This window comes from Gorilla gorilla, chromosome 6, assembly GCF_029281585.2.
Source record: "Gorilla gorilla gorilla isolate KB3781 chromosome 6, NHGRI_mGorGor1-v2.1_pri, whole genome shotgun sequence".
Classification (NCBI taxonomy): Eukaryota; Metazoa; Chordata; class Mammalia; order Primates; family Hominidae; genus Gorilla; species Gorilla gorilla.
This window is the reverse complement of record NC_073230.2, coordinates 74,523,166-74,636,671: the sequence shown is the minus strand read 5'-3', so window position 1 is coordinate 74,636,671 and position 113,506 is coordinate 74,523,166. Positions and strand designations below refer to the sequence as shown.

At 40.5% G+C, this 113,506-nt stretch overlaps 1 protein-coding gene, 1 long non-coding RNA gene and 1 pseudogene across 4 annotated transcripts; 1 reads left to right on the top strand and 2 right to left on the bottom strand.

Annotated features, from left to right (window-relative positions):
* Positions 1-21,993: 21,993 nt before the first annotated feature.
* Positions 21,994-101,503, bottom strand: LOC129523660 (uncharacterized). 3 transcript variants are annotated; one of them, XR_008667231.2, is made up of 6 exons: positions 101,329-101,503; positions 67,000-67,288; positions 57,049-57,232; positions 53,217-53,336; positions 32,333-32,417; positions 21,994-22,135 (listed from the first exon to the last, which is right to left on the bottom strand). It is a non-coding gene; the product is annotated as an uncharacterized lncRNA (long non-coding RNA). The 3 variants fall into 3 exon arrangements; XR_010134685.1 differs by lacking the exon at positions 21,994-22,135 and having other exon boundaries at positions 31,874-32,417; positions 61,223-67,288; XR_010134684.1 differs by lacking the exon at positions 21,994-22,135 and having other exon boundaries at positions 31,874-32,417.
* LOC101137371 (probable ribosome biogenesis protein RLP24) lies at positions 35,062-35,595 on the top strand (annotated as a pseudogene).
* A 9,486-nt stretch (positions 101,504-110,989) lies between the features above and the next one.
* On the bottom strand, positions 110,990-111,882 carry LOC101138362 (proline-rich protein 13-like). The gene is given in 3 exon segments (XM_019030417.2): positions 110,990-111,248; positions 111,362-111,364; positions 111,557-111,882. Coding segments are annotated over 3 exon segments (588 nt in total).
* Positions 111,883-113,506: the final 1,624 nt, after the last annotated feature.

Genomic DNA, 113,506 nt, shown 5'->3' with positions numbered 1-113,506 from the left:
AGGTACACCACTGCTGGCCACCTGTTGCCCACCTTTCTTCCAGAGATCAGACAGTAACCAAAAGATGATGGGGCCACAGGAGATTAAACTCTATGTCTTCAGATCTCTCCACAGTCATCACTTCCAGTGTTTAGGTATAGAGAAAACAGATTAAAGGTAAACTTATTTTGCTATTTGGCCTGGCCCTAGTGGCCAGAGTGTGTTTATCTGTTTTCTCCTGTGGTGTGGGGATTATGTGAGTACAAGTACCAATCACATGCAAACATGCCTACATATTTTTCTGCATTACTCAATATTATCTTACAAAACATCCAACTTTAGAGCAGAAAAAAAAAAATCAGCACTTTTAGGGTGCCAACTGTTGGAAGGTAACTATAACAACCAGTAATCAACCTGTCATTAAATCCTGGCATCCTATCTGCACTGTGTGCACATATTAGTTAGGTATTGCAGCATAACAAACCAACCAAGGCTTTTTTTTTTTTTTAAATACAGAGTTTCGCTCTTGTTGCCCAAACTAGAGTGCAATGGCACGATCTCAGCTCACCGCAACCTCCGCCTCCTGGGTTCAAGTGATTCTCCTGCCTCAGCCTCCCGAGTAGCTGAGATTACAGGTATGCGCCACCACGCCTGGCTAATTTTGTATTTTTAGTAGAGATGGGGTTTCTCCTTGTTGGTCAGGCTGGTCTCAAACTGCTGACCTCAGGTAATCCGCCCACCCCGGCCTCCCAAAGTGCTGGGATTACAGGCGTGAGCCACTGCGCCCAACCCAGCCAAGGCTTCTTAGCTCACAATTGAGATGGTCAGTCATTTAAGCTGGGCTCAGTGGAGCAATTCTTCTGATCTCAGCTGAGCTCCTTCAGACATGTGTTATCAGCTGCTTGTTAACTAGGCAGCTGTGCTTCTGGATGTGCGCTTCTGGAACTGTCAACAGGGACACCTTGCTTCTCCTCCCCATGGTATGTCATCCTCCAGCTGCCTAGCATGGGCTTTTTTTCACGGAGATGGCAGCATTGTGAAAGAAAAACAGAAGCATTCAAGACTGCTAAGCCCCAAACTGGCACGCTATCATGGTCACATGTTTTTACTGCCTTGAGCAAACAAGGCCAGCCAGATCTAGGTTTCGGAAAACAGATTCTGGATCTCAATGGGAACAGCTGTAAAAATCCCTGGCAACAGGCGTGGATATAGAAGGGATAAAAAATTGCTACCATTTTTGCAATCAGTATCATTCTACCTTTTTTTGCATATGTGGTTTATAGAACTCTTGTACATCAGGAAACTTGTCCAAAGACCCACATCTACTAAGTGGCTGGGCTGAGATTCAGGATCAACTCTGTCTGACCCCAAAGCCCATGCACCTCCATAAATAACACTACCAAAGTAACTGCCTTAGACCCTTGAAATCCTGGCGAGTGACACTTCTAGAATAGATGCCAGATTCCTTTCAAATTTATGCCCATATAGTACTGTTTAATTATTGCTAATACTCTCAAGAACTGCAGATGCACATGGTGGCTCACGTCTGTAATTTTGGCAGTTTGGGAGGCTGAGATGGGAGAATCACTTGAGCTCAGGAGTTCAAGTGCAGCCTGGGCAACATAGTAAGATCCTGTCTTCATGAAAAAAGTTAAAAAAATTAGCCAGGCATAATGGCATAATGGTGCATGCCTGTAGTCCCAGCTACTCGGGGAGCTGGAGCAGGAGGATTGCTTGAGCATGGAAGGTCAAGGCTGCAGTCAGCCATAATTGGTTACACCACTGCACTCTAGTCTGGGTGATACAGTGAGACCCTATCTCGAAAATTTTTTTAAAAAAAAGAAATTGCAGAGGCATTTTGAAAGAACGTAGAATAATCTGGGAAAATCGCTGAGGGATGAGTTTAGAAAATCAAAGCCCAACACATTATTTTTTACTGTAAAAAATTTGAAAACTTAAAAACAACCAACTTTAGAGATATTAAATTTATCAGAGTTTAATTGAGCAAAAAATAATTTGTAAATCAGGTAGCCTGTGGATCCAGAGTAGGCTCAGAGAGACTTCAGCACAGCCACCTGGTGGAAAAAGATTTATGGACAAAAAAAGCAAAGTGACACACAGAAAATGAAAGTGAGGTACTGAAACAGCCGGATTGATTACAGCTTGGGATTTGCCTTATTTGAACATTGTTTGAACAGTTAACTTTTTTATTGGCAAAAACACAGTGGTTGGTACAAGAATGTGTTACAGTCTACTTACATATCTAGTTAGGTTTCAGTTTACTATCTTGAAAAACACCTATTGACCAAACTTATACAGGAAAGGGGGCAGGTTTAGGCTATAATTAATTTAACAATTTCTCCGTTTTGGTTACCTTCTCAATTTTCAGATGTAGACCAAAACTTTAGACACTGATATCAATCTGTCACCATTAAAAATGTACTTATTTAGTTTCAAATCCCACTGTGAAGTAACAGAACTGTGTGTTTTGTAAAGTGGAAATAAAGCCTTTCAGGTTATTATTTTTTTAAAGGCTTACGGTAAGAGGACCTCCTTGTGTTGAAATCTACTGTTTACACATGAAAAACAAAACCTGGCCTATAGATCTTAAGGATCTACCTCTTTCCTTAAATTTTCAGTTTATGTGACATTTAGCATGAGTGACTCCATTTTGGTTTGGTTTGGTCTGTTTGGGCCTAGTGCACAAGCTCAGTCAGGAATTGTGGCCTCTGATAATTTTGTTTTAAAAATTCCCTCCATTTGGTTAAGTTCTCATGTGGGTCAGATTTTGACCAAAACTCAGGGCCTTCGTGCCACTTAGTTTCCATTGTTTTGGGTTTTTGTCCTTATCTATTATGTTATTCATAGGTCATGGTGTCCTCATGGTCACATATGTCTTTAAGTTTTTGTCATTCCAGTTAATGAGAAACCATTTGACATTCTGGAGATGACTGCATGCAAACATTTATAACTTTTGAGAGAATACAGTGCAGTAGGGAGACTACTTTTTTGACATCAGGAGGGTAATACCAAGAGATTGAAGTACGCTTTTTAGCCAGGGTCCCCATGAACAAACCAACTACAATTAAATAAATCAAATAATTAGCTAGATAAATGATCTATTCATTTCAACCAAGCATCCTGTTCATTAATCTCCTGTAACTGAATCTCTGTAATATCCAATGTATTTCTCTAGTGCAAATACAAGTATTAGCAACTGCACAGATACTTCTCTGTTTATCCAGTAAGTAATCTAGAGAAATTCATCATTTAGCACAACTTTAATAAGAAAGTTTAAAGTCTATCGTGTAGCCATAGCCTTTACAGTAAAATCTGCTATAGACCCAATTATAGGGGATAAATTTCTAACCATTGCCTCATTTACTCTAAACCATGGGAAAAAAGACCTAAAAATTATGCCCATTCAGAGGAGTAATGGCTTCCTGGCAATGCTCCCTAACCAATTCTGAATAAGTTCTCTTTAACTTATGAAGTAGGTTAAGAGCAGTGGACCAATATTCTGTTTCTGGTATTATGAGGCAACAAATGTCCCATTAAAATTTCTCACCTACATTGGCCCTTCATCTTTTACCTATCAAGGCATAAGTTTGTTCATATATAAGGTTTGGTGCAAAATTCTCTACATATAAATGTATACCCCATAAGTGCACACAAGAGACCCCTTTTTTATTTTTGTTATTTACAGAGCCATTAAAAAAATCTGTGAACTAAGAATGTCATGATAGCAGAGATGTCTTGATTTTTGATCTTGTGTAAACAGCTATTTACATCAAGGTTGCCATCTTCTTTTGAGGAGAATCTTCCCTGGTTAGCTTTACCTTAAAATCTCCAATGGGTATACAATTGCAAGAGATTGGAGGGCCCCTTCTGAGTTATAAGATTATGAAATCAAGGTTCAAGGTCCTCAAGTCTTGCTGCAGTGCAGATGGCAACCAGACTCAATCTCTGGGTTCTAGAGTATAAAGGGTTTTACTATCCTCAGTCAGTAGACTATTAGCTTTCTTTACCTGGTGAAAATATGCTTGGCCATAATGCCCTAAAGCCTTGCTGAATTTAGTGATAATTAGACTTCGGTAGCAGAAGATGCATGAGGTTCTATTATTAGGTGCATAGGACTTCCAATGACTATTTTATAAGGGTCAACACATTTTTTCCACTCTAAGTGGATCTGATTGTCATCAATCTGCAACTACAAAAGCAATCCAATCAATTTACTTAGCTTTGCTCAATACTAGTGGATCTATAATACCTTATTTAACCGTTTTACAACTATTCTAATGAAATAAGTATCCTTATCATTGGAGACTTTTTCAGAAATGTCCCATGAAGAAAACATGTTTCCTAATATCCTTTAAGCTACTGTTATAACATCAGCCTTCTTGCATAAGAAAGCTTTTATAATACCAGAAAACATGCATTAAAAATTAGAGTAAAATATCTGTACAAACGTTTAACTGGCCCACCATGTGGCAGAAATGTACACGAAGTTTCAGTTTTCTTCTCAGGATTGTGTGGTTTGTTTGTTTGTTTGTTAGTTTTTTTGAGACGGTGTAACATACATAATCTGCAGTTGCTTCTTGGGGGCATACTAAGCATGTCTGCTAGGTCTAGTTGTTTTTACCTTTTTAACTTTTTTGTATTTTTAGTAGAGATGGGGTTTCACCATGTGGCCAGGCTGGTCTCAAACTCCTGATCTTGTGATCTGCCTGCCTCGGCCCCCCAAAGTGCTGGGATTACAGGCATGAGCCACTGCACCCGGCCAATATTTTAGTATTTTAACACACAAATGACTCAGAAATGTTATGATGATTGTTGAATTACCGTAATATGATTTTAATATTTTAAATTATAGAAAAGGATTTTGAAACTATGAAACAGGCATTATTCTCATTGTATTTCCCAGTCATCTTGGCTCTTAAGTAAGCATGTGGCACCCAAGATAGGTATAAAAGTCAGGTTTTGAGTAAGTCGTGAATTTATGTACCAGGTGTGGAGCACAGGGCAGAAGAAAAATCCATCCTGTTTTTTTGCAGTGGCGTGATCTCGGCTCACTGCAAGCTCCGCCTCCCGGGTTTATGCCATTTTCGTGACTCAGCCTCCCGAATAGCTGGGCCTACAGGCGCCGGCCACCACGCCTGGCTAATTTTTTTGTATTTTTAGTAGAGACGGGGTTTCACCGTGTTAGCCAGGATGGTCTCGATCTCCTGACCTCGTGATCCTCCCGCCTCGGCCTCCCAAAGTGCTGGGATTACAGGCTTGAGCCACCGCACCCGGCCTCCATCCTCTTAAAGAAAAGCGAGGCGGCAAAGCTGCAACAGAGAAGAAGGGGCCATATTGGGCTTGATTCTGTCTGGTAGCTGCCAGTGTAGGCACTGAGAATTTGTTGCCAGGCCTCAACACGGCCACCCATCCTGACACCTGCGTCCACAGGCTCAAAACCAAAAATTTGCTCAAGTATTGAATTATATTTAAATGATTATTATGAAGCCTTTTTTTTTTCCTCGAGATGGAGTCTCACGTTATTGCCCAGGCTGGAGTGCAGTGTTGTGATCTTGGCTCACTGCAACCTCTGCCTCCCAGGTTCAAGTGATTCTCTGCCTCAGCCTCCCAAGTCACTGTGACTACAGGCACCCACCACCACACCCAGCTAATTTTTTTATTTTTAGTAGAGATGGGGTTTCACCATGTTGGCTAGGTCTGTCTCAAACTCCTGACCTCAAGTGATTTGGCCTCCCAAAGTGCTGAGATTACAGGTGTGAGCCACTGCACTGGGCCTACAAAGCCATTTCTATTTAACCAACAATTTAAAAACTACCTTTATTTACCAAGTATGGTCACATACACATAACACGTATAGACATAAGGACAAACATATAGAAGCAGATCTTATAGCTTTTCTAAACAATTTTCATCTGTTGGCTTTTAAATACTTTTCATTTTTCCCATTTAGCCTATCAAACTTCCAGTTACCTGTTTCATTGCTCTAAGCAATTTTTATCTAGGCAACAAGCTTGCGTTTCTAATGGGACAACTTAGGTGAAACAAGAAACATATTTCTAAAGCACAGAGCTAACAATTTAGGCTAAAATGTTGTATTATTTTTTCGACCAAGGAAAATATAGTGTAAGTAAAAGTTTAGTTAAGAGAAGATGGTCAGAAAAGCATATTAAATGTATGACTTGTGTAAATTTAAAACAATACTATTTTTTTTTTCTGTCACCCAGGCTGGAGTGCAATGGCCTGATCTTGGCTCACTGCAACCTCCACCTCCTGGGTTTAAGCAATTCTATTGCTTCGGCCTCCAAAGTAGCTGGGATTACAGGCGCCTGCCACCATGCTTGGCTAATTTTTTTATTTTTTTGTATTTTTAGTAGGGATGGGGTTTCACCATGTTGGCCAGGCTTGTCTCAAACTCCTGAGCTCAAGTGATCCACCCTCCTCGGCCTCCTAAAGTGCTGGGATTACAAGCATGAGCCACAACGTTCGACCAAATATTTTTAATATATTGCAGACACCTTACAAATAGAGATTTCCTTTACAGACATAGACTTTTTTTTTTAACAAAAGGATTTCAAGATAAATTTCAGGAAGTCGTAATTTAGTTCAAAAGGTGGTCTTTCTAACTTTGCTACTGTTCCTTGTCTATAATTACTGAGTTCAGCATGGAGCCTATTAAGAAATAGAGCAAAGAAAAAATTCTCTAAGGCTGGACTAAGCATGGATACATCTGACAAAGTAGCAAGCCTGCTTTACCTGAGGGTGTACTTTTACAAACACTTTATTTAGGATAATTTTCTTTTCACCTTCAAGGAGAAATGTCTACATATCTGTACAGATTTATAGCTATCATCAGTTTCTAATTTTCTTTCACTATGGTTAGAGAACACACATTGCATTTGTTAAATATTTAAATTGCATTTTTTATTTTTATGGCATTGAGTATATTCTCTCCTACAGAAGATTCCACATGCATTTAAGGAGAATATATAATCTGCAGTTACTTCTTGGGGGCATACTAAGCATGTCTGCTAGGTCTAGTTATTTTTACCTTTTCTTTTCAAGTGCTTCATTTTCTTGCTGATCTTCTTACTGCTTTTTAAATGATTATTAACAGATATGTATGTCTTAAATTATTATCGTTGAATTCTCTATTTTTTCTTCATTTTTCTCGGTTTTGACTTTATGTATTTTGCTGATTATTTCTTGGTGTATATATAATTGTCATGCCATCCTTTTTATTATCTTTTTTATTATCCATTTTATCTCTATCAAATGTCCTACTTTATGTCTATTAAATATTTCTGTTTTAAATTCTGCTTATTCTAATTTTAAAATAACAATTACAACTTTCTTTTTTCTTTTCGAGACAGAGTCTCGCTCTGTTGCCCAAGCTGGAGTGAAATGGCATGATCTCGGCTCACTGCAACCTCTGCTTCCCGGGTTCCAGCGATTCTCCTGCTTCAGCCTCCTGAGTAGCTGAGACTACAGGCGTATGCCACCAAGCCTGATTAATTTTTTTGTATTTTTGGTAGAGACGGGGTTTCACCATGTTGGCCAGGCTGGTCTCAAACTCCTGGCCTCAAGTGATCCGCCAGGCTCGGCCTCCCAAAGTGCTGGGATTACAGGCATAAGCCACCGTGCCCAGCCAACAAATACAACTTTCTTATGGTAGCTATTTGCATGCTTCCGCCTTTTCATTTTTATAGCATTTGTTCTTTTGTATCCAAAGTGCATGTATTGTGAACAGCATTCAATTAGATTTTTCTATATTTAATTTTTTAAATCTCAGCTTTCCTTAATTGTTTAATCTTTTTTTTTTTTTTTTTTTTTTGACGCAGTTTCACTGTGTCGCCCAGGCTGAAGTGCACTGGTGTGATCTTGGGTCACTGCAACTCCACCTGCCGGGTTCAAGAGATTCTCGTGCCTCAGTCTCCCAAGTAGCCGGGACTACAGGCGTGCAGCACCACACCCAGGTAATTTTTGTATTATTAGTAGAGATGGGGTTTCACCATGTTGGCCAGGTTGGTCTCGAACTCCTGACCTCAAGTGATCCGCCTGCCTTGGCCTCCCAAAGTGCTGGGATTACAGGTGTGAGCCACTGCACCTGGCCCTGTTTAATCTTTTTATATGTAATGTTATTATTTATATAGCTGTGCTTATATTTGTTATATTATTTTCTTTTCTATATATCTCATGCATTTTGTTATATTTTTCTACTTCTACTGCTTTGTTTTGCATTAAGAGCATAATTATTATGTAACATTCTAATTTCTTTCATAATTTTCTTCACATATTTTTGGAATTATACCCTTAGTTGTTTCTCTAATTCTTACAATTAGAATTAGAGATGGAGTCTCGCTCTGTCGCCAGGCTGGAGTGCAGTGGCACTATCTCAGCTCACTGCAACCTCGGCCTGCGGGGTTCAAGTGATTCTCCTGCCACAGCCTCTGGAGTAGCTGGAACTACAGGCGCGGGCCACCATGCCCAGCTAATTTTTGTATTTTTAGTAGAGACAGGGTTTCACCATGTTGGCCAGGATGGTCTCGATGTGTTGACCTTGTGTTCCGCCTGCCTCAGTCTCCCAAAGTGCTGGAATTACAGGTGTGAGCCACCATACCCAGCCTACAACATACATTTTTATTTTTTTTTGAGACGGAGTCTCGCTCTGTCTCCTAGGCTGGAGTGCAATGGTGCGATCTTGGCTCACTGCAACCTCTGCCTCCCGGGTTCAAGCGATTCTCCTGCCTCAGCCTCCCGAGTAGCTGGGATTATAGGCACCCAACACTACGCCCAGCTAATTTTTCTATTTTTAATAGAGACGGGTTTCACCATGTTGGTCAGGCTGGTCTCGAACTCCTGATCTCAGGTGATCCGCCCGCCTCGGCCTCCCAAAGTGCTGGAATTATAGGCATGAGCTACCGTGCCCGGCCCCACAATATACATCTTATGTCATTAGAATGTGTTTCACATTTATACAAACTTAATACTAATGAAATACAAAATATGTTGGTTCTATATTTATTTGTTCCTCTTTCTCATTTTTGTTGTATTAATTTTACACTTATTATATCCACATGTTATAAATTTGACACATTTTTATACTTATTTTATATAATTTTATTTATTTTAAGGAAAAGGTAATTACATATCTACTACTTTTTTGATAATCATCTTTTTATTAGTTGTTTTATTTACTTATTCCAGTGGAATCAATTTATTATCAAGAGATTTTCTTTTTTTGAGACAGAGTCTTGCTTTGTCGCCCACGCTGGAGGGCAGTGGTGTGATCTCAGCTCACTGCAACCTCAGCATTCCAGGTTCAAGTGATTCTCCTGCCTCAGCCTGCCGAGTAGCTGGGATTACAGGCGCGCACGACCACACCCAGCTAATTTTTGTATTTTTAGTAGAGACGGGGTTTCACCATGTTGGTCAGGCTGGTCTCGAACTCCTGACCTCGTGATCTGCCCACCTTGGCCTCCCAAAGTGCTGGATTACAGGCATGAGCCACCACACCCAGCCTATATTCATATTTTTATACAATTGTTTGTCTGAAATGAACTAAGATAATAATGAAAAAGTAATATTCTTTTATATTTTCTTTTGTAATAATTACTTTTACCAATACTCTGTCATTTTATGTGAATTCAAATTATTATCTGTGGTCAGTTGATTTTAGCCTTATCTTCATTTAATATTTTCTGTAAGATGGGTTGGCTAGCACCAAATTTTCTCAGTTTTTTTGCTCTGGAATGTGTTTATTTTACATTTAGTTTTAATAAATGTATTTTTTCAATATAGGATTTTTACATGACAATTTTTCTTTGAGGAATAAAAAAATTTCAATTGAACGTGAAAGGCTTTCAAGAGTTATTAGTCTTAATAATTAAAGCCTTAATAACTGAGGCTTATATAGTTTACTAACTAAAGCCTTTTAGTTTTAATAACTAAGAGCTTAGTTATTAAAGGCTTTAGTTTTAATAAATATATTTTCTTAGTACAGGATTTTTACATGACAGTTTTTCTTTGAAAAATAACAAATTTAAGTTAAACTTGAAAGGCCTTTCAAGAGGACAAATCAATACCTAAAAACGCCAACTGGGTTAAGATAGGAAAGCCTACAAATGGCAGAAGATAATATATTAAATTGGGTTGGAGAGAGCAGTGAGAATAAAACTTGTGGACAATAAAAGTATGTAAGGTGAGCCAGGCGCGGTGGTTCATGCCTGCAATCCCAGCACTTTGGGAGGCCGAGGCAGGTGGATCGTCTGAGGTCAGGAGTTTAAGACCAGCCTGGCCAACATGGTGAAACCTCATCTCTACTAAAAATCCAAAAACATAGCGAGGCGTGGTGGTGGGCGCCTGTAATCCCAGCTACTCCGGAGGCTGAGGCAGGAGAACCACTTGAACTCGGGAGGCGGGATTTGCAGTGAGTCGAGGTCACTCCACTGTACTCCAGCCTGGACAACAAGAGCGAAACTCCATCTCGAAAAAAAAAAAAAGCAAAGAAAAAGAAAAAGTATATAAGGTGAGTAGTTCTGACTGAGGTCAAATGAGGAGCTATTATTATTATTTATTTTATTTTTTTTTTTTTGAGATGGAGTCTAGCTCTGTTGCCCAGGCTGGAGTGCAGCGGCGCAATCTCAGCTCACTGCAACCTCCACCTCCTGGGTTCCAGTGATTCTCCTGCCTCAGCCTCCCGAGTAGCTGGGATTACAGGCACCCGCCACCACACCCAGCTAATTTTTATATTTTTAGTAGAGACTAAAAGGTTAACTTTTAGGTTCAACATAGGTTTCACTATGTTGGCCAGGCTGGTCTTGAACTTCTGACCTCAGGTGATCTGTCCACCTCAGCCTCCCAAACTGCTGGGATTACAGACGTGAGCCACAGCACCCAGCCAAGATCTCTTGAAGACAGGTTATCTCAAAACTCAAGGAGCTTAAAATGGAGGCATTCTGCTCTTCTTAGTAAATGCACCTCAACAAGTTAGTTGAGAGAAGAGGTGAAAAGCAGCCTGTATTTTGCTCCCATGTCTGGTCCGCTGGCTTACAGATGTGTTGTCTGCAAGACAGAGGACTTTGCATATGTAAGTCAGATAGAGGTAGCATTTTTCTAATTCCCACAAAGGTGCTTTTGGTCTAATTCTGACTGTGAAAAAACTAGAGACCACTGGAGAATATATGTAGAAGTCACCCTGAATCACTTCAACCACGGGCATACATTGGGAAATCTGGCATTGTGTTCTATTTATTTTAATGTTTTGGTTATTGGGAGGTATTGGTTTTGCTGCCAAAGACTAAGACCACACAATCTACCAGGCCAAAGTTATCGGGAAAAGTGAGCTCACACAGAATAATTTAAAACCCAGTTATTCCTATTGTGTTTTCCAGTAATTCTGTTCAGTTTTTCCTTTTGTGGCTCCATTTCTAATTATCAGAAAGCTAGGACTTGTCATTCTTATAGAGTTTACATTAAAATTATGGGTCTGGAGGGGGATGAGCTAATGGCATGGCTTCCTTGTAAGTATATATTGGTGGCCTCATCCCTCATGCATAGACTCACTTCAGGACTCATTTGGGTAAATGTCTATTTGTCAGCATTATTAAAAGTGAGAGTTCAAGACTCAGGTAAGTGATTGAATGAGGTAGAATTTTCTCAATAAAATGCTAAAATAATTCCCTTCTAATAATTTCAGTAATATATCTTAGTAATAGCTAAATGCAGTAGAAGTTTCCAAATTAAAAGATCAATTTCATGAATTTTATTAGGCTATAAATTTTGAAAGGATTTTAAAAATTTTGAAAGAATTTGTAATATTACCTTTGAATTAGAACTGCATTTTACATTTTATCATTTTTCTAATTTTAATTTACAGTATATATAAAACTAAAATTTTGAATGTTATTATAAAAGATAGCGGAACTTGTTCAGAATTCAGTCATTCTTTCTTCTTTTTTTTTTTGAGACAGATTTTCGCTCTTGTTGCCCAGGCTGGAGTACAATGGGGTGATCTCAGCTCACTGCCACCTCCGCCTCCCTGGTTCAAGCGATTCTCCTGCCTCAGCCTACTGGGTAGCTGGGATTACAGGCACTTGCCACCTTGCCCAGCTAATTTTTGTATTTTTAACTCCTGACCTCAGGTGATCCACCTGCCTCGGCCTCCCAAAGTGCTAGGATAACAAGCATGAGCCACAGCACCCGCCCATTTTTTTTCAGAATTGGAAATACTTTAGTATATTTATACTCTTTACAACCATCTAAAATTGAAATGTAGTAAACCATAAGATTATTATTCAACCTTTCTCATTTATTAGCTTGTAGCAGATAACCATAAAAAATGTTTAATTCTGTTATAGCAATTGCTAATACAAAAATGTTCTAATTTTTATAAACTAGAAATATCTGCATTTGGCATTTACTAAATTTTTGTGGAGTTAGTTACTAAATAACAGATATAGAAGCTTTTAATAGTAAGCATAATTATAAACATAAATTCAGTTATAGTATTTCATATCTCATCACAAAACTAAGTTATAAAATATTATTCATATTAATCGGCTGGGTAACACTTTTTAGCAATAAAAGAATAATCATCTGCAAAAATTGAAGAAGATAGCATCCCCTTTTTATTAAAAAAAACTCTGGGCCGGGCATGGTGGCTCACGCCTGTAATCCCAGCACTTTGGGAGGCTGAGGTGGGTGGATCACCTGAGGTCAACAGTTCGAGACCAGCCTGACCAACATGGTGAAACCCTGTCTCTACTAAAAATACAAAAATTAGCCGGACATGGTGGCACACACCTGTAATCCCAGCTACTAAAGAGGCTGAAGCAGGAGAATCGCTGGAACCCGGGAGGCAGAGGCTGCAGTGAGCCAAGATGGCACTACTGCACTCCAGCCTGGGCGACAGAGTGAGTCTCTGTCTAAAAAAAAAAAAAAAAAACCTCTGAATTTTTTACTCATACGGTCTCATAAAATTTTAAATTTGCAATTTGCTTTTTAAGATATATTCACAAATTTGAAATGTTTCAATTTTGTTAATAAAATGTACACGTTAATGTTTTATTTCAGTAGGGATAGTGTCCTTTTATTGTCTATGATTCTTGAAATGAAAGACAGTATGAAGCAAGGGTACTTTGAAATCAAAAGACAAAATATTGATAATAATTGTTTATTTGTGACCAATGAGGGCATAAAATTGTTAAGAAAATTAAACAGTACAAAATTATGTAATCGCATAAGCGTCTTAATATTCGATAAGGCATTTTTAATTCTGTGTCTTTGTTTTATGCACTTAGAGATAGTAATGTCAGAGAGAAAAGAACCTCAACTACTTTCAGTGTACATTTCCAACTTGGAAATATCTTTCCAAATTTAATATTTGACACGGTTAGTATGACTCTCATTATCTCTTTACTGTTATGCACATGGATATGATGACAAAGTATATTGGAAGGCTTTAGATTAAAAAAAGTGTTTATTGCCGGGTGCGGTGGCTCACGCCTATCCCAGCACTTTGGGAGGCCGAGACGGGCAGATCACGAGGTCAGGAGATCGAGACCATCCTGGCTAACACGGTGAAACCCCATCTCTACTAAAAATACAAAAAATTAGCCAGGCATGGTGGCGGGCACCTGTAGTTCCAGCTACTCGGGAGGCTGAGGCAGGAGAATGGCGTGAACCCAGGAGGCGGAGCTTGTAGTGAGCCGAGATCGCCCCACTGCACTCCAGCCTGGGCGACAGAGCGAGACTCCATCTCAAAAAAAAAAAAAAAGTGTTTATTCACTAATATCTTAGTTGGGATGACCAGAAAACAATCGACAACAACAACAAAAAAAAAAACAAAAAACTGGCCGGGTGTGGTGGCTCACGCCTGTAATCCCAGCACTTTGGGTGGCTGAGGCGGGTGGATCACGAGGTCAAGAGTTCGAGACTAGCCTGACCAACAGGGTGAAACCCCATCTCTACTAAAAATACAAAAATTAGCCAGGCGTGGTGGCGCATGCCTGTAATCCCAGCTACTCACGAGGCTGAGGCAGGAGAATCACTTGAACCCGTGAGGCAGAGGTTGCAGTGAGCCAAAATTGAGCCACTTCACTCCAGCCTGGGTGACAGAGTGAGACTCTGTCTTAAAAAAAAAAAGAGAGAGAGAGAGAGAGAAAAACTTCCATTAGGATTGTTAGGGTTTTCTAATATTGGCAACACAGTATTTGTGACCAAGCCCCTCCAGAGTCTTTCTGTGTGCTACTTTTGCAGTGATACTTCCCCTGCCTATGCTTTTTCCTAGGGCATCTGAGAATTAAGTGTTTTGAAATTAGCAATATGTTTGTCAGCAAGAATTGTGTTTTCAGTTAGACCCAATACTAAGTTTAATTTCTAATAAATTGTTGAGATTTGATGACATCTGATGATTATATTTCTTATTCTGTCATTTGTGCTTAATAAAGATCATGCATCTTAAATTTCAGTATCCATAATATTTCATGAAAAAGAATATGAATGATGCCAAGAACTTCTCATAGCTTTAATGCAGCAACAATTGATCAAATGCTTTTTAATAAATGCTACAAATGAAGACATAGCATCAAGTGATGAGTTTAATTACATCAATATTCACATTTCAAAAAATCTAAAATTCTTTCAATATAAAACAATAAACTTCAAATATAATTATAACTCTTCAAAGATCAAACTCTTGCTTCTTTTAGTCTTACATAAAAATAAATTATGTATTTTAACTTTTTTTTTGAGACAGAGTGTTGTTCTGTCGCTTAGGCTGGAGTGCAGTGGCACTATCTTGAGTCACCATAACCTCCGCCTCCCAGGTTTAAATGATTCTCCTGCCTCAGCCTCTCGAGTAGCTGGCAGAACAGGTGCCATATCACTATGGTTCTGCTACATTTTTTTAATTTCTAGTAGAGACAGAATTTCATCATGTTTGCCAGGCTGTCTTGAACTCCTGACCTCAAGTAATCCACCTGCCTTGGCCTCCGAAAGTGCTGGGATTACAGGCATGAGTCACCGAGCCCAGCCTTAACTTTGGATTAATCTCTATAATCAACACTCTGCTTAATGTCTAAAGTGTGTGTGCCTTAGTGATTTGTACTATGAATTATCTGATGATTACTTTGGCTATATTTATTTTTTTACATTTACTGAATCTGAAAAAATCTCATTTAATGTGAACATTTTGCTGTTTTCTAAAAACATTGTTTTATGTGAACACTCTGATGTCTTCTGATATTTTTAGAACAGTTTTTCTTCATTTATTATATTTGTAGTGTCTGTCTCCAATACAAATTCTCTAAAGTTGAATAAAGTGTGAGCAACTGTTTGAGGATTTCTCTCCAGTATAATTTCTCCTGTGTACAAGAAGATCCATGATATAAGTGAAGGCATTGAACTCGTCTTTGTATTTGCAATGTTGTTCTTCACTAAAATTTTTTGCAATCTAAGGCTTGTATTTTGTAAAATGTCTTTAGACAGTAATTACATTTATAACACTACTAGTCAGTATGAACTCTTCCATATCAAGTAAGATAACAGGTATTACAGACATTGCCACATTCTTCACATCTGTAAAATTTTTCTCAGGTTTAAATTTCCTCATGTACAGTCAGGTGTAAGAACTGGTAAAAGGCTTTGGCACATTCTTTACATTTGTATGGTTTCTATTTGGTATGAGTTGCCTTATGATTAGCAAGATTTGAGTGTTAAAGGCTTTGTCCCACTCTATACATTTTCAGGGTTTCCCTCCAGTATGAATGTTCTTATGTTCATTAAGGTGTGAGCTCTGATTAAAGGCTTTGCCACATTCTTTACATTTGTAGAATTTCTCTCCAGGATGAGTTATCTGATGTCTAGTAAGGTATGAAAACCATGTAAAAGCTCTGCCACATATTACCCATTTATATGGTTTCACTGCAGTATGAATGTCCTTACGTTGAGTAAAGTATAGAAACAATTTAAAGGCCACACTCTTCACATTTGTAGAGTTTCTCTCCACTACAAAGTATTACACGTTTAGTAAAAGTTGAAGACTGTGACTATGTCACATTTGTCACATTTATAGATTTCTCTCCAGGATGAATTCTCTTATGTTGAGTAAGGGATGAAGACCACTTAAAGACTCTGCCACATCTTTCACATTCGTTGGGTTTCTTTTCAGCATAAATTCTCTTAATAATAGAAAGGGTAGAGCAAGATTTAACCACTTGGCTACATTCATTACATTTGCAATGTTTCTCTCCAATATGACTTCCCTTATTTTCAGTTAAGTGTGAGCACTTATTAAAGCCTTTGGCACATTATTTACATTTGTGGGGATTCCATCCGGTATTGATTCTCTGATGTTGACTTACAATTTAAGACATTTAAAATAATCTGTCACTTTTTTTACATTTAAAATCTTTCTCTCCAATATGTCCAGCATGTCTTATGTCTATTTATTATTGAAGATTTACTAAAGAGTTTCACACATTTATTACATTGAAAGATTTTGCTATGAATAGTGGATGAACATTGGTTAAGTCCATTGTAACATGCCCCATACACTCACCCACACTTTTTCAGTCTTTTCTTACGTGTAAATTCTGAAGATTGCTGTTTCCATGTCTTCTCAGTATTACACTTTGGAATTAATGTATTTTGCTTTGCTTTGGCAATTTATCTTCAGTGAAATAGAAGACACCATTGGAAGAAAGAAAAAAAATTATCCCACTTACTAGACTCAGGTGAATATGCTTTACACATCTAATGTATAAAGTTCTACCAAGTACCTGAGCAAGATGGCATAATAAAATACCACAGGTCTTTATATACATACACACGTAACAAGAATATACTTAATGAAATTCCATTGTAATAATTCTAAAAATTAAGAGTTTGCAGCGCTACAGGTTAGCACAATGCCAAGAGCCAAATAGAAGAAGGAAAGTGTGTTACATTTACCCATTACAACCCTTCTTCCTCTCCAATGCAGCATGATGCCTCTAGAAGTAAATTTCTGACTTCTCCCTCAAGAGAGAAAGAAAATACTGGCAGAGATGTCCATACTTCTAGCTTTTAGGGAACTTTTTAAAGACTGATTTTTGTCTCCTATAACACAAAGTGCTAAAATGAATGGTGCTATACTTTGAATGACAGGCTGCTTCTGCTGAGAGCAAAGATAAATAATTCTCACAGCAGTACAGAGAGGTCAATATCACAAATAAACAACAGGTATAGCAAGTGATTATAGTCTCTTAAGAAGAAACACAGACAAACTTCATTAATTTAAAAAATGTACAAACAATTCCAGGGTAGACACATCCTGAAGAACAAGTTTGAGAGGGTTCTAGAATCTCTAGCTTGGTCAACTGGTATCAGACTCCCTCATGACAAAGCCACTTTATAAATACTGTGACAAAAAGCTTTTTGTAAATGCACAAATTTCAATAAAAGTTTACAACATATACAAAGTTTCACCGTAATATGGCCCTCAAAACCCTCTATAAATATCCATATATCAACCCTAAAGAAATGGAGAAATACCAATTACCTGAAAAATTCAAAATAACTATCTGAGTGATGTTCAATGCATAAAATGGGAAAACAGACAAGTAAATGAAAGCAGGAAAATAAGAATATCAGCCAAAAGATTAAAAGTATAAAAAGAAACAAAAACTATGGAGCTAAAGAATATATTAAGATATAATGACTGAAAAATCCTCAAACATAAAGAAAACACTTGTAAAAAATCAAGAAGCTTAACATACTTTAGGATAAACACAAAGTGACTCATAACAAGACAGATTATAAACAAAAATTTTAAAGTCATAGATAGGCTGGGTGTGGTGGCTCATGCCTGTAATCCCAGCACTTTGGGATTACATGATTACAAGATAACCAAATGCTCATTAATATTCACATTTCAAAAAATCTAAAATTCTTTCCATGTAAAACAATAAACTTTATTTTTTATTTTTTTAAATTATTATTATACTTTAAGTTCTATGATACATGTGCACAACGTGCAGGTTTGTTACATATGTATACGTGTGCCTTGTTGATGTGTTGCACCTGTTAATTTGTCATTTACATTAGGTATATCTCCTAATGCTATCCCTCCCCTCTTCCCCCACCCCACGACAGGTCCCAGTGTGTGAGGTTCCCCACCCTGTGTCCAAGTGTTCTCATTGTTCAATTCCCACCTATGAGTGAGAACATGTGGTGTTTGGTTTTCTGTCCTTGCGATAGTTTGCTCAGAATAATGGTTTCCAGCTTCATCCATGTCCCTACAAAGGACATGAACTCATCCTTTTTTATGGCTGCATAGTATTCCATGGTGTATATGTGCCACATTTTCTTAATCCAGTCTATCATTGATGGACATTTGGGTTGGTTCCAAGTCTTTGCTACTGAACAATAAACTTTAAATATAATTACAACTCTTCAAAAATCAAACTCTTGCTTCCTTTAGTCTTACATAAAAATAAATTCTGTATTTTAACTTTTTTTTTGAGACAGAGTCTCGCTCTGTCGCTTAGGCTGGAGTGCAGTGCCACTATCTTGAGTCACAGCAACCTCTGCCTCCCGGGTTTAAATGAGTCTCAAAATAAATAAATATTGGCCAAGCACAGTGGCTCACGCCTGTAATCCCAGCACTTTGGGAGGCCGAGGTGGGTGGATCACGAGGTCAGGAGATGGAGGCCATCCTGGCTAACTCAGTGACACCCCGTCTCTTCTAAAAATACAAAAAATTAGCCGGGCGTGGTGGCAGGAGCCTGTAGTCCCAGCTACTCAGGAGGCTGAGGCAGGAGAATGGTGTGAACCCAGGAGGCGGAGCTTGCAGTGAGAAGAGATAGCGCCATTGCACTCCAGCCTGGGTGACAGAGCAAGGCTCTGTCTCAATAAATAAATAAATAAATAAATAAATAAATAAATAAATAAATAAGTGCATCGCCAGTAGACCTGCCCTACTAAAAGTGCTAAAGGGAGTCCCTTCCATTGAAAATAAAATGCTAGAAAACAACACATCATATGAAAATACATAACTCTCTGGAAAAGCCATATACGTAACACACATATAAAACTGTGCAGTGATAAAATGATGATGCAGCAAACACTGACTGTACTCATAAACATGATAGACAAAAGAGCAAATATAATTATAAACACCTGTTAATATAAAAAGATACAATTAGTGACATCAATAACAAAGTTGAGGGCAGATGTAGTTTAAAAAAATTGGGGCTGGACGCGGTGGCTCACGCCTGTAATCCCAGCACTTTGGGAGGCCAAGGTGGGCAGATCACTTGAGGTCAGGAGTTCAAGACCAGCCTGGCCAACATGGTGAAACCCAGTCTCTAGTAAAAATACAAAAATTAGCTGGGTGTGTTGGCACGTGCCTGTAATCCCAGCTACTCGGGAGGCTGAGGCAGAATTGCTTGAACCCAGGAGGCGGAGGTTGCAGTGAGCTGAGATCGCACTGCATTCCAGCCTGGGTGAAGAAGCAAGACTCCATCTCAAAAAAAAAAAAAAAAAAAATTGGATGCAACTGAAGATCTTTCCAGTTTAAAATATATTGTTGTAACTTTAAGAGGTCTTATGTAATGTCCATAGTAAACATAAATAAACTACCTAGAAAGATATTCCATAAAAAATGAGAAAGGAACTAAAATCTGTCAATATGAAAACAAATGAGACAGCAAAGAAGACAAAGTGAAAGAAAAAGAGAACACAATAGTTACAATAATCAAATAAAAAAATTAATAACATGGCAATAGTAAGTCATCTTCTTTCAGAATATTATTTAAATATTTAGGAACTAACTTTCCCAAATAACAATCATATATTATTAAAAAAAATTTTTTTAATTGCATTAAAAGCTCCAACTATATTCTGTGTACAACAGTTTCACTTTAGATCTAATGACAAAAATAGACTAAAAGTGGCAGTATAAAAAAAGATATTTCAGGCCGGGCACAGTGGCTCACACCTGTAATCCCAGCACTTTGCGAGGCCAAGGTGGGTGGATCACCTGATGTCAGGAGTTCGAGACCAGCCTGGCCAACATGGTGAAACTCTGTCTCTACAAAAAATACAAAAATTAGTAGGGCGTGGTGGTGAGTGTGTGTAATCCCAGCTACTCAAGAGGCTGAGGCATGAGCATTGCTTGAACCTGGGAGGTGGAGGTTGCAGAGAGCCGAGATCACGCCACTACACTCCAGCATGGGAGAAAAAGCAACACTCCATCTCAAAAAAAAAAAAAGCAGATATTTCAAAAAACAAAAACAAACAAACAAGAAGATATTTCATGCAAATGTTAACTGAATGAGAGCATAAGAGATCGCAATTAATTGGACAAAATACATTTTAAGTCAAAATTTGCCATATTTCATAAAATATACTTTAATTCAAAACTACAAGAGGCAAAAAAGACTTTAATAAAAGAGTTCATTCATTGAAAACCTATGACAATTGTATATCTGTGTCTGTCTGTGTGTTTATGTGAGCATATATCTATATCTACATTTATATCTCACATCAGGGTTTTTAATTTATAAAGTAAACATTGACAAAATTAAAGTACAAAACACACAGGGAGCAGAAGACTTGAAACACTGTAAAATCACACCTAATAGATGTATAGCAAACACTCCACCCAACAAAATACACAACCTTCTCAATATCTCATTAAACATTCTTCTTGATACTACACGTTAGGTCATAAAACAAGTCTTCACAAATTTTTAAAAATTGAAAACTTACTGTTTATTATTTATGACCAAAATGGAATAAAATAAGAGAAGGAAATCTGAAACATTTACAAATATATAAAAGTTAAACAATACACTCTTGAGCATACTCTTCTTTAAGGGTGGGAAGACAATATTATGAAGATGTCTTTAGGTAGATGATATACTACTTAAAGTGAGCCACAGATTCAATGCAATCCTTTTCAAATTCTCACTTTATTTTTGCATAAATAGAAAAATCAACCCCCAAATCATATGAATATGAAGTGACCATGAAGAGCCAAACAATTTTCAAAAATCAAAAGCAATGTTGGAGACATCACACTTTTTTTTTTTTTTTTGGAGATGGAGTCTCACTCTGTCACCGAGGCTGGAGTACAGTGGTGTGATCTCAGCTCACTGCAACCTCTGCCTCCAAGGATCAAGTGATTCTCATGCCTCAGCCTTTCGAGTAGCTAGGATTACAGTCGTGTGTCACTATGTCCAGCTAATTTTTGGATTTTTGGTAGAGGCGTGGTTTCGCCATGTTGACAAGGCTTGTCTCAAACTTCTGGCCTCAAGTGGTCCACCTGCCTCATCCTCCCAAAGTGCTGGGATTACAAGTGTGAGCCACCATGCCCAGCCTACAATTCCTGATTTTAAAATACATTCTGAAGCTACAATAGCTAAAGCAGTTTGATACTAGCATAAAGGCAGACAACCAGAACAACAAAACATAACAGAGTACTCAGAAATAAAGCTTCCCATATGCAGTCAAGAGTTATTTGCATACCCATATTTATTGCAGCATTATTTGCAAAAGCAGATAGGTCAAAGAAGCCCAAACTTTCCTCATCAAATGAATGAATAAATATAATTTGGAATATAAAAATAATAAAATATTACTCAGCTTTTCAAAAGCAGAAAAGGTAATGTAAAAAATATAAATCTTAACATGTTAAATAAAGTAGGTAGTCACAAAAACCAGATATTGTCTGAATCCACTTATAAGAGATATCGATAAACAAGAAATAAAATGATATTTGGAAAGGTCTAGGTAATAGAAAAACAATGGGTAGTTTTTTCACGTGTATTGAATTTTGGTTTGGAAGATAAAAATGTTCTAAGATATGTTGCGTGATAATGTAACTATACTTAACATGACTGAACTACACATTAAAAATATTTAAGATTATAAATTTTATATGGTTTTGAACACTATTGAAAATAAACAATAAAAACTAAAAAGATACAGAATTATGAAACTTTTCAAAAATTACCTTTGAATCACAAAATATTTCTCTTCTACAAAAATAATATGGATTGTCCAATAAACAGATGTGGAAACTAAGACAACTTTCATGACTACTTACCTAGACAGGATGAACAACCATTGATCACCAACCGAAAATAATACACTATAAAAAAAGAGAGGATATTTATACAGGCAAACAAAAACATAGATAGTTAAATTGCCAACAGACAAATTGAGTCAAGGAACATAAGTCAAGTGACATATGACATGCATATCTAACTTTTTCTTAACACCTTCTTTTTCTTTCTTTCTTTCTTTTTCTTTTTCTTTTTTTTTTTTCTCAGATGAAGTCTCACTGTGTCACCCAGGCTGAAGTGCAATGGCTTGATCTCGGTTCACTGCAACCTCCACCGCCTCCCGGGTTCAAGCGATTCTCCTGCCTCAGTCTCCCAAGTAGCTGGGATAACAAGTGCTTGCCACCCAAGCCTAGGTAAGTTTTGTATTTTTAGTAGAGATGGGGTTTCACCATGTTGGTCAGGCTGGTCTCGAGCTCCTGACCTCAGGTGATCCACCCACCTCAGCTTCCCAAAGTGCTGGGATTACAGGCGTGAGCCACCGTGCCCAGCAACACTTTCTTAAAATATACAAAGTTGAATATTTCTATTAAAACTATAATATATAAATAAAAACTAAAAAACTAATTATGTAAGGTGGCCCACACTGAAATTAGAAACACAGAAATATAAAATTGCAAAACAAATGTAAAAGAAACTTTAAACTATAAAAACCTAAATTAAAATAGTGTACTACTTAAGATTTTATCTAGAAAAATTTTTCTAGATAACTACAATTTTCCACTATGACTGGTAATGCATAAAGAGCACACAGATTTGGCTGGGCGTAGTGGCTCTCATCTGTAATCCCAGCAGTTTAGGAGGCCAAGGCAGGTGGATCACCTAAGGTCAGAAATTCAAGACCAGCCTGGCCAACATGGTGAAACCCTGTCTCTACTAAAAATACAAAAATTAGCCAGGTGTGGTGATGCATGCCTGTATTCCCAGCTACTCAGGAGGCTGAGGCAAGAGAATCACTTGAACCCGGGAAGCAGAGGCTGCAGTGAGCCGAGATCGCACCACTGCACTCCAGCCTGGGTGACAGAGAGAAGCTCCATTTCAAAAAACAAAACAAACAAACAAAAAAAGAGCACAGTTTTAAAATTATTAATATCACAGTGACGGCAATAACATTTCACCAAAATGCATTATGATTATTTAGTAAAAACTTTGATTAAAAAATTTTAAAGAATAAGCATAAAATGATACCAGAAAAACTTCTTTGTTATTAATATATTGCTGCTTTTCTTACACAAACTGGAAAGGCTATAATCCAGCCTTAAGAAGTAACTAAAAACCTTTTATTTTGAAGTGCAGAAGCACTATGAATATTATAAAATACAGTATGAAACATATATTAAAGGAACAATTAGGAATAAATTATATTATCATTTATGTGAAGGGTAAAAAAAGTGGATGAAAAATGCTAATAATGTTTTGCATGCAATAAACATAAGATGCGAACATTTTAATAGGTGCAGGGTGAATAAAAATTATTTAATTTACTTTTTATATGACATATAAACTTAAGCATGTTATTAACACCCCACTGTCAATATTAGATCAATGAGACAGAAGATCAACAATATTCAGAACTTGAATTCAGCTCTGGATCAAGGGGACCAGACATCTACAAAACTCTCCACCCCAAATCAACAGAATATACATTCTTCTCAGTGCCACATGGCACTTACTGTAAAATCAACCACATAACTGGAAGTAAAACATTCCTCAGCAAATGCAAAAGAACTAAAATTATAACCACAGTGCAATCAAATTAGAGTCCAGGATTAAGAAACTTACTCAAAACGCACAACTGCATGGAAATTGAACAACCTGCTTCTGAAGGACTACTGGGTGAAAAATGAAATTATGGCAGAAATCAAGTTCTTTGAAACCAATGAGAACAAAGAGACAACGTACCAGAATCTCTGGGACACAGCTAAAGTGAGGTTAAGAGGAAAATTTGTAGCACAAAATGTCCAAATCAGAAAGCTAGAAAGATCTCAAATCGGCTGGGCGCAGTGGGTCACGCCTGTAATCCCTGTACTTTGGGAGGCCGAGGTGGGTGGATCACCTGAGGTCAGGAGTTTGAGACCAACCTGGCCAACATGGTGAAACCCCATCTCTACTAAAAATACAAAAATTAGCTAAGCATGGTGGCAGGCGCCTGTAGTCCCAGCTGCTCAGGAGGCTGAGGCAGGAGAACCGCTTGAAGCCGGGAGGTGGAGGTTGCAGTGAGCCGAGATTGCACCATTACACTCCAGCCTAGAGAACAAGAGCGAGACTCTGTCTCAAAAAAAAGAAAGAAAGAAAGAAAGAAAGATCTCAAATCAACACCCTAACATCACAATTAAAAGAACTAGAGAAGCAAAAGCAAAGAAATCCAAATGCTAGCAGAAGACAAGAAATAAAGATCAGAGCAGAACTGAAGGATATAGAGACACGAAAAGCCCTTCATATAAATCAATGAATCCAGGAGCTGTTTTTTTGAAAAAATTAACAAAATAGATAGACCGCTAGCTGGACTAATAAAGGAGAAAAGAAAAAGCAGCAAATAGATACAGTAAAAAATGATAAAGAGGATATCACTGCTGATCCCACAGAAATGCAAACTACCATCAGAGAATACTATAAACACCTCTACGCAAATAAACTGAAAATCTAGAAGAAATTGATAAATTTCTGGACACATACACCCTCCCAAGACTAAACCAAGAAGAAGTTAAATCCTAGAATAAACCAATAACAAGTTCTGAAATTTAGGCAGTAATTAATAGCCTACCAACCAAAAAAACTCAAGACCAGATTAATTCACAGCTGAATTCTACTAAAAGTACAAAGAGGAGCTGGTACCATTTCTTCTGAAACTATTCCAAACAACTGAAAAGGAGGGACTCCTCCCTAACTCATTTTATGAGGCCAGTATCATCCTGATACCAAAACCTGGCAGAGACATAGTGAAAAAGGAAAACTTCAGGCCAATATCCCCAATGAACATCAATGCAAAAATCCTCAATAAAATAGTGGCAACCCAAATCCAGTAGCACGTCAAAAAGCTTATCTGCCACGATCAAGTCGGCTTCATCCTTGAGATGCAAGGCTGGTTCAACATACACAAATCAATAAACGTAATCCATCACATAAACAGAACCAATGACAAAAACCACATGATTATCTCAATAGATACAGTAAAGGCCTCCAATAAAATTCAACATCCCTTCATGTTAAAAAAAAAAAACCTCTCAATAAACTAGGTATTGATGGAACATATCTCAAAATAATAAGAGCTATTTATGACAAACCCATAGCCAATATCATACTGAATGGGCAAAAGCTGGAAGCATTCCCTTTAAAAACTGGCAGAAGACAAGGATGTCTTCTCTCACCACTCCTATTCAACATAGTATTGAAAGTTCTGGCCAGGGCAATCAAGCAAGAGAAAGAAAGAAAGGGTATTCAAATAGGAAGAGAGAAAGTCAAATTGTCTCTGTTTGCAGATGACATGATTGTATATTTAGAAAACCCCATCGTCTCCACCCAAAAATTCATTAAGCTGATAAGCAACATCAGCAAAGTCTCAGGATACAAAAATCAATGTGCAAAAATCACAAGCATTCCTATACACCAATAATAGACAAGCAGAGAGCCAAATCATGAATGCATTCCCATTCACAACTGCTACAAAGGGAATAAAATACCTAAGAATACAGCTAACAAGGGATGTGAAGGACCTCTTCAAGGAGAACTACAAACCACCCCTCAAGGAAATAAGGGAGGACACAAACAATTAGAAAAACATTCCATCCTCATGGATAGGAAGAATCAATATCATGAAAATGGCCATACTACCCAAAGTTATTTATAGATTCATTGCTATTCCCATTAAACTACCATTAACATTCTTCACAGAATTAGAAAAAAATATTTTAAATTTCATGGCCAGGCACAGTGGCTCACGCCTGTAATCCCAGTACTTTGGGAGGCCAAGGCAAGCAGATCAGCTGAGGTCAGGAGTTTGAGACCAGTCTAACCAACATAGAGAAACCCCATCTCCACTAAAAATACAAAATTAGCTGGGCATGGTGGCACATGCCTGTAATCCCAGCTACTTGGGAGGCTGAGGCAGGAGAATTGCTTGAACCCAGGAGGTGGAGGTTATAGCGAGCCAAAATCACGTCATTGCACTCCAGCCTGGGCAACAAGAGTGAAACTATCTCAAAAAAAAAAAAAAATTCATATGGAACCAAAAAAGAGCCTGTATAGCCAAGACAATCCAAAGCAAAAAGAAAGGCATCATGCTACCTGACCTCAAACTATGCTATAAGGCAACAGTAACCAAAACAGCATGGTACTGGTATCAAAACAGACAGACCAATGGAACAGAACAGAGACCTCAGAAATAACACCACACGTCTACAACCATCTGATCTTTGACAAACCTGACATAAATAAACAATGGGGAAAGGATTCCCTATTTAATAAATGGTGCTAGGAAAACTGGCTAGCCATATGCAGAAAATTGAAACTGGACCCCTTCCTTACACCTTATACAAAAACTAAGACAAGATGAATTAAAGATTTAAATGTAAAACCAACATCCATAAAAACGCTAGAAGAAAACCTAGGCAATACCATTCAGGACATAGGTATGGGCAAAGATTTCATGACAAAAACACCAAAAGCAATTGCAACAAAAGCCAAAATTGACATATGGGATCTAATTAAACCAAAAAGGTTCTGCACAGCAAAAGAAACTACATCAGAGTGAACAGGCAACCTACAGAATGGGAGAAAATTTCTGTAATCTACCCATCCGACAAAGGTCTAATATCCAGAATCTACAAGGAACTTAAACAAACTTACAAGAAAAAAAAACCCCATCAAAAAGTGAGCAAAGGATATGAACAGACACTTCTCTAAGGAAGACATTCACGCAGCCAACATATGAGAAAAGGCTCAACATCACTGATCATTAGAGAAATGCAAATCAAAACCATAATGAGATATCATCTCACACCAGTCAGAATGGCAATTATTAAATGTCAAGAAACAATAGATGTTGGCAAGGCTGTAGAGAAATAGAAATGCTTTTTACACTGTTGGTGGAAATGTATATTAATTTGACCATGGTGGAGGACAGTGTGGTGATTCCTCAAAGATCTAGAACCAGAAATACCATTTGTCCCAGCAATCCCATTACTGGGTATATACCCAAAGGAATATATAAAGACACAGGCACACATACGCTTATTGCAGCACTGTTTACAATAGCAGAGACATGGAACCAACCCAAATGCCCATCAATGATAGACTACGTAAAGACAATGTGGTACATATACACCATGGAATATTATGCAGCCATAAAAAGGAATGGGATCATGTCCTTTGCAGGGATATGGATAAAGCTGGAAGCCATCAGCAGCAGCAAACGAACACAGGAACAGAAAACCAAACACTGCATGCTCTCACTCAAAAGTGGGGGCTGAACAATGAGAACACATGGACACAGGGAGGGAAACATCACACACCGGGGCCTGTCAGGGGATGGGGGGCAAGGGGAAGGACAGCATTAGGACAAATACCTAATGCATGTTGGGCTTAAAACCTAGATGATGGGTTGATAAGTGCAGCAAACAACTATGGTACATGTATACCTATGTAACAAACCTGCACATTCTGCACATGTATCCCAGAACTTAAAGTAAAATAATTTTTTAAAAAAGCATGTAAAATCAACCATTTTATTTCAGAACTTTTAAATCTAGAATTACAGGCAAATCTGGCATATTTCAGATTACAAAGTGAACACATATAGCACATAATCCTGATAATATTTATGTTAAAGAAGACATGATTTTATTTTTGTTTATTTTTTTTTAGATGGAGTCTCACTCTGTCACTCAGGCTGGGGTGCAGTGGCACGATCTTGGCTCACTGCAACCTTCATCTCCTAGGTTCAAGTGATTCTCCTGTCTCAGCCACCCAAGTAGCTGGGATTACAGGTGCACACCACAATGCCTGGCTAATTTTTGTATTTTTAGTAGAGACAGGGTTTTACCATGTTGGCCAGGCTGGTCTCGAACTCCCGACCTCAGATGATCTGCCCACCTTGGCCTCCCAAAGTGCTGGGGTTACAAGTGTAAGCCACCATGCCCAGCCAACATAATTTTAAAATAAAGTTATTATAAATAAGTAACAATTAAAATTTACTATATGCTGGGTAATCGTCCAAGTTCCTCTTTGACATTAGTTTCTTTATGAATTTCCTGAGGTGAGTAGACATAAAAATATTCTACACTAGAGGGATTAAACATATGGAGTTTAAATTTCTAAGCTGAGTTTCTTCTAATATAAATTTTTAAAATAAAATTGATAATTATTCTCACATTTAGTAAGATGCTTTGTGCTATGATGAAAAGTCAAAGTCTGATTTTCTTTAAGATCACATATGAAAACTCTATTAAGTGGAAATTACAAAGATAAAAACATATGACATCTGTCCCTGGTGTTTCTGGAATTTCTGAGTGAAATCTCAATTTCTCCATTATTCCTCAAACGATTTTGACGTAAGGCACAAACAGAACATTAAAAATAACATACAGGTCTCAGAAAATATGCACAGATTGCCACAGATCTCCAAAAGCAATGGAAGGGCAGTCAGATCATGCAGGCCCTCCCAAGATAAGAAGAGGACTTTGGCTCTAACAGTGTATGCACTGGAAAATCATTGGAGGGACAGGAGAAACCTTTAAGGATTTAAGAACATTATAAGCATAGGTAGAAAATTTTTCTCTGTGGCCACAAGAGAAATAAAGCTCAAATTCTCAAGAACCAATTCCAGGACAAACACAGTGGCTCATATCTGTAACCAAAGCACTTTGTGAGGCCAAGGCAGAAGGATTGCTTGAGTTTGAGACCAGCCTAGGCAACATAGTGAGACCTCATTTCTACTTAAAAAATAAACAAAATTAACCAGGTGTGATGGTGCATGCCTGTAATCCCCGCTACTTGGCTGACTGAGGTGAGAGAATTGCTTGACACCAGGAGGTCAAGGCTGCAGTGAGCTGAGATTATGAGAATCCAGCTTGGGTGACAGAGCAATACCCTGTTTGAGAGAAAGAGAATCAGTTCTATTGCAGCAGAGCTTCCCAAGCTACATTTAAAACTTTGGTTTTCCATTGACCTTTGGACTTCACACATGTGTTATCTGTTCATTCCTTCCCACCCATCAGGATTTATGGCAATTGTCTCCTCTCTTTTTACATTCCATGTATATTCCTGTTGCTGTACAAAGTAACCAGGTCTTGTTTAAAGACTGTCCAATACACCCATTCATATTTTCCACAGTATTAACTGGACTCAGAAAAAAAAAAACACACACAAAAAACTCCCATTATCTGTCTCAGGAGAAAATGAGAACAATAGAAAATGTGTTCAAAGTTTTATCTTTCTCCAGGACTGACTGTAGGCTAGATTCCATCTCCCCTACATGGTGCATTATAAGAAATGATGAAATAATGAAGAAAACAGTTTATTTCTGCTAAGAAGAAGGTTGATGCTTGTTATATTACTAGAGAAACTGGAATACCACAGGAAGTAAACAAAGAAAGCATAATATTACAGGATTTGAAAAAGAAATGAAAAAAAATCTCTTCAATTCAAAAAACACACACAGAAGTCCAGAGAAGATATATCTGAGGATATGTTCATAAAGCACCCAGAACTGATAGCCTGGCTGACTGCTGTGAGTATTGCCCTATAATAAGCCAGTCTATAAATACTACGTTAGACAGCTGTTTTATAAATAACCAAGTTTCATCAAAAGATCACTGTGCATACAGAGAGACCAAAAACTTGTCCCCCGTGAAAGAAAAAAAAAGAATTTCTAGAAATTTACCTTTAAGAAATAAAGATCTTAGGCCGGGCGCAGTGGCTCATGCCTGTAATCCCAGCACTTTGGGAGACCAGTCTGACCAACATGGCAAAACCCCATCTCTACCAAAAATATAAAAATTAGGCAGGCGTGGTGGTGGGTGCCTATAACCCCAACTACTCGGGAGGCTGAGGCAGGAGAATTGCTTGAACTCGGGTGGCAGAGGCTGCAGTGAGCTGAGATTGCACCATTGCACTTCAGTCTGGGCAACAGAGAGAGACTCTGTCTCAAAAACAGCAACAACAACAACAACAACAACAACAACAACAACAACAACAGCAAGAACAAAAAAAACCCTAAGGTAATAATAAAGTCTTTCCAAGATAAACAAAATCTGAGTGTGCTCCTCGCAACTAGTACAGTACTAGAAGACATGTTAAAGGGAGTCAAATATGTTGAAAAGTGAAATAATGCAGGACAGTGTCATAAAACCATAGGAAAATATAACACTCTTTTTTAAGGGAAATATTTAGATGGATAAAAAATTTGCTACTATTATAATAATGGTGCATAAAGCTTTTAAAATGTTATAGAATTTGAAAAAATAAAAAAAGCATAAATCTTTGTTGATAAGAAATAAAATATTTGTGACATTAATAATAAAATGGCAGATGTTAAGATATATAGTTATGATTTAATTGAAGTAACTTTATTGGAATAAAATAGAGTTATAAATTTAATGTTTTATATACTTTGCATTTCTTAAGATGATCATAAAAATCTTATAGAAAGTATATCAAAAATATGAGAAAGGAATCAAAGCATGTCACTACAAAATCGCCAAAAAAAATGAAGACACAGAGCAAATGAAGAAAAACATATCCACAGGAAACACAGAAAGAAAATACAAACCAAATGGTAATAGTAACTTTTCCATTAGAGATTATGTTACATATAAATGGACTAAAATCTTTAATGAAAAGAAATACAATAGCTAAAGGAATTAACAACAAACAAGATGTTACAATATGCTTTCCACAATAGGGTCACATTAGCTCTAAGAAGTTAAATAGGCCGAAAGTATCAGGATGGAAAAACATATTCCATGCAAATAATAACCAAAATTTGGTAAAGTAGTCTTAATTATATTAGACAAAATACACATTAAGTAAACAACTGTCACAGGAGACTAAGATTGTCATTTCATAATGGTAAAAAGGAAGAGAGACAGAGGTGGAGCAAGATGGCTGATTAGAACCCTCTAGCAATCATCCCATATAGGAACACCAAATTGAACAACTATTCACACAAGAAAGCACCTTCACAACAACCAAAAATTAGGTGAGTAATTACAGTACCCAGTTTTAACAAAATAGAGGTACTGAAGAGGGTAGGAAAGACAGTCTAGAATTTCCTACACCACTTATCCCTCATTTCCCAGCAGTAAATATGTGGCACAAAGAGAGAATTTGTGTGCTTAGGGGAAGGACAGCAAGGGATTGTTGAACTTTGCATTGAAACTCAGTGCTGCCCTGTCTTAGTAGGAAGTAATCCAAGGCAGAATTTGGCCATTGCCCATGGCGGGAGCACTTTGATCAGCCCCAGACAGAAGAAAATTATTTATCCCAGCACTTGGTACCTGAGTTGTGGCTAGCCCCTCAGGCTAAAGTGCTCTGGAATTTTAAGTAAATATAAAAGGCAGTCTAGGTGGGGCACGGTGGCTCACGCCTGTAATCCCAGCAGTTTAGGAGGCCAAGGCGGGTGGATCACGAGGTCAGGAGTTCGAGACCAGCCTGACCAACACGGTGACACCCCATCTCTACTAAAAATACAAAAATGAGCCGGACGTGCTGGCACATGCCTGTAATCCCAGCTACTCAGGAGGTTGAGGCAGGAGAATTGCTTGAACCCAGGAGGCAGAGGTTGCAGTGAGCTGAGATCACGCCACTGCACTCCAGCCTGGGTGACAGAGTAAGACTCCGTCTCAAAAAAAAAATTACAAAAAACCCCGGTAGTCTAGATCACAATGATGGCAATCCCTGAGCAAGTTCTGATGTTTTGCGGGGCTCAGAAAAAGTGGACTTAAGTTCCTAGTACTTGGTACACCATGAAGGGTTTCCAGCATCTGTGTCCTCCCTCTGCCCACTTGCAATGCATTTCATCTGAAGATAGGCTCAGAATGGGACGGAAATTTCAATGTCTCAGTGTCTTGTCAGTTGTTTCCCCTGGCTGTGTCTAGTCAGTCATCTTGGCTCCCAATTGAAACTTAGTCTTTTAACAAAACAGACAGTATTAGTCCATTCCCACAATGTTATAAAAATACTAACCAAGACTGGGTAATTTGTAAACAAAGGAGGTTTAATTGACTTACGGTTCTGCATGGCTGGGGAGGTCTCAGGAAACTTGTAATCATGGTGAAAGCAGAAGTAGGCATGTCTTACACAGCAGCAGGTGAGCTAGAGCATGGAAGAACAGGGAAAACTGCCTTATAAGACCATCAGGTCTCATGAGCATTCACTCACTATCACAGGAACAGCATGGGGGAAACCGCCCCATAATCAAATCACTTCCCACAAGGTCTCTTCGTAAACACCTGGGGATTACAATTCAAGATGAGATATGAGTGGGGACGCAAAGCCTAACTATATCCTTCCACTCCTGGCCTCTCCCAAATCTCATGTCTCTTTGACATTTTAAAACAAATCATGCCTTCACAACAGTTCCCCAAAGTCTTAATTTATTCCAGCATTAACCCAAAAGTCCAAGTCCAAAGTCTCATTCGAGAAAAGGAAAGTCTTTTCTGCCCAGCAGCCTGTAAAATTAAAAACCAGTTAGTCACTTCCAAGATACAATGGAGGTACAGGCACTGGATAAATGCTCCCATTCCAAATGGGAGAAATTGGCTAAAACAAAGGGGCTACAGGCCACACGTAAGTCTGAAATCCAGTGGGGCAGTCATTAAATCTTAAAGCACTGAAATAATCTCCTTTGACTTCGTGTCTCACATCCAGGTCACACTGAGGAAAGAAGAGGTGGGCTCCCACAGCCTTGGGGAGCTTCACTCCTGTGGTTTCACAGGGTACAGCCCTTGCCCCCTGGCTACTTTCACAGGCTGGCATTAAGTGTCTTTGGCTTTTTGAGGTGCGTGGTGCAAGCTGTTGGTGGATCTAGCATTCTAGGGTCTGGAGGATGGTGGCCCTCTTTTCACAGCTCCACTAGGCAGTACTCCAGTGCTGACTCTGTATGAGGGCTCCAACCCCAAACTTCCCTTCCACACTGCCCTAGCAGAGGTTTGCTATGAGGGGTCCACCTCTGCAGTGAACTTCTGCCTAGACAGCTAGGCATTTCTGCCATCTCGGCTCACTGCAACCTCCATCTCCTGGGTTCAAGCAATTCTCCTGCCTCAGCCTCCCGAGTAGCTGGGACTACAGGCACTCGCCACCACATCCAGCTAATTTTTTTTGTATTTTTAATAGAGATGGGGTTTCACAGTGTTAGCCAGGATAATCTCAATCTCCTGACCTTGTGATCCGCTTGCCTTGGCCTCCCAAAGTGCTGGGATTACAGGCGTGAGCCATTGTGCCCAGGCCAATTTTTGTATTTTTAGTGGAGACGGAGTTTCGCCAAGTTGGCCAGGCTGGTCTCGAACTCCTGACCTCAGGTGATCCGCCTGCCTCAGCCTCTCAAAGTGCTGGGAAGTTCCGATTTTAAATGAGCTCCTTGTGAATGCATAAAACTGAATGCTTTCAGAATAACCCAGGTCACATCTTGAATGCTTTGATGCTTAGAAATGTCTCCCACCAGATATCCTAAATCATCTCTCTGAAGTTCGAAGTTTCACACCATCTCTAGGGCAGGGGCAAAATACCACCAGCCTCTTTGCTAAAACATAGCAGGAGTGATCTTTACTCTAGGTCCCAATAAGTTCCTCATCTCCATCTGAGACCACCTCAGCCTGGACTTCATTGTTTACATCACTATCAGCATTTTGGTCAAAATCATTCAACAAGTCTCTAGGAAGCTCCAAACTGTCCCACATCTTCCTGTCTTCTTCTGAGCTCTCCAAATTCCTACAACCTCTGCCCACTACCAAGTTCCATAGTCATCTCAACATTTTCAAGTATCCTTATAGCAGTACCCTACTCTATGCAGTACCAATTTCCTGTATTAGTTCATTTTCACACTACTATAAAGATACTACCTGAGGCCAGGCACAGTAGCTCATGCCTGTAATCCCAGCACTTTGGGAGGGTCAGGCAGGTGGATCACCCGAGGTCAGAAGTTCGAGACCAGCCTGGCCAACACGACAAAACCCTGTCTCTACTAAAAATACAAAAATTAGATGGGCATGGTGGCATACACCTGTAGTCCCAGCTACTCAGGAGACTGAGGCAGGAGAGTCACTTGAACCTGGGAGGCAGAGGTTGCAGTGAGCCAAGATCATGCCACTGCCCTCCATCCAGGGTGACAGAGCAAGGCCCTATCTCAAAAACAAAGCAAACAAACAAAAAACATACTACCCGAGACTGGGTAATTTTTTTTTTTCTTGAGACGGAGTTTTGCTCTTTAGCCCAGGCTGGGGTGAAGTGGTGTAATCTTGGCTTACTGCAACCTCCACCGCCCAGGTTCAAGTGATTCTCCTGTCTCAGCCTCCTGAGTAGCTGGGATTACAGGCACCCGCTACCATGCCTGACTAATTTTTGTATTTTTAGTAGAGATGGGATTTCGCCATGTCGGCCAGGCTGGACTCAAACTTCTGACTTCAGGTAATCCATCCACCTCAGCCTCCTAAAGTGCTAGGATTACAGGCGCGAGGCACCGCGCCCGGCCAAGACTGGGAAATTTATAAACAAAGGAGGTTTAATTGACTCATAGTTCAGCATGGCCGGGAAGGCCTCATGAAACTTACAATCACAGCAGAAAAGGAAGCAGGCACATCTTACATAGTGACAGGTGAGAAAGGCTGTGCAAGAGCAGGGAAAACTGACTTATATCTCTGAGGCCAATATCTCTGATAAACATCATTGTAAAAATCCTTAAGAGAATACTAGAAAACCAAATTCAACAACACATTAAAAACATTATTCAACTTCCTCTCAAGCTTGGCATTCGGTCGGTAGGGACCCGCGGGTTCGACATGCATGTCGAGATATGTTATTTCTGTTTGGGGCCCACCTACCCTGGCCATGGCATGATGTTCATCCGCAATGATTGCAAGGTGTTCAGATTTCGTAAATCTAAATGTCATAAAAACTTTAAAAAGAAGTGCAATCCTCGCAAAGTTAGGTGGACCAAAGCATTCCATCCAGAAAGCAGCTGGTAAAGACCTTACAGTGGATAGTTCATTTGAATTTGAAAAACGTAGAAATGAACCTATCAAATACCAGCGAGAGCTATGGAATAAAACTATTGATGCAATAAAGTGAGTTAAAGAGATGATCAAACAGAAACACCAAGCTAAATTTATAATGAACAGATTGAAGAAAAAGAAAGAGCTACAGAAAGTTCAGGACATCGAAGAAGTCAATCAAAACATCCATCTTATCTGAGGCTTGCAGGCAAAGGGAAGCAGCTGGAAGAGAAAATGGTACAGCAGTTACAAGAGGATGTGGACATGAAAGATGCTTCTTAAAAATCTCTGTAACCATTTATATACATTTGAAAATGGATATTGGTTTATTTTTTACATAAGGTCACTTAAATGGTTTCTTTTTTACATAAGATCACTTAAATAAGGTCACTTACATAAGGTCACTTAAATTGGTTTATTTTTTACGTAAGGTCACTTAAATGAAAAGTGATTAAAATATATCTTTCCTACATTGCTATCTACAAAACATCAGATATTACGGATGTTAGATTGCATTCCAGTGTTAAATCTTCACTGATAGATGTATTTATGTAAACCATGAAAATTCTGCTTACAACTATAGAAGTGAATTGTAGACGTAAAATAGTTCTGCCATTTGGACAGTGGCACTAGGCGGCATTTGTGTAATAACTAATGGCAAAAATTCATGGCTAGTGATGTATAAAATAAAATATTCTTTGCAGTAAAATATTCCCTTTATTAATGTTATAAAAGGGGGGATATGGCTGGGCACTGTGGCTCACGCCTGTAATCCCAGCACTTTGGGAGACAGAGGCGGGCAGATCACCTGAGCAGGAGTTCGAAATCAGCCCGGCCAACATGGTAAAACCCCGTCTCTACTAAAAATACAAAAAATTAGCCAGGCGCAGTGGTGGGCACCTGTAATCCCAGCTACTCTGGAGGCTGAGGCAGGAGAATCTCTTGAACCCAGGAGGCGGATGTCGCAGTTAGCCGAGATCACCCCATTGCACTCCAGCCAGGGCGACAGAGTGAGACTTTGTCTCAAAAAAAAAAAAAAAAAAAAAAAAAAAGTGGGGGGCGGATAAGGAACTAACAATTTGTATGACAGTGTCAAATATTATTTTGATTTTAGTATATCCTGTTCTGGTTTATTTGCATCTTAGAAAAGCATAACGGCATTGTTTGATGAAGTCTAATTATGCTGGACTGTTTTGACCTGATTTAACCGTTCTGATAGGTAGTTGTGAAAGTTGGGGATGAGAACTGAATAAATGGCACTACACTCTGGACTTTCCACTTTGGAGGATACTCAGTTCTAACTTGTGATTCCTGGTAGAACAAACTTTATTTTTCTAGTCTAGCAATGATCTAGAAGCAGAGGAATCCCAGTGCCTTCTAAAAGTTATTATCTGGTTTTCTTTTAAAAAAAAAAACTCCTGTTTTTGTAAAGTAGAATTTATGGGTACAATATCTGTTCATTATTTGCACATAAAATAAAACCATTTTTAAAGTAAAAAAAAATAAACAAATAAATAAAAAGATCATTCATCATGACCAATTGGAATTTATTTGAGGGATAAAAAGATGGTTCAACATACACAAATCAATCAATGTGATACATTATATGAACATAACCAAAGACAAATCCTTATGAACATTTTAAGTAATGCTTAAAATACACGTGATAAAATTTAACATTGGTTCATAAGAAAACCCTAAAAACACTGGGTATAGAAAGAACACACTTCACCATGACAAAAGCCATATGATAGAACCACGTCTCAATTACATTAAGTGGGGAGAAACTGAAAGTCTTTCCTCTTAGATTTGGAACAAAAGAAAGATGCTTACTTTTACCACTCTAATTCAACATAGTCAGGGAAGTTGCAGCTACAGCAGTCGCACAAGAGAAAGAAAGGGCATTCAAATAAGGAAGAAAGAAGTCAAAGTAATATTGCGTGCAGATGATATAATCTTATATTTGGAAAACCTAGTCTCCATCAAAACAAACTATTAGAACTAATAAAAAAATTTAGTAAAACTGCAGCACACAAAATCAACATACAAAATGTAGTAGCATTGTGGCTAGGCACGGTGACTCAAGTCTGTAATCCCAGCACTTTGGGAGGCCAAAGGGGGCAGATCACTTGAGGTTGGAGTTCGAGACCAGCCTCGCCAATATGGCAAAACCCCACCTCTACAAAAAATTCAAAAACTAGCTGGGTGTGGTGGCAGACACCTATAATCTCAGCTACTTGGGAGGCTGAGGAAGAAGAATTGCTTGAACCCAAGAGGCAGAGGCTGCAGTGAGCTGAGATCGCACCACTGCACTCCAGCCTGGGTGACAGAGCAAGACTCCATCTCAAAATAACAATAATAATAATAAAAAAACTCCATCTCAAAAACAATTAGTAGCATTTCTAAATGCCAACAGTGAACAATCTGAAAAAGAAATCAAGCATGTCATCCCATTTGCAATAGCAACAAATAGAAAGAAATGCCCAAGAATAAACTAAACCAAAGAAACAAGAAGATCTCTATAATGAAAACTATAAAACAGAAGAATGGAAAGATATTCTATTTTTATGGACTGGAAGAAGCAATACTGTTAAAATGTTCCTATTACCCAAAGCAATCTAGAGATTTGAAATACCATGACATTTTTCACAGAAATAGAAAAAAAGATTCCAAAATTTATATTGAACAACAATAGACCCAGAACAGCTAAAGCCATCATGAGCAAAAGGACAAAATCAGAAATTACATTACCTGACTTCAAATTATACTACAGAACTATAGTAACCCAAAAAGCATGGTTCTGGTATAAAATCAGACACATAGACCAATAGAACAGAATAGAGAACTCAGAAAAAAATTTGTATATCTACAGTGAACCGATTTTCAACAAAGGTGCCAAGAACATACATTGGCAAAAAGGGACAGTCTTGTCAATAAATGATGCTGAGGAAACTAAATATCCATATGCAGAAAAATAAAACTAGATCTCTATTTCTTAGCATATACAAAAATAAAAGCAAAATGGGCTAAAGACTTACATCTAAGACCTGAAACTATGAAGCTACTAAAAAATCCCAAAAAACTGGGGAACCTCTCCAGGACACTGGACTGAGCAAAAATTTCTTGAGTAGTACCTCACAAGTACAGGCAACCAAGCAAAAATGAACAAACAGGGCTGGGCGTGCTGGTTCATGCCTTTAATCCTAGTACTTTGGGAGGCTGAGGTGGATGGATCACCTGAGGTCAGGAGTTCAAGACCAGCCTGGCCAACATGGTAAAACCCCATCTCTGCTAAAAATAAAAAAATTAACTGGGCATGGTGGCACATGCCTGTAATCCCAGCTACCTGGGAGGCTGAGGAAGGAGAATCACTTGAACCCGGGAGGCGGAGGTTGTGGTGAGCTGAGATTGCGCCATTGCACTCCAGCCTGGGCAACAAGAGCAAAATTCTGTCTCAAAAAAAAAAAAAAAAAAAAAAAAAGGAACAAACAGGATTACAGCAAGTTAAAAAGCTTCTGCACTGCAAAAAAAACAATCAACAAAGTGAAGAGACCACCCACAGTATGGGAAAACTATTTGCATAGTATCTATATGACTAGAGACTAATAACAGGAATATATAAGGTACTTAAAAATGCTATGAAAAAAATGCATTAATTCCATTAAGATTGGATAAAATAATTGTTTCTCAAAAGAAGACATATAAATGACAAACAGGTATATAAAAAGGTGCTCAGTATCACTGATTGTCAGGGAAATGCAAATCAAAACTACAATGAGATATCATCTCACTCCAGCTAAAATGACTTTCCCCCAAAAGACAGGCAATAATACATGTTGCTGAAAGTGTGAAGAAAAGTGAACTCTCATACACTGTTTCTGGGAATATAAATTAATACAGTGACTATGAAGTACAGTGTGGAGTTTCCTTAAAGAACTAAAAATAGGACTACCATATGATCCAGCATTCACACTTCTAGGTATACATACTAAAAAATAAAAATAATTAGTATATTGAATAGATATCTGGCCTCCCATGTTTATTGCAGCACTATTACCAATAGCAAAGTTTTGGGATCCACTTAAGTATGCATCAACAGAGAAATGAATAAAGAAAATGTACTACATACACACACACAATATTATTGTGTATACACAATAAGTACAACTGAGCCATAAAAAATGAGATTCTGTCATTTGCAACAAAGTGGATGGAATTGGAGGATATTATATTAAGTAAAATAAGCCAGGTACAGGAAGACAAAAACTGCATGTTCTCACTTATTTGTGGGATCTAAGAATTAAAACAACTGAACTCATGAAGATGAAGAGTAGATTATAGTTATCAGAGGCAGAGAAGGGTAGTGAGGAGGGATGATTAATGAGTACAAAATTGTAATTAGAATGAATAAGATCTAGTATTTGATAGCACAACAGTGTGACTACAGTCAGTAATAACTTATTGTACATTTCAAAATAACTAAAAAAGTATAATTGGAATATTCATGATACAAAAAAATAGTACATGCTGGAGGTGATGTATACCTCATTTACCCTGGTGTCATTATTAAACACTTTAGGCCTGTAAAAAAAAAACTCAAGAAACACATTAATATATACACTTAATATGTACCCACAAAATTAAAAAATAAAAAAAATCTATTTACCAGGAATCTGTAACAGTTATATAAATTTACATATTTTTGTGTGTATATTACACCAAATATTGACAGAAATGAAGCAAGAAATACATAGCAACACAATAATTGTGTACTTCTAGACCAGACCCCACTTTCAATAATGAATAGAAAAATCAAATATAAGGTCAATTAAAAAAACAGAAAACTTGAACATTATAGGCAAATAGACCTAATAAACATGTACAAAACTCTTCAGTCAAAACTGGCAGAATACACAATATTCTCAATTGCACATGGCAAATTCTGTTAGGATACATAATAAGACATACAAAATTGTAAAAGATTGAAATCATGAAATATATCTTCTCTGACCAAAATAAAATGAAACTAGACATTAAAAGAAGAAAAAGTGGCAAATCCAAAATTACTTGGAATTGTTTAAACACACGCTTGAACATATTTTTGTTCAAGGGTAAAATAATTTAATATTTTTAAGACTTTAATACTACCAAGAGTTATGTAGAACTTCAATTTTATATATATCAAAACCCCAATGGTACTTTTTTGCAGAAGTATTTTCAGAATCCTAAAATTTCTGTTAGGGACAATGACTAGGCACGCATTCCCAAAAAACAAGAACAAAGAGGCATTACGCTTCCTGATTTCAAAACATATAACAAAGCTACAGATATAAAAACAATGTAGTACTGACATAAAGACAGATAATTATATAAGGGAACAGAACAGAAAGCCCAGAGGCAAACCCTTTTACATATGATTAAATGAACTTCCACAATGTAGCCATGATCATCCAATGGGGAAAGAAGAATGTCTTTAACAAATAATGTTGAAAACTGAATATCTTCATTAAAAACACCACAAAGTTGGATCCTTTCCTTTCTCCAGATACAAAACAATCTTTTAAAGGGATTAACTAAACGTAAAAAACATAACTAATGAAATTCTTAGAAAAAGTATAGGAGAAAATATAATGACATCAGTCTTGGCACTTTCTTATGTATGGAATTAAATGTATAAATAACAAAGAACGGAAAAATGGGAGTATATCAAATTCCAAATTTCTACACGTCAAAGGAAATGGTGAAGTAGAAAAAGGTAAAAATATTTGCAAATCACATATTTGATTGGTGTTAGTATCAAGAACATATAAACAGTTCCTAAAACTCAACAACAAAAAAGTGAAGAACAAAATTAAAAATGAGAACAAAATTGAACTGATATTTCTCGAAAAATATACAAATGGCCAATAAGCATTTGAAAGGATGATTTACAAAAATGCAAAGCAGAATACGATGAGATATTATCTCACACCAATTAGAATAATGACTACAAAAAAAATCTGTAAAGAATGTGGAGACGTGAGAGAGAAAATTTGTAAACTGCTGCTGGGGAAATATGACTCTGCCAGTATAAAAAACAATATGGAAGTTTTTCAAAAAATTAAAAATGGAATTGTCATAGTATCCAGCAATTCCACATCTAAGTATACATACAAAATATAAGACACATAACCTGGAAGAGATATCTGCACACACACAATATTTGTTTATTATAGCAATGTTTACAAAATCCAAAAGGTAGAAGCAACCCAGATGTCCCTAATGAGCAATTAAAAAAATGTGGTGTATATCTATCTATCTATCTATATATATGCCAAATATATATACACACATATATGTGCACTATAGTGGGTATATATATATATATACACACAACATATGTATACACACACATATACACACAATAGCGTTATTCAGCCTTTAAAAAGGAAATTTGGTCACATTCTCTAAGAATAAATCTTGAGAATGTTAACTGAAATAAGCCAGTAACAAAGTGACAGATAGCGTATGATTTCATTTTTATGAACTATCTTCAGTAGTCAAATAGAAACATAAAGTAGAATGGCATTAGTCAAGGGGTAGAGAGAAGGTGAAATAGGCAGTTGTTATATAAGGGGTATTGAGTTTTAGTGTTGCAAGATGTAAACATTCTAGAGGTCTTTTGCATTAAAATGTGACTATACATAACACAACTGAAACATACACTTAAAAAGATTGAGGCCGAGGCAGTTGGATTGCCTGAGGTGGGGAGTTTGAGACCAGCCTGACCAACATGGTGAAACCCTGTCTCTACTAAAAATACAAAAAAATTAGCTGGGCATGGTGGTGCACGCTGTAATCTCAGCTACTGAGGAGGCTGCGGCAGGAGAATTGCTTGAACCCAGGAGGTGGAGGTTGCGGTGAGCCAAAATTGCACCACTGCACTCCAGCCTGGGCGACAGAGCAAGACTCCATTTCAAAAAAAAAAGATTTAAGATGGTAAATTCGATGTTATGTTCTTTACCACAATATTTTTCTTAAAGGATAACTAAAAAAATCAGAGTTACAAAGCTATCCAAAAATTACCTTCAAATCACAAAATTGTTTCACATAGAGAAAATACAAATTCATCAACAAACACACAGTAAAACTAAGATTATTTTCCTGACTACTCACCTAGACAAGATAAAAAAACATAAAAGATCAGCCAAGAAAAAATATATCAGATAAGCTATGAACAAAGTTGGGGTCATATTTATAGACAACATGCACATTCATATGTGTAATTTAAGAATGACAGCCATCTGGTGGATTCATTTTCTAATTAAGCCCCACATTGACTTAAAGTGCATATATAGAGTTGCAAATTGTCATCCAAAGCTATAATGCATAAGTAAAACCAAAAACACAATAAACTGATGTCAAGGAATCTACCCTAAAAGAGAAACCCAGTAATATGAATTGTACAACAAAAATAAGAGAAACATTTACCCATAAAATTCTGTAGGCTACATTGATGTACTATTAAGAAATAATTTTGCTAGATAACTACAGTGTTCAAACGTGCTTGTGCACTTCTGGAGTGGACACATTTGCAATAATTGGTGTCTACCATATGGCAGTAATTTTTTTTCTTTTTTATACTTTTTTTGTGAGACAGAGTCTTACTCTGTCACCCAGGCTGGAGTGTAGGGGCAGGATCTCAGCTCACTGCAACTGCCGCCTCCTGGTTTCAAGCCATACTCCTGCCGCAGCCTCCCAAGTAGCTGGGATTACAGGTGTGTGCCACCACGCCTGGCCAATTTTTGTATTTTTAGTAGAGATGTGCTTTTACCATGCTGACTAGGCTGGTCTCAAACTCCTGACCTGAAGTGATCCACCTGTCTCGGCCTCCCAATTTGCTGGGATTACAGGCATGATAGCCACCGCACCTGGTCCTTTTTATTCTTGATTTATTTATTTATTTTAACATGTATGAAACCAATCATCCCTGGTTGCTACAGGAGAATAGCAGACAGGTATAGTTAAGAAACAACTTTATTTTATTTTATTTATCTTTTTTTTTTTTTTTTTTGAGACAGAGTCTTGCTCTGTTGCCCAGGCTGGAGTGCAGTGGTGCAATCTCGGCTCACTGAAAGCTCTGCCTCCCGGGTTCATGGCATTCTCCTGCCTCAGCCTCCAGAGTAGCTGGGACTACAGGCGTCCGCCACGATGCCCGGCTAATTTTTTGTATTTTTAGTAGAGACGGGGTTTCACCGTGTTAGCCAGGATGGTCTCGATCTCCTGACCTCTTGATCTGCCCACCTCGGCCTCCCAAAGTGCTGTGATAACAAGCGTGAGCCACCACGCCCGGCCTATTTATCTTTTTTTGAGATGGAGTCTCACTCTGTCGCCCAGGCTGGAGTGCCATGGCACAATCTCAGCTCACTGCAACCTCTGCCTCCCAGGTTCAAGTGATTCTCCTGCCTCAGGCTCCCACGTAGCTGGGATTACAGGTGCCCACCACCATGCCCGGCTAATTTTTGTATTTTTAGTAGAGATGGGGGTTTCACCAAGTTGGCCAGGCTGGTCTTGAACTCCTGACCTGAGGTGATCCACCCGCCTCGGCCTCCCAAAGTGCTGGGAATACAGGCATGAGCCACCATGCCCGGTCAAGAAACAACTTTATTTTGAGCACAGGAAATGACAACAGCACTTAACAGCTATATCATAGTCTAAATCCTGCTTTGGCAGTAAAATTTTACAGAAAATGCACTACAGTCAGTAAGAAAATGCTCTAATAAGAAAATTTTAATAAGCATTTAAAGACAGTAAAGATAATTTCTTACTATTAATATACTGATGCTATTTTTACACAAAATTAAAAGTCTGCAATCCAGTCTTTAGAAGCAAAAAAAAAAAAAAGCCTTAGACTTCTAAATAAAGTAAAAATGTGTATGTTGAAAACATGAGTCACTGATATATAAAATAAAAATTTTGGAATAAATTATATAATAATTTCGATATAGGTTGAGAAAATGAAAATCTTGATGTATTTTTGGCTACTATAAAACTTACAAATGAACATTTTAATAAATAAGGAGTGCCTAGTAGCTAATTAACTTCTTACGTAACATGTAAATTACAGTATATTGTTCTGAACTTTTGAATCTAAAATTACAGACAAATTTGAAAGACAGAAAAATAGAAAGTGAAACCATATTGGGAGAGTGACATCAGCAGGAATGTGGAAATAGGGGGGTCACTCTTGTTTATCCTGCCAGAGCAACAATAATTTTGCTGCCATCCATGGACAAAAGTGCCTTTATGAGAGTTTTGGGATCCAGGGAGAGTATTGTGATGCCCTGCAAAAGCCCAAGACTGAGGAGGGCTGTATTGGGAAGGCAGGCCCTCATTCAGGTGGCAAACTTGAGGGCTCCTGATCTTGATTACAGACCAGAAAATGACTCACTCAACTCAGTCACATTGAATATTCTGAGGTGACTCTGTAATCATCTCTGATGCCTTCTAGCCACGGTCTAGAAGCAGTCCTTCCCAGAGACCTCAGGACACTCAGTCACGGTCATGGAGGCAGGCCTACAGAACTTGGCCTTTAGTCTTTACTGTGACCTCTGAAGCAGGTCTGTGACTCAGTTTTAGCCATCTTAGCCACAGTTCATGGACAGTCCTGCCTACTTGGGAACCTACACAGAGACCCGAGGAAACCCTCCCAGGTACTCAGAAGGAGCCACACTCATCTACACATCTTGTAACAGGCCTACCTTATGTGAACCCAACTGCAGAACCCTGCCCTGGTATCTGCCCTACAAAACAAAGTTCTGAAAGCAAAGTCTGCTCAAAATAAGAAAGGATTTACAAGAAGACTACATTATGTCTAATTCAAATACTTCTATTTTAACATATTACTGACAATCCTAAGTATAACAATGTGGCAATAAAATGAAAAAAGCCATCTGAAATAAAAAAAAAAAGAAAAATGTCACTGTTTGTAGATGACATACTCTTATATATAGAAAACAATAAATAGCTGGTGCAGTGGCTGACGCCTGTAATCCCAGCACTTTGGGAGGCCGAGGCGGGTGGATCAGCTGGGGTTGGGAGTTCGAGACCAGCCTGACCAATATGGAGAAACCCTATCTCTACTAAAAATACAAAATTAGCTGGTCATATTGGTGCATGCCTGTAATCCCAGCTACTTGAGAGGCTGAGGAAGGAGAATCGCTTGAACCCCGAAGGCAGAGGTTGCCGGGAGCCAAGATCACGCCATTACACTCCAGCCTGGGCAACAAGAGCGAAACTCCATCTCAAAAAAAAAAAAAACACAATAAATAGTACACCAAAAAGCTGTTTAACATAATAAATGCATGCAGTAAATTAGCAGAATATAAAATTGGCATACAAATATCAATTGTTTTCATACACTAACAACAAACTATCCAATAAAAAAGAAAAAAAAATCTCATTTAAAATAGTATCAAGGCTGGGTGCGGTGGCTCATGCCTGTAATCCTAGCACTTTGGGATGTCGAAGTGGGCAGATTGCCTGAGCTCAGCAGTTCGAGACCAGCCTGGGCAACATGGTGAAACCCCATCCCTACTAAAACACAAAAAAATTAGCCATGCGTGGTAGCATGCACCTGTAGTCCCAGCTACTCGGGAGGCTGAGGCAGAAGAATTGCTTGAACCTGGGAGGCGGAGGTTGCAGTGAGCCGAGATCACACCACTGCACTCCAGCCTGGGTGACAGAGCGAGACTCCATCTCCAAAAATAAATAAATAAATTAAAAAAGCATCAAAATAATAAATTTCTTAGAAATTAAACCAGATAAAAGACCTTTATGATGAAAAATAAAAGATATTAATAAAAATTGGAGAACACACAAATGTAAAATTGTGCCACATTTATAGATTGGAAGAATACATACTGTTAAAGTTTTCATGTTATCCAAAGCAATCTATAGATTCAATGAATTTCCTATCAAAATTCTAGTGACCTATTTCACAGTGATAGAAAATATAAGCTTAAAATTTATATGAAACTCCAACAGACTTTGAATAGCTAAAGCAATCTTGAGAAAAAAGAAAACAGTTGAGGGCATTATAGTTTTGATTTCAAACTATATTTCAAGACTACAGTAATAAAAACGTGATGCCATGCACATAAAAGTGGACAAAAGAACCCATGGAACATGGTAGAGGACCCAGAAAAAAACCTATTTATATTAGGTCAGTTAATCTTCAATAAGGGTACTAAGAATGCACAATACAGAAAGCATAGTCTCTTCAATATTTGGTGCTAGATAAATGGATATCTGCAAGCAAAAGCATGACATTAGACCATTTTTCTTAAATTATACCCAAAAATTAACTCAACATAAAATAAAGACTTAAATAAAACACATGAATCCTTTAAAATTCAAAAAGAAAACATATGGTAAACCTCCTCTATATTGGTCTTGACGGTAATTTTTTGGGAAATGGTAACAAAAGTACAAAAACAAGAGCAAATATAAACAACTTGGACTACATCAAACTTAAAAGTTTCTAAACAGAATACAACAAGAAAAATTACAAAATGGGAGATAATAATTGCAAACCATATATCTGTTAAGTGGTTAATATCCAAAATATATAAATAACTCATACAAATCAAAGGTGAAAACAACAATAATAAATATAATAATAATAACCCGATTTAAAAATAGGTAAAGGAGGCTGGGCATGGTGGCTCATGCATGTAATCCCAGCACTTTGGGAGGCCAAAGCAGGCAGATCACGAGGTCAGGAGTTTGAGACCAGCCTGACCAATATGGTGAAACCCCATCTCTACTAAAAATACAAAAATTAGCCAGGCGTGATGGCACGTGCCTGTAACCCCAGCTAGTCAGGAGGCTGAGGCAAGAGAATCACTTGAACCCAGGAAGCGGCGGTTGCAGTTGAGCTGAGATCACGCCACTGCTCATGCCTGTAATTCCAGCACTTTGGGAGGCCGAGGTGGGCAGATCACTTGAGGTCAGGAGTTCGCGACCAGCCTGGCCAATATGGCAAAACCCTGTCTCTACTAAAAATACAAAAATTATCCGGATGTGGTGGTGCACGCCTGTAATCTCAGCTACTCGGGAGTCTGAGGCAAGAGAATCACTTGAACCTGGGAGACAGAGGTTGCAGTGAGCCAAGATCATGCCACTGCACTCCAGCCTGGGCAACAGAGTGAGACTCTGTCTCAAAAAATAAAAAAATAAAAATAGGTAAAGGAATAATTTTTTTTAGTAAAGACATAGAAATGGCCAACAGATATATGAAAAACTGCTCAGCATGACCAATCATCAGGCAAATGCAAATTAAAATCATGATGAGCTATCACTTCACACTTGTTAAGATGGCTAATATAAAAAAAATGAGACATGTATGTTACTCAGGTAATGAATATCCTAAAAGCACTAATTTCACCACTGCAATCTATTCATGTAATAAAATTACACTTGTGCTCCCAGAGTTTATACAAAAAAAAAGAAAAATATATAATGTTTTGAAAAGGGTGTGAAAAAAATTCTGTACTCTGTTAATGAGTTATAAATTGGTAGTCATTATAAAAATCAGTGTGGAGATTATTTAGAAAAAAACCCCACAGAACTACCATACAATACATCAGTCCCACTTCTGTGGATATATATAATATATAGAAATAAAATTAGTATCTTGAGTATTTGGATCCCCATGTTACTTGCAGCATTATTCAAAATTGCCAAGATATAAAAACAATCTAAATGTTGTTGAATGCTGAATGGATCAAGAAAACATGTTGTATATATACTCAATGAAGTATTATTTAGTCAGTCTGACAACATGGATAAACCTGAAGAAAAATATGCTAATTGAAATAGGATGATACTAAAAAAGCTAACTTATGGACTCACCTACTCATTACTTAGAGTAGGCCCCAGAATAACAAATGATTTATATGCACATTGAAGCTTGAGAGGCAATGCTTAGCTAAGTGGCTCTTAGCCCAGACTTCTAATTAGGATTATGTAGCCAGTTTTAAAAAAATCCCATCACCCATGCCTCCTCACAGATTATGTCTGTTGATCTGGATGGGAGCATCTATGTTGTTTTAATTAAGTGCCCTTGTGGTTCTAATGTGAGGTCAGGATCATGCCTGAGGGCTCCTAGAGACATTCATGAGAACTGAATTCAGCCCTTATTTCTATTTTTTTTTTTTTTTTTTTTTTTTTGAGATGGAGTTTTGCTGTCATCACCCAGGCTAGAGTTCAGTGGCACAATCTCGGCTCACTGCAACCTCCGCCTCCCGTCAGCCCTTGTTTCATAGGGAAGTTGCAGACCCTGCTCTGCTTGGGTTTGATAGAAGCAGGCCAGTGCAGCCATTATTCCCATTGCTGCAGCAGAAATTACTGAAATCTTTGGCAGAGACAGGCACTTGCAGGAGGGAAAGGAGAAACAAATGTTGATCTTTATGTAGGAGCTCACTGTTCCTGACTCTCTCCTGGGATAAAAGACAGAGAAGTGTGACTTTTTATGCACTTCTACATCCTTCTGCCTGTGGATGCAGTGGTAGCAGGTGAAGGGGTTGTGTTGATGCCTTTACAGGAATATTCTCAAGATGCAAGTTTTGGCCGGGCATGGTGGCCAAACTTGGGATTACTCCTGTAATCCCAACACTTTGGGATGCTGAGGTGGGCAGATCACAAGGTCAGGAGTTTGAGACCAGCCTGACCAACACAGTGAAACCCAGCCTCTACTGAAAATACAAAAATTAGCCGCGCATGATGGTGCGCACCCGTAACCCCAGCTACTCAGGAGGCTGAGGCAGGAGAATCACTTGAACCCGAGAGGCAGAGGTTGCAGTAAGCAGAGATCGCATCACTGGGTGCCTGGATGACAGAGTGAGACTCAGTCTCAAAAAAAAAAAAAAAAAAAAAAGCAAGTTTTATTTTTTCCAGAGGATCTCACCTGACAAGGAATCTCAGAGAAGAAGTAAAAAAGAGAATAAAATACTGGGTTTTGGGTAAATGTGTCCCAGTTCAGGGGCTGTGTCCACTTTTCCTCCTGGAATTTTACATGTTTAGAACTTCAAAAACCTTTACTTCTCTACTTGTGATATTCCTGCCTATGTGTTTTTTTTTCAACTACATTTTCCCCTTTTCTTCCTGTGGTGGTCAAAGAGCTCTGCAAAATTTCTCTCCTCTATATACCAGAACCTTCCCTCTACTCTCTCCATTCAGGCTTTATACACACCATGACCAAACCTCACTATGAATGTATTGCATGCAGTATTAAAAGTGTTCCATTTGGCTAGCCATGCTGGCTCACACCTGTAACCCCAGCACTTTGAGAAGCTGAGATGGGAGAATCTCTTGAGTCAAGGAGTTTGAGACCAGCCTGGGCAATATAGGGAAACCCTGCCTCTACAAAAATAAAACAAATTAGCTGACATGATGTCACACATTTGTGGTCCCAGCTACTTAGGAGACTGAGTTGGGAGAATCACTTAGGCCCAGGATGCTGAGGCTGCAGTGAGCCATGATCATGCCAATGTACCTAGCCTACATGACAGAGTGACAGCCTGTCTCAAAAGAATGTTCTCTTTGTGACAGATCAACAAGAGCAGGCATGAACACCCAAGATTTCTGTTGGGGATAGGGTCATGCCCTCAGATATTGAAGAAGGGGAACACATGCTCTTTAGGTCCCATCTGGATGCTCCATCTGCTCCATGTGTAACAGAATTAAGGAAATGCGGAAAGAGGATGGCATTAATTCCCCAGAATTTCTCCGAAAGTTTTGAACAAAAGAATACTTAGAAGACACTTACTTTTTACGATGCTAAAGAAAAAATATTTAACTACATTTACTAAAGATTACAGAACCTGGGATATTTCTGTAGCTTAATCTTTGAATAAAACTAATGTATCTCTATAATTAGATTCAGATTGTAATTTACTTCTTTGTGTTCAATAATATCACAGCTCTGGGTGCGGTGGCTCACACCTGCTATCCCAGAACTTTGGGAGACCGAGGTGGGTGGATCATGAGGTCAAGAGATCAAAACCATCCTGGCCAACATGGTGAAACCCCATCTCTACTGAAAATATATAAATTAGCTGGGCGTGGTGGTGCACACCTGTAGTCCCAGCTACTCGGGAGGCTGAGGCAGGAGAATCACTTGAACCTGGAAGGTGGAGGCTGCAGTGAGCCAAGATTGTGCCACTGCACTCTGGCCTGTCGACAGAATGAGGCTCCGTCTCAAAAAAAAAAAAAAAAAAATTACAGCAGTGATATTGTGCCCTCTGTGTGCATTAGCACTTATACCAATTCTTTCTATTACAGTTCATGTTAATTTTATTCTGTTGGATAAGGTGCTGACAGATTTTTTTAACTGTAGAGTTAATGATTTTTCTCTTTATTATTAATAAGTAACTTTAGGAGATTTACCAACTGATGTTCATAAATCATCACATGTAATCTGGAGTCTCCCAATTCTTTTCAAATTCTCCTTGCTTATGGCTTGCTTTAGAAAATGGAAGTTCTCACCTTTGTGTACTGGGATAAACCCAGGCTCTGCCATGTACTTAATATTTGACAGGATATTCTCCTTGGGCCAAAAGCATTGGCATCACTGGGTAGCTTATTAGAAATTCAGAAACTCAGGCTTGAGCCCAGATCTTCTGAATCAAAACCTGCATTTTAACAAGATCTCCAGTTCATTGTTTTACACATTAAAATTTGAGGCATACCTTCTAACTGACCATAACTTCTTCATATAAGAAATATTCAGCCAGGCTTGGTGGCTCACGCCTGTAATCCCAACATTTTGGGAGGCCGAGGCGGGTGGATCACAAGGTCAGGAAATCCGGACCATCCTGGCCAACACGGTGAAACCCTGTCTCTACTAAAAATACAAAAATTAGCTAGGCATGGTGTTGGGTGCCTGTAGTCCCAGCTACTCAGGAGGCTGAGGCAGGAGAATTGCTCGAACCCAGGAGGCAGAGGTTGCAGTAAGACGAGATCTCATCACTGCACTCCAGCCAGAGTGACAGAGCGAGACTGTCTCAAAACATTTAAAAAAAAAAAATCACAACTTAGCCTGTATAATGTAAATATATCAGTAAAAAATATATATGCATGGGTTAATGCGCTAAATTTTATGCTGTCTCATCCACAAAAGCATACTCACTACTCTGGTTTAGTGGATGTTTTGCCATTCTTCTTCAGCATTAGAGAATAAATTAGAGAGTATTTCTGTGTTAAAAATTATTTTACTGGACAACTCCAGTCATTCATATATGTCAGAGCCAGTTCTTTTTACTCTCTATTTTCTTTCTTTCTTTTTTTTCTTTTTCTTTTTCTTTTTTTTTCTTTTAGACAGAGTCTTGCTCTGTTGTCCAGGCTGGAGTGCAATGGCACAATCTCAGCTCACTGCAACCTCTGCCTCTCGGGTTCAGGTGGTTCTCCTGCCTCAGCCTTCCGAGTAGCTGGGACTACAGGCACCTGCCGCCTCGCTCAGCTAATTTTTGTATTTTTTAGTAGATACGGGGTTTCACCATGTTGGCCAGGCTGGTCTCGAACTGCTGACTGCCTTGGCCTCCCAAAGTGCTGGGATTACAGGCGTGAGCCACTGTGCCCAGCCAACTTAGATTTTTTCACAAATAAAAAATGGATAACTATTGTACACAATATAATGATTTTTTTGAGACTGAGTCTGGCTCTGTTACCCAGGCTGGAGTACACTGGTGTGATTATGCCTCACTGCAACCTTAATCCCCTAAGCTCAATTGATCCTCCCACCTTAGCTTCCCAAATAGCTGGGAGTACAGGTGCAAGCCACCACACCTGGCTTATTTTTTTTTTAGTTTTGTAGAGATGGAATTTTGTCATGTTGCCCACACTGGTCTCAAACTCCTGATCTCAAGTGATGTGGCTACCTTGGCCCCCCCAAAGTGCTGGGATTATAGACATAAGCCACCATGCCCATCCTGTGCCCATATTAAATGAGCACTTAATATGTATATAAATTGTGAAATAATTTTTTTTTGAGACAGAGTTTCACTCTTGTTGCCCAAACTGGAGTGCAATGGCACAATCTCGGCTCACTGCAACCTCTGCCTCCTGGGTTCAAGCGATTCTTCTGCCTCAGCCTCCCCAGTAGCTGGGATTACAAGGCACACTAATTTTTTGTATCTTCTGTTTTTTTTTTTTTTTTTTTTTGAGATGAAATCTTGCTCTGTCACCCAGGCTGCAGTGCAATGGCACATCTCAGCTCACTGCAACCTCCGCCTCCTGGGTTCAAGCAATTCTCCCTTCCTAAGCCTCCCGAGTAGCTGGGATTACAGGTGCCCACCACCACACCTGGCTGATTTTTGTAGTTTTCGTAGAGATGGGGTTTCACCATGTTGGCCAGGCTGGTCTCGAACTCCTGACCTCAGGTGATCTGCCTGCCTCAGCCTCCCAAAGTGCTGGGATTACAGGCGTGAGCCACTGTGCCCTGCCAGTTGTGAAATAATTAATTCAATGAAGTTAATGAATACACGTATCATCTTACATAGTTTCCTTTATTGTATTCAAGTATACAAAAACATTATTATCTACTATAATCATGATGCTATATATTAGATTCATGAACTTTATTTATGTTATAACTAAAAGTTTATACCCTTTAAACAACATCTTCCATTTTCCCTACCTCTTGGCTCTGGTATCCACCTTTGTACTCCCTGCGTCTAGGAGTTCAACCTTTTAGATTCCTCATACACGTGAGACAAATAAGAAATATTTGTCTGTATCTTCCTATTCTTCCTATTTTTAGTAAGTCCCCTGTTAATGCTCATGCTGCTCCCCCAGACACATCATCAGTAGCACTCAGGTGGAGAAAGCAGACACAGCACTGAGTCACTCAACCCAACACTCTTACCACAACACGGATGCTTATGGTCCAAAGTGAAAACCACCAATCACCATCCTGAAACATGGCATTCTCTGCTGGCCTTTAAAGTTTAAAGAGGCTGGAGAAGGCAGCAACGTCTGAATGAGTCTGCATTTGGAAAAGAACATATGTACATGCATCAGCGCAGTATTTACTGAGAATATGCTGTGTGCTCAACAGTATGCTACAGAGCACAGTGCTGGGAACCTCACATTATGTGAGTGAATCCTCATAATACCATGGGAGGTGGGTACTAAGTGTCCCATGATTCTCAGAATTTAGATAAAAAGCCCAGCATTTCTGTTTCTTCTTCTGTTTTCCTAACATTAATTTTATTTTATTTTATTTTATTTATTTTTTTGAGACAGAGTCTCTCTCTGTCACCCAGGCTGGAGTGCAGTGGCACAATCTTGGCTCACTGCAACCTCCACCTCCTCGGTTCAGGTGATTCTCCTGCCTCAGCCTCCTGAGTAGCTGGGATTACAGGCGCATGCCACCACACCTGGCAGATTTTTGTATTTTTAGTAGAGACGGGGTTTCACCATGTTGGCCAGGCTGGTCTCGAACTCCTAACCTCACGTGATCCACCCGCCTCCGCCTCCCAAAGTGCTGGGATTACAGGCGTGAGCCACCACACCTGGCCCTAACATTGATTTTAAAAAGAAAATGTATATAATAAAATTTTATCTAGACAAGTAGGAGAGATACAGAAAAGAATGGTTAAGCTTAATTTAGAGGAATTGTTATATTTATATATACTTTCTTGTGACTTGCAGGGCAACTACTGGATCTCCAGGAATAGAGAATGGGTTGCTAGGTGGCATATGTCTCTAGAAATACTTGTTTTAATTTAAAAAAAAAAGAGAGAGAGAGTTCTCTTTCATTTATCTGCTTTTAGCTTTTAGGAAATTGTGAGCAGCAGCTCTAGAGAGGCAGCAGAAGCCGCCACTCAAAACTCTGATCTCCTTTAATCAGTCTGTAAGGGGAGATTCCAGGGTGGGGCAAGACCTGGATGAGGCCTCAGGAGAGGATGGAGTTAAGCAGGCCTAGAGTAACGAGGGGGCCACAGGATTCTCATCTCTATGCTGCTGGGGTGTTTCCAGGTCTGTCTTTTCTAAGTCTGTCCAAGGGAAACTTGACTTGAAGTTTGTAGAATTGTCATCTATTTTGGCCAATTTTCTGTCTGTTTTATAACATATAATAACATACATACATGTTAATTTAACCAAAAACCCCTATGGTTTTCTAGCACAATTATAAGCTAAACATGTATTCTTAGCAAGGTAAAAGCAATAGAAATGATAACAATAACAACCGTTCTGTGCATCAATAGCCCTTCAGCTGGTGACATAACAACTCTGAACAATGTAAGGGAATTGGCCCCAGAGGAAGCCCGAGTTCCTGTACACCTCCCTTCTTTGTACTGACCCCATAATTCTGAATTCAACCATTTATCCATGTGCTCTAGGCTGAAACTGCCAGGATTGTAGAGATAGTGACTGCTTTATCTGTTTTTTCTAATGCTCATTTTTAATGGAAGCAATTGATTTATCGATCTGTCTCCAGAGCTCCTCGTTCATTACCCAGAAAACTGGAGAAACACCCATCTGGGTACCAACCAAGGAGATTCTTTCTGTGAGGGGAGGAAAAAGTCCTGGATGACTCATTCCCCTTCCTCTGAAATGGGAACAGAATTAGACCCTGCTGTCAGCCTGACACAGCTGTGCCAATCTGCACAGCACATCCCCAAATGTCTCAAAGACTCCCAGGTGCTGGTGAGAAGGTCCCCAGTGAGCCTGGGCTGAAGCCCCCCTGGTTATCCAGGCAGGAGAGACTCAAGCTAACTCTGCATGATCGCAATAAAGAATAAACCTGCCCTGGTGGAGCTGCAGACCCTGGATCCAGGTGTGATATCACTTGTTTGTGATCAGCTCACTCTTGGGTAAGAAAAAGAACAGGAATACTCTACTACAGTAACACAGTTTACAGGTGGGTTAATTGTGGTCATAGCTCTGGATATTGTGTGGCCCTAACATCCTTCTGCTAAGGTGCTTGTTTAACTTACAGATTCTGCTACCAGATTCTGTTTACACCAGGAACATATCACACAACTATAGCAAGTCACTAAACATTATCTGGAAAATTTGAAGGACCTCACCCTGAAAGAAGAGCACTAAGATTTCTACGTTGTTCTCTCATGATGAAACAAATGTGCCCCATGGGTTTTCTGTACATCCTCAATCCAAAATCTGACCGTATCTTGTAAATTCCAGGTGTGCAGATTTTAGATGGGATCCACCTGTCTCTGCATTTTGGGGGGTTACAGCAAGTGGAGTAAAAGCAGAGGAGAGATTCCCTCATGGAGACTCCTGTAACACATTCTAAGGAAGAAGATGAGGCAAAAGTAATACAAGTAGAGAGTTTATTTGGGCCAAGTTTGAGGATTGCAACCTGGGAGCACAGATTCAAGTTTCCCTGAATATGCACTTTGACTAGCAGCAGTTACAAGTGGATTTTTAAATGCAAAAATTGAGGACAGGACATGGGCTGTCACAAAGTTATTTGTCAGGACATCTTATTGATTTACAGAAATAATATTGATTAGTGATTGGCTTATAGAGGGTGTAGGCTATGATTTCAGGTGTGGTATTATTAGTTAATGTATAGTCATTTGTAGCAAAAGCAAGCAGTTTCAAGATATGAATACATAGGTCGGGTGCAGTGGCTCACACCTGTAATCCCAGCACTTTGGGAGACTGAGGTGGGCAGATCACCTGAGGTCAGTAGTTTGAGACCAGCCTGGCCAACATGGTGAAACCCCGTCTCTATTAAAAATACAAAAATTAGTCAGGCGTGGTGGCACGCACCTGTAATCCCAACTACTCAGGAGGCTGAGACAGGAAAATCACTTGAACCCAGGAGGCGGAAGTTGCAGTGAGCCAAGATCACACCACTGCACTCTAGCCTGGGCAACAGAGCGAGATTCCATCTCAAAAAATAAATAAATAAATAAATAAATAAATAAATAAATAAATAAATATATAAATAAATACGTAGCTCAAAGAGGGGAGCAGGACATGATTATAATCTCCTTTTAATGTTTCTATGGACCTGATAATTAAAGTTACTTGCATTTCTCAGATGAAACTTACATTTTTTAGGACCTATATACAGAATTTGAAGATGCCAATTTGGGTCTTAGCAGGGTGAGGATGCAGCGGTGAACTCTGTGCCTCTGTAAGCATTATGGCAGAAGGAAAATGAGGGGAATTAAGATTCTCAAAGCTACTGATTGCACATGTGTGAGCCTGGATGGGTTTCGAGGCCCCATGGTCTCTGAACCAGTTTCAGGTATAAAGAATGCCAAGGGCATAAAAAGAGGTAGACTGGCTGACTGCTGTCCTCTGAAGTTATTTATGTGGAAACCTGCTCTAACTGCTCTGACGTGACTGTGGATCCCAAATAGGCAGAGACACCACTCTACCTGCAGATTTTGGGGGCAGCATGCATGTTGCTGCACAACTGTGAGTTACTGAGCGGAAAGGACCCCTCTAGTGTGAAGCCTGGTGGGCACCTCATATGTTTATAGTGTGTCTGGCAATTCTGGACAGTGTTCATAAAATGTAACTGAAAACTTAATTGTCTCCAACTCCCCCAAACACTCTCCAAAGTAGAATAGAAAGCAAATTATTATTACACAGTTAGACCAGAATCTGATTTAAATTATAGGTAATCTCATAACAGACTGAAAGACATAATTAGTCCTCAAGTAGGACACTTCACAGCACCATGTGTCATATACAGTTTATCCTAAATTCACCTGGTAATTGGGGAGGCCATCTGTGGTTGCTGACTGGCATATCTGAAGGAAAAATAATGGTCCCAAGTCCAGGAGGGACAGAAGGTAATTTTGAAACTTGGAGCAAGCTGTGCGATAGGGCTCTAACTTTTTTGCTGTTTACATTTCCGAGCAGTCATTTCCAGGTCCTAGAGAAAGACTTTTCCTAGAAAAAAATAACAAAAGGACTGTTCAGCCATTAAAAATATTAACACATATGTCAAAGAGGCAGAGAAAAAATTAAATATAAAAGTTTTCTGAATTAAATGCTTTAAGGAAGGAGAGCAAATTTTCTACTCTTACTTTCAAGTTGGAAAATTAAGTCTTATATTTCTAATTTGTATTTATGCTTTCAACAGCCAAGTCCAGGGAAGTTGGTCTTAAACTCATGGGCATTTGAATTCCAGTAAGTCTGGACTTAGGCACCTGAGGGGTAGCCTCGGCCACACTGTATGCACTTGAAATAAAGTCTGTGGAAAATAAAATGTCAGAAGAGAAAAAAATGCTATTTAGGACAGACGTGTGAGGGACAATGAAGAGTTGCTGGAAGGACTGCTTTGTGCTACAAATACTGGCCTAGGCAGGGTTATGCTCTGACTTATTTCTGTTTCCATAAGGATGAGAGTATAATCAAGTGGTCCAGAAGCCTAGGTGCATAAAGGGACCACATTACTGCCACTGATTCAGGGTTTTGGGGCAAGGATATGCCAGGAGTTCTCTAGGCATATGTTTGGGTTCTTGGTGGAAACCTCTAGGTTTCCACAGAGCAAAAGCACTGTGGGTGCAATTCCTGAGTTTGTACTTTTGTCCTGGGAGAAGCAGGGCCCTGTCGTTACCTAGAGCTAGAGCACGTGTGCGTGAGTGGGTGAAAATAACATGGTGGCAGCTGGGAGAAAAGAGGGGTCTGTCCTCAGAATTGATTTATTCTGTGTTGTGAGACAAGAGAAATAGCTCAGAGCTGTCTATGTGACATATGCAAAATCAATCACACTCAGAGAGACATGAATATGAAACTTAAGTCATCCCACCCCACCCATGCCTGGAAGCAATTGTTTAGATATTTTCTTCCCAACTAGTATCTCACTCATCTTCATGTTCCTGAAATTGGTGACACAAAGTGCAATGCATGGCCAATCAATAGTTTATGTTATTTTATTTATTTATTTATTTTTAGTTTTTTGAGACGGAGTCTCGCTCTGTCACCCAGGCTGGAGTGCAGTAGTGCAATCTTGGCTCACTACAACCTCTGCCTCCCAGGTTCAAGAGATTCTCCGGCCTCAGTCTCCCGAGTAGATGGGATTACAGGCGCCTGCCACCTTGCTCAGCTAATTTTTGTATTTTTTAGTAGATACGGGGTTTCACCATGTTGCTCAGGCTGGTCTTGAACTCCTGACCTCAAGTGATCCACCCATCTAGGCCTCCCAAAGTGCTGGAATTACAGGCGTGAGCCATTGCGCTTAGCCAGTAGCTTATGTTATTTTATTTTTTGTAATTTTTTTTTTTTGAGACTAAGTGTCACTCTTGTCCCCCAGGTTGGAGTGCAATGGCGTGATCTCAGCTGACTGCAACCTCTGCCTCCCGGGTTCAAGTGATGCTCCTGCCTCAGCCTCCCGAGTAGCTGGGATTACAGGTGCCTGCCACCACGCCCGGGTAATTTTTGTATTTTCAGTAGAGATGGGGTTTCACCATGTTGGCCAGGCTGGTCTCGAACTCCTGACCTCAGGTGATCCGGCCGCCTCGGCCTCCCAAAGTGCTGGGATTACAGGCATGAGCCACCACGCCTGGGTGCTTATGTTATTTTAATGTAATGCTTAGAAAACAACTTATAAACTATTTTTGCTATTTCCCTTTGCAAAGCCATATGTAACTGTGGCTTATGTTCCCAGATAGAACTGTGTCCAGCTGCACGTTCTTGCAACCCAATAACAAGATGCAGGCAAACTGGAAAAGAAGAGAGTTTATTTCTGTAACTGGGTACAGGGAGAAAGTCAGAGATAATTCACCAGACCAACTCAAGATTCTAAAGTTCTTCCAGTGCTTATATATATTTCAAACTATATGCCTACGTGTAATATTATACTCGCCTAAGTTTATGGGGGATTAATTTTGTTTTAACTAAAAGATCAGAGCCCATAAATGTCCCCTAAATCTACTTAATTTGTGAGGGCCCCGGTACCAGTGTGATTACTTCCATCCTCCTGTCTTACCTATGGTTTGGGTCTGGAGAGTTGCTTCAGACCCCCAGTAAATTTATCTGACCCAAGATGGGTCTTGGTACAAGGAATGTAGGGCTTTCTTTCTTTATTATCTTGACTTGCCTCAAGTTTCAGAAGCCTGGGCAAGATTCTTACCAAACATATGTTTCATTTCTGGCTTTGCTGTTGGGGCATCAATTTCCCTAGGTTTAACTGCTACCTTAATGTTAAGGCAGATGCTGTGGTAGTTTGAATGTATAACTGGAGTGCTATGGAGGCCTGTCTGTGTGACTGTTAGGAAGAATTGGCCTGCCACAATCCCCACTGTCAATTTGCACATGATTTCTATCATGCCTAAGCTGGAGGGACTGCAGGGATGTGGGACGTCATGATCATTCTGGCTACTTCCTGCTGAGGGGGGTCACTGTTAGGGGGCAGTGAACATGGGATTGGAGTGGCAGAGGTTCATTTGCTCTTGGAAATACTATTGGCCTCAGGCTTTTAGCAGAGCACCTGCTGAAACATAATGGCATGAGTTTTGGGAATGTTGTGAAACAGCACACAGCGCATAGCAGCAATACATTACACAGCACAGAGATATACTTAAGCCTAGGAAAATAGCAAAGAATGCCAGGACTTCCTGCCAGCAAGAAGGTTCTGTGCTGAGCCATGATGCGAGCCAATCATTTCGTGATAACTGTGGGCTGGAAATGGCTATAATTTGCTAACGTATACCCTTTAGTACTAGAAAGATGTTCCTAGAATTATTCGGAATATACACACAGCATTCAGTTTTGATGAGGGCATGAGATCCCCCTTGGGCTGCAGTAAGAATGTCTAAGCCCATTCGATTTTGCAAAATAGCCTTTCACATATGATACATCTCAGTATTTATAAGAGAGATGCTTTGGAAGCTGTCACTTAGAGCCCACTGAGTAAAGTTGGCTAATGCCTCTATGTGCCATATAACATTTTCTAATCCTATTAAGAGCATGAATATTGCAGATTGATGGTTGTACCAGTGAAAGACTGACCTGGTCCATCTGTTAATCATATGTGGAAGATTGGGCAGATTTTGTATGGTTTTTACCTAAAAACCTTATGCCTATGGGAAGCCTAGAGTGCAACATCCCTACCAGCCCAAGGGAAGCCGCGGCCACAGGTTGGTGCTGCAAAGTCCTGTTGGGAGGATACCAATTTAGGCCAGGCCATTAAGACCAATCTATGGTGAACACATCCCTCTGCTGGCGTACTATAATATATTGGTACCACTCAGAAGGAATCCATCCTATAATCTGAGCTGCATTAGGCCAATGGTCAAGGAAATGTTTTCATTGCTCCCAGAACAAGGAAGCTATTTGCCTTAAATGTCCAGTAGAAGCAGTTAACCAAATGAACCCATCCCAGATTTGGAGAAAGCCATTCTTGTATCAAACATTTTGGGGCTTGAAGGTTTGGATGGGCACTTTTGAATCTAATAAAGGAGTAGCTAATGCTATAACTTTGTCCCTTGTTCTATTAAAGAGAATGGCTTTTTGTGTCCTGGGTCACTTAAAGTCTCATTTACGGGCCATTCTGACACATTTGCTTTAGTTATCCCAGTCATTTGCAACCCAATCCAGCTTTCAAATTTCCTGGAAAAGTTTGTAGGTACACCCAATCTTTTCCTTGCACAGGTGAGACCCACCAAGGCAGACCTGTGGTACTAGAAAGCAGTAACAGGCCACAGACCCAACAGGAATCCTGCTGGAGGCTGTCTGCATAGTCCTGTGCCCATTGTAGACAGAGGTTACAAGTGTGTAATGGAACAGTAAGAGGTATAAAAGGAAGCATAGCATAAAAGAAATCTGTATCATTTTCCGAATAGAAACTTTAAGTCCTCTAGGGGCTCCACTTCCCATTGAGTGGTTGCAGGTGTTTCCATTGTGGATACCCCAGGTGACTGGAATTTCTTCACTCACATATGATGAACCCAGGGTTTGATGCCTGTCAGCTTCAGTGCCAAGTCAGTAGTCAACAGCACATCGTAGGGCCCTTTCCATTTTTCCTGTAGTTGTTGGGCAGGATCAGCTTCCCTCCATTCCTTCAGCAGCACTTGATCACCAGGCTGAAATGGGTGGCGGTCTCCTACAAAATCTGTGTCATTCCTCTAAGAAGCAAACTTATGCAAATCATTAAGAGTTCGTCCTGAGTGACATAAGTTTTAATAACTAATTCTGTATCCACTGACACTCTAGCAACCCAGGACAAGGCTACAAAGGGCCTCCCGAAAATAATTTCATAAGAACTTAACTTAATCCCATTTCTGGGGGCCATTCTTACCCAGAGCAGTGCAATCCCAAGTACCTGAATCCATTTTAACTGAGCTTCCTGACATAGCTTAGCAAGAATTGTCTTTAAAGTATGATGCATTCTTTCAGTCTGTCCAGAGGATTGAGGCTTCCATGCCGAGTGCAGCTTCCATTTTATTCCTACTGTTTTGCTTACTTGTTGGGTTATTTCCGAGGTAAATGAAGGCCCATTGTCACTATGGATAATGTCAGGGAGCCCATATCGGTGTATGATGTTCTTTAGCTGCACTTTAACTACCTCTGTTGGCCACTCGGTATGATATGGGTAGGCTTCCACCCAGCCTGAGAGTGTCCACTACAACTAAGAGGTATTTGTACCTTCCAGGGGCAAGTGGCATTTGAGCAAAGTCAATCTGCCAATTTTCTAGTAGATGCTTCCCTCTCGCCTGTTGTCTGGGTTGTCCTTTGCTATAGTTATTGGTCTCATTTTCAGCGCAAAGGTAGCAATGTTGTATTATACTTCTTAAGTGAGCCTTTTCCTTCATATATTTTTGCACAAAAGTTAACGAGGCATCTCATCCAAAATGCATGCTATCATGAATATATTTTAGCATTGGGTTGAAGGAAGGTGTGCTGGCACCCAAACCAGGCCCTTGTTATTTACTTTCCAGCCTTTCTTGTCTTAATTTTGTCCTTGGCAATCTTTTCATCCTCAAACTACACTGGGGTTTGAAAGCTGCCAAATCTACTTGGGAAATCAAAGGTGCCTGGACCTTGGCACTGGTGCTGGCTAGATGCCTGGCTGTGCAGTAGGTGAAGGTGTTCCCCCTAACTGGTTTGAAATCGCTGCTCTTATGGCCTGGACAATGCATAGCAGCTATTTTTCTTGACGCTGTTACTGCTTCCAACAGCTCCAACACTTGCTTAGCATATAAAATTTCAGTATTATCAGCTTTTAGCAGTCCCCTTTCCTTCCAAATAGCTCTGTGTGCATGAACTATCATGAAGGAATATTTGGAATCAGTGTAGATATTGGTGCTCTCACCTTGGGACAGTTGCAAGGCTCTGGTAAAAGCGACTAACTCAGCCTTTTCCGCAGAAGTCCCTGTCGGGAGTGTTCTTGCCTCTATTACCTCCAAGAGAGTTACTACAGCATAGGCAGCATTTCTCCTTTGTTGGTGACTAAGCTTCTTCCATCCATGAACAGCAACCAGTCTACATAGGGGAGGGCTGCATCCTTTAGATCTGGGAGACCAGAAAATACTTGATTATAACCTCTAGGCAGTTGTGTACTAGTTCCTTTGTTCCCCAGTAGGTGGCAGCAAAATGGCAGGGTTTGAGGCTCCAGTGGTCTGCAGTTTTACTGTGGGATTATCAAGCAGGATGGCCCGCTATCAGCCTAATCTGACAACCGTCAGCCAGTAGCCACCCTTCTGCTCAAATAACACCAGGCTTGATGGGGCACATAAATCACGATGGGCTGACCCAAAGTCAGCTTCTCAGCTCCCTTGAGCAACAAGCAGGCGGCAGCTACTGCTTTGAGACAAGGGGGCCAGCCCCTTGCCACTGTATCAATCCTTTTGACAAATAAGCCACTGGTTGCAATATTTCTTTTAGTTTTTGTGTTAGGATCCCGAGTGCCAGACCCAGTCTTTCATGCACATAAAGTTGCAAGGGTTTATGAGGATTTGGCAGCCTCAGAGATGGGGTAGATGTCATCTTAAGCTTTAATTGTTTAAACGCATTCTGGTGTTACAGCTCTCATTTAAAGGGGTTGTGGTTGGCCCCTTTTACCAGTTCATATAGCAGCTTTACCTTCAGCCATAATTGGAAATCCAGATTCTACAGAACCCTGCCCTTCCCAGGAAGCCCCTTAGCTGCTTTCTGGTTGTGGGTGTCGTGATAGAGGCAACTGCATTTTGCCTCTCCACCGTCAGGGCTCTGGTTTCTCTGTAACAGAAATCTTAGGTATCCCATGGTTTGTTTGCATATCTGTACCCCTGTGCCCTTTTGCTTAAGACCTTGTACCCACAGGCTGCCAAATGGTTTAGAGTTTTTACAGTGTTATCCTGACATTCTTGCTTCAAGGAGCTGGAGATTAGCAAATCATCCGCATACTGTAGCAGTACCCCATTTTCCAATTGTAAGTCTCTTAAGTTCTGAGCCAGTGCTTCCCAAATACAGTTGGGGAATTTTTAAACCCTTGAGGAAGCACTGTCCAACAATATTGAAATTGTGCAGCTGTTTCAGGGTCTGTCCACTCAAACAATAATTGGCTTTCTGCATTCACTGGTATGCAAAAGAAAGCATCCTTCAAATCTAATACTCTAAACCATTCATGGTCTCTGGACAGGAAGATAAAAATAGTGTATTGATTGGCCCCAGTGGGGTGGGTGTCTTCTACAGTATCACTGATCACCCTTATATCTTGCATGAATTTGTACTTGCATGGATGAGATTTCTTTACTGGCAGAATGGGCATGTTCTATGGAGACTGACAAAGTCTTATTAAGACATGCCACAAGAATCAGAATGTACCAGCTGGATGCCTTCTAGGGCCTCTTTCTTTAAGGCGTATTGTTCCTTTCGAACAGGTTGGGTCCCTTCCTTCAGCTTGATTTCTACTGGATTCACATTAATTGTCCGCCTTGGTTGGTTGGATGCTGATACTTCCGGCTTTACCTTGTTGAGGACTTCCTGTGGAATCATCTCTACCTTAAGGTGTGAAGTCTCCGATTTCATCAGGAGGGCCTGTCGCCACAATCTGTGTTCTGAGGGTACCTGGAGGCACATCTGGCGCATCTCTGGGTCAAAGACAACTCATGCCTGTAACTTACATAAGAGGTCTCTACCAAGCAGAGAGATCGAGCAGTCCAGCACATAAGGAAACTGATGAGGCCGAGCACCTTGGCTCACACCAGTAATCCCAGCACTTTGGGAGGCCGAGGTGGGTGGATCACGAGGTCAGGAGCTCAAGACCAGCCTGGCCAAGATGGTGAAACCCTGCCTCTACTAAAAATACAAAAAAATTAGCTGGGCGCGGTGGCAGGCGCCTGTAATCCCAGCTACTCGGGAGGCTCAGGCAGAGAATTGCTTGAACCTGGGAGACGGAGGATGCAGTGAGCCAAGATCGCACCACTGCACTTCAGCCTGGGTGACAGAGCAAGACCCTGTCTCAAAAAACAAAAGGAAAAAAGAAACCAATGAGTTATTAAGCCATTTCCCACCTTCCAGGATAGAGGGTGAAAGAACTATTCTGATTTTAGCTTTCCGCTCACCCCAACTATATTGACAGAGGTGTCAAAAAGTTCAGTAAGGCCGGGTGTGGTGGCTCACGCGTGTAATCCCAGCACTTTGGGAGGCCAAGATGGGCAGATCACTTGAGGTCAGGAGTTCGAGACCAGACTGGCCAACATGGTGAAACCCTGTCTCTACTAAAAATACAAAAATTAGTTGGGCATGGTGAGGCATGCCTGTATTCCCACCTACTTGGGAGGCTGAGGCAGAATTGCTTGAACCCAGGAGGCAGAGGTGGCAGTGAGCTGAGAGCATGCCACTGCACTCCAGCCTGGGCGATAGAGCAACTCAGTCTCAAAAAAGGTTCACTAATTGGGATATTAATTGATGAGTAAGCAGCACCCATATGGATTTAGAAGTCCAATTTTCATTTCCCCACTGTCGAATTTACCCAAGGCTCCTGAGGGAAAATCTTAAGGTCAGACAGGGTTGGAGCCATCAGGAGTCTTGGGTCCCTCAGTCCTCTTTGGATTCGTTTTCAGGCTTAACAGCCATAAGTGACCTAAGCTCCTTCTTAATCAACTTGGGGCAGTCTTTCTTTCAATGCCCTGTCTCCTGACAGTAAGTGCATTGATCCTTTCCTATATTTTCCTTCTGCCTCAGGGGTCCCTTTTTCTTTGGGTTTCCTACCACAGTGGCTCTAAGTATTGCTGCCTGCCATAGAGCCTTAGTTTCCTTGGATTCCCTGCTATTATAGACATTGAATGCAATGTCAATTAACTGAGAAGCATTCATTCCGATAGCCCCTTCCACATTTGGAACTTCTTTCTGATGTCTGGGGGCACTTTGCCTTATAAGAGTCATGTTTACCATTCTGACATTTCTGGGGTCCTGTGGATCTAAGTCTGTATACTTTCTATACATTTGACACATCTGTTCCATAAATTCTGAGGGGTCCTCATTAGGTTTCTGCTGAAGTTCCTGCACTTTATTCAGACTTTTAGGTCTCAGCACCCCTACCTAATGTCCTTTAGAATACACCTTTTACAATGCTACAGACAATTATCTCCAGCTACACTGGCCTCATTTGGGTCCAAATTTGGGTCACTGCATGGAATCAGCTCATCAGGGTCTAGGGTATCATCAGGGCTTTCATCATGAAAGTGCTTTTTTTTCTCCTTCGTCTAATACTAGCCTTCTCTCATCTGCAGTAAGCATAATATTTAGGAGGGCTTGCACATCAGCCCAGGTAGGGCAATGGGTGGCAAAAATAGTGGTAACTGTTCAGTCATCTTCTGGGGATCTTCCCTGTAGGAAGGACTGGAACTTTTCCAATTCAGTAAATCAGATGTGGAAAAAGGGCTTCATGCTCAGTAATATCCAGCCAGAGGCTCTTGCTGATTAACTCCCGTGGGATATTGTCAGAAGGGAAATTGTCCTGCCCCAGGCTTGGTAGCTCCTCAGCCAAAATTAGTGCCTTGCCCAGTTCAGGAGGGAGAGACTGTGTTTGTAGCCTCTTTGAACTTTGGGGGTGGTGACTCTTCACTCTCTTGACTAGGTGGTGGGACACTAGCTTTTACTGGATTAGGCATGTATAGCAATTGCTGACTCTCTAGCTCTTTTTCTTTCTTCCTCTCCCTCAGGGTCAGGTCACACTTTGTCTGGGTAATGCAACATTAACTTACTCCCTTTAACCTCTTGGTTATGTAGCAACATAAGTGCCTGAATGTAGGGGAATTTTTAAACCCTTCCTCCCATTTCCTCAAACTTTGACAAAACAGCTGTAACTGAGATATAATAGCTTAAAGACCCCAAAATTGGCCACCGTTTTTTGGATCCTAAAGCATACATTAGCCAAACCATATTACAATAGTAAACCATTTTCCCCTTAGTCATGGGGGTAACCTCGTACTATTTCCAATCTGACAGCATTTTTCCCAGAGGGCTTCCTGAGGGAAGGAAAGCAGCACTTTCCATTTTAAGTCTAACAAAACCACAGACATGAACATGGAGACAGTTTCAGACAAACACAAAAGGAAGCGTACTTGGGTAAAACAGATCTGAAATCAGCTTCAGGTTTACTCCTAACCAAATAGCAACTGAGTATAAAAATGAGCCCTACTATTTTCCTGACGGTATCAGACCAAACGGCTTAATAAGCCCAGATAAGAAAATAACAGCCTTCCTGCATATGATCCGGTTTTACTCACCCTTTGAGTGCATCCACTCCTGCCTGATCACCACCTGCCTGATCACCATTCTTCCCCAGTGGTGAGGGGGACATGTGGTTTTTGCACATGGAATAGCCCCTGGGAGAGTCCCCAGGACAATCTTATCCAGCAGCTTCTGGGAGTCTCCAAATGACCATCTCGCCACAATCACGGGCCACTGAGTGCAGCACCATTTCAGTGACTCTTGGCTAGCTTGCCAGATGTTGTTCCTGGACCAAACTGGGTCTGGCTGTGTGTTCTTGTGGCCCAATAACAAGATGCAGACAAACTGGGAAAGAAGAGAGTTTATTTCTGTAAACAAGTACAGGGAGGAGGTCAAAGATAATTCCCCAGACCAACTCAAGACTAACAAACATTTTTCCATTGCTTATATATGTTTCAAACTGTATGCTTATGTGCGGTATCATACTCACCTATGTCTACAGGTAAATAATTTTAACTAAAAGCTCAGAGACCAGAAATGTACCCTAAATCTACTTAATCTATGAGGGCCCTGGTATTAGGGTGATTAAGAAATGTCCCCTATTTTTGCTCTACTTAATCTGTGAGGGCCCTGGTAGAGGAGTGATTACTTCTATCTTATATTACCTATGGTTTGGGTCTGGAGAGTTGCCTCAGATGCCCAATAAATTTATTTGACCCAAGATGGGTCCTGGTACAAGGAATGTGGGGCTATCTTCATTATCTTGACTTGCCCCAGGTTTTAGGAGAAACTTGTGCAAGACTCTTACCAAACATATATTTCATTTCTGGCTTTGGTGTCCAGGGATTGATGTTTCTAGGGTTAAGTACTAACTTAATGTTAAGGCAGATGCTGTGAAAGTTTGCCTGTATAACTTGAGTGCTATGGAGGCCTGTCTGTGTGACTGCTAGAAAAAAATTGGCCTGTCACACTAATAGGAGTGTATATTCAGGGAAACTGTAATCTGTGCTCCCCTGTGGCCACCCTAAATTTTGCCATACCTAAACTGTAAACAAGATTCTGACTTTTTGATTATATTAAGTTGATGGTTCTCAGTCTCCACTGACCCTGGGAGAGAAACAGAATCATAGGACAATTCTCAGTGTGACAGCCTCTGTGCAGGAGAACAGAGCCTCCCTTCCATGAGACACCCAGAGTCTACCCCCAGCCCAGACACCCATCTGAAAAGCACTGGTCGAGACTCACAGGCAACCACACGTTCTCACCTCCCCTAATGTATCTCACTAGAGACACTTAGGCCAAATCTCAGAAGCCTGAGCACAAAAACTAATGCCTTTCTTTCGGGTATCTCTCAGGGCATACTGTCAGGAATCATTTCCACATGAGAATGAAGGTGTTTTTATCCAAGAATGCAACAAGGGAGCATGGTTTAATAACATCTGGTTGGAATGGATGGAAGCCCTTAACAAAGATGCCATTATGCAGTGATGATACACAAAGCAAGTTGTGAAACATGTCAAGTAACAAATTAGATTATAGCACCATTGAAATGTGATTCTGTTGTTTTTGCTTACTTTCTGTGTGTTTTTTCTATTATGTTACAATATATCCCCTTTAAGTCCTTGTATTTTCTCATTTAAAAGTCTAGGGCTGGCCAGGTACGGTGGCTAACGCCTGTAATCCCAGCACTTTGGGAGGCCAAGGTGGGTGGATCACCTGAGGTCGAGAGTTCGAGACCAGCCTGACCAACATGGAGAAAACCGTCTCTACTAAAAATACAAAATTAGCCAGGCATGGTGGCTCACACCTGTAATCCCAGCTACTTGGGAGGCTGAGGAAGGAGAATTGTTTGAACCCGGGAGGCGGAGGTTGTGGTGAGCTGAGATCGCGCCATTGCACTCCAGCCTGGGCAACAAGAGTGAAACTCCATCTCAAAAAAAACAAAAAAAAAAAGTCTAGGGCCAGGTGTGGTGGCTCATGCCTGTAATCCCAGCACTTTAAGAGGCTGAGGTGGGTGGACTGCTTGAACCCAGGAATTTGAGATTAGTCTGGGCAACATGGTGAAACCCCATCTCTAGAAAAAATACAAATGTTAGTTGGGTGTGATGGTGTGTACCTGTGGCCCCAGCTACTTGGAAGGCTGAGGTGAGAGTATTGCTTGAGTGCGGGAGGATGGATTGAGTCTGGGAGGTGGAGGTGGCAGTGAGCTGAGACTGTGCCATTGCACCCAGCCAGGCAGCCAGCCAGACAGAGTGAAACACTGTCTCCAAAAAAGATCTATTGCTTAAGCTAATTTTTAAAAAATTTTATTTTTCAAATATACTTTGAAAGCAATGTCTCTTTAAAACATTATCTAAAGATTTTATACTCAAAATACCATTATAGTTTAATATTTCTGTTGTAAAAAATTTTACTTCTTGGCTATGTTCTAAAGTTTTATATCTAAGGTATTTTTAGAAACATTTAGTTCAAAAGAGTGACGATACTGTGGTCAACATGTGCAAGATTTTAAATGAGAAAATAACCATTTTATATGCTGTGAAAAAAATCTCATAGCTGTAACTGGTTAGAATTGACATGAAGGCAGCTGTCTTAATGCAAACACATACAAAGAAACAGACAAGCAGAGCACCACTGTGGTTTGCACCAGGGAAGATAAGGAGAAGAGGGAAGGCTGATGCAAGTGTGGTTAAGGACTGAAGCTTAGGTGGTCCCAGGAAAGCCTCACTGAGAATTAGGTTTTAGTAATTAAGTAATGGAGGGCAAGTGAGTAGTTATGCAAAGAGTAAATAGAAAGATGTAAATTTTATTTGCTGTAGGATTAAGATGTTGATGATCCTACTAAATAAACTATTAATTCATCCAGTTCAATTATTGGCATAATCTTATCATGACTGTTATCTCAGTTAACTACTCTACATTAATTATTTTAACTTCCAAGTCAGGTTTATTACATTTGTAAGCTTTTCCATACCAATGAACAGCTTTTATTTTCTTGTTTTACCAACTGTATCTTTTAATATTCCATTTAGCCTTTGTGTGTAGATGGTCAGCTGAGAAGCCGGGACCCTAAAATATATGGCCTACAGATGTGGGTTGTACCCCATTTGCAGCTAGCTGAATGTTCTTTAAGCTGTCAATCACAGAGATGTGGATCTTAGAAGGGCTATAGCTTTTGCTTCTTTTTTGGAGACCTTAATTACAGCTATAAACGACTTCTTGGTTGTGGTCTCACGTGTGTTTATTTGTGTAGTTCTGAGACATTTATTAAGGTATCCCTTTGATTTAAAATTTTGATATATGTTAAGAATGTGATAAAAAAATTGTTTGTATAGACTTCTCTCCTAAGCTAAATAAGATATATACCCAAAGAGAAAATAATTAAAACATTTCGGGCCGGGCGCAGTGGCTCACACCTGTAGTCCCAGCACTTTGGGAGGCCGAGGCGGGCGGATCACGAGGTCAGGAGATCGAGACCATCCTGGCTAACACGGTGAAACCCTGTCTTTACTAAAATACAAAAAATTAGCCGGGCATATTGGCGGGCGCCTGTAGTCCCTTCTACTCAGGAGGCTGAGGCAGGAGAATGGCGTGAACCCGGAAGGCGGAGCTTGCAGTGAGCCGAGGTTGTGCCACGGCACTCCAGCCTGGGTGACAGCGAGACTCTGTCTCAAAAAAAAAAAAAAAAAAAAAAAAAAAAAATTCAAACGCAAACAGTTTTAAATAACGACTATCCTACACCTCTAGTAAAGAAATATGCCCCACCTCCAAAACTTGTTTATTAATAGTGTAAATTTCAGAATAAAATAGCCAAGAAACAGAAATGTTTGCTATTTATGCAGCTAAAACCCGGCAAAAATATTTTAAGAACCCTATAGTCAAAAGTTTACTTAATTGAAACTGATATTTAGACTACACATACATTTATTTGAGGTCTCTGTTCTCTCCATAAAAGCTTCTCAGTCAACTAAATTTACCACTTCTTAAACTCCTGCTATCTATATGAACTCCTCGTTTATCCTCTTGTTGACATATTTTTTGCCAAGGATAATCTAAAACATTATTGGCTTTTTGATAAAGAAGATATTTTCAAACTGGCTGCTCTAGAATTAGTTTTTTCATTTACTATGTTCTCTCAGTCCTTCCTTTTGCCACTTTTGACACCATATAAGGGGCCCTAAAGGAAATTTCTAGAGGCCCAGGGACCCTTTGAAGGAGAGAGAAACGACATAAGGGACTCTGTTTTGGCAGAGTACTTTTATTTTTTCTCACAGAGCTCCAAGGCTTGTGCAGGTGGAAAGGTTCCTCTTAGGTGTAAGCTCCAGTATATTTTCAATTGAACTCCTCAATCTCTTTGAATTTTAAATGCATCCATGTGTACACACGTAAGTTATGTACTGCATCTACATATATGCATATGTTTATACCTCTGTTTGTATAGTATCCATATGGTACCAAATTAACTTAAAGATAAACAAGGGTTTGTAAATTAAATAAATAAGTCCAAATATTTTTCAAGTTCACACTACTTGAGCAAATTATTTGGTAAATGTAATTAGTTTAATATTGTTGCATTAATAAAAACAATTAGCTTCTGACTTACCAGCAAAATATGCGTGTATTTCACTGTAAAGTTATTGCCTCTATAATACTTGCCTAACATACAGTAATATGAAATTAGCTAACATTACTGACATTAGCTAACACTACTGACATTAATTACTAAATATAATCATATACTTTTGGCTTTTTATTTCAGAGAAACAAAAGCTATCTAGATATTAGTAAATATGTTTTGTTCCAAACTGAAAAACTGTTCAACTAGAATTATGTTTCTAAATATTATAAAATGTGTATTTATAAATTCTTTTTTTGGGGGGACAGAGTCTCTCACTGTCGCCTGGGCTAGAGTGCAGTGGCACAATCTCGGCTCACTGCAACCTCCACCTCCCAGGTTCAAGCGATTCTCCTGCCTCAGCCTCCCAAATTGCTGGGATTACAGGCGCCCGCCACCACACCAAGCTAATTTTTTGTATTTTTAGTAGAGACGGGGTTTCACCATGTTGGCCAGACTGGTCTCCAACTCCTGATCTCGTGATTCGCCCACTTCGGCCTCCCAAAGTGCTGGGATTATAGAAGGAGTTAAACTTTCTTACTTCTTAGGTTTTTATACTATGAATGAACATCATTAGGATTTAAAATTCTTACTAACATGGTGATTGAAACTAGAAATAAAGAACAATTCTATATACAGTGTGTATAAAGAAAATAAGATATGTTTGTTGGAAAAAAGATCATATTGAAAAAGACATGAGGATTGTGGTTTTTCTTAAAGAAACAGTAATTTTGCTTAATGTAGAAATTATTTAAATGTTTTCTTAAATTGAAAAAAGAAAAAAATGAGATAGAACAATTAAATGGGTATAGAAATTGAAGAAAGAAAAAGAATAGAAAAAAATTATAAGAGTTTATAAAAGATTTATAGAGGAGCATGGTGGCTCAAGTCTGTAATTCCAACACTTTGGGAGGCTGAGGAGGAAGAACTGCTTGAGCTGAGGAGTCTGAGACCAGGCTGGGCAACATAGGGAGACCACATCTCTACAGAAAAAATTTAGATACTAGCTGGGCATCATGTTGAATGTCTATATTCCCAGCTACTGGGGAGGCTAAAGTAGGAGAACCCCTGGTGGGGTTGAGGCTGCAGTGAGCCATGATCACACCACTGCACTTTCAGCCTGGGGGACACAGTGAGACTCTGTCTCCAAAAACAAACAAATAGAAAAACCAAAGGTTTATAAAAAATCTTATTATGGGCCAGGCATGGTGGCTCATGCCTATAATCCCGGCACTTTGGGAGGCCGAGGCGGGTGGATCAGCTGAGGTCAGGAGTTTGAGACCAGTCTGGCCAACTTGGTGAAATCCCATCTCTACTAAAACTACAAAAATTAGCTGGGAGTGGTGGCGGGCACCTGTAATCCAAGCTACTTGGGAGGTTGAGGCAGGAGAATCTCTTGAACCCAGGAGGTAGAGGTTGCAGTGAGCCGTCATCACGCCACTGCACTCCAGCCTGGGCGACAAGAGCAAAATTTCATCTCAAAAAAAAAACAAAAAAAACAAAAAAAACAAAAAACATCTTATTATGAGCGGTCAAAGCTGACTGAGATTACACTGATCTGTTTATGAGATTTTATTGAAATTAGCTTTAATTTTAATCATACAATCAATTGTATCAAACATGGGATACAATTCAGTTTTCTTTTTTTAAACAGAATTTTTGTGAAGTATTTTTAAGCAATAATAAAAGACCTGGGGTTCACCTTTTGAGTAAACTGTGTAAAATAAAAAAGAAAATGACCAAATTTCTTTGCCAACTGCATCTTTAATCCTGACCATATTAAGTCTTGTACAATTTCTTCTTGGGGAGTTTCTTCTGAGCTTTCCAGAGACCAAGAAATGCACTTCACTGGGCAAACAGTTTACTGTACTTTTAACGTATGGCTGCTTTTTAAAACTTTTTATTGTGCATACCACCCTCTGTACTCTGGAGTGGTGTCTCACTAAAAATTTTAAATTAATTCAAGATTCTGGCTGGGCGCAGTGGCTCACATCTGTAATCCCAGCACTTTGGGAGACCAAGGCGTGTGGATCGCTTGAGGTCAGGAGTTCAAGACCAGCCTGGCCAACATAGTGAAACCCCATCTCTATTAAAATTAGCCAGGTGTGGTGGCAGGCACCTGTAATCCCAGCAACTTGGGAGGCTGAGGCAGCAGAATTGCTTGAACCCAGGAGGCGGAGGTTGCAGTGAGTCGAGATCGTGCCACTGCGCTCCAACCTGGGTGACAGAGCAAGACCCCATCGAAGAAGAAGAAGAAAGAAAGAAAGAAGAAGAACAAGGAGGAGGAGGATGAGGAAGAAGAAAGAAGAAAAAAGCAGCAGCAGCAGCAGCGAGATTATAATGGTAATTAAAAAGTTACCAAAAAAAAGTCCAGGGCCAGACCGATTCATACCTGAATTCTATGAGACAATTCAAAAAAAAAAAAAAAAAAAAAAAAAAAAGGGTACCAATCCTATTGACACTATTCCAAAAGATAGAGAAAGAGGAAATCCTCCTTAAATTATTCTATGAAGCCAGTATTACTCTAATACCAAAACCAGGAAAAGATATAACAAAAGAGAAAACTGCAGACCAATATTCCTGATGAACATAGATGCAAAAATCCTCAACAAAATACTAGTTAACTGAAACCAACAGCATATCAAAAAGGTAATCCACCATGATCAAGTGGGTTTTATACCAGAGATGCAGGAATGGTTTAACATCCACAAGTCAATAAATGTAACACACTGGCCGGGTGTGGTGGCTTACGCCTGTAATCCCAGCACTTTGGGAGGCTGAGGCAGGTGGATCATGAGGTCAGGAGATTGAGACCATCCTGCCTAACACGGTGAAACCCCGTCACTACTAAAAATACAAAAAATTAGCCAGGTGCGGTGGCGGGCGCCTGTGGTCCCAGCTACTCGGGAGGCTGAGGGAGGAGAATGGCATGAACCCAGGAAGCGGAGCTTGCAGTGAGCCAAGATCGTGCCACTGCACTCCAGCCTGGGCGACAGAACAAGACCCCATCTCACAAAAAAAAAAAAAGTAACACACCACATAAACAGAATTAAAAACAAAAATCACATAACCATCAAAATAGATGCAGAAAAAAAGCATATGACATAATCCAGCATTGCTTTATGATTAAAACCCTCAGAAAAATCGGCATAGAAGGAAAATTCCTTAAGGTAATAGCAGCTGTCTATGACAAACACACAGCCAACAATATACTGAATGGGAAAAAATTAAAAGCATTCCCCCATGAGAAGTGGAACAAGACAAGGATGCCCCTTTCACCACTTCTATTCAACAAAGTACTGGAAGTCCTAGCCAGAGCTATCAGACAAGAGAAAGAAATAAAGGGCATCCAAATCAGTAAAGAAGAAGTCAAACAGTTGCTGTTTGCTGAGGACATAATTGTATATTTTGAAAATCCTAAAGACTAATCCAAAAAGCTTCTAGATTTCATAAATGAATTTAGTAAAGTTTCAGGACACAAAATTAATGTACACAAATTAATAGCTCTGTTATATACCTACAGTGGCCAAGTTGAGAATTAAATCAAGAACTCAAGCCCTTTTACAATAACTGCAAAAATAAAATAAAATACTCAGTAATATACTTAACCAAGGAGGTGAAAGACCTCTATAAGAAAAACCACAAAACACTGCTGAATGAAACCACAGATGACACAAACTAACGGAAACACATCTCATGCTCATGGATGCATCGGTAGAGTTAAGACTGTGAAAATGACCATACTGCCAAAAGCAATCTACACATTCAATGCAATTCTCATCAAAATACCACCATCGTTCTTCACAGAACTAGAAAAAACAACCCTAAAATTTATGTGGAACCAAAACAGAGACTGCATAGCCAAAGCAAAACTAAGCAAAAAGAACAAATCTGGAGACATTACGTTATCTGACTTCAAACGATACCATAAGACCATAGTAACCAAAATAGCATGGTACTGGTATAAAAATAGGCATATAGATCAATGGAACTGAATAGAGAACTCAGAAATAAAGCCAAATATTTACAGCCAACTGATGTTTAACAAAGCAAACAAAAACATGAAGTGGGGAGAGGACACCCTATTCAACAAATGGTGCTGGCAAGCCACACATAGAAGAATGAAACTGGATCCTTATTTCTCACCTTATACAAAAATCAACTCAAGATGGATCAAAGACGTATATCTAAGATCTGAAACCATAAAATTTCTAGAAGATAACACTGGAAAAATTCTTCTAGACATTGGCTTAGGTAAAGACTTCATGACCAAGAATCCAAAAGCAAATGCAACAAAACAAAGATAAATAGATGGGACTTAATAAAACTAAAAAGCTTCTGCAAAGCAATAGAAATAATCAGCAGAGTAAACAACTCACAGAGTGGGAGTGCTTCACAAATTATGCATTCAACACCGGACTAATATCCAGAATCTACAAGGAAATCAAACAAGTCATCAAGAAAAAAAACAATCCCATTAAAAAGTGGGTTAAGGAAATGAATAGACAATTCTCACAAGAAGATACAGAAATGGCCAACAGACATATGAAAAAAAGGCTCAACATCACTAATGATCAGGGAAATACAATTCAAAACCACAATGGGATACTAACTTACTTCTGCAAGAATGGCCATAATAAAAAAAATAGATGTTGGCATGGGTATGGTGCAAAGGGAACACTTTTACACTGCTGGTGGGAATGTAAATTAGTGCAACCACTACGGAAAACAGGGTGGAGATATATAGATCTACTATTTAATTCGGCAATTCCACTACTAGGTATTTACCCAGAGGAAAAGAAGTCATTATACTTAAAAGGCACTTGAACATGCATGTTTATAGCAGCACAATTTGCAATTGCAAAACTGTGGAACCAGCCCAAACACCCATCAATCAACAAGTGGATAAAAGAAATGTGGCTGGGTGTGGTGGCTCACACCTGTAATCCCAGCACTTTGGAAGGCCAAGATGGGCGGATCACTGGAAGCCAGGAGTTTGAGACCAGCCTGGCCAACATGGCAAAACCCCATCTCTACTAAAAATTCAAGAATTAGCTGGAAATGTTGGCTCACGCCTGCAGTGTCAGCCACTCAGGAGGCTGAGGCATGAGAATTGATTGAACATGGGAGGTGGAGGTTCCAGTGAGCCAAGATCACACCAATGCACTCCAGCCTTGATGACAGAGCTAGATTATGTCTCAAAGGAAAAAAAGGAAGAAAATATGGTGTATATTATATATACACACACACACTATGGAATACTACTCAGCCATAAAAAGAATTAAATTAATGGCATTCACAGCAACTTGGATGTAATTGGAGACCATTACTCTAAGTGAAGTAACTCAGGAATGGAAAACCAAACATTATATGTTCTCACTCATAAGTGGGAGCTAAGCTATGAGAATGCAAAGGCATAAGAATAATACAATTGGGCTTTGGGGAATTAGGGCAAAGGGTGGGAGGCGGGTGAGGGATAAAAGACTACACATTTGGGTACAGTGTACATTGCTTAGGTGACAGGTACACCGAAATCACCACTAAATAACTCATTCATGTAATCAAACACTACCTGTCCCCCAAAAACCTATTGAAATAAAAAAATAACACTGAAACCCCAAATTAAGTTCACGCATAGTCTAAATGAAGCATTTACAATCCCCTATATGCTCCCTGAATTACGAACACTGAAGGAGCATTTTTTTTTTCCAGTACCATGATTATGGAGTCATGCTTTCTCCATTTTTAAAGCATAAGGCTATCTAATAAACATTAATTTTGAATAAACTTACAATTATTCTGATGGAAGTTATTTTCACTTTTCTGATATCTGAATTATCAAATAATATTTGTCTTCTATGTCTTCCATCACAAAAAGTACCCAACATTACAAAGATATGTCAGTATTTTAAAAACCTGACCATTTTATTATACTTAAGGAGCAATTGGTGAAATAATTTGGAAACTTCAGAATATTCCTTGTACTTTAATATAGAAGAATAATGATCTGAACATGTATATTTTTACATGCATTACTGTTTTATATTCAAGTATTTTTCTTTATATTTTCTTTATATATTTTACATTTGCCATTAAACTTTCCTTAAAACAAACTGACATTAATAATTTTTACCTAATATAGCATGACCTTTCATAGCCCTGAGGCAGAAAAAACAGACCTCATATTTTTATATAAACACTAGGAATTAATATATAGCATCGACTATTTGAGAATTGAATTATATCAATAATACTTGCTTTTCAAAAATTTCAAGTACTGCCAGTGTCAATAATATATCCATTGAATATGACAGAACATCAATGTTCTTGCTTGATTGAAAGAAATAAGCAAATAAATTATCTAATTGCCTTGACTTTATATTATTCTCTGTAATAAATACTCTGGTTTGATGTAAAGTCTGAAAATGTTCGTGCTTTAGTCCTTTCTTGTGTAAATCTTCTGACACATTTATACTCGAGTTTTATTAAATATTTCATCACATTTATTACATCTGTGAAGTTTCTTTCTGTGTGAACTCTATAGTGATTTCTAAGTTCCATATTTTAGATAAACTCTTTTCACATCAATTACTTCTATAGAGTTCTAATATGAATTCTCTTATGTTAAGTAAGGGTTGAGTAGCAATCAAATAGTTTGTGGCATTTCAATAATTGCAGGGTTTCTCCCCAGTATGAATTTCTTTGGTGTTGAGTAAAGTGTAAACTATGGTTAAAGGTTTTGCCACATTCTTTCAATTGGTAAGTTTTCTCATCATTATGGATTATCTCCTTTTTTTTTTTTTTTTTTTGAGACGGAGTCTCGCTCTGTCACCCAGGCTGGAGTACAGTGGTGCGATCTCGGCTCACTGCAAGTGCAAGCTCCGCCTCCCGGGTTCACGCCATTCTCCTGCCTCAGCCTCCGGAGTAGCTGGGACTACAGGCACCCGCCACCACGCCCGGCTAATTTTTTGTATTTTTAGTGGAGACGGGGTTTCACCGTGATAGCCAGGATGGTCTCGATCTCCTGACCTCGTGATCCACCCGCCTCGGCCTCCCAAAGTGCTGGGATTACAGGCGTGAGCCACCGCGCCAGGCTATCTCATGTTTTTTTTAGATTTGATTATTAACTAAGAACTGTCTCACATTTATTGTATCTGAGTTTTATCCAATATAGATTCTCTAATGCTGAGTATGTTTTGACAACTGGCTAAAAACTTCTACACATTTATTATATTTGTATGACTTCTCTGAACATTGGTACTCTGATGTATAATAAAGATGAAGAACTAATAAAAGACTTTCTCACACTTTCTACATTTGTAGTGGTTCTCTAGAAAATGAGTTTTCTAATGTTTTCTAGGGATTAAGCTTTGGCTCAAGGTTTTATCGATTTATTGCATTGCTAATTTTTTTCTTCAATAAAAATATCTTGGTAAATATGTAGCATAGAGCCCTCCCTACTGGTTGTCAAAGTTGTATTATATGTGTGACGTTTTCCACAATTATCTATTCCATGATATTAGCTAAGTAATACTTAATGGGTAAAGACCTTCTCATATTGACAAAATTTGCAGATTATGGCAGAAGAAGGTATTATTTCTTGGTGAAAACCTTTTAACAAGGACCCATTAAACTGATCATATTTAGAAATATTCTTATTTTGAAATATCTGCTTTTCAGAAATATTTTAATATTTAATCCAGTCTTATATTTCAACTGGTTCATATGATTATTTTGAACGTAGTCTAGATTACTATTTAGATTTTCTAAGTTTTATTTCAAAGAAAAATATGTTTCAAAATTGATATTAATATTTGTAGAAACACATGGTACGGGGCCAGGTGCAGTGGCTCACACCTGTAATTCCAGCACTTTGGGAGGCTGAGGTGGGCGGATCACGAGATCAGGAGTTCGAGACCAGAATGACCAACATGGTGAAACCCTGTCTCTACTAAAAACACAAAAATTAGCCGGGAGTGGTGGCACATGCCTGTAATCCCAGCTACTTGGGAGGCTGAGGCAGAAGAATAGCGTGAACCCAGGAGGCAGAGCTTGCAGTGAGCCCAGACGGCACCACTGCACTCCAGCCTGGGCAACACAGCAAGACTCCATCTCAAAACAAAACAAAACAAAAAACCACACACACACATACAGTACAGAAAAAGCAATTGACATAAATTGTGCTGTCTTTGGAATACTTTATGTTCTTGACCTCTTTTAGCAGTGGTATGTTTGGTATAGGTAGTTGTCCTACATTTGGTATAGCCATCGTAACATCATCTATTGTGTTCTTCACACTTACCCTTTACTCTCCCACTCTCCTTAAGGGTAAATTCTCAAGGCCACGGTTCCCATATCTTCCCAATATTACTTTTTGAAAAAAAGCTTCTAGGGCCATACGTGGTGGCTCACACCTGTAATCCCAGCATTTTGGCAGGCTGAGGCAGGTGGATCACTTGAGGTCAGGAGTTCACCATCAGCCTGGCCAACATGGTGAAACCCCGTCTGCACTAAAAATACAAAAAATTAGCCAGACATGGTGGCCAGCGCCTGTAATCCCAGCTACTCAGGAGGCTGAAGCAGGAGAATCGCTTGAACCCGGGAGGCGGAGGTTGCAGTGAGCCGAGATCACGGCATTACACTCCAGCATGGGCGACACAGCGAAACTCCATCAAAAAAGAGAGAAAGAGAAAAAGAGAGAGAGAAAAGAAAGAAAGAGAAAGAAAGAAGGACGGAAGGAAGGAAGGAAGGAAGGGAGAAAAGAAAGAAAAAAGCTTCTATGCAGTGCTTTCTCAACATATCTCAGGTATAATGAGAAAACATATCTGAAAAATATTTTTAAATTTTCCAATTACTAGATTGAAGTAAATATACTACATAAGTACACAAAACTAGGCCAGCTGCGAACAGCACCATAATAGTTGAATCAAAAACCTGAGATCCTTTTTTCTCAACATATGAACTTTATTTTTATTTTATTTTATTTTTAAGATGGAGTCTCACTCTGTTACCCCAGCTGGAGTACAGTGGCACAATCTCGGCTCACTGCAACCTTCGCCCCCGGGTTCAAACAATTCTCCTGACTCAGCCTCCCGAGTAGCTGGGACTACAGGCGCCTGCCACCACAACCAGTTAAGTTTTGTATTTTTTAGTAGAGATGGGATTTCATCATGTTTGCCAGGCTGGTCTCGAACTCCTGACCTCAAGTGATCCGCCTGCCTTGGCCTCCCAAGTGCTGGGATTACAGGCGTGAGCCACCGTGCCCAGCCAATATATTAACTTTAATGACAACAGGGTGAACAAAACCAGTTGAGTTTGCAACACCTTATGTGAGCAGAAAGCCAAGAATAACCACATTTAGAAGATTTGTTACATTCTGCACTACAGCACCGTGCAGTTAAACAAATCTTCCCACTTTCTGTTTCTCCCTGAGGAAAAACTAAAAAAGTGGAATGTGTATCCAAATTTCTGAGTTACGGAGTTATTCTTGGGCTATACAAAGACTGGTTATTGCTTCCTTTAACACCTCCTGCTGAAGAGAATAAAGATACAGTTAAAATGAGAGGTTTGGTCAAGAAAAATGAAGATAAATGCTTGCTACAACAACAGAGAGACTGTAGTGCCTGTAAGAGTGACCAAGGGAAGAGATTAAAAGCTCTTGAGCAGAAACAGAGGTAAACCTTTTTTTTCTTTTTTTTTTTTTTGAGACGGAGTCTTGCTCTGTCACTCAGGCTGGAGCGCAGTGGCGCGATCGTGGCTCACTCAACCTCCACCTCCTGGGTTCAAGGGATTCCCCTACCTCAGCCTCCCGAGTGGCTGAGACTACAGGCACATCACCACGCCCAGCTACTTTTTTGTATTTTAGTAGAGACGGGGTTTTACCATGTTGGCCAGGATGGTCTCCATCTCCTGACCTCGTGATCCACTTGCCTCGGCCTCCCAAAGTGCTGGGATTACAGGAGTAAGCCACCGCACCCAGCTGACGTAAACCTTTTTAACAAGAAAATACACACAGTAGTCCAGAGAAGACACAGTTTTGCTAATAGGTTAGAAAAGCTCCCAGAATGATTAGTGTGGCTAAATGTTGTCAATTTTCCCCTGTGAAAAGCCATTCCATAAGGGATGAATAGGTAGTTGTTTCTTAATTGGCCAAAATCTCAACAAAATCGCAATACATAAAAGTAACCAGGAAACACAGCCCAGTCAAAGGAACAAAATATATATTCAAGTGAACCTAAAAAGTGAAAATTTATGAATTAATTTTTAAAAAGTTTAAATATTTTTATTTTTGTTTTTCCACACTGACAGGGTCTTGCTCTGTCTCCCAGAACAGAGGGTAATGGTGCAATCATGGCTCAATATAACCTCAAATTTCTGAACTCAAGCAGTCATGCCACCTAAGTCTTCTGAGTACATATGACTACAACACCTGGATAGTTGTTTTTAATTTTTGTACAGACAGAATGTTGCTATGTTGCCCAGGCTGGTCTCAAACTCCTGGTCTCAAGTGATCCTACTGCCTCAGCCTCCTAAAGTGCTGGCATGAGCAACCACCCCTGGCATTTTTTTTTTAAAGAAATAAGGACTTTAACAATAGTAAAACAGGACAAAGAAAGGCATTGCATAATGATAAATGATTCAATTCAACAAGATAACTTAACTAGCCTAAATATAGATGCACCTAACATTGGAGCACACAGATTCGTAAGAGAAGTAATTCTAGACCTGCAACAATACTTAAATAGTCACACAACAATAGTAGGGGAATACAACATTTCGCTGACGGTGTTTAATAGATTATCTAGGCAGAAAACTAAATGAAGAAATTCTGAAGTTTGACACTTGACCAATTGGAACTAATAGACATCTACAGTATACTCCACACACCAGCTGAAGAATATACATTTTTCTCATCTGCCCACAGAATATACTCTAATATTAACCACATCCCAGCCATAAAGCAAATCTCAATACATTCAAAAGAAATAAAAATCATGCCAACCATACTCTCAGGCCACAAAAAACAACAATAAAAATTAATACAAAGAAGATCTCTCAAAACCACAGAATGACATTGAAATTAAACAACTTGCTCATGAATGACTTTTGGATAAAGAACATAATTAAGACAGAAATTTAAAAAATGTTTGAAATAAATGAAAATATAGACACTACATACCAAAATCTTTGGGATGCAGCAAAAGCAGTGTTAAGCATATAGAGAATCTACAAGAAACTCAAACATCATCTTACAGCAGTCAGAATGGCTTTTGTTAAAAAATTAAAAAACAAAACAAAACAGAAAAACAGATGTGGATGAGGTTTCAGGGGAAAAGAAACACTTATACACGGCTGGTGGGAATGTAAACTAGTTCCGCCACCGTGAAGAGCAGTTTGGCGATTTCCCAAAGAACTGAGAGTTGAACTAAGATTCAGCCCAGCAATCCCACTACTGGGTACATACCCAGAAGAAAATAAATTATTCTATGAAAATAGCACATGTGCTTTTATGTTCATCACTACACTAGTCACAATAGCAAAGACATGGCATCAACTTAGGTGTCTATTAATGGTAAATTGGATTTACCATTGGTATTTTACACCATAAAATACTACTTAGCCATAAAAAAAACAAAATCTTGTCCTTTGCAGCAACATGAAAGCAGCTAGAGGCCATTGTTCTAAGCAAATTAATTCACAAACAGAAAACCAAAAGATGCATGTTCTCACTTACAAGTGAGAGCTAAACACTGGCATACATAGACATAAAAATGAAAGCAATAGAGGGTGGAAAAAGGGAGGGGGTCAAGGGCTGAAAAACTACCTATTGAGTACTATGCTCATTATCTGGGTGATGGGATGATTTATTCTTCAAACCTCAGTATCATGCAATATTCCCATGTAACCGACCTGCACAGGTACCCCCCGAATGTAAAATTAAAATTAAAGTATAGAAAGGCAAGAAAAAAGGTCTTACTCTCTCACTCTGGCGAGAATGCAATGCCATAATTATAGCCCACGGCAGCATCAAATTCCTGGGGTTAAGCAATCCTGTCATTTCAGCCTCCTGAGTTCCTGGGACTACAGGAACATGTAACCACACATGACTAATTTTTAAAAATATTTTTGGCCAGGTATGGCAGCTCATGCCTGTAATCCCAGCATTTTGGGAGGCAGAGGTGGGTGGATCACCTGAGGTTGGGAGTTCAAGACCAGCCTGACCAACATGGAGAAACCCTGTCTCTAGTAAAAATACAAAATTAGCCAGGCATGGTGGAGCATGCCTGTAGTCCCAGCTACTTGGGAGGCTGAGGCACGAGAATCGCTTGAACCCAGGAGGCGGAGGTTGCGGTGAGCCAAGATCATGCCATTGCACTCCAGCCTGGGCAACAAGGGTGAAACTCCATCTCAAAAATAATAATAATAATAATAATAATAATAATAATAATAATAATAATAATAATATGTTTAAACACAGGGTCTCACAATATTGCCCAGAGTGGTCTCAAACATCTGGCCTTAAGCAATTCTCCTGCCTTAGCTTTCAAAGTAACTGCAATTACAGGCACACATCATTGTGCCTGGCTAAAACATCTATCTTAAAGATGCTTAGTCAGCTAAATGAAAAAACAGAAAACTAAACAAAAGAGGAAAACAATGCATGAAGAAAATGAGATTAAAACCATAAAAACAGAAGCAAAGTGTGGAGCTAAAAAATAAAATAAATTATTATTTTTAAAATTTAAATGATATTTATTAAGAACCTACTACATGAAAGATACTGTTATCAGGTGCTGGGTTTCCAGCATGGGCAAAGGCCTCAAGGTGGGATGAAGCATGACAGGTTCTAAAAGCAGAGAGTGAGGCTGAGGGTGACATGAGCTGAGGAATTAGGCAAAGACCTGGCAGGATGGGACCTTCCAGTTAGAACTGGCTGCTGTGTGAGCAGCTGAGGCCCTGACTTGATTCTGGGGTTGCCCTATTTGACCTTCAGTTTTTTGTCAAGGGCAGACAGGATAACAGGGATAAAAAAGAGCTTAGGAAATTGAAACCTACTGTGCATTATATAATAAAGATGGCCAACACATTTTCATAGCAAGAAATATGAGTGAAGGCTTGTTCTGGGCATCAGGACTATACAAATCTAATGCCTGGAACTGGCAGGTGCCCTGGGACATCCCCCTGAGACCGCAGGTCACCAGTCCTCAGAACGACACAGCTCTTTTCAAGTTGCTTACAGAAAACCCTTTGTTTAATACTTTATACAAATCTCATGACGATGTTGCAAGCAGTTATCTTACTTATCCCTTTTTACAAAAGAGGCCTGGAGAGGCCAAGGGACTTGCTCAAGTCCACACAGCTAGACAGAGGCAAAGCCAGGCCTCTGGCCCTCGTGTTCTGACACCACCTAGGTATCCTTTCATTATTCCAGGCTACCTCTTCTTTCCCTTCCATCTTCTCTTCTCTTTCCCTCTCCTCTTGTTTATTGCCTCTTATCTGCCTGCACTTCAACTTTCTTCAACTTTTCCTCAACTTTTGCGTTCAGGATTACATGTACAGGATGTGCAGGTTTGTTACATAAGTAAACATGTGCCATGGTGGTTTACTGCACAGATCATCCAATCACCCAGGTATTAAGCCCAGCATTTATTAGCTATTCTTCCTGATGCTCTCCCCCGGCAACAGGTGCCCAGTGTTGTTTTCCACCATATGTTCATGTGTTCTCATCATTCAGCTCCCACTTATAAGTGAGAACATTCGGTATTTGGTTTTCTGTTCCTGCGTTAGTTTGCTGAGGATAATTGCTTCCAACTCTGTCCATGTCCCTGCAAAGGACATGATCTTGTTCTTCTTCATGACTGCATAGTATTTCATGGTATATATGTATCATATTTTTTTATCCATTCTATCATTGACGGACATGTAGGTTGATTCCATGACTTTGCTATTGTAAACAGTGCTGCAATGAACATATGCATACATGTATCTTTATAATAGAATGATTTATATTCCTCTGGGTATATACCCAGTAATGGGATTGCTGGGGTCAAATGGTATTTCTGCCTCTAGGTCTTTGAGGAATTGCCACACTGTCTTCCACAATGGCTGAACTAGTTCACACTCCCTCCGACAGCATAAAGGCATTCCCTTTTCTCCACAACCTCATCAGGATCTGTTGTTTTTAACTTTTTAATAAAAGCCATTCTGACTGACATGAAATTGTATCTCATTGTGGTTTTGATTTGCATTTCTCTAATGATCAGTGATGTTGAGCTTTTATTTTTTTTCTTTTTTTGAAAGACTCTCGCTCTATCGCCCAGGCTGGAGTGCAGTGGCACGATCTTGGCTCACTGCAACCTCCGCCTCCCAGGTTCAAGCAATTCTCCTGCCCCAGCCTCCCAAGTAGCTAGGATTACAGGCACCCGCCATCATGCCCAGGTAATTTTTGTATTATTTTTTAGTAGAGACAGGGTTTCACCATGTTGTCTAGGCTGGTCTCAAACTCCTGACCTCAGGTGATCCACCCGTCTCGGCTTCCCAAAGTGCTGGGATTACAGGCGTGAGCCACAGCACTCGGCCTGAGCTTTTTTTTAATGTTTGTTGGCTGTATGTATGCCTTCTTTTAAGAAGTGTTTGTTCATGTCCTTTGCCCACTTTTTATTGAGGTTGGTTTATTCTGGTAAATTTGTTTAAGTTCCTTGTAGATTCTAGATATTAGACCTTTGTCAGATGGATTGCAAAAATTTTCTCCCGTACTGTAGGTTGTCTATTCATTCTGATGATAGTTACTTGAAGCTCTTTAGTTTAATTAGATCCCATATGTCAATTTTTGCTTTTGTTGCAATTGCTTTTGGTGTTTTTGCCATGAAATCTTTGCCTGTGCCTATGTCCTGAATGGTACTGCCTACATTCTCTTCTAGGGTTTTTTCTTTTTTGTTTTGTTTTTGGTTTTTTGAGATGGAGTCTCACTCTGTCACCCAAGCTGGAGTGCAGTTGCGTGATCTTGGCTCACTGCAATCTCTGTCTCCCTGGCTCAAGTGATTCTCCTGCCTCAGCCTCCCAAGTAGCTGGGATTACAGGTGTGTGCCACCATGCCTGGCTAATTTTTTTTGTACTTTTGGTAGAGACAGGGTTTTGCCATGTGAGCCAGGAGGGTCTCAAACTCCTGAACTCAGGTGATCCACTCACCTTGGCTTCCCAAACTTCTGGGATTACAGGCGTGTGCCACCATGCTTGGTCTCTTGTAGGGTTTTTAGTTTTAGCTTTTTTGTTTGTTTGTTTTCTGCATCTATTAAAATATGCATGTGTGTTTTGTCTTTAGTTCTGTTTATGTGATGAATCACATTTATTGATTTGCATATGTTGAACCAAGTTTGCATCCTGGGGAAGAAGCCAACTTCATCATGGTGGATAAGCATTTTGATGTGTTGCTGGATTTGGTTTGCCATTATTTTATTGAGAATTTTTGCATCAATGTTCATAAACAATATTGACTTAACACTTTCTTTTTTTTGTTGTATGTCACCAGGTTTTGGTATTAGGATGATGCTGGCCTCATAAAGTGAGTTAGGGAGGAGTCCCTCCTTTTCAATTTTTTTGAATGGCTTCAGTAGAAATGGTTCCAGCTCCTCTTTGTACCTCTGGTAGAATTCCACTGTGAATCTATCTGGTCCCGGGTTTTTGTTTTGTTTTGTTTTGATTTTTTTTTATTGGCAGGCTATTTATTACTGCTTCAATTTCAGAACACATTATTGGTCAATTCAGGGATTCAATTTCTTTCTGGTGGATAAGCATTTTGATGTGTTGCTGGATTTGGTTTGCCAGTATTTTATTGGGAATTTTTACATCAATGTTCATCAAGAATATTGACCTGAAACTTTCATTTTTTGTTGTATGTCTGCCAGGTTTTGGTATTAGGATGATGCTGGCCTCATAAAATTAGTTAGGGAGGAGTCCCTGTTTTTCATTTTATTTTGAGTGGTTTCAGTAGAAATGGTACCAGTTCTCCTTTGTACCTCTGGGAGAATTCTGCTGTGAATAATCTATCTGGTCCTGGGTTTTGTTTTGTGTGTTTTTTTTTTTTTTTTTGGTTGGCAGGCTATTTATTACTGCTTCAATTTCAGAACACATTATTGGTCAATTCAGGGATTGAATTTCTTTCTGGTTCAGTCTTAGGAGGGTTTATGTGTAAAAAAAAAAAGTATCCATGTCATCTAGATTTTCTAATTTATGTACGCATAATATTCTCTGATGATTGTATTTTTGTGGGCTCAATGCTGATATCCTTCTTATCATTTCTGATTGTGTTTATTTGATTCTTTTCTCTTGTCTTCTTTTTTAATCTAGCCAGTGGTCTATCTATTTTATTAATTTTTCAAAAAACCAGGTTCTAGATTTTTTGAATTTTTGAAGGGTTTTTCATGTCTCTATCTCCTTCAGTTTGGCTCCGATCTTGGTGATTTCTTGTCTTCTGCTAGCTTTAGGTTTTATTTGGTCTTGGTTCTTCAGTTCTTTTGGTGGAAATGTTAGCGTTGTTGACTTGAGATCTTTCTAGTTTGTTGATGAGGCCATTTAGTGCTATAAATTTTCCTCTTAACACTTCTTAACTGTATCCCAGAGATTCTGGAACATTGTGTCTTTGTTCTTAGTTTCAAAGAACTTCCCTTTTTTTTTTTTGAGACAAGTCTTGCTCTGTCACCCAGGATGGAGTGCAGTGGCGCAATCTCCGCTCATTGCAAGCTCCACCTCCCGGGTTCACGCCATTCTCCTGCCTCAGCCTCCCGAGTAGGTGGGACTACTGGCGCCCGCCACCACGACCGGCTAATTTTTTGTATTTTTAGTAGAGACGGGGTTTCACCGTGTTAGCCAGGATGGTCTCGATCTCATGACCTCGTGATCCACCCGCCTCAGCCTCCCAAAGTGCTGAGATTACAAGCGTGAGCCACCGCGCCCGGCCTCAAAGAACTTCTTGATATCTGCCTTAATTTCATTATTTACCCAAAAGTCATTCAGGAATGGATTATTCAATTTTCATGTACTTGTGTGGTTTTGAGTGGATTTCTTCATCTTGAGTTCTAATTTGATTATGCTGTGGTCTGAGAGACTGTTATGATTTCAGTTCTTTTGCATTTGCTGAGGATTATTTTACTTACAATACATGATCAATTTTTGAGTAAGTGTTGTGTGGTGATGAGAAGACTGTATATTCTGTTGTTTTGGGTGGAGAGTTCTGTAGATATCTATCAGGTCCACTTCATCCAGAGCTAAGTTCAGGTCCTGAATATCTTTGCTAATTTTCTGTCTCGATGATCTGTCTAATATTGTCAGTGGTGTGTTAAACTCTCCTACTGTTATCATATACGAGTCTAGGTCTCTTTGTAGGTATCTAAGAACTTGCTTTATGAATCTTGGTGCTCCTGGATTGTGTGCATTTATATTTAGAATAGTTACATCTTCTTGCTGAATTGAACCCTTTACCATTATGTAATGCCCTTCTTTGTCTCAATGAAACAGAATAGAGGGCCAGAAATCAAGCTGCACATCTACGTCCATCTGACCTTTGACAAAGCCGACAAAAACAAGAAATGGGGAAAGAATTTTCTATTCAGTAGATAATGCTGGGAGAACTGGCTAGCCATAGGCAGAAAACTGAAACTCAACTCCTTCCTTACATCATATACAAAAATTAACTCAAGATGAATTAAAGACTTAAATGTAAAACCCAAAACTATAAAAACCCTGAAAGAAAACAGATATTTCCATAGGCAAGAAGCATATAGCTAATTCATATGCAAATTAAGGGACCCTCAGGGAAAAACATCCATCTGTGCCCCTGGATGTAGGACAATCAACATTATAATCTCACTTTTATGAGTAATATGAAAAAAAAAGGAGGGGTTTATAGAAGCAACGAATACAACAGGGATCACAGGAGAGTAAACGGGGAGGATGGGAAGAGGTTATTTAACAAATATTAAGTTACAATTAGACAGGGGAAATAAGTTCTGGTTTTCTGCTACGCAGTAGTACAAAATAGCTAGAAGAGACCAGGTGTGGTGAAACACGACTGTAATCCCTACACTTTATGAGGCTGATAGGAGAATCACTTGAAGTCGGAAGTTCAAGACCAGCCTGGACAACATAATAAGACCCCATCTCTACAGAAAATAAAATTATTAGCCAGACATGGTGTCATGTTTTTGTAGTCCCAGTTAGTTGGGAAGCTAAAGTGGGAGGATCACTTGAGCCTGGGAGTTTGAGGTTACAGCAAGCTATGATTCCACTACTGCACTCCAGTCTGGGTGATAGAGCAAAATTCTGTCTCTAAATAAATAAATAAGGTCAGGCAAGTTGGCTCATGCCTGTAATCCCATAACTTTGGAAGGCCAAGGCTGGTGGATCACTTGAGGCCAGGAGTTCGAGATCAGCCTGGCCAACATGGCAAAACCCCATCTCTACTAAAAATACAATAATTAGCTGGGTGTGGTGGAGCATGCCTGTAATCCGAGCTACTCAGGAGGCTGAGGCACAAGAATCACTTGAACCCAAGAGGTGGAGGTTGCAGTGAACCAAGATTACACCACTGCACTCCAGCCTAGGTGACAGAGCAAGACTTTGTCTCAAAAAAATCCAAAAAACAAAGATAAGATGAAATAGCTAGAAAAGGGGCTTTTGAATGTTCTCACCACAAAAATAACAATTGCATTAGGTAATAAATACACTACATACTCTGATTTGATCATTATACAACCTATAAGTAATTGTACCCCAATATATGTAACATTACGTGTGTCAATTTAAAAAAATGAACTAAGACTTTAACATAAATCCTGTAACTGTAAAACTCCTAGAACAATACAGAAGGGGCAAGTTTCACGACAACTGGTTTTGGCAATGATTTGGGGGATATAACGTAAAGGATCAGGTGACAAAATCAAGAGCATATACATGGTACTAAATCAGTATATTTAAAATATCCCATAGTCAAAGCAGAACATGGAATAGATATTTTGTACATTCAGGTGCATTGCAGCATTACAAAAAATAATACCTGGAAGCAAATGTTTCTTTATGGATGAGTAGATTAAACAAATGTGGCACATATATACAATGGAATATTATTCAGTCTTTTAAAAAGGGGACATCTTGACAAGACCAGAGATCCAGTAGGAGTCAAGCACCCCTATATGCAGAAACAAGTGCAATTTCTTATCTCAACACCAGCCGTAATAATAAAGACCTGAAGAAAGTTGAATCTTTCTAGGTAATAGACAGAATCTATGACTGATGTCCTGATAACAAGTCAGCCAATCATCTTGACAAGTACTGCAATACGATAAATCTTTAGAACATTATGTTAAGTAAAATAAGATAGTCACAAAGAAAGAGACACTGTATAATTACACTTGTATAAAATATTTAGTCAAACTCATGGAAACAGAAAGTAGAATGGTGTTCTTCAGGAACTGGAAAGAGATAGGAAGGACAATTTGTTGTTTAATGGGTATTCACTTTTACTTTTGTAAGACAAAAATTATCTAGAACCTCTTGCAAAACAATAGGATTGTACTTAACAATTCTAAACTGTACACTTAATAATGTTTAAGATGACAATTGTATGTTTTTAACCACAATTAAACACTTAAGACTACCTAAGAGACAGTTATAAAATTTTTTTTAAATTACCTTCAAATAACAAAAATGTTCCTCTCACACAATCATATATATTCAAACTGTAAGTAGATTGTGAATTTAAGATTATTTTCCTGACTCTCACCTGGACAGAATAAAATAATCATTGAAAACCAAGAAAAAAGGTTGGGAGTGGTGGCTCACGCCTGTAATCTCAGCACTCTGGGAGGCTATGCATTTGTCAAAGGACTAATATCCAGCATCGATAAGAAACTTAAACAAATTTACAAGAAAAAAACAAATAACTGGCCGGGTGCATAATTCCAGCACTTTGGGAGGCTGAGGCGGGTGGATCACCTGAAGTCAGGAGTTCATAACCAGCCTGGCCAACATGGTGAAACCCTGTCTCTACTAAAAAATACAAGAAATTAGCCAGGCGTGGTGGCGGACTCCTGTAATCCCAGCTACTTGAGAGGCTGAGGCAGGAGAATCGCTTGAACCCACTAGGTGGAGGTTGCAGTGAGCCGAGATCATGCCACTGCATTCCAGCCTGGGAGACAGAGTGAGACTCCATCTCAAAAAAAAAAAAAAAAAGAAAAGAAAGCCAAGAAAAAATATGTCATAAACAAAGTAGGGGCAACATAGGTGAAAAACATAGATATTTCTATAGGCAAGAGGCATATAGCTAATTCATATGTAAATTAAGGGATCCCCAAGGAAAAACATCCATCTGTGCCCCTCGATGTAGGACAATCAACATTATTCTGGAGTCTTGAAATGGCACTGTAACCTGGCTCTTGAAATAGCACTGCAGCCTGGCTCTGGTTTCATGCAGCCACAGTTCAGGAGCAGTTTTGCTCAACCTGGGACTTGCCTAAAAGCATGCAAGTCTGTGCCCCTTGAGGCAGGCCTGCTGACATCAGTCTCACTGTGAATCTTAAAGCAAGGCCTGTAACCCAGTTTTAATCCCCGTCAGCCAGTGTCTGGGAACAGTCCTGCCCACCTAGAAACCCGGAGGGAAATATATCATGGACCCAGAGACAAAACTGAAGATTTTTAGTCTCAGTTGTGTATCCTGAAGCAGCCCTATGAATCAGTTCCAGTGGCTCTCAGGTTTGATCAGGGGTCAGTCCTGCCCATCCAGTGAACTGTCTAATGACTAGGTTAGACCAGAGATCCAGTAGGAGTCAAGCACCCCTATATGCGGAAACAAGTGAAATTTCTTATCTCAACAATAGCCCTGATAATAAAGATTCTGCCCCCGTCTTCCTAGGTAGTAGACAGAATCTAGGACTGATATCCTGATAACAGGCCAGCCAACCATGAAACCCACTCAAGGCCAAGTAAGAAGTCATGTCATCTGGCTCCAACAAACTCAAATGCAATCTCAGTTGAAATCTCATCAGCCCAAGGACCCAATAAAAGAAATTATTTATCTTTCAAAACTATTCTATAATTAATGGAAGATTTGTTCTTTCACATTTAGGGATACAAACATAAGGCTACATAGATGAAAAAGAATCAGGAAAACAAGAGCATCACCAAAAGAACTAATAAAGCTCTAGTAAACATCTACAAAGAATGGAGATCTCAGAATTGTCTGACAAAGAATTGAAAATAATCATCTTAAGAAACTTCAATAAGATGCAAAAGAACAAAATAGACAACTAAAAAATTTTAGAAAACAACACAGAAACAAAGTGAGAAATATAATAAAGAAGTAGACCAAGCATGGTGGTTTACACCTGTAATAATAAAACTTTGGGAGGCTGAGACAGGAGGATTGCTTGAGGCCAGGAGTTCAAGACCAACCTGGACAACATTGCAAGATCGCTCATTAAAAAAAAGAAAAAAGAAAAAAAAAAGTAATAGGAAAATAGAAACCATAAAAAACAACCAAACAGAAATCCTGCAGCTAAAGTAAAAAAAAAAAAAAAAAAAATGTAGAACTGAAAAACCATAATAGAAAACTATAACAGGAGACTCAATTATAAAATAAAAAAAATCAGCGAACTCAAAGATAGGCTATTTGAAAGTGACCAATCATAAAGTGAACAAATCAACACATTTTAGAATTTTCAGAAGAAGGGAGAGAGAAAAAGAAAAAGAGATTGAAAGACATAATGTCTAAAAACTTTCCAGATCTAGGCCAGGCATGGTGGCTCACACCCATAATCCCAGCACTCTGGGAGGCCAAGGTGCAGGGATGGCTTGAGTTCAGGTGTTTGAGACCAACCTGGGCATTATAGCAAAACTCCATCTCTACAAAAAATACAAAAGTCAGCCAGGTGTGGTGGTACATGCTTGTAGTTTCAGCTACTTGGGAAGCTGAGGTGGGAGAATTGTTTGAACCTGGGAGGCAGAGGTTGCAGTGAGCCAAGACCACGCCACTGCACTCCAGCCTGGCTGACAGAGTGAGACCCTGTCTCAAAAAAAAAAAAAAAAAACAAAAAACAACAAGAACAAAAACTCCACAAATTTAGAAAAAGATATGAACATCCAGTTTCATGAAGCTCAATATACTTACAGCAAAAAGAACCTAATAAGGATTGCCCTAGAACACATTATAATTAAATTTTCTGCATTCACAGACAAAGCACAATTCCTGAAAACAGTAAGTGACAAGAGATTCTTCACATACAAGGGAACCTTTATAATGTTATCAGTGAATTTTTCAGCAGAAACCTTGCAAGCTAGGAGACTCAATTATATATTTAAAATGCTTTACAAAGAAAAAAACCTGACAACTAAGACTGTATCTAATTAGGCTGTCCTTTAGACATAGAAGAGATCAAGATATTTTAAGACAAAAAAGTTGAGGGAATTTATCACCACTCAACCTGTCTTATGAGAAATGCTAAAAGAAATTCTTCACACTGAAATGATGGAATGTTAACTAACAATACAAAAAACATTATACTATACATTAGACATAAAGTATAAATGTCACTGGAAATGGTATGTAGTGAAGTTCAGAATACTCTAATACTGCAATGGTTTTGCATAAATCACTTTTAACTCTAATGTAAGATCTATTAAAAAGTATTAAAAAGAAAGATAGCCACAATAATTTGTTAAATGGACAATATAAAACGTTCTAAAGTGCCATATATAGTATAAAATGTGTGAAAGGAGAAAATTTGTAGTTTTTCTATGGCACAGAAGTTAAATTGTTATCATCTTAAGCTAGGCTGTTAAAATATAAGATGTTTTATGTAAGTCCCGTGATAACCACTAGGAAAAAACTGTAGTAGATACACAAAAGAAAAAGAGAAAGTAACTAAAGCATATAAAAACAAAAAAAAAAACCCAAAAAGCTAAGGCTGGGTGCAGTGGCTCATTCCTGTAGTCCCAGCACTTTGGGAGACAGAAGTGGAAGAATCACTTGAGCTAAGGAGTTTGAGACCAGCCCAAGCAATATAAGGAGACCATATCTCTACAAAAAATAGCTGGGTGTTGTGAAACATGCCTGTAGCCCCAGCTACTTTGGTGGCTGAGATGGGAGGACTGCTTGGGCCCAGGATGTTAAGGTTACAGAGGGCTATGATCATGCCAGGCACGCAAGCCTGGGAAACAAAGCATGACCCTGTCTCAACAAAAATGAACAAAACCACAGGAAAGATAAGACAAGAAAAAACAAACAAATTTTAGATAGTCAGAAAACAACAAAACCATAATAATAACTTATTAATGGAAACTTATTAATAGTAACCTATCACTATTTTACATATAAAGAGATAAATTATCCAATAAACAGACACTGCTACAGAAAATGTCATCTCTAAATTTTAGGTTAAAATTCAATAGCCATTATGATAGTATTAAGAAGCAGGACCTTTAAGAATTGATTAGGCCTGGCCAGGCACACTGGCTTACGCCTGTAATCCCAGCACTTTGGGAGGCCGAGGCAGGTGGATCACCTGAGGCCAGGAGTTGGAGACCAGCCTGACCAACATGGCGAAAACCTGTCTCTACTAAAAATACAAAAATTAGCCAGGCGTGGTGGTGGGCACCTACAATCCCAGCTACTTGAGAGGCTGAGGCAGGAGAGTCACTTGAATCCAGGAGGCGGAGGTTGCTGTGAGCCAAGATCACACCATTGCACTTCAGCCTTGGTGACAAGTCTGAAACTCCATCTCAAAAAAAAAAAAAAACCCCAGGTGCAGTGAGTCATGCCTGTAATCCCAGCACTCTGGGAGGCCAAGGTAGGCAGATCATGAGGTCAGGAGTTTGAGACCAGCCTGGCCAATATGGTGACACCCCGTCTCTACTAAAAATACAAAAATTAGCCAGGCATGGCAGCTCACGCCTGTAGTCCCAGCTACTCTGGAGGCTGAGGCAGGAGAATAGCTTGAACCAAGGAGGCAGAGGTTGCAGTGAGCTGAGATTGTGCCACTGCACTCCAGCCTACACAACAAAGCAAGACTCCATCTCAAAAAAAAAAAAAAAAAGAATTGATTAGGACATAAGCACTCTGCCCTCATGAATGGATTAATGTCCTTATCACGGGAATTTATTAATTATAACAAGAGGGGGTCCGTTATAAAAGGAAGCTCTCTCTCTCCCTCATACCTTTGGCTATGTTATCATGCAGCAGTAAGGCCTTTAACAGATGCCAGTGTCATGCTCTTTGCCTTCCCGGCCTCCAGAATCATAAGCCAAATACTTTTACTCTTTATAAATTACCTAGTCTGTGATATTCTGGTATAGCAGCACAAAATAGACTAAAACAGGATGAATAAATTTTTTAAAGACAAATGATATGCTGCTTACAAGAGACTAGCATTTGCTATAAGGACAACCACAAGCTGTAAGTGAAAAGATGGAAAAGGATATTCCATGCAAGTAATAACCAAAGAAGTGTATTAGTAGTTATGCTTAAATTAGACAAAATAGACCTCCTGGCAACATCTACCACAAGAGTCAAATGAGTTCTCCATATAATAATAAAGAGGCTAATTTGTCAAGAGGATATTATAATTAAACATATATATGCTTGGCCGGGCACGGTGGCTCATGCCTGTAATTCCAGCACTTTGGGAGGCCAAGGTCAGGAGTTTGAGACCAGCCTGGCCAACACGCAAAACCCTGTCTCTACTGAAAATACAAAAAATAGCCAGGCATGGCAGTGCACACCTGTAGTCCCAGCTACTCGGGAGGCGGAAGCAGGAGAATTGCTTGAACCCAGGAGACAGAGATTGCAATGAGCCAAGATCGTGACACTGCACTACAGTCTGGGTGACAGAGCAAGACTCTGTCTCAAAAAAAAAAAAAAAGAATTTATATATTCTCACTGGAGCTTCTAAATATATAAAGCAAATATTGACAGAACTGTAGGGAGAAGTAGATGGGAATACAATAATAGAAAACTTTAATACCCTGCTTGAAACAGACAGATTATTCAAACAGAAATCTTCAAAAAAAGAAGTGTGCTTGTATAACACTATAGACTAAATAGATGATATAAATATAACATTTCACCCAACAGTATAAGAATACACATTTATCTCAAAAATACATAAAATATTCTCCAGGAGAGATTATATATTAAACCAAAAATAAAAAACAAGCTTTTCAAATTTAAGAAGGTTAAAATTATGTCAAGTTTTTATTCTGACTATAATGGTATAAAACTGGAAACCAATAGCAAGAAGAAAATTGGAAAACTCACAAATATGTGGATATTAAACAACATGCTCCTAAACAACCAATGGGGTTCAAAGAAGAAGTCAAAAGGGAAAAAGGAAAGCACCCCAATACAAATAAAATTGAGCACACAAGGATCCAAAATTTCTGGGATACAACAAAAGCAGTTCTAAGAGAAGTTTATAATAATAAACTCCTACACTAATAAAAAAAGAAAGATTTAAATAAACAACCTAACTTTAACTCTCAGAAAACTTGAACAAAACCAAAATAATTCCAACATTAGCTTAATTATAAAAATATCAAGAATTAGAGAAAAAAGAAAGTAAACAGAGACTAGAAAGACAATAGAAATTTTTTTTTAATTGAGTTGAGTTTTTTAAAGAACCAAAATTGACAAACTTTTGGCTATATTAACCCAGGGAACAAAAAGAGAGAGGACTTAAAAAAAATTATAAATAAAAAATTAAGTTATTTCAAAAGATCCCACAGAAATGCAAAAGATAATAAGAGACTACTATGAGCAATTATATGACAACAAATTTGATAACTCAAGAAATAATTATTAGAAACAAACCCACCAAGATTAAATTATAAAAAAAAAGAAATACCGAACAGATCAATAATGAGGAAGGAGATTGAAGCAGTAACCAAATAGTTCCAATTTTGAAAAATCCCATGACCGGCCAGGCGTGGTGGCTCAAGCCTGTAATCCTAGCACTTTGGGAGGCCGAGGTGGGCGGATCACGAGGTCAGGAGTTGGAGACCATCCTGGCCAACACGGTGAAACCCTGTCTCTACTAAAAATACAAAAAAATTAGTAGGGTGTGGTGGCGGGTGCCTGTAGTCCCAGCTACTCAGGAGGCTGAGGCAGGAGAATGGCGTGAACCCGGGAGGCGGAGCTTGCAGTGAGCTGAGATGGTGCCACTGCACTCCAGCCTGGGGGACAGAGCCAGACTGTCTCAAAAAAAAAAAAAAAAAAAAATTCCGTGACCAAATGACTGCATGGGTGAATTGCATCACACATTTAAGGAAGAACTAATGTCAGTTCTTCTCAAACTCTTCCAAAAATTGAAGAGAAAAAACACTTCCAAATTCACTTGAGGCAGCCATTAGTACCTTCATACTGAAGCCAGATAAGGACACTACAAGAAAAGAAAATTATAAGCAAATATCCCTTTGAAGATACAGAAAAAATTCTCAACAAAATACTAGACACTGAATTCAACAACATATTAAAAGGATCATACACTATGATCAAGTAGGACTCATCCCCAGGATGCAAGAATGTTTCAACATACACAAATCATTAAAAATAATATACTACAATAACAAAATGAAGAATGAAAATTATATAATTATCTCAAAAAATTTATTAAAAGCATTTGACAAAATTTAATACACTTCTATGATAAAAACTCCCAACAATGTACATATAAAAGCATGCATTAAAACACAATAAAGACCATATACATTAAGGCCTCAGATCCCATTATACTCAAGAGTGAAATGCAACAAATTATTCCTCTAGTATCAGAAAGAAGACAAGGATATCAAATCTCACCACCTCTCTTCAACATAGTACTGAGGAATCAAGCTAGAGCAATCAGGTAAAAAGAAGAAAACAAAGGCATTCAAATAAAAAATAAAAAAGTACCACATTTTCTTTGTCCAGTCTATCGATAGGCATTTGGGTTGATTCCATGTCTTTGCTATTGTGAATAGTGCTGAAATGAACCTACACATGCATGTATCTTTATAATAGAATCATTTATATTCCTTTGGGTATATACCCAGTAATGGGATCACTGGGTCAAATGTTATTTCTGGTTCTAGATCTTTGAGGAATAGCTACACTCTCTTCCACAATGATTAAATTTATTTACATTCACACCAACAGTGTAAAAGCATTCCTATTTCTCCACAGCCTCACCCACATCTGTTGCTTCTTGACTTTTTAATAATCGCCATTCTGACTGGCATGAGATGTTATCTCATTGCATTTTTGATGTGCATTTCATTAGTAATCTCGATGTTGAGCTATTTTTTCACATGTGTGTTGGCCACATAAATGTCTTCTTTTGAAAAGTGTCTCTTCATGTTTTTTGCCCACTTTTTAATGAGGTTTTTTTTTTCCTGTAGATTTGTTTAAGTTCCTGGTAGATTCTGGATACCAGACCTTTGTTAGATGGATAGATTGCAAAAATTTTCTCCCATTCTCTAGGTTGTTTGTTCACCCTGATGATAGTTTCTTTTGCTGTGCAGAAGCTCTTTAATTTAGTTAGATCCCATTTGTGAATTTTTGCTTTTGTTGCAATTGCTTTATACACTATGGAATACTATGCAGCCATAAAAAGGAACAAGATCATATTCTTTGCAGGAACATGGATGGAGCTGAAAGCCATTATCTTCAGCAAACTAATACACAGGAACAGAAAACCAAACACTGCATGTTCTCACTTATAATTGGGAGGTGAACAATAAGAACACATGTACACAGAAGGGGAACGACATACACTGGGGCCTGTTAGAGGGGTGGAGGGAGGGAGAGTTCCGATATAAATTGGGGGCTCCCATAACCTCCTTCTCAAGTTCAATAACTTGATACAACTACTCACAGAATTCAGCAAAACACTATACTTGCATTTACCAATTTATTATGAAAGGTACAAATCAACAAGAGCCAAATGAAAAAAAAGTACAAGGCAAGGAAAAGTGGTGGGAGAAGATGGGGTGGGTAGATAACAGCTGTGATTAAAGAAATCCCCCATTCTTTGTGCTTTTCAAGAGCATCTCACTGCTAAGAAACACCCTTCCTGTTTTTGATATCCCAAAGCCAGAGACTCTCTAAATTCCCATTTATTTTTATTTTTTTGTCTCATAAACAATTAAATAAGTTTGTCTCTAGTGGACAGAACAAACTACTTGTTAACCAAACTTTTCTTAAGTTTCTTTCCTTCTCCAGGCCCCCAAACTTCGACCCAACCTTACAACCCCTCCTTATGTCCCTCTTAAGAACAGGCTGACTTCTAGGTAAAACACTCTCTGATCTAGGATTTGATTTCACCATATTTTATCCCTTCCTCCCCCTCCCACATTTTTTTCTCACCTTCTAGTAGTTTGCTCCTCCTTATGAAAGAAAGCCCTTTTCTGCCTAATCTTAGTTTAAAACTAATGCCCAGTGTTTAAAGAAAACAGCAAAATCACTCAAACACAGTGTTTATAGAATATTGTAAGGAAATAGTAAGGCACTTAAATTTTATACCTCAACAGGAAAAGCTGAAGTCTCTATCTCTTTCAGACATTAAGCATGCCACTTACATACTTTCATGATAGTTTAATAAACAACCATATATGAACATTTCTAGAAGGTGCCAAGTTCTATCTCATAAAATTTAACATTAAACTTGGACATTTAGACAACAGAATACACAACAGAGTTATCTACTGTTACAAATTTTAGACCCTGCAAAAAAGGGGAGCTGATGTTTTGACAAATATATGCACTTCATCAATTAATCTTTCACATTTTCTTGGGGAAATGTGTTCACTTTCTATAGCCATAATGAAAAAGTGATTTTTCCTATTTCTTTTCCCTGGTAGCATTCCCAAACAAAGCCTTCGAATTCTATTTGAAATCACCACCCAAAAAGAACGGACATAACAAACTTACTACACTCACTCTGAGGAAGATAAAGGTAAAGCAGCATTTTTAACAAATAAAATATATGACTAGATTTTTCTGAAATCCACCTTTCATGGTCTTTGACTTTTTAAAAAAATTTTCAGCTCTATTGAGGAAACGTAATTTACAGTTATTGAAAAACTGAAGTGGAAACAAGTGAAAAAGTCTTTCCAAGGTGACAAACTCAAGGAGCGGCAGCGCTGATGGGAACACAAACATGTCTGACTCAACTGTCAAGTCAGACCATGGTATCCCTCAAAACATTCTCCCATCCCCATCCTGCCCATTAAATTACTCAAGGAGTGTCCTCCTTCCCAGGAGGCACTGTACAATGTCCTCCTGCTTGAACCTGGGAGGTGGAGGTTGTAGTGAGCCGAGATCGCGCCACTGCACTCCAGCTGGGTGACAGCGAGACTTCATCTCAAAAAAAAATTTTTTTAACAGGAGACACTGGGGACCCCACTGGCCGCAGCTCCTCCCACGCACCCACCGAGTCGGGATTCTGCTCTAATGACCCTCTGTCATCCCTGAACAATCTGGGAGAGAGTCGGGGCTGCGGCTGCAGCGCTGCCCAGAGAGTTTCAGGCAGGTCGCGGCGCGTGAAGAGGACGGTGAGGGGTCAAAGTCCGCTGGCTCAGCCGCCGTCTTGCACCGCCCCCCACCCCACCCTCCGGGGGTACTGAGGGCCCAGCTGCGCCAACGGGGACTCAGGTCGGTGGACCCGGGAGCTGACCGTGGGGAGGCCGGTTCCGCTGGTTTCAACCAGCCCACTCTCCCCTCTTGGGATGCCCAACCCCGCGTACTCACCATTTCCTGGTTTCCAGGATGTCCTGGCATCTTAGCTATGCATCTCCCAGTACCTCCAGATCTCAGGGCAACAGAGGATGTGACAAAGTCACCGAGTGCTCCCGAGGGGCAACACGCGGGACAGTAGAGATGGATCTCAGGCTCCGGCCTGAGCCAGAGACAAAGGCCCCGCCAAATGCTGGAAGCCACGCCCTCCTCCCCAACTGCGTGCCTGATAGGACGGTTCCTACTCTGACAGATTGAATAAGGCTCCAGGACCCTCCCCCACACCCACCGTCCCCAGCATTAGTGCGCTTTATGGACAGGGAAACAGGATCCTGTAGGCGGAGTCACACGCCCCGGGTATCACAGCTAATTAAGAAGTGAGCTGAGCCTTGAAATGCACTTGCTTTTTCCCTTACCTGGGTCTGCTTGTATAATACATCTTATTAGCTATTTAAAAGTAGAAAGTAGAACAATTGGACACCTTTTTAACAACTTTCTAATCATTTGGATAATGCAGGAAAGACCCTTATCCCATCCCTGAGCTCCTCTCTCAGCATGCTGTACCACACTGCTGACCACAACGTGGGATGGCTATTAGAAATGGAGGGGCAGCGGGGGCTGGGAACGGATAAGCAAGAATTATGTTGCCCAAATATGCTTTTTTTTTCTTTTTCTTTTTCTTTTTTTATTTGAGACAGAGTCTCACTGTTGCCCAGGCTGGAGCGCAGTGGCTTGATCTCAGCTCATTCCAACCTCCACCTCCCGGGTTCAAGCGATTCTCCTGCCTCAGCCTCCTGTGTAGCTGGGATTACAGGCGCCTGCCACTACCTCCAGCTAACTTTTTTGTATTTTTAGTAGAGACAGGGTTTTGCCATGTTGGCCAGGCTGGTTTTGAACTCCTGACTTCAAGTGATCCACCCGCCTCAGCCTCCCAAAGTGCTGGGATTACAGGCGTGAGCCACCACGACCAGGCAATATGCTCATCTTAGAAAGACTAAGATATATTCACACACACACATATAGACACACACCTATATATGTGGACAAGGCCAGAGGAAAGTATATTTAGTACAACAGAACCATGAGACTGCAAATCAAACTGGTGGAAGAGAGCATACGTGAGGCTTCAATGGCCAAGACACTGATGGCTATCCTTGGGTGTCACTTAAGACTTCAAGGTGAAGGACGTCTTTTTTGCAGTTGGCACAGGGAAAATAACAGACATTAGAATTGGAATTTGTTGTTGTTGTTGTTTTTAGAATTTCTAAAACATGAAGGACTCCCTAAACACTCTAAAAGGCATTGAACTATATATGCGGCTGAGGACCTGCCTGCTCGGCAGAGGGATGGCTGAGCAGCAGCCACCAGCTGTAATGAGCCTTAAACTCCCCCTCTCATAGGGACAGGCCACCTCCACACAGTCCCTCTTACTTCACAGGCTCTGTCCCTCAGGTTCACCTGAGGGCAGGTACCCTCGAGGGTACCTTGACAAGGGCAGGTACCCAGCCAGTTAGATGTTTAGGGACCTCACAGGTCCAACATGCCCAGGGTTTAGCCCCACAGCCTAGCACCCCTTCCCCACCAGTCTTTTTCCTTTTGTCACCAATGACAGGTTCACCTGTGCCACACCCTCATGAGTCTAGTAACTGGAAGGTGGGTAAACCCCAACTGAGTGCCTGTGACTCCACCCTCTTACTTTCCACTCAAGTGGCATTATAAGAATAACCTTAAATTTGATCTAATTTATACATATTCCTCTCTTAGTAACATTTCTAACAACAGCACTCACAATCAAACCCAGTTTGATTGTGAGATTGGGTTACAGAACACACAGGTGAGGCTGGAGCAGCAGGTTTTAAAAACTTTATTCTAATGTGATATAAAGATGTGATGGTTTAAAAATAAGAAACACATATTTATCAGCTGTGGGGATGCTACACTTGCTAGCTTGCATCCATTCTTCTTGAAACAAGGTATCTGGACAGACTATACCCATAAGTGGCTCTTTGCAATACCCCAGGCAGAAGCTCCAGTCAGACACAGCTCCCTCAGGCTCATTGTGGGCTCTGAAGGGCAAGGGAAGGAGCACAGGCAGCAGGGGACAGGGAGCAGCCCGGGGCTGTTGGGATTCCCAATCACCGCAGAGCTAGTCTCTGTAAAGGTGCTGTGTGGCAATGACTAGGTAGAGAGCTGGGCTCCACAGAGAGGTGAAAACCACTCCTGTATCTTTAACTTTCCCCCAGGATCCGTGATTCTGCCCTGGTTCCCCCAAAGCCCCTCACCCATCCTATCTCCATGGTGTGTTAGGCAGTTCGGATTAAAACGGGAGAAAAATACATTCAGATTGTAGCCTCCGAGTATTCCCATCTGGGGTGCAGGGAGCAGGGAGGCAAGTCAGGGCCTGTGGTTGTGCCTTTTGCTGTGCCTGAGGGCAGACAGGCCAGTGCTGGGCACATGGATGTCTGGGGGACCACCACCGCTGACTCCCTCCCCCTCACCCGGAGCTATACCCAGGCCAGGCCAATCACAATTAATAAAATCACTGCAGCTCTCATCCTGCCACAAAACTAAAGTGCACCCCAACCCCCAGGGATCTCTGACTTCCCATCACAGGATACAGGAAGCCCTCCACCTTTTTTACCTAAAGCCTAGACTTTAAGCCAGGTTGGGCCTAGGGGCAGTGGCAGCAAAAGCAGCAGCCATAATGTCAAACATACAAATGACCTGAGAAATCTCATCTGCATGTCCTTCACTCAGAACTGACCTGGAGTTGTGTACAAGTTAAGAAGGACAGATCACACACCATGGGCATGGACACATTCCACACTTGCTGGGGAAGATGAGATACCTGAGAGCCACCTGCTTCCCAGCTGCAAGCTGATCTCCACATAATACGATTCGTGTGTCTTCATTTTAGGCCTCTGCATTGTGTATTCATTGAGCCAGTGCAAACGCATTTTGGGGGGGGTCATCATTCAATGCAGCACCAGCCCCCACTTGTTCTGGGGGGCAGTCAGGAAGGATCTGGTCAGTTCCTAATCCCCCAGGACAAAGGTGCTGCCGCCTTTCCAGCACTAACATCCAGCAGCGCCATCTCAGGATAATTTTTTCACACAAGAGCAGCATGAGGTAGCAAGCATGGTGTGACAGGCTCAGGGCCATGGACAGCTGGCTGCTGGCGAAGCAGCACAGGACAGGTGCGTCTGTGGTGGGCCATGACAAGCCAAGGCAGCCACAGCCCCTGTCTCCACACAGCCCCAGCCACAGATGGCATTCAGATCTTCCTGGATGGTATTGGGGTGCTTGAGGCCCATTACTAGCCTGTTCATTAGCACTGCCTTGTGTTATTTACACAGGGCCTGGGAGAGGGAGTGGGGGTTGTAGATCCAGGATGGGCACGACCTCACACCCAGAGTTCACCTGGTCACAGGCCAGCAAGCAAGCCCAAGCAGCACGGCTCTAGACACTGAGCCTTGTCACCTCTGGCTGCACTTCCTATATATACTTTGCACAAAGGCAGCAAGAGAAGGTCAACATTAGCATTTGTGACATGGAAGTCTATGCCCCGCTGAGAACTTCTAAAAATGTTCTTTTCTTTTTCTGTTTTCTTTTTTTTTTTCATGAGACAGAGTTTCACTCTTCTTGCCCAGGCTGGAGTACAATGGCGTGATCTCGGCTCACCACAACCTCTGCCATCCAGGTTCAAGCAATTCTCCTGCCTCAGCCTCCGAGTAGCTGGGATTACAGGCATGTGCCACCATGCCCAGCTAATTTTTGTATTTTTTTTAGTAGAGACGGGGTTTCTCCATGTTGGTCAGGCGGGTCTCAAACTCCTGACCTGAGGTGATCTGCATGCCTCAGCCTCCCAAAATGCTGGGTTACAGGCATGAGCCACTGCGCATGGCCAAAAATGTTGTTTCCTTAAGCCCTCTTCCTTCTAATAAAATCTATACAAATACATACAAGCTTGAAACTACTATAAATGAAATCTTAGGTTTTTTAAAACCCATAAATAAACAAACACCAAACAGAGACACTGATTGAGGAAAGAGTGGGAGCCTAAATTAGCTGATCCCCAAACAGCCTCACCAAGCCCCAGGCCAGGCAGTCTGAACGCTACAAGGCCACGTGATGGTTACAGAGGATGACAGCTCCCATGAGTACTTGTCAGGCACTGTGCTAGCTTCTCATTCAGAGTCTCAGAATGCCTCCTTGCCAATACCGTGTGAGGTGAGGCCCTGCCTCAATGGAGCACAAGAGGTTCCTCAGCTCTCCCAAGGAAATGGTTATCAAAGGGTGGAGCTGGGGGGACGCCAGACAGAACAAGTGTCTCCCCAGGGTCCCCCTAGACTCCCTCCGATCTTCCACATGGGCCCGGGGGGGAAGTGAACAGCCTCCTAACCCCCTCGATAGAGTTCCAGTCCTGTAGGCCTGGACGCTCTCATTTCCTGCTACCATGTGGGGTGACAATGCAACCCCAGACCCCTCATTTGCCATCCTTCAATCCCAGGCCAGGCCCAAAGGCCTTTGCTGATACAGCCCAGAGGGTGCTCGACACCCACCTTGGCACAGTCACTCATAATGTAGTGGGATGGTCAAGGAGGTGCACGTAGGTGCAAATCCCCATGAGCGTGGCCTCAGGCATATTCCACAGGCTCAGGACCTCACTGAGGAGCCCACAGCCCTCCTTCAGGAGGCCGCGAACACAGTCCCACGGAGCAGTGCTCAGATGGGCAGACAGGCCCGCCAGCACTGAGGACCCCAGACCCCCCAGCGTGAGGCTCTGTCCAACTTTGCAGGGCTTTTACACTGGCCGGTCCCCATTGCTTCTCTGATGAGATGTCCGAGTTGAATTGAATGTTGAAGGCCATGCATCTGATGGAGCTGACTGCTTTGCATACACGGTAAATCACCTCCTGGCTCCAAGGGTGGGCTGTGGAGACACAGCCTGATGGGAGGTAGTTCCACTCCACCATCAGTGGGGGCTGGGCTGCCCTGAGCCACAACCGCCCAGCTTCCTGCAGAGATGTCTGCCTGCTTCTCTCAGAGGCTGAGTTATGAGCCGCCCCTGGCAAGGACCGGCTGCCAGGACAGGCTGGGAACTCTCCCCCAGCATCCTCGGCAGCCCCACCAGTGCTGATGATCTCCATGATAAGATTATGGATTGGCCTGGTTATAGCTCCGAGTGAGGGGGAGGGAGTCAGCAGTGGTGGACCCCCAGACATTCATGTGCCCAGCCCTGGCCTGCCTGCCCTCAGGCACAGCAAAAGGCACAACCACAGGCCCTGACTTGCCTCCCTACTCCCTGCACCCCACATGGGAATACTCAGAAAGTAACCTTCCCCCCATCATTTCTCTACCTTAATAACAGCATTGATAACTTTTAAGTTCTAGTAAGCTGAAAGTGTAAGATAAATGAGCTCCTGCCTTAGAAGGGGCATGGTTAGGCAGTGTGTGCCCAAGTGAGAGCCACATGGTTGTTAGTAGAGGGTGGGAAGCTGGATGGCCCTGGCCACTCAGCACAGTGGAAGTACAGTCCTCTCCTTCCAGGGAATCAAGGTCTCAAAGAGGCCAGAAAAAGGTGCATGGGTGGCCTGCCAGGAAGCAGAAGGCTAGAAGGCCTTGCAGGAAACCCTAGACAGCATTCAGGATGCCTGGGAGGGCTGGGCTCGTTCCAGCTTTCCTTGCTTTCATCCTGTCCACAAGAAAGCCTGCCCGCAGATGGCGGGTGGGCCTGAGGCTGCCAGTCAGTCACCAGGGGCTATAAGCACCTTGATTATGGCTCTTTCTTGAAGCAGCCGTTTAGGCCAGTTCTGGCAGAGCAGTTCCCGCATTATCTGCAGCTCCTTCTTCCAATCCCAGGTCTGCAGAGGGACCAGGAAGACAAGGGCTCAGGCTGTGCCCCACAACCTGCTCTGAGAAGTCTCTCTCTCTCTTTTTTTTTTTTAACCTCTTCACTGATAGCCTTAGACTTCCAAATGAACTGACCAGCATGGAGCCTCCAGAAAAGGGCACAGAATTCTGTCTGGCACCCAGGAGGAAGGGGGTTCCCAGTGAGGGCAGGGCCAGTCTGCATGCACCTGTTCAGGAATGTTCTCCTCATAGCTCAGCCTCAAGGTGTAGACATCCTCTGTGAGCACGCAGTGTCATGGGAGCCCCTGCCCGGGGAGCAGTCCAGCTGCACACCTGGAATGGGATGGTTTTCCTCTTGAATGTGTGGTGCTAGGCCCCATGGCAGGCAGTGGAGAGGGAGATACACAGCTCACCAAGCTCAGAGCCCTGCCGCAGGCTTCTTCTCTGACACCTCTACCTGCTCTAGGTTCTTCTTGGCACTGAAGTCAGAAGCAGATGGGGTCCCTCCCAGGACTGCTCTCTCCCACATTGACTGACAGCTCCCTAGAAGGGGACTCAGGCAGTGGGGGCAGTTTTTTGGGCAGAAGCACTGGAGTTAGGCTGGCCAGTTCATCACATACCCCCACATGACATGACACAAGGCAGGGGCAGTGGGACAAAGCCATCACCTTTTTTTCTATGGGATGACAAAGGGTTTTGTAAAGTTCAGGCTGATGTGGTTGAGCAGCTCCAGTGGGAATGGCTTGGGAAGCCGGGGCTGGTGGGCTTGGGTTTGAGTGATAGGCTATGGGCCTACAAGGAATGGGTGGGCACTAAGTAAGTGCCCTGGTTGTCTGTCCACAGACCCAGAACAAGTTGGCATCCCAGGAGCCTGTGGGGGGCTGGCAGAGACTTACTGGTTCCAGTAAAAGCCCCATGTGGATGCAGTGATGCTGCCTCACTGGCCCTTGGCTGTAATTACAAACGGGTACATGAGGTCTCCATGCATCTTGCAGTTCCCAGTGGGTGGGTTCCTACTGCTCATGGTAGGCACTGGAAGTGCTTCAGGAATGGCCAAGCTTGAATAAGCCAGGCTTGTTGGTGTGTGGCCCTCCAACCCAACGAGGACCCTCTTCCTTGCTCACCGTGGGAGTTCCACCTTCCAGTCATGGTTCTAGAGACACAATGGCCCCTCCTGGGTCCCTGGCAGGATGTGCTCAGTGACCCACAGTTGACAGGGCCCATCTCCAAGCCATTCTTCCAATTCCCACTGTTTGAATATCTATGATAACTGTATATCTGTGAGGAACCCGGGGCTGGTGGTCAGCACAGGGCCACCCAGGGCCAGTTGTCTTTCTACCTAAATGTGACCCTGGTCTGGGTGTCTCAGGGCCAGGCCCCTCCAGGTTGGAAGGCCTGGTCTTCAGCCCCTGGCCTCCATGCTCTTTTTCCCTCCGTTCAGTCCTGACACCAATACCTCCCACCCCTCTCAGGTCACCACTGGAGAAAATGCTCAAGAAGGACAAGCAGCTTCAGTCAACTCAGCTGAAGGTGGCAGATGGGTCCAGGCTCTTGAGCAGGGCTTGGACATGGTACCTGTGGATTCAGGCCTTGAGCAGTATGTGTAACTCTTTCAGGAAGGGAGAAAGAAGGGTGTTACCAGGACCCTGCACCCTGGAACAACCCATCTAGCACAGAAAATAGTTTACAGCTATCACGGGTGATTTTAATTTTCAACTTTAGGCTTCCATTTTCAAATTCCACAATGAACACATAAGGTGGAGTTCTGGTTTCAACACACACACACACACACACACACACACACACACACACACTCCTGCCTCCTAGTGGGCAGAGATTTTTGTTCACAAAGAATCTTCTGTCAAATGCCTCCGAGGTACACGTAGGTCTTGGGGAGCCCACGGGCCAACTGTTTTGTGGGCACTCCTGTCTTCGGTAGGCAGGGTCTTCAGAACTTTGAGACCTCCACAACCTTGTGCTGCTCTCCTGGGGCAGCCTTCATGCAGGGGTGTCCTGAGGACTTCCCAGGGCACCCAACTTCAGCACTGTCATCCAGTGTGCGTTTCACGGAATTTTTTTTCCCAGGAGAAATAACTTTATTTGAACTGAGAGCTGGAGAATGAGACAAGGACTTGAGACAGCATGAGTAGAGGTGAGGTTCCAAAACGGCAGTCAGAGCTCATCCACCAAACAGACTCCACTTTCCCAGCAACCTTGCAGTTAGTGCCACCAACAAAAGGTCCACTGGGAAATGTATTTGCCACAAAATTACCCAAGTATGCCAACATTACAAAAAAGATATAGATTTTTCATCATAATTAAATTTCCACAAAACCCCCAAATCACAAGTGTTTTGGTTTTTTTTTGAGACGGAGTTTTGCTTTCTTCGCCCAGGCTGTAGTGCAGTGGCACAATCTCGGCTCACAGCAACCTCTGCCTCCCAGGTTGAAGCAATTCTCCTGCCTCAGTCTCCCAAGTAGCTGGGATTACAGGCGCCCAAAACCACATTGTGGGGAAAAGAAAGAGAGATCAGATTGTTACTGTGTCTGTATAGAAAGAAGTAGACATAGGAGACTCCATTTTGTTCCGTACTAAGAAAAATTCTTCTGCCTTGAGATGCTGTTAATCTGTAACCCTTCCCCCAACCCTGTGCTCCCTGAAACATGTGCTGTGTCAACTCAGGGTTAAATGGATTAAGGGCTGTGCAGGGTGTGCTTTGTTAAACAAATGCTTGAAGGCAGCATGCTTGTTAAGAGTCATCACCACTCCCTAATCTCAAACCACCCCCTAATCTCAAGTACCCAGAGACACAAAACACTGCAGAAGTCCACAGGGACCTCTGCCTAGGAAAGCCAGGTACTGTCCAAGGTTTCTCCCCACGTGAGAGTCTGAAATATGGCCTCATGGGAAGGGAAAGACCTGACCGTCCCCCAGCCCGACACCCAACACCCGACACCCAACACCCGTAGAAGGTCTGTGCTGAGGAGGATTAGTAAAAGAGGAAGGAACGCCTCTTTGCAGTTGAGATAAGAGGAAGGCTTCTGTCTCCTGCTCATCCCTGGGCAATGGAATGTCTGGGTGTAAAGCTGATTGTATATTCCATCTACTGAGATAGGAGAAAACCGCCTTAGGGCTGGAGGTGGGACATGCTGGCAGCAATACTGTTCCTTAAGGCAATGAGATGTTTATGTATATGCACATAAAAGCACAGCACTTTTTTCTTTACCTTGTTTATGGTGCAGAGACATTTGTTCACGTGTTTACCTTCTGACCTTCTCTCCACTATTATCCTATTATCCTGCCACGCCCGATAATGATCAATAAATACTAAGGGAAAGCAGCGGCCGGGGCTGGCGTGGATCCTCCATATGCTGAATGCCTGTCCCCTGGGCCCCTTTTTCTTTCTCTATACTTTGACTCTGTGTCTCTTTCTTTTCCAAGTCTCTCATTCCACCTAACGAGAAACACCCACAGATGTGGAGGGGCAACCCACCCCTTCACACATCAGGCTAATTTTTCTATTTTCAGTAGAGACAAGGTTTCACCATGTTGGTCAGGTTGGTTTCAAACTCCTGACCTCCAGTGATCCACCTGCCTCGACCTCCCAAAGTGCTGGGATCACAGGCGTGAACCACCACACCTGGCCCCAATCACAAATATTAAAAGAAGCAGTAAAAAATAACATTTTACAGATCTTAAACTTGTCTTCAACATTTAGCTCATCATCTTTGGAAAATAGCTCCCCTGCTAAATTCATCAGCTATATGATGTATCCAAGCAGCAAGAAGACAGTTGTGCCATAGCAATCCTCTTCCCATTTTCTCTAGGCACTCAAGGCTGAACTGCAGGGTGAGGACCGGGCAGGGGTAGGGGTGGGGAGCACAGGAGCTACTTTCCCCCAGTACAACATAGGATCTGAAGCTTGATGGGAGAGCAGAACTGGTGCGACTTGAGGGTCTGAATACAGGGTCCAGGGCCTGTATTCAGTCAGGTCACTGCTGGAAGAGGAGGAGGAAGAGGAGGAATGCTGGCCATGCTTCTGGTGCTTGTGCATCTTTTTATGAGCTTTCTTCCTTTTTCGTCTCTTTTTTTTTTTTTTTTTTAGACAGAGTCTTGCTCTGTTATCCAGGCTGGAGTGCAGTGGCGCCATCTTGGCTCACTGCAACCTCCTCCCCCCAGGTTCAAGAGATTCTACTGCCTCAGCCTCCCAAGTAGCTGGGATTACAGGCACCCACCACCACACCCAGCTAATTTTTGTATTTTTAGTAGAGACGGGGTTTCACCATGTTGGCCAGGCTGGTCTCAAACTCCTGACCTCAGGTGATCCACTCACCTCGCCCTCCCAAAGTACTGAGATTACAGGTATGAGCCACTGTGCCCAGCCTTCTACATCTTCTTGTCCACTATCACTCCTTGTCCTAACATGTCAGGAGCCAAGGGATTCACAGGAGGCATTCCAGGGGCAGGTGGTGGGTATAAAGGAGGGTAGGGACCTTAGGGTTGGCATCCTGAATACTCTGGCTATAGCACAGGATGAGGGGGCCCACCTGCAGGGAAAGCTGGATTTCCCTGGGGAGCTCCTAGTTGGGGAGAAAAGGGGCCTGGAGGAAAGATTGTATTGGTAGGTGGTAGGTTGGCATGATTGGAACCTCCAGGATACGTGATGTTGGGGGGATATGGATTTGGACTGGGCAGCTGGGCTTTGGGATTGCACATGTTTAGGTGTTTCCTCCAGCCTTTCCACCACAGCCTGGGTGGTGATGCCTCCTCCTTCCCAGTCTCATCATGGGATTTTAATGGTGGTTCTTTTTTTTTTTCTGAGACAGAGTCTTGCTGTGTCGCCCAGGCTGGAGTACAGTGGCATGATCTCAGCTCACTGCAACCTCTGCCTCCCGGGTTCAAGTGATTCTCCTGCCTCAGCCTCCTGAGTAGCTGAGATTACAGGTGCCTGCCACCGTGCCCGACTAATTTTTGTATTTTTAGTAGAGATGTGGTTTCACCATCTTGGCCAGGCTGGTTTCAAACTCCTGACTTTGCGATCCCCTGCCTCGGCCTCCCAAAGTGCTGGGATTACAGGGGTGAGCCACCATGCCCGGCTTAATGGTGGTTCTTTTAGGAAAGAGGAAAGGTTCTGTGAACAGCTATAGAGACACCATTGAGCTACAGATCTTTCCCACAACTGCTCTTAACAAGCAGTTAGGTCCTAGGAACACAAGTGGCTCCTCCCCAGGGAACTTGAGTACATGAGAGCTTTTGCTTTACACCCAAGCCAATCTCACCACACCAGTTGGTGGTGCTGTACTGCACAGACTTCCTCATTAAAAGACTGAAACTTTTAAAGTTTTTTGGTTTTTGGGTTTTTTTGTTTGTTTTTTACAAAACATCATTTATCCTTACAAATTTTGATTGGGCTGATGTCAAGCCCTGATTCAGTACTGCCTGATTTTTTTTTTTTTTTTTTTTTTTTTTTGAGACGGAGTCTCGCTAGGTCGCCCAGGCTGGAGTGCAGTGGCGCGATCTCGGCTCACTGCAAGCTCCGCCTCCCGGGTTCACGCCATTCTCCTGCCTCAGCCTCCCGAGTAGCTGGGACTACAGGTGCCCGCCACCAGGCCCGGTTAATTTTTTATATTTTTAGTAGAGACTGGGTTTCACCATGTTAGCCAGGATGGTCTCGATCTCCTGACCTCGTGATCCGCCCGCCTCGGCCTCCCAAAGTGCTGGGATTACAGGCGTGAGCCACCGCGCCCAGCCCTGATTTTTTTTTAGAATCACAACTCTGTTCTTTAAGTCATGGGCCATGAAGTCAGAAGGTGCTGGTGTGACAGCCTGAGATGCAGACCTGGGCTCCAGACCCACCTTCATGTGCTCATCTGTGACACAGAGACCCCAGAAGGGGTGGTGAGGTGCTGCCTGGCCCTGCTTCTGGGGACTCTCCCCAGAACAGACTACCTAACTTCCAAACCAACCCTCCATCGTGCACAGCGCTGAGCCCTCCTGCAGCTCCTCAATGCTGCAGAGCTCTGAGAAGTGGTACAGCATGTTGCTGTCCAGGTGCAGTGACAAGCAGGTGCAGTGACACATGTCATCTGGTGCAGTGACACCATGAGCACTGGATAAATCTCCTTCACCATCTCCTTGGGGGACTCCTGCAGGGAGAAGGCCCCAACAACTCTGATGAGAAACCACATGGCAGGAAGCAAGGACTTATCCTTTCCCCAGCCCAAAGTCCTGAGAACTATGCCGAAAATTCTGTTTCCCACTTTTAGGAAATATAAAAATTTTTTAAATTACAGGTTTTATCCATACACACCATGCCAGCCTGCACGTGTGTGTGTGTGTG